The sequence below is a fragment of the Leucoraja erinacea genome, chromosome 33 (genome assembly GCF_028641065.1).
Source record: "Leucoraja erinacea ecotype New England chromosome 33, Leri_hhj_1, whole genome shotgun sequence".
Classification (NCBI taxonomy): Eukaryota; Metazoa; Chordata; class Chondrichthyes; order Rajiformes; family Rajidae; genus Leucoraja; species Leucoraja erinaceus.
In genome coordinates this window covers 7,183,578-7,327,756 of record NC_073409.1, presented here as the reverse complement: position 1 = coordinate 7,327,756, position 144,179 = coordinate 7,183,578, and the positions used below count along the sequence as shown (strand labels likewise).

The window sequence follows — 144,179 nt, the reverse complement described above, 5'->3', positions numbered from 1 at the left end:
CTCATGACTGGTACAGTTCTATTAAACACCCCCAAAGGGAAAATGGACCCACTCAATGTTTCCAGCATTTTCTGTTTAATGCCTTATTAATGATGCTGTCAATTCTTACAGCCGCTCGAAAGGATCTTTGTGCAAACATCCCAAATTTCCTATGCTTGCACTCCTTTTAACCTTGTAACATTATGCATGCTTTTTATATCTGTAATTACTTTGGTTTGTATCCCTGCAAGCTTCTAAGTGTTAGGTTCTGATACAGCCTGTGTTGTCTCATGGAGACAAGGCAGCACTAACAAAAGGAAGATTTCCTGCACGAGGTTTTATTAATAGCAGCAAATATACCTGGTGATTCTAACATTGTGACCCAGAATTCTCTCCGTTTGTGAAGAGGGGCTTCATCTGATCCCATTAATCGGAAGATGTGTACACAGTGCGGGCGGTCCTGATTGCTGAACTTCGTTACAAACATATCAAAGTTCTATAAATGAATAGGAGAGAATTATAACTCCATCCACTGTAAAGTATAAACAGTTACATTAAACCAAATGCAACAGTTCAACTGTATGTCACCCACACTAACGATCTATAAGGGTGCAACGATATGTGCTAATTACGGTTACTGTCTTTGTAAAATTTATTTAACATCAGGTCATCCAAATGAAGGGAAGGGATAGAGTAATTAATGATTAGTTGTATCTACATTAGTAACATCTTTTAATATGACTGCAGAAGTGTGGAAGCTTTACCTGGCTGACGAAGCATTTATGAGAGTAGCCTAACTGTGTCAGTCGCACAACTTCTGTGGGAATTTCATAGCTCAATACGTAGAGATGGTGCTCCAATGGAGTGTCCTTGGTACCTTGAAAATAAACCAGGCGGGTAGCTTCATTCACCCATATCTGTCAAAGATGCACAAGTTGAGAAGACATCAATCCAGATTATGTTATTAAATATTAACGCAGAAATAAGAAGCAATGTAAAGCGAGTTCCTTTTATTAACAGCATCAGACCGAGGGTTAAGTGATGATATTATTGAACACGTGCCAATGAAGCCGCTCCCATTGTCCTATCACAGGTTTGTGCCAAACCAGTCCCCTTCTTGCATATTCTTCAGCCGTGAGTTTCTGCAGTAAGTGCAGATGGGCCATTCAGGGGCGATGCCCTTCAGGAGACGTCTTACCGCATTCTTACACGTTTTTCACTTGCAAACAATCAAAAGTAAAGGCATGACCATTTCCTCATCTCAGGCTGAAGTCAATAAATGCATTACATTCACTGGATGACTGCTAAAATCTAAAGGCAGCATTGCCTGGCATTATTTTCTCTTTTTATCTAACGGCTGTACTTCAATATCTCTGTTCATTGTGGAATTCATTGTGGAGGCCAGGTCATTGGATATGTTTAGGTTTAAGGCAGAGATTGACAGATTCTTGATTAGCAAGGACATCAAGGATCATGGGGAGAAGGCAGAGGAATGGGGTCAAGAAGAACAATGGATCACCCATGATTGAATAGCAGAGTAGACGATGGGCCGAATGGCCGTCATCTGCTCCTATGACTTGTGAACTTGGTTTAGAACATTCTTCGAGCAATTGGAAATTAATGTAATTGTTCTGCATGTTTCCTGCAATCCCTCCACCTTTCTCACCCAAGTCAAATGGCAGGAGACTGACATTCAGCTACGAGGAAGCATAGAAGGAGATCCGTTTAGCCAGGCATCAGGTACAGCACAGACATTATGGGCCAAAGGGCCCAGTGATGTGCTGTACTGTTCTATGTAAGGTGATTTGGACTCCTGCACACAAAAGTCTATTGCCTCGAGAGACTGGAAGTTTTAACAATGGCAATCTCAGACATAGTACCATTTACTTCCAAGAGAGCACACAATGTTGATTGTGAATTCTAGATAGGAATAAATCATTGATTCGTGCAGAAGACTTGAATGCAAATGTCATCATTGTTAATCAGCCCAGACTCCATGGCAACCTCTTGCAGAACCAGCCAGTCAGACCCACTCCCCAACTCTATTCCAGCACCTTAGCAATTTCCTTTTGGAATCATCGATCATTCCTGCATGCAGTACCCTCATAGTGTCAATGATTGCCATTAGAACATTTTCACAACCCTCTATCCCCATCCCATGCTCTTCAATATATTTTGCCTAAAATCTTAAATCAGTATCCCCAGTTCTTGTACCAATAGCTAATGGGAATACTTTTTCTTTGACTACCTGATTCAAACCTGCTATCATCTTGTACGCTTCAATCAAATCTTGCCACGACTTTCTTTGCTCCAAGGAAAACCACCCCAGCTTCTCAAACTCAAAGTAGCTGCAATCCTTTGCCCCTTACCATCTGGTAAATCTCTGCATCTTCTCAAGGGTCTTCCCATCGATCCTAAAGTGCAATGACCAGACAAACTAATTGTGACCAAAACAAAACTAATCAAATTTTCAGCATAGTTTCCTGGCTTATCTACATGATATAGAACATAAACGAGTACAGCACAGGAACGAGTCCTTCAGCCCACAATACCCGTGCCGAACATGATGCCAAGTTCAATCAATCTTTGCCTGCACGTGATCCATGTTCCTCTGCATATCCACATGGAATATCTCTTATTTATAAAGTTCACGCTTTGCAAATAACTCTCACAATATCCTATCAGTTTTTATTATCTATACATGTGACCCCTTCCCCATCCTGGAAATCCGTAAATGTGTCATTCAGTCTATACTGTTTGTGCCCAGACCAAAATGTCACAATTAAATATCATTTGCCTATTCGTCTAGTCTATCATTGCTCTGTTTAATGCATTGGTATCACTGACAGCCACACCACGCCTAGAACCATGGACACATTTTCACTGCCCAAACACAATATTATATGTAATACACGGTAATTTTTAGAGAACACAGCTGTCTACCATTCTTCGGTCTGAGAAACAATCAGTCAGCACAACTCACTGTTTTGTGAGACAATGTTTTTGTTGAATCCAAGCCAACGTTCACCTTCCTATTTCCTGAGTCTCGGTTGTGTGAACGAGCCTCCCACATAGCTCAGTGTTAAACATTCTAATGATATCCACCAGAGGGCTACAACCCGTCACCTCCCCCATCAATCTTCTGATAGTTCAAAACAATTCAGGAAGGTTAGACAAATACAATTTGCCTTTCGTAAATGTGCTCCGATTCTTGTTAACTAACTCAAACCTCGGAAAGGACATTTCCTTTCCCTTGATTATTTTCTCCAAAACTTTGTTCACTCCGAACATTAACTGGTAATTATTAGGAATTGTGTCCGTTCTTTGTTTTCGCTTCGTTTTTCAGACTTTCCAGCCCTTTGGGACCTCACGCATATTCTGGGGAATGGTGGAAGATTTTGGCAAGCCCTTCTGTGTCTACACCAACTACCCAGCGCTTTAATTCAGCAACCAATGTAGACCACGCACCTTATCCACTGCAGGCCTCAATAGCTTCCTCAGGTCTTCGAGTACCTCAATTTTCAGCCTATTTATTAGTTCTACAGCATCCAGGGTACAAGCAAGATATGTAGCCAGTCAGGGGTCTGAGCTGTGGCTGGGAGAATGGCCAGAACACAGATTGGAGTCAGAAAACTCGAGATCAAGAACGTGAGTGGTCTGCAGCTGTAACTGGGATCTGAAGTGCCTCTATATTTCCCCACATTCTTAAAGTCAGGCAGATAAGAGTGGGTCTTGCCTCACGTTCAGCAGACATTGTGGGCTGAAGGTCCTGAACCTGTGCTGTTCAATGTTATACCCAAACATTGTTAGCTGATACCCAAACCCATGCCAAAGTGTAGGACACAAAGTGCTGGAGTAACTCATTGGATAAGACAGCATCACTGGATAACATGGATAGGCAACAGAAGGGTCCTGATCCAAACGTCACCTATCCATGTTCTCCAGAGATGTTGCCTGGCCTGCGGAGACACTCCAGCACTTTGTGTCTTTTTTGTAAACCAGCATCTGAAGAAGGGTCTCGATGCGAAACAACACCTACTCCTTTTCTCCAGAACATGTCTGACCCGCTGAGTAGCACCAGCTTTTTGTGTCTATCTGCAGTTCCTTGTTTATATCCTTGCCAGAGTAATTTAGATTAGTGGAGAAGATATTAGCTTAAACTATTAAAGCTTGAAATGTCAGAATTGCTCAGGTTAAAGGAAGTTCCTTCAACTATAACTGGACTGTTGTCATTTTTCCAGTGGATACGTACCGTTGACCCATGTCTCCCAAGTACTTCCCAGTCTCCGCTGGTCAAAGGTAACTCTTGTTTTATTGGGCATTTAAAGTCATCTGAGGAAACAACATGCAGATTAATTAGTTTTGGTATTATATTAATGCACATCAGAAAGTTTAATACAGACTTAAACATTCTTTAAATTTGGTTCTATTATTATTTGTAGTTCAAACACAAATAGCTTGCAGATAAAGCACGGGATGTACAAGAGGCATGTTTGTGACATTAGGCAAACTGTATCTATGTTTATAGTGCATTCATTATCTTTGGTCACAGTCCTGCAATGTGGAAGCACCATCAACATTAGGAGTGCAGCTTTAGATGAACACCAAAGCGGTAAAATTGAGGGTTTTCTCAGCCTCAAGCACATCCCAAAGCCCTAAAAGAATTCTGGGTTGCAATCGGAGTGTTAAGAAAAAAGATATGAATTGAAGGTGTACACTAGGGGTCGTCAACCTGGTTCTGCATAGGGGCTGGGATGCATGTCTGTGAGCGGATGGCGGGCCACATCAATCACATGTACACATGGATCCCGCCCCGGATGGCAGGCTTCAAATCACATGTTAAGATGGTAGACAAAAACGCTGGAGAAACTCAGTGGGTGAGGCAGCCTCATGCAATCCTTGCATGTCTCACCCGCTGAGTTTCTCCAGCATTTTTTGTCTACCTTCGTTTTTTCCAGCATATGCAGTTCTTTCTTAAACGTGTTCACAGAAGGTGCGTGGCCGGGGGGGGGGCTTGGCTGTGTTCGGGGGGGGTCTTGGCTGTGTTCGGGGGGGGCTGTGTTGGAGGGGGGGTCTTGGCTGTGTTGGGGGGGGGGGGGGGCTTGGCTGTGTTTGGGGGGGGGGGGGGGGGGGGGTCTTGGCTGGTGTTTGGAAGGGGGGGGGGGGGGGGGCGATCGTCGGTCCGGATGTTTACGGCGAAAATAAAAACGCCTGCAGGCCGGATTATTTCGGGTTACGGGCCCTGGTGTACACCAACTGACAAGATGCATTTAATTTCTTCTAATAATAAGAAACAATGTATATTTATCTTAAAGAAAGCAATGTGGAAACCAGCAACACAAGTGGGGAAGGTTTATAATAAAACTGGAGGCAGCATTGGAGGAGTCTGACTTGACTTGATCTCACATTGTTGCAGAGGTGCACCTAGGCAAGCCTTTCTCCTCCACATTGCCTTATTTGATATTAGTTCTCTTATATATCCTGAATCTTTTGATGAATAAAAAGCAGAATATATATTTTGGGCCGAAGGGTCTGTTTCCATGCCGTATGACTCTAACTGATGATATTTTACTTGTTGTTGATGATATTACAAAGCAATGGCAACAGAGGGAGGGTGGGGTTACCATGATGGGTTGAGGGATGAGCCAGCTAGGAGACAAAATGTAATCTATCAGCATTTATACAGCATCTTTAACATGGACGATCCTGAACAACTAAGTAATTCACTCAGGATCAAACATTCATAGTTGCTTCAGAAGCACAGGCTTCCATCCAATAAATACAGCAGTACAAGAGTGTATAAGATCAAACACAAGGAAGACCATCTGATCCAAGCATGAAGTTATAGAAACGCCTCTCTTTTTAATTTAATCCCTAAATTGCATTCCTTGAATTCCTAAATAAAACACAATAACCAGAAGAGAGCTTTCGTTACATACAATATACTCTGAATAATGGAATATCTTAACAGCCATGGTATAGCTGGCCGACAAAAGGACAATTAAGGTTCTAATCGCTATTGATGCACATGTTCCATGTTCCCTATAATTGCTACACAAGCCAACTTGAAGAAAGGCTTCTGGTCTCTGCAGCTTGCTTACCTGGAGAGGGGTAGCCCCCACAGGACCGCTTGTACTTGGACTCCTCCAAGACGGTTGTAATCTTGTAAAGGTGTCGAAAGCCAGTTTTACATTCAGAGGCAAAAATGAACTGGATCTCGTCTTCCTTGGTTTGAGGAAGTATGTGCAGTATATCGTGGACCTGCAGAGAAGAGGAGAAGGCTTTACTTTGAACGCCGTGACCATTTGCTGCACAACCAAGACCATGCCCCAAAAGGGTGAAAAGATGCACATTAATCTCTCCACCACAATACTGATTATGAGAGCAGGTGGTTTATTAACTGAAGAGGCTGGTACCTACGTTTATCCAAATGTCAGTTGTTTCCTCGTATATGATCAATGGTGTGACACTGTCAGGCACAGATTCCATGAGCTTCTGCCGCTCCACTGCATCACCCACCACTGGGATAAACAAAGTAGGGGGGATCAGAACGATCTGGAGCCTTGTTTGGGGCCGATCCAACAGGATGGCCCATGCACTATGAGAAAACCAGTATTTTATACATTCAGATAGGTTGGCAATATTTAGTTTGCTTTCTTTTTAAAATAAACAGGGCTTATACAATTGAAAGAAAATCAGTAATATTTTTTTTTCTGAATAGAAGAGACCATGGGTGAATCTTTCCAACCCCATAATACTTGCATAATATTAGCACAAATAATTTAATGACAGAAACATTCTGAATCACAAAATATATAGAACACAGATCAATGTAGACCCATCTGAGGAATTATTTGCTTAATATTTACTAACAACACTTAGAGCAGTGAATGAATATTTAATAATCAATGCCCAGGGTATTTGTGAATCCATGCCCGACAACTCATGAACACTCACTGTCTTTGGACATGCATCTACCACAGGCTCAAATACAGAATACATGTTTTCTGAAGATAGTTTTGTTTAATTCAGTTTAGAGATTCAGCATGGACTAAGGCCCTTCAGCCCATGCTAACTGTTAATCACCTGTTCACACCAGTTCTATGCTATCCCACTTTCACATCCACTCCCTACAGACTAGGGCAACTTTACACAGGCAAACTGACCTACAACCCGTTACATCATTGGGATGTGGGAAGAAACCAGGAGGAAACCGATGCAGTCACAAGGAGAACGTGCAAACTCCACACAGACAGCACCCAAAGTCAGGATCAAACACTCTGGCGCTGGGAGGCAGCATCACAACCAGCTGTGCCACTGTGTTGCCATTATATTATAGGAATAAAATAATTCCTATTATCGGAGAGATACAGTAAATAAGTAACTAGTCGCTGAAGTGTGACTGTTAAACATCTAGCTTTTCAACACATAGGTCTTGATTGAACATGTGGTATCTCATTACGTGAGGCTCAGACTAGATTCCAGTATCTCACTGCAAGGATCTGAGACCAACTGTGCAATATTCCAAACCATGATATCCAAATCCAGGGGATTTCACGGATCTACATTTGCTGGGCATACAGTATCCGAAATTAGATTATCTGTACTCTGAAAGGTATACATTTCTTGACTTTTTTTAATAATTATCAACTAATCAGGAACATACGCACTATTTTCCTTCTCGTGTCCACCCAACCCGTGCAATGTATTCTGTTCCTTTGAAAAGGATCTCAAAGGGTTGGACCAATTCCTTGTCAACAACACTCGAAATCTACAGAAAAGAAACAGCACCAGGGTTACTTTTAGATTAGACTTTACACGTTCGAAACTTGGTGAGAATTATAAATACTCACCCTTCCAATGGCATTTATTGTTACTTCCGACATCTTGAAAGTTATCTTTGGATTTAGAGTTCCTGCAACATTGAAAAAGTAAATAAAACATAAGCTATCTTGTAAATTCCTGGTTCAACAATGATCCAGTTACAGAAATGCATCTTCATTTCATATTTAATTGTCAAAAGAAAAAGGGGCTAATAAAAGGAAATTAATTCATTTTACAAGACACAGCAGGTCAGGCAGCATCTATGGAAAAATAAGGTGACTTTTCGGGTTGGAACCACAACAAAACAGGGCGGCAACAGATGACCTCGGGAAGGGTGGAGTCCATAATGGCCCATTGTTGGCTGGGGAAGATGTGCTAACAACAGGCATAGAGAGAATGCAAACAGCAAAGCACAATGCGGATTCTGTTTTCTGTCATCAAGCCGTAAAATTTCATTAGCACTACCCTTATTCTGTGACCTGTATCTTGATCTTTACTGGTCTTACTGACATTCCTAATTGGAACTTGGCATCCTTGACAAGAGCACGATGAGCCAATACAATCCGTGATGAACACAATGCTACAACAGTTGGGCAGGGTGTTCCAGTCAACATACAGCATGTATAGCACGTATCAGATGGGGTTTTGTGTCAACGGAGAATTTTCACCGTCAATCCTAGGAGATTAATTAATATTCCCAGGATCCCATTATGGGATTTGAATCATGTCTCCAGATACCCGTCCGGTAAGATAGCCACTATTCAAAGCTTGAAATCCAAACCAGACAGTGTGTAAATAATGCGTGGAGATCATTCATACTCAAATAAGATGCAAATTCTTAATTTTAGTTGAGGTACATCAAAGTCTGCCTCACATCTGTGCACCATACAGAACATTCCTTGTCAAACCATGCAAGGAGTTGGTACATTTATAGTGATGCATCTCTAGCGCACTTTTATACCTGTCATCGCAGAGGGTTCACATTAATTAAAACCATGTGCAGAAAATCAAATATCTCACCTGTCCGTGGGTACCGGTATGAATCACACCTTCGTGTCTCAAGCATGGGCGAGGTTACATGGATAATTTCAACATTTGACTCGTCATTCTCTTCGTAGAGTATCCTAAGAATCTTCTCCCCATTTGGGGCTGCAAAAAGAATCAACAACAACATCAAATCAAGTGCTAAAGTAACAAGTTTGATATTTGACTTTATGGGAAGAGGGAGACAAATCAAATCTATCTCATTGGTGTTCACATTAATCATATATCTCCTTCCATGTGACTGTCAGTATTAGATCTATAACACATGTATTTGAGAATTATCATTGAGATCATCACCTTATTACAGAGAAACGATACATTGAAATAGACACAAGCTCATAATCATTACTTGGTGACATGCAGAGTTCAATTTGTTGCTATGTGACAAACTTATAGGTCTGTAGTTTTGACCAGAGTAATAAAGTTAACCAAGTAAGCCACTAGCATTGTATGAAATAGTCAGTGTATTATTAAACCTAACAATTTCACTTACAGGTAGCCAAGGTAAAAATGTGCCATTTCCAAATGCCTCACCTTTCACCACAGCCTCTTCGGCCCCACAACATTACAACATCTGTTCTCCTCCAAATCTACCCAGTAGCCCATTCTCAGTTGCAACCGCTCCTTTGCCAACACATGCCTCCACTGCCTGGACCCATCGAACGCAATTCCCCTCTTTAACCTCTAGGCATTTTTACATCTTTTATTAAGATATTCTTAATAAAAATAATGTTTTTGAAAAAACATTTGAGCGACTGTCTGAATAATTCCTTACTATTCAGACAGGAAGAAATTTCCAGGAAGAAACTTGGGGCATTGTATTACACCCAATGGAATTGTATAAATGTAATCCTTATTGTCCAACACAATGATGAACTGCGCTCACTGCTCGACAGTCCACAAAGCAGTTTACGCAGGAGATGTTGAAGTTACACAATATATTTGCAGACATAAATGCTCTTTATCCTTCTACAATACAATACAATCAGTTTTATTCGTCACATTGCACATAAAGTGTAAGTGAAATGAATTTGTCAGCAGCGGTACAATGATAAAGAACACACAAACACAATAAAAATGTAACACAAACATCCACCACAGCATTAATCACTGTGGTGGAAGGCACTGTGATGGCAGATTTCCTATATATTATTCAATTGCTTGGACTTTGTGTACTGCTGGACAATAACATTGGGATTACTGAGGAGCCTGAAGTGGAGGAACAAGGCTGACTTTCTCCCCCGACTCTGGAGAAGCAGAGCCCTGCTACTGTAACATCGCCTGCAAATTTAACCAATGTCTCTCTGGTACATTTGGTTCATGAGCATGTTGAAGTGCCTGTTTCCACACGGTATAACTCCATGACTGCGAACTAAAGACTATTAGAACAGACCTCTGACAACACCATGAAGACAAGTTCAAGTTGATGCAACGTTTGGCAAGACTCTCAGCAACACCTTTATATGCAAAGGTCAGCCGCCTGTCCTCTCCCGACTCAAATGTCTGCTCAATATTGGCTCAATAGTATGTGCAGCAATGGAAAGATGTTGACTTTAGCATAAGAGGATTGTTTAATTGAGTACACATTGAACCATGTGATAGTGGACATACTCACTGTCCTCAGCCAAAGGACACCACCAGTACCCAGTGTACCGGTCAAACTCCTCCTGGAGCACAAAACTGGAGATTCCTGCAGACTTTGGATCATCCTCCAGGTTAGGCAAGCCTTCAATACAGAAGGATAGGAAGGCAAATATTAGAACTTTTTTTTTTTTTGTAAAAATCTGAAATAGAATAAGAAAATTTATGAAGCTGCACAATTTGTTGTTCTCCAAAGGCAGAGAGTAATTTGTTTGTTGATATCTTTCCTGTGCGATTATAAAGATTCTTTAATGATCAAAGTGGGAACATGGTAGATATATATTTTTTAAACTAACAAACCTCATGAATATATTTATATGGGTAGATACTTTTAATATCCTTTTGCTGCAAAGTACTTTAAATAAATAAGGCAAACTACGTTATTGGCAGAAGCACTAGAGTGTACACTGGGATCTATTACAAAGATGTTACCAGGACTCGAGGGCCTGAGCTAACGGGAGAGGTTGAGCAGGCTAAGAATTTATTCCTTGGAGTGCAGGAGGATGAGGGTTGATCCCATAGAGGTATATAAGATCACGAGAGGAATATATAGACTAGATACAGTCTTTTACCCAAAGTTGGGGGAATCAAGAGCCAGAGGACATGGGTTTAAGGTGAGGTGACAAAAATTAAATAAGAACTTGAGGGACACACAAAAGGTTGTAGGTATATGGAAAGAGCTGATGGCGGAAGAAATTGAGGCAGGTACAATCACAACGTTTAAAAAACATTTGGACAGGTACATGGATAGAATAGGTTTAGAGGGATTTGGGCCAAACATAGGCAGGTTGGAGAAGTGCAGTTGGGGCAAGTTGCTCAGCTTTGGCAAGATGGGCCAAAGGGCCTGATTCCATGCTGTGACTCCGTGACTGTGAACTGAAGACTATCGGAACAAACCTCAGACACCATCGTGAAGACAAGTTCAAGTCGATGCAATGTTTTGCGCGATTCTCAGAAATACCTTTATGTGCAAAAGTCAGCCGCCTTTCCTCTCCTGACTCAATATTAGAAATCCACAAATCATTGCTGTGGATGAAGGAAATCCAGATTGAATCAGCGGGACAGATTTTGGGATCCATCCTGATGTTCGGGCAGCTGGTCTTGATCTGTGAAGGATTTTTCGGTTCATTCTATAAAATAAAACAGTCAAGGCATCATTGATCATCGCACCTCCTCAAACCTCTCGTATAAATGATTTCTTTACTGCATAACAGGCAGCTCAACGGTAAAACAACTATCTTTGTCCTTTAGTGGAATTTTAGGACTTTGCTCTGGTTTAAAATCTTCTTGTATAACAGCGAACTTTACCTGATCTTGATTTCAATTGAACGCTGTACTATCATATCAAATATAACCGGATTGTTATGCCTCATTGTTATGACTTGTGCGGCACAGTGACGCAGTGGTACAGTTGGGCCTTGCAGCTCTAGAGACTCGGGTTCGATCCCGACTATGGGCGGTGCCTGGGGCCGGTAGCGCTATATTTAGAACCCATAGCGCAAAGCTGACAGCGCTCCGTTTATACCTTTGCCCGCCAAATCGGCAGCGCTGTGTGCTTTGCTTTGCGCGGCAAGTCTGTAGTGCTGATATTGCTTTACGTGCCAGTCTGCGGCTGATGGTGCTTTGTTCCCAAACCGGGGGGGGGGCTCACTCGGATGCAGTCCCTGCCTTTGGTTTGAGTTTGAATTTGAGAGCAATGCTATTGGCCAGGACTTACCTGCAGTTATTTAAACGGCTGATTTCTTACCTGTATAAAGACAGGCGCCAAGAAGCCATAGGTTTATGCATGAGAGGGATTTCACTGACGGTCTGAGTCCCGATCAGCACCGTGGATGGAGAGGGGGGGGGGGGGGGAGGGAGGAGTGAGAGGGAGAGGGAGTCCACGCATACCAAGACGTATTGCTTTTGTCCTCTCGTCAATAAAACTGATTTGTAACTAAAGAGACGAGTGAGCCTTTTTCTGTTCTACGAGTTAGATCCTTGAACCTGTTCCATTGTAACACCTCCCACACTCCAAAGACATACAGGTTTATAGGTTAATTGGCTTGGTATAATTGTAAATTGTCCTTAGTGTGTGTATGATAGTGATAGTGCGCAGGGATTGGTGGTTGGCATGGTCAGTGTGCCGAAGGGCCTGTTTCCACGCTGTGTCTCTAAACTAAATGTCGTAATAAATCTGTGAAAATAAACCTGATCTAGCTGCAAAACCATCATAATATCTACCATGGTCTCACGCCTTTAATCACATGGAACAAAATCTCTCAATTCTTACATAGCAAAAAGCAGTAAAATACCAATTCCTTAATCTAATGTTGCTGCACTATATGCAACTCAGATCAAGAATAAGCTCATCCTGAAACTTCAATCATAGCTGATCTATCTTTCCCTCTTAACCCCATTCTCCTGCTTTCTCCCGACAAGAATCTGTCAATCTCTGCCTTAAAAATATGCATTGACGGCATTCTGTGGCAATGAATTCCAGATTCACCATGCTCTGGCTAAAATAAATTCCTCATCTCAAAAATCACTGGATGGATTTAAGAGAGAGTTAGATAGAGCTCTAGGAGCTTGTTGAATCAAGGGATATGGGGAGAAGGCAGGCACGGGTTACAGATTGGGGCCGGTCAGCCATGATCACAATGAATGACAGTGCTGGCTCGAAGAGCCGAATGGCCCCCTCCTGCACCTATTTTCTATGTCTATGTTTCTCTGTTTCTCCTTTCTAAAGGCACATCCTTTTATTCTGGTTGTATATCCTCCCACTTGTGGAAACATCCTTTCCATATTCACTCTATCCAGGCCTTGTTCATGGCAAGGCCAATGTTCAGTACCTATCCTATCCTTAACCAGTCTGAAGAATGGTCTTGACCCTAAACGTCACACATTCCTTCTCTCCAGAGATGCTGCCTGTCCCGCTGAGTTACTTCAGCATTGTGTGTCTATCCTTAACTCTCCTTGATTAGAATGTGCTGAGCAGTCCTTCAGTCAGTACTCCCACAGTGATACTAGACAGTTCCCACGATTCTAACCCAGTAACAAAGAAATGCCAATACACTTCTACATAGAATAGAAAATAGCGCTGTTTACTGGAACTTGTAAACTGTGCTTGGCCACTCATTAACTCTAACCCTGACGCTGGCATCTCAATTTTTCAGGCAATATATAATTCCATACAATGTAAACAGAATGATTCTCAATGACATTATATGGGGAGCATTTTGCTAGAATTAGTCTACGAAGAATGCAAGTGTGAACTAGTTATCAGTTTAGAAGCAATATGGGTAGCTCGGCAAGCAGAATAGATTTTAGGTGACCCGTTGAACAGATGCTGATCAGAAGACGACCCGGTCAAACTAACAAGAAAACTGATGGACATACAGCTTTAAAACATATCCAACGTTAAACATGCTAAACAAGATCACCCAGCTGAGGGATTTTAGGGAAAAAAAGACTTGGATACTGCGAGAAGTCACAAGCTTTCCCACGGGGAAGTTAGGCTAGAGAGCGAATCAGCATTTGGCAATATTACTATTTTCTAAGTGAAATAAAAATGATTTGCATTTATACAAGGCCTTTCGTTCAGTTGCAGAACACACCCCTAAGCATGTCAGAGTTCAATCACTGCTTTTGAAGTGTTGGCATATTGCAAAGCCTGCTTTCACTCGCAAATAATGACCAGATTCAGTTTTATTCAGTCACACTGACTGGGGGATCAATTAGTCAGAACACAAAAATTATCTTTATCTGCCTTCTTAGTCCCCAAATTATATCAGCTCAGGGAATGGAAAAGAAGATAAAAGTAGCTCAAACTTGAGAGCAGACTCACGGTGAAGCCGCTGCTGCTGCCGTCCGTCGTGTAGTAAATGCTGTTGCTCGCCTGGAACAGAAACATCCCACTCTCTCGGTGGAAGTCGTAGGAGGCGATGCCAATCGTCCCGATTCTTTTCCTCTCCCTTAACAGCTCCTCTTCACGATAGTAAATTCCATAATCAGGAATAGACTGGGTAATAAATGTTAAAAGCGCACTTAGTTTCCCTTATTGAGCAATAAGTAAAATGAAAGACACAAACTCGATCCCGCATACCTGAAAATAGTCCAGCAGTGGAGTCCACGTGAGCAAGTGGGCAGCATCCTTGTTGATAATTTGAGGAATATCCGAGTAGAACAAGGTATTTTCCCGGTTTTCATTTGACATAGCTGGAAGAGAACCATACACTTAAATCCATTATCTTCCAGGTCAAGGGACGGTAATATTACAAGAACTCTTCAGATCAACAAATTATAGATTATCAGCCCTTACAAAGTTGCAAAGCGCTGGAGTGAGTAAATGAACAGGTCAGACAGCATATCTGGAGACCATGAAAAGGTGACTTTTGGGTTGGAACCCTTGTTCATACTGATCAGTCTGACGTTGGTGCGCCTTCTTTGTTGTCCCATCAATGTGGTTGTTCCTCAAGAAAGTAGCATTCTTTCTCTCACGAAGGAAAGGTAAAATGTTTGTGTTCAATTTTTATTGTGTATTGTGTGTTCTTTTTTATTGTACCGCTGCTGGCAAATTCATTTCACTTGCACTTTATGTGCAAGTGACAAATAAAACTTGACTTGACTTGAGGTTGTTCAGCAATGGATACATCCAGTCACAAAACAGACCGATCCAGATGATTCTAAAGCGACTACGAGCCTTTAGAATTGAAATGCAACAGCAGAGTGGTGCGGCGAGGGTGACACGGTAGAGCAATGGTATAGTTGCTGCCTCACAACGCCAGGGACCTGGGTGTGATCCTGACTGTGGTTGTTATCAGTATGGTGTTTGTACATTTGCCCTGTATTTTCTCTGGGTTCTCCAGTTTACTCCCACATTTCAAAGACAAGCATAGAACTAGTGTACGGGTGATCAATGGCCGGTGTGGACTCTGGGCCGTAGGGCCTGTTTCCATGCTGTGTCTCTAATCGAAACAATTAATACTGCAGACTGGGTACAATTGAGAAACAGAAGGAACTCACCAAGATAATAGAGACGATCTGATTGAGGACCTTCGGGGTCATTTTTCTTTACAAAATAAAAATCATGGGGGGTTTTTGCCATCATGTGCCCATGTAGTTTCCTGCTGTCCGTGATTAATTTGCGGAGGCGGCTCCACGTGTATCGCTCCACGTAATACGGTTCAAACGCCTCGCACCCTTCAACATCCGCAGTGGCATTGGCAGAAGCTGTTTCAAAAACCTCAATATTTGGTTGTTCGGTTTCCATTGCTGCAGCCATCAACACCCCTCCTAAAAGATAAGGACAGAGAAAGAAGTATAAAAACACAGATACTGCCCCTAAGATGTGCTACCCCAACAACAGCAGCACTACTGTAGAGTGGCGTGCTGTTGAGATTAATGCATGCCTCTAGATTATTCCTCACTCCACACATAATGCACAACATTGGAAGTAATCTGGTGCAGAAACTGTACCACTCGCTGGCTTTCCTATGACGTTCCAGCTCTTGCAATTAGAACTGTGATAGGTTCCATCATTTGAGGCAATCTCACATTGATTTATTTTGGATTTGAGATATAAAGGCTGAATAATTGATGGATTTTGGAGCATAAATACAACACAGAAACAGTCCCTTCAGCTCACAACGGCCATGCCCAACATGATGCCAAGCTAATCTAATTTGTCTACACATGATCCCTATGTCTCCATTCCCTGCATATCCATGTACCTGTCTAAAATCTTTTTGAACACCATTATCTATCTGCCTCCAACACCACCCCACACAACAGTGTAAAATAAAACTTGCCCCCCCATATCTTTAAACTTCCCACTTCTCACCATACATCTATCCCTCTAGTCCTTAACGTTTCCGCCCTGCAGTAAAAAAAATGTGTAGGAAGGAACTGCATATGCTATTTAATCCAAAGATAGACACAAAAAAACTGGAGGAGCTCAGCAGATCAGGCAGCATCTCTGGAGAATAGGAGGTGACGTTATGGGTTGAGACCCTTCTTCAGGTTCCGTCTACCTTGTCTATGTCTCTCCTAAATGTATATACTTTTTGACGAAATGCATTTCGTTGTCTCTGTACTGTACACTGACAATTAAAATTGAATCTGATACTTGTATCTGACCTCGCTGCAACCTCCAGCATTCCTGAGAAAACACTCCAAGTCTGTACAACCTCTCCTTATAGCTTACACCCTCTAATCCAGGCATCATTCAGGCATTTGTGGCTGGCCCTGATCTTTTCTCGCCTGCAAATTCTCCCCCACCCACCCAATACTTTCAGTCTGAAGAGGGTCCCGACCCGAAACATCACCCATCCTGTTTTCCTCCAGAGATGCTGCCTGGCCCTGCTGAGTGACTGCAGCGTTGTGTGTATATCTTCTTCCCGATGAACCTCCCTCCTCTGCACCTTTTTCCAAAGCCTCCCCACCCTTCCTGTTAATGGGGAAACCAGAACTGCACACGACACACAGAATGCGGCCTAAGCAAAGCTGCGGCAACGACTCGCTGACCCTTAAACACTCAATGTCTGTGATTAAACCTGTGAGGTCAGACTCCTCCCCTCATGATCCCTGCAGAGGGACGGTGCCGGCGCTACACAAATGCAGGTTCGACGTGCGGGCAGGGAGTGAATGCCGCGCATCCAGGGAGGGAGGGAGGGTTCTGCCCCGGGGTGGGGGGTAAAAGACAAGGGTCAGAATGTATTGAGCGCGTCGCTCCTGCTGCTGCTGCTGCTCGGCGGCTGAAGCGGGAGAACAAACGCGGCGCCCGCTCCATCCTCACCCGCACTGCGCGCCTCCCTCCCTCGCTTCCGGGCTCCTCTTGCACTTCCGCTCCCCGACGTCAACAAACGGGGGCGAGGGGCGATCCCCGCCCCGCGGATCCGGCCCCGCCCTCCGCCAACAGCGCCGCCCCCGGCCAGCCGACTCCACTGCCCGCACGCCCGCAGGCCGCTATCACTGCTGCCGCCGGAGTTCACTCATCAGCGCCACCTCTGCCACCCACAGGCTGCGGCTGTTACTGCAGTCGCCCCAGTTCACTCATCAGCGCCACCTCTGGTCAGCCGACTTCTCCGCCACCCACAGGCTGCGGCTGTTACTGCAGCCGCCCCAGTTCACTCATCAGCGCCACCTCTGGTCAGCCGACTTCCCCGCCACCCACAGGCTTTAGCTGTAACTGCAGCCACCGGAGTTCACTCATCAGCGCCACCTCTGGTCACCCGACTCATCCGCCCATTAGCCCCTCCCGCAGGCTCCGGGCTGTTACTGCAGCTGCTGGACTTCACTCATCAGCACCACCTAATTTAACTCCCGAAACAGCAAGGAAACAGACCCTTCGGCCCCGCTCGTCTATGCCAACCACGATGCTCCATCTAAGGTAGTCCCATTTGCCCGCGTTTGACCCACATCCCTCTCAATTTTTTCTATTCATGTACCTGTCCTAATGTCTTTTGAATGTTGTTATTCTACATGCCTCAACTACCAATGTATAGGAAGGAACTGCAGATGCTGGTTTACGCCGAAGAAAAAGACCCAAAATGTCTCTTTTATGACCTAATATTAATTTTCTCCGGAGATGTTGCCTAACCTGCTGAGTTACTCCAGCACTTTGTGTCCTTTTGGGTGAAGCAGCATCTGCAGTTCCCTGTTTCTACAACAGGAGGGACTTAAACTACTCCTTCAGCACATTCCACCATTCAGTGAGATTAGGGCTTCATATTATCATATTAGCATTGTCCTCTGTTTAGCACCTTGGATAGAACTTTGCTCCGTTCATAAAACAATGAATCCTCCCAACATCGCATTGCAAAACTACAGTTGCCAACTTGGAAAATGAGGCAGGTTTGAACCGCTGTAGAAACAAAGAACTACAGTCTGAAGAAGTTGTCCCGATCCGAAACGGCACCTATCCATGTTCTCCAGGAATGCTGCCTGCCCTGCTGAATTACTCCAGCACTCTGTTTCCTGAGGTTTGAACCCCTCGTAAATAAGGTGAGCCTGATGTATTAACAACTGGGATTTATTTGTATTATCTCTTGTTTCACTCTTTATTGCTTTAACTGGATGCTAACCCAGTTATCAGATGTTTCTGTGCCTTTATATGAGGCTTCTTCTTCTTCTTTCGTGTGGCGTGCACAGCCTAAAGTTGTTGGACAACTTGTTCTATTTGATCTTTCGTTTGTGCATTAGTCGAAACAGGGTGGACCACGTGAAGGTTGCAATCTTCCACCCCTTTATGAGGCTGTGATTTGTTTACTGCCCCTTATCTTCCAAAGATCATTTCACTTTCTGAACAGCTCACCAGTCTTTGTGAAGGCAATAGTGCACTCGCTAAATGATGTAATTACTACTGGGGTTATAACTTCTTGAATTTGGTCTGGGTGGAATCCCAGGACCTGTCCTCAGGATTTATGTGGATCAGCTGGAAGAGGTAATCACAGACATCTTTAACCAAAAAGACCACTATCATCCCAGTGCCAAAAAAAAATAAGGTAGCGTGCCTTCATGATTTACCATCCAGTGGCTCTGACCTCCATTATCAAGAGGTTCTTCCAGACACTGGTGATAGCACACATTAACTCCAATCTCCTCGCTAGCCTTGATACACTGCAGTTTGCTGCCCTCAGTACAGATCCACAGCATGTACCATCTCCCCCGGCCCTGAACTCATCTCTGGAAGACCCAGATAACTGGGACACCTATATTAGACTCCTATTTGTGTATGAAGGAACTGCAGATGATGGTTTAAATCAAAGATAGACACAAAATGCTGGAGTAACTCAGCGGGAAAGGCAGCATCTCCAGAGAGAAGGCATAGGTGACATTTCGGGTTGAGACCCCTTCTTCAGACTGATGTCAGGGGAAAGGGGGATACAGAGATAAGGAAGTGTAAGATGTGAAAACAGGACAAAGGGAATGGAGATCAAGGACAATGTAGAACAGATCAATGTTAGCTGGGAGAAGGTGATTACAGCACAGAGATAAAATGTATTTGGAAAGATTCCTATGTATCAACTATAGCGCTGCCTTCACAAAAATAGTTAAAAATATCAATGTCCCAATTTGCACACAACACAGAAATGACCTGACCAAAAGTCAAGCCCACTGCTACAAGTGGAGAGATGGTAGTTGCTGGAATTTGGAACAAAACCAAACAGCTGGAGGAAGCTGGATCTCTTCCAACCACTACAAGTGACTACAAACTATACCAGCATTTTAAAAGCTTGTCTTTAAGTTAAACATCAAAGGCCGAGATTTTAAATACAAGTAACTTTCATAAGTTTTTAGATTCAATGTGGGATCAAAAAATAGTTTATTTGTGGTTACGTGACAACATTAGCAACAGCACAATAACATGGCTATTTTGGAGGTCCACTTGATGGCTCGAGTTGCTAATATTGGATCATAGGCTAGATAGTTTAAATATGCAGTCACTATTTATTTTAATGCAAGAGCTTTATTCAAGGCTTGGTGCAAACTAACTTTTGGACCAACAGGGAGACTTGGTTGTAGCAAAGATTGAACAATCGAATCTAGCACAGTCGAAGAAGCAGCAACACTGCAAAATCTCAGCCCAGATACATTGAATCTATCCCATTCAAACACACACCTTCAGCTTCTGTCGAGCCCCTGGACAGGAGTACAGCATTTTAGTTTTAGAAATACAGCATGGAAACAGGCCCTTTGTCCTACTGAGTCCATTCACACTATCCTGCACACACCAGGGACAATTTTACAATTACAATTATATCAAGTCTGAAGAAGGATATCGACCTGTTCCTTTTCTCCAAGATGCTGCCTGACCCACTGAGTTATTCCAGTTTTTTGAGTGTATCCAGAGGAATCTAGCCAATAGCACTATTGAACACTTAAAATCTGTTGCCCCTGCCCTCTGTTCTGTCTTTTAATTAAAATGTTTTACAAGAGAGGATTTTAATTTAAACAATTTAACAAAGTCAGATTTATATGATAAAAATTAAGCTATACATACGAATAAACAGAATTCCAGAAGGCTAAATAATGAGAAATCCACTTTTAAAAAATGTTTTCGCAATATTAAATCAACAGTTATATGATTCATTTGTGCCAAGAATCCCCAGAAATTTTCAGTGTGCTTTGAACTTGTCCATCAGAGGCATTTTGCTTTTGAGTTGTATGGTAAATATTTATCCATCTATTAATGTTTTTGTGGAGAGTTGGATCCATAACTCTGCGAGGAATATTTCGCAAACTCTCTTACAACCCTGACCATGAATACATTGTTGGTGAGACTAAGGACCAGGGTCGAGGGCGGGAAAATTCCACATTCGATAGAGCATCGTGGATTGATCCTGGATAGCATGGATGCGGAAAGAATGTTTCCACTAGTGGGAGAGTCTAGGACCAGAGGGCACAGCCTCCGAATAAAAGGATGTACCTTTGGAAAGGAGGAATTTATTTAGTCAGTGGCTGGTGAATCTGTGGAATTCATTGCCACCATCAGCTGTGGAGGTCATCGTTGGGTATTTTTAGGGTGCAGATTGGCAGATTCATGATTAGTATGGGTGTCAGGGGTTATAGGGAGAAGGCAGGGGAATGGGGTTGAGAGCAAAAGATAGATCAGCCATGATTGAATGGCGGAGTAGACTTGATGGGCCAGATGGCTCCCATTAGTGGTTCCAAACACCACTCTCTGTGTGAAAAAAGTTCTCTACATCCCCCTTATCCTCTGTGACCCCTTGTCCTTCTCAACTCCATCTTCTCATCTGCCTGTCCAACCCCTTAAGAATTTTGTAAGTTTCTATAAGATCCCCTCCATCTCCTAAATTCTAGAGAGTATAAACCAAGTAAGGGTCCGAAGGCAGTATGGGGTCTCAACCCGAGTAACTTGTCACCTATCCCAGTTCTCTCATCTTTCCTTCTCAACTCCATTCTCCTGCCTTCTCCCCATCATAAGGGTCCGAAGTATGGTCTCAACCCGAAACGTCACCTATCCCAGTTCTCCAGCGATGCTGCCTGGCCTGCCGAGTTATCCATCACTCTGTGTCCTTTTGTGTATTAACCAGCATCTGCAGTTCTTTATTTCTACAAGACGATATCTGCCATTGATTTTCAGTTGTCAGTACAAACAGCCCAGCACTATAACCCATCATTGTACTTCAAACTGACAGGTTATTTGTGATCTTTAGAGCCGTCTTGTTTCACCACTTTGTAATGCTTTACAAATGCCCTGTGGCAAATTGGGAAGATCGAAGAATACAATTTACGGTTGAAAAAGGACCATAATCTGCGTTTGATTTACAAGTTCCCGAGTTAGCGCTATCCAGTTGACATGAGTCAATTTGCTGTGTTAAGATTATTGGTGGGAAGAATATTACATATGTATCCATCTATACCAAGTGCACAGAAAGACTTGTCTGAAAGGCTTGGCTTTGTCAACGTCCGGAACAAGAAGACTCCGTGTTGCTTTATCCAACTCTCAGAAAAGAAAGATGTTGTCACATGGAGTTGAAACTGCCGTTCCTCCACAGTGTTCATCTTTTCCACCCACCTCCCTGGCGCTGAGCCCGGCTCTCCCTTCTCCCTGCAAACTCATCTTAGATCATGAACAACAAACTTTGTTTCATATTTTGTGACAATGAGAGGTCGGGTAGACGCACAGAGCCTCTTGCCCAGAGTAGGGGAACCGAGAACCAGAGAGCATAGGTTTAAAGGGAGGGGGGAAAGAGGGGTATCTTTTTCCACACAAAGGGCAAGCACAAAATGCTGGAGTAGCTCAGCGGGACAGGCAGCATCTCTGGAGAGGAGGTATGGGTGACGTTTCGGATCGAGACCCTTCTTCAAACTCAAAGGGCGCTGGGTGCATGGAACGAGCTGCCGCAGGAGGTAGTTGAGGCGGGACTATCACAACGTTTCAGAAACATTTTAGACAACATCTTTCTTTTCCGTTCCTTTACGACAGGCGGCGCTTCTAAACTCATTCGGTGTCTATAAACCTTTATGGAATAAAAATGCAATTGAAGAGAAAATGCTGGGATCGCTCACAAGACCAGGGACGTGTAGAAGGGGAGCTCTGCCGTCGCAGATGCTGCCCGACCCGAGCAGCGCTTCCAGCATCTCATGCCTTCAGTTAGAAACATAGAAAAATAAGTGCAGTATTAGGCCGTTCGGCCCTTCGAGCCAGCATTCCCATTCAATATGATCATGGCCGATCATCTCAAATCAATACCCCGTTCTGTTTTCACTCCATATCCCTTGATTCCTATAACCCTAAAAACTAAATCTAACTCTCTCTTGAAAATGTCAACATCTGCTGTTGGACATTTTACTTTTCCAATTAAAATTACAAATCTATGAACCCGTGTTAGTCATATGGTCGTCACTCTTGATTGGTTAAACATTTGTAGTTGCAGCTGATCGTTGATGGACAGTCTTTAGTTACCCATTAAAGTCGGTCAGTGACACCGCTGGAAAGGAACAAGTCTCACAGCTGGGGGTTATCGAAGCTGAAGCTGGAAATCCCCGCCAACTAAATACTTCAAAACCAGCCATTTCATTGTAGTGGCTTCACCAGATTCATAGTTTTTGTTCTAAAGCAGAAACCATGTTACAGTCTGGACTTGGTCCAACTTCAGAGGAAAGACGTTCTATTTAATATTTCCAAGTTCATGGGCCATAAAATGATTGAAGTGCCTGGAACCAAGTGCCGGGGAACTCACGGCAGCGTTTTATACTGGCGGTAAATGCGCATTTCAAAATAAACTCGATGAAAGGGCAAGCTGCTTTTTCACATTTCCGGGTCACACTCAGTCGTGGGAATCGCTTGCTGGGGTCTTTCAGTTCCCGCTGTGACATCTGAGTCCCGGGGACTGTCGCTTTGCCGAGTTCACCGCGAGGTTTTCTGCGCTTGGGCCAAAAGGAGAGACTGCAGCGGCACAGCGCGACACACAGAGACCAAGAAACCTTGGGTAGGTCCCATTAGTTAAAGCAGACAGCTGTAGGATTGTGGCGTTCGTGCGGGTGGAGGTTGGGGATGTGGAGAGGACCGAAGAAGGATATTTGTTGAAATATTAACAGATGTGTTGGAAATTAAAGACATATTCACTTGTTTCTGAATCTTTGATATAATAGTGTGTCTGACATGATGATGACATCAGCTTCAAGCTGGGACTTGCCCAGAGTAGGGGAATCGAGAACCAGAGGACATAGTGGAGTAGACAAAGTGTTTAAGAAGGAACTGCAGATGCTGGAAAATCGAAGGTAGACAAAAATGCTGGAGAAACTCCGCGGGTGCGGCAGCATCTATGGAGCGAAGCAGATAGGCAACGTTTCGGGTTCCGAAACGTTGCCTATCTCCTTCGCTCCATAGATGCTGCCGCACCCGCTGAGTTTCTCCAGCATTTTTGTCTATCAGAGGACATAGGTTCAACGGTGAGGGAGGAGATTACACAGGGATCGGTCCGGAAGGGTAATATTTTTACACAAACAAAGGGCAATGGGTGTAAGGAACAAGCTGCCGGAGGAGGTAGTTGAGGCAGGTACTATCGCGCCGTTTAAGAAACAATGAGACCGGTACATGGATAGGAAAGGTTTTAGGGGGACATGTGACAAACACAGGCAGGTGGGACAAGTGTAGATGGGACATGTTGGCCGGTGTGGGCAATATGGGCCGAAGGGCCTGTTTCCATGCTGTATGACTATGCGACTCCATGATCATTGAAGCGTGAGGTGGTGACGAGGGTGCGATTTGTTTTGCATTCTGCATGGCTGTGCTGCATCTGTCCATGGAGCTGTGGAGCAACTCGCCATAAAGTAGTTGAGTTGATTGTCACGTTTACCGAGGTACAGTGAAAAAACTGTTGTTGCGTGCTAACCAGTCAGCGGAAAGACAATACATGAAAATACACGATAAAGACAACACATTGACAATACAATTGAGCCATCCACAGTGTGTAGATACCGTGAATACCGTTTGGAGCAAGGTAAAGCCAGTAGCCGGGGCATGGTCTGAGGTCCGACACTGCTCCGTCAGTCTCCTGAGCAAAACATTGCTGTTGCGGTAGATTTAATCAGATGCTTTTAATAACGATAATCTGAAATTTGGATTTCTTCCCATTATTTCCCATGGAAACAGACGCTGCGGCATTAACTGCAGCAAGACAGTGTTCACTTGTCAGAGACCACAAAGGGCCTATTCTTCAGAGAGGTTATCAGTATAAACCATCATCACATGTGCTACATATTGTATCCAATGTGGGATTATTTTAACCAATTACACAAAACGCTGAGTTTATGGATTCTGACACCACTTGTGACGTTGGCCTTTATTTCCGGATTTAACTACACTTTAAACAACTAAATGTATGAAAACTTTTTTTATATTCAGCAGGCAATTCATATGTTATCCGGGGGCTGAATTTTGCCCTTCGGCCCATCAAGTCTACTCAGCCATTGAATCATGGCTGATATATCTTTCCCTTCCTACTCCATTATTCTGCCTTCTCCCCATAAGCCCCGCCACACTTATTAATTAAGATCCAAAATGCACTGTTTCCTCTACAATTCATGATCACAATCTATTTTAAACAACCAAAGTAACAAAAAACATTCACTGTAAAAATAGGCCCAAGTTTGGTGGACAATATATGTTGTATAGAAATGAAAACAATCAGGAACAATAAAGTAATTGAGCCAGTTGGTCTGTGGTCACGTCCATGGTCTAAGGTGCCTCTTGCTGCATTCTCTGAGCTGTCAGTAATTCCTTCTGTTATTTTCCCCATCATATACCTCCCCTGGAATGTCCCGATGATACTTCACCAAACCTCTCCATGCAGTCTGAGGAAGGGTCCTGACCCGAAACGTCACCCATCCATGTTCTCCAGAGATGCTGCCTGACCTGCTGAGTTACTCCAGCACCTTGTGTCCATCTTTGACATAATGTTAATTGCTGGTGTCCAAACAAAGTGCAGACCCTTCTGCGTCCGCAGATGCTGCTTGGACTGTTGAATTTCTCCAGCAGTTTGTTCATGGTTCCACATTCAAGCTTCTGTTGCCTCGTGTGCTTTCATAATTTATCGGCAGTTTATCCACAAGTCAATCATAGCATTTACCAATAAATTACAGGAACAGTTCATTACTTAATAAGTTCTGCTTGCCTCATAAAGTTATCAGCCAGCTGTACCATCTGATCCACCTCTTCATTATCATGATTAGATTGATTCCCTTGTGTAAGAAGGTGTTTAGTTTAGTTTAGAGATACAGTGCGGAAACAGGCCCTTCAACCCTCCAAGTCTGCATCGACCAGTAATCCTCGTGCACTAAACACTAGGGACAATTTACAATTTTACTGAAACCAGTTAACCTACAAAGCTGTATGTTTTTGGAGGGTGGGAGGAAACCAAAGTTCACGGAGAAATCCCATGCAGGTCACAGGGAGGACATACACACTCCGTGCAGACAAACACCCGTGGTCATGATCGAACCCGGGTGTTTGGCGCTATGGGGAATCAACTCTACCGCTGGAATTGTGATTGAGATCATCTTTCCCTGCAGGTCTTGTTTATCTTGGAGCTCACGGACGCACACCTCCAACTGGAAAACCAGACATGAGCGGTTTGTTGAAATACCTCTTTGGTTGCTTCATCCTGTGTCTGCTGTTGCAAGGTAATGATTGCTAAGTGTGTGAGAGGGAGACAGTACAAACATTCAACAACATCTATCCCATAGAGGGATTCATCCTTATAGTTGCTCACTGGCACAGAGGCCATGAGTACAGGGCGGAGATATTCTACGAGTTATAGATATGGTTTTCATGAATCAGTGTTACACAGATGAAATTGTCATGTTCATAAATGACATGAGAAGGATTAGGCTGTTCAGCCCATCGTCTACTCGTGGCTATCTATTGTCTCAATCCCATTCTCCTGCCTTCCCCCATCACCTCTGACACCCATGCTAATCAAAGATCTGTCAATCTACGTCCCACAGATTCACCACCCACTGACCCAAAATTCCTTCTCATTGCCTTTCTAAAGGTACATCCTTTTATTCTGAGGCTATGGCCTCTGATCCTAGACTCTCCAACTAGTGGAAACATCCTCTCCACACATCCACTCTATCCAGACCTTTCACTATTCGGTAAATGTCAGTAAGGTCCCTCCTCATCCTTCTAAACTCCAGCAAACACAGGCCCAGTGCCTGCAAACGCTCCCCATATGTTAAACTAATCATTCCTGGGATATTTCTCGTAAACCTCCTCTGGACCCTCTCCAACCCTTTTGGTTTCAGATAATGAGATCCACTGGCTCCACCTTTGGAAGAACCTTCCAATTAATTCTGCTTTTCACTCTTTACACAAGGATCCCAAAACTATTTATCTTTGCAAGTTTAGTCCCTTTAATATATAAACTTTCACCTGAGAGAACCATGAACCAAAATGTCTTCTTCGAAAATCACAAATCATTAACTTGTTTTCCCAATCAGAGTCAGGTGAGCCATCTGTAATGAGTCAATTCTCAATCACTGTGCTCACAAATGTCTGTTGCTGTAGAAGCAAAGAACTGCAGTTGCTGGTTAATACGCAAAAGGACACAAGTGCCGCAGTAACTCAGCAGGTCAGGCAGCATTACTGGAGAGCATAGATAGGTGGCGTTTCGGGTCGAGACCCTTCTTCGGTCTGAAGAAGGTTCTCAACCTAAAACGTCAACTATCCATGTTCTCCAGAGATGCTGCCTGACCTGCTGAGTTACTGCAACACTTTGTGCCCAATCTCTGTTGGCTTCATTTTGGTTTATAATATCGGGACCACTGGCTCAGTTGGTCAACAGATGCATCTCAATTACAGCAGACACTCCCACAGAAGTTTCTCACTGTTGCCAAAACTTGGCTGGGAGTGTTTTCTTTATCCTGCCTTTGTAGAGAATCCATATAAAATACTGAACCTGCCTAGATTAAGTGTATAAACCTTGTAGCAGGCTGGAATTTCTTTCATCAGCCTTTGTCAACCCCCTTGCCTTAGCAAGGGTCTGGACTACTACAGTTCACCTAACAACATCAAGATCAACATGCAGTCTCTTTGGCTCTCCACAATGCGCTGGACCACTTGGACAATAAGAACAAGTACATCAGGCTGGTGTTCACTGATTATAGCTATCATTCTCTCCAAACTTACAAAACGCAAAGATCTGGGTCTCTGCTCATACCTATGTAATTGAATCCTTAACTTCCTTACCAGCAGCACAAATTGGCAACAACACTTCCTCCTTGATAACCGTGAGCACAGGATTACCCGAGGTTTGTGTGAGTCATGCCCTGGCCTACTCTCTCTGTCCCCATGGATTGTGTAGCTTTGATGCCACATTTAAACTCACCAACAATACCACCATTGTTGGACAAGTAGCGGGTACCAATGAGTCAGCGTACAGAAGGGAGATTGAAGATCAGATTGAATGATGTCAGAACAACGATCTTCCTGTCAACATTACCAAGAACAAGGAGCTGATTGTTGACATCAGGAAGGGAAGGACAAGGTCCTTATGAACCTGTCCTCATCGATGGGACAGTGGTGGAGAGTCAACAAATTCCTGGGTGTGCCCATCTCTGAAGGTCTGCATTGGGCCCAGCTCATTGACGCAATCACAAAGAAAGCTCATCAACGCCTCCACCGTGACGACACACGGGATCTCCTCAATCAGGTGTTCAGTAGGAACCACACTGACTGGTTGCATCGTGACCTGGTTCGGTAACTCGAATGCCCAAGAATGAAGGAGGTCACAGAAAATGGTAGACATTGGCCAGTCTACCATTGGTATTGCATATTTCAGTTTTGCAATATTATAGTTACCTAGTATCACTGATTATTCATTTATTGCATTATAGATTATTGGCCAATTACTTGTTGTGTCTTTGCAATATTAGGCAGCTAAAGCTGCAGCAAATAATTGTTTTGTTCCAATACAAATGACAATTAAACATTCTTGATGCTCGCCTCTCCATACTGTAACCTGAGTGTGAGATTAGCTCCTTTGGTAATGAGGAATTGGGTTGAATGAATATTGCTGTCACTTCAGACCTTGATCCTGAATTAAACATTAGTTAATGCCGGGAACTGCTGCTCATTAAGGGAACAAAAATCACAGGATAACCCACTGTGAGATAAGCGAGTTCAGTAACCGCTGGAGTAATGATGTGGGCGTCGCTGTGATAGCAGTTTGCCTTTGGAACTGTCACAAACAATGATGAAACTCCACTGCAAACACTCTTGCTTTATAGTTCATTGTATTTCTGTTCTTTCAATTCTTTCAGTTAAAAACATGCTTTATAAAAAATATTTTCTTTCTTTCATTCCCCGATCAGCGAAAAGTTGATGCTCGTGGAAGTACAAGTGACGTTACACATTGCACCAGGAAAATGGGCTGAGGATAGCTCAGTGGGACAGGCACTCAGAACCACATATCCGCACTGGCAGATTTGTCGACACTTCCACGGGCTCTGCCAAAGAACCTCCCCTTGTCACTGTGTGTAGGAAGGGATTGCAGATGCTGGTTTACACAGAAGATAAACACAAAATGCTGGAGTAACTCAGCGGGTCAGGCAGCATCTCTGGAGAAAAGGAATCAGTTCAGTTTAGTTTATTGTCACGTGTACCGAGGTACAGTGAAAAGCTTTTGTTGCTTGCAATCCAGTCAGCAGAAAGACGATGCAGGATTACAATCGACCCATTTACAGAATATAGATACATGATAAAGGAATTATGTTTAGTGCAAGTTTACGCCAGCCAAGTCTGATCAAGGATAGTCTGAGGAATAGGTGATGTTTTGGGTCAGATGAAGGGTGTAGATTGCTGCCCGACACGCTGAGTTACTCCAGCATTTTTGTCACTTACCTTTCGTCACAGACCCCTTGCATTACTTGTAATCATGGCTGAAATATCGCGGATTCACCACAGATCAGACCCTTGCCTGTGTTGCTCTAGAAAACCCTTGGAAGATATAAAAATAATTCAAGCTAAATGCCATTCCAGTTTTCCTGGTGTAATGTGTAACGTCACTTGTACTTCCACGAAGCTGTCGATCGGATGCGTCACAGCCTGACCCGTGTAAATGTTCAAGCCCTCCACTCTCTGTGAAGATTACACGCAGGCACTGAATCCCACAGAATTTTGCTTTGTCAATTGGCCAAAATAAATTGTTTAAAATGGTGGCGCAGTGGGAGAGTTGCTACCTCACAGTGCCAGAGACCCGGGTTCGATCCTGACTATGGGTGCTGTCTGCACGGAGTTTGCACGTTCTCCCTGTGACCATGTGGGTTTTCTCTGGGTGCTCTGGTTTCCTCCCATATTTCAAAGACGTGCAGGTTTGTAGGTTAATTGGCTTCGGTAAAATTGTAAATTGTCCCTCGTGTGTAGGATAGTGTTAGTGTACGTATGGTCAGCGCAGACCCGGTGGGCCGAAGGGCCTGCTTCCATCCTGTACCTCTAAGGGGAAGAAGATTGAACTTTATTGCCTTCCACCACAGTGAGGAATGTGGAATCCACTGTGATGGATGTTTATGTTAACTTATATGTGGTTGTGTGTCTTGTTGCTTTTCACTTAGTATGGCTGTATGGCCACTCAAATATCACTGTACATTAATTGCCACATGTGACAATAAACTGCCCTTGAAACCTTGAAAGTCTAAAGTAAAGATTGCAACTTGCTGCGTTTTCTCTGAATGTGTGCAGGAGTCGACGTTTTTGTGATGAAGAGCATTAAGGGTCAATGTTTAGTGGCCTCTGTGAGAGACAGCCGTGTGTTAGCAGAGACATGCAACCCTGACTCACCACTTCAGGAATGGTCGTGAAAAGGAACCCAGCTCTACAATCGAGGGACCAAGCCATGCCTCTCGGCAGATGGGACCTTCCTTGTTATGACCGCAGTTTGTGAAAACGGGACCAACCTCGCGTGGGTTTGCAGGGACCGCAATCTGGTCCACGTGGAGACGTCTCGGTTCCTGACCAGTGACGGGCCCGCGGTGTCGATTACCAGAGAAAAGAGGAAAAAATCCAGATGGAGGTCGGCAAATGACACCAACATCTGCGAGGAGCAACTTCGGTGTAAGAAGGAGAAATCAGAGATGGATATGGGAGGAGCAGGAACTCAAATCCTTCAGGAAAATGAATTGTGGAGATCAGAAGTGGAAACAATTGGGAGTTCAGGTAGCATTTGTGCAGAGGGAAACACAGTTAACCTTGCAGGATGGTGACTAATCTTCAGAGCACTTCCCTCTCACAGATGATGCCTGATCGGAAGACTACGTCTGGGCATTTTTTGTTTAATCAAGTGCGATTCGCGGCACAGCCTGCAGTTTTAGTTACACTGGTCGAAAACTGAATCAAATGATCATGATTGGTGCAGGATGTGGAGTTGACCTTGCACCGTGCTAAATGTGATCAGATTGTAACCTTTTGAAAGTTGTTGCTTCATATTTTCCAACTCAACAAGAGGCCAAGTCAATGGATATTTTTAAGGAGGAGATAGATAGATTCTTGATTAGTACAATTGACAGGGGTTATGGGGAGAAGGCAGGTGAATGGGGTTAGGAGAGAGAGATAGATCAGCCATTATTGAATGGCGGAGTAGACTTGATGGGCCAAATGGCCTAATTCAGCTCCGATCACTTATGACCATGAACAACTTCTATAAGCAGATCCCCTCACCAAACTTAAAAGAAGATATTTGAGAAGCTAAAAGCCTCAAAACAAATATATATTGGCAAAGAGCAGAAGGTAAATTTGAATTATTTCATAGGATTCATCAGACTCTCTGAAGGACATAAATGGTGCCAGGAACAACCCAATGTGCTTATTCTTGGTTTAAATTATTGATTCGCTGCCGCAATCATAAGCAAGTCAAGTGCGAATAGAACTGTTCCATCTCCTCACTTCCAGAACAGTGAGGAAGCCCTGGGTGCCACAAGCTCAATTCAAGCTCAGTTTGAAGGTGATGGCAAATTCAAACTACCTTCTTGGGTCTTTTCCCATTGACTGTTTTTAAAGTGTGTGTTTGGACCAAGGACATCAGTACGTTATTGACCATCTTGGTCTCATCTAACGTTCCCCAGCAATTTGTTAACATAAAGACCCATGTGTAATGAGGACCATATATTTCAGTGATAGGCAAGATTTTGAGGCCAATGGGATTAGTATACAGAGGTCTGAAGAAGGGTTTCGGCCCGAAACGTTGCCTATTTCCTTCGCTCCATCGATGCTGCTGCACCCGCTGAGTTTCTCCAGCATTTTTGTGTACCTTAGTATACAGAGGCATCTTGACCAGATGGGCCTGTTTCCATGCGCATAACTCTATCAATCAACTCTATCAATAGGTCAGACACCAAAGTCAACTCCCTTGCTTCCCTTCCAGGATTTTACCTGGAGAGGGACAACCTGGATGGTTAACTTCTCTTGTGGACATGTCAACTCTGACAGGACAGCCCTATATGCCCTCTGCTGCCGTGACTGTCAACTTAGAGTTTTGCGCTCAGTTTCTGGAGCGGAACTGGAACACCTAACCTTCTAACTCGGATACATGAGGTTACTCAGGGCAGCACTCCAGGATTTAACTGGTTCACAACAGACCATGTTGTTGCTTTGAGGCTGTGCAAATATAAAATGTTAATGCATGACTTCTGGTATCTCCTTTAATTGCAAAGACAAGACACATGTAACATCAGAAACCATGGGCAAACCCAGTTAGTTACAAAGTAGGTGTGTAGCAACACCAGGATAAGCGCTCAACCAAGCCCAATGCCAAAGTAATATCTAAACTACCTATACATAATAATGCAATAGGACCTTAACTAACTTTGTATTCAGTAACAAGCTAGCTACATGTTAACAAACACACAAGCTAAATGTTTAACCAAGAAACCCAATCCCAATACCACGTGAGAATCTAAAATGCCTTTACAAATCTAAACTATGGGTCAACAAAAACTGGGTGTGTAGATGTCAGTATATCATTGGTGTTACCATCTCCCTTCACTGGTGTTTCATTGAGTTAGGCCCACATCACCTTGGTAAGGCTCAACAGTTAATTCTGCCTCCCCCCTCAATACCTCCTCTCACCACCAGTAGGCACTAGTAAGTAATTTGACTATGATATAGTTGGGATCACGGAGACATGGCTCCAGGGTGACCAAGGCTGGGAGCTGAACATCCAGGGATATTCAATATTCAGGAGGGATAGACAGAAAGGAAAAGGAGGTGGGGTAGCGTTACTGATTAGAGAGGGGATTAATGCAATGGAAAGGAAGGACATTAGTTTGGAGGATGTGGAATCGGTATGGGTAGAGCTGCGAAACACTAAGGGGCAGAAAACGCTGGTGGGTGTTGTGTACAGGCCACCTAACAGTAGTAGTGAAGTTGGAGATGGTATCAAACAGGAAATTAGAAATGCGTGCGACAAAGGCAAAACAGTTATAATGGGTGACTTCAATCTACATATAGATTGGGTGAATCAAATTGGCAGGGGTGCTGAGGAAGAGGATTTCTTGGAATGTATGCGGGATAGTTATCTAAATCAACATGTAGAGGAACCAACGAGAGAGCAGGCTATTTTAGACTGGGTATTGAGTAATGAGGAAGGGTTAGTTAGCAATCTTGTTGTACGTGCCCCCTTGGGCAAGAGTGACCATAATATGGTTGAGTTCTTCATTAGGATGGAGAGTGACATTGTTAATTCAGAAACAATGGTTCTGAACTTAAAGAAAGGTAACTTTGAGGGTGTGAGACGTGAATTGGCCAAGATTGACTGGCAATTAATTCTAAAAGGGTTGACGGTGGATATGCAATGGAAGACATTTAAAGGCTGCATGGATGAACTACAAAAATTGTTCATACCAGTTTGGCAAAAGAATAAATCAGGGAAGGTAGTACATCCATGGATAACAAGGGAAATCAGGGATAGTATCAAAGCGAAGGATGATGCGTACAAATTAGCCAGAAAAAGCAGCATACCGGAGGACTGGGAGAAATTCAAAGACCAGCAGAGGAGGACAAAGGGCTTAATTAGGAAAGGGAAAATAGATTATGAAAGAAAGCTGGCAGGGAACATAAAAACTGACTGCAAACAGATATGTGAAAAGAAAGAGATTAGTTAAAACAAATGTAGGTCCCTTGCAGTCAGAAACAGGCGAGTTGATCATGGGGAACAAGGATATGGCGGACCAATTGAATAACTACTTTGGTTCCGTCTTCACTAAGGAAGACATAAATAATTTGCCGGAAATAGCAGGGGACCGCGGGTCAAAGGAGTTGGAGGAATTGAGTGAAATCCAGGTTAGCCGGGAAGTGGTGTTGGGTAAATTGAATGGATTAAAGGCCGATAAATCCCCAGGGCCAGATAGGCTGCATCCCAGAGTACTTAAGGAAGTAGCTCCAGAAATAGTGGATCTATTAGTAATAATCTTTCAAAACTCTTTAGATTCTGGAGTAGTTCCTGAAGATTGGCGGGTAGCAAACGTAACCCCACTTTTTAAGAAGGGAGGGAGAGAGAAAATGGAGAATTACAGACCAGTTAGTCTAACATCGGTAGTGGGGAAACTGCTAGAGTCAGTTATTAAAGATGGGATAGTAGCACATTTGGAAAGTGGTGAAATCATTGGACAAAGTCAGCATGGATTTACGAAAGGTAAATCATGTCTGACGAATCTTATAGAATTTTTCGAGGATGTAACTAGTAGCGTGGATAGGGGAGAACCAGTGGATGTGGTGTATCTGGACTTCCAGAAGGCTTTCGACAAGGTCCCACATAAGAGATTACTATACAAACTTAAAGCACAAGGCATTGGGGGTTCAGTATTGATGTGGATAGAGAACTGGCTGGCAAACAGGAAGCAAAGAGTAGGAGTAAACGGGTCCTTTTCACAATGGCAGGCAGTGACTAGTGGGGTACCGCAAGGCTCAGTGCTGGGACCCCAGCTATTTACAGTATATATTAATGATCTGGATGAGGGAATTGAAGGCAATATCTCCAAGTTTGCGGATGACACTAAGCTGGGGGGCAGTGTTAGCTGTGAGGAGGATGCTAGGAGACTGCAAGGTGACTTGGATAGGCTGGGTGAGTGGGCAAATGTTTGGCAGATGCAGTATAATGTGGATAAATGTGAGGTTATCCATTTTGGTGGCAAAAACGGGGGAAAGCAGACTATTATCTAAATGGTGGCCGATTGGGAAAGGGGGAGATGCAGCGAGACCTGGGTGTCATGGTACACCAGTCATTGAAGGTAGGCATGCAGGTGCAGCAGGCAGTAAAGAAAGTGAATGGTATGTTAGCTTTCATTGCAAAAGGATTTGAGTATAGGAGCAGGGAGGTTCTACTGCAGTTGTACAGGGTCTTGGTGAGACCACACCTGGAGTATTGCGTACAGTTTTGGTCTCCAAATCTGAGGAAGGACATTATTGCCATAGAGGGAGTGCAGAGACGGTTCACCAGACTGATTCCTGGGATGTCAGGACTGTCTTATGAAGAAAGACTGGATAGACTTGGTTTATACTCTCTAGAATTTAGGAAATTGAGAGGGGATCTTATAGAAACTTACAAAATTCTTAAGGGGTTGGACAGGCTAGATGCAGGAAGATTGTTCCCGATGTTAAGGAAGTCCAGGTCACAGCTTAAGGATAAGGGGGGGAAATCCTTTAAAACCGAGATGAGAAGAACTTTTTTCACACAGAGAGTGGTGAATCTCTGGAACTCTCTGCCACAGAGGGTAGTTGAGGCCAGTTCATTGGCTATATTTAAGAGGGAGTTAGATGTGGCCCTTGTGGCTAAGGGGATCAGGGGGTATGGAGAGAAGGCAGGTACAGGATACTGAGTTGGATGATCAGCCATGATCATATTGAATGGCGGTGCAGGCTCGAAGGGCCGAATGGCCTACTCCTGCACCTAATTTCTATGTTTCTATGTTTCTATGTAACTAATTATGTAAATATTTACGAAGTAAAAGAAACAACAGACGAGTGATTCACAACAGATCACGTTGTGGCTTTGAACATATGCAAATATAAAATACTAATGCATATTTCCTGGTATCTCCTTTCAATGTAAAGGCAAGACACATATGACATCAGCAACAATCAGCAAACCACATGAGACAATTGGCATCGGGAAGCAGAACATGACTGGAGAACGGAACAGTACATTAGCTCAGCAGTTATCCTTTCTGATGGAAGATCGTAAGTGTACTTGGACTCTGTTTCTTTCGTTTGTATATGATTTACTTTTACTAGGATTGAGTGATCAAAACTTACACACATTAGAAAATATGACTTTGTGACGACCATGCTGCGAGGATGAGTCAAGGTCAAACTTGGCAGAGGTCATGAAAGTGGGACATGCCCTTTACAGTCATATTTTACCAGCACCCCTCCACACCTGTCTCATTTAGACTAGCCAACTCATTTAGACTAGCCAACTGGTTCCCCTTGAATACCACCTGGTACTCAGAGATTTTTAAATACTATTCCCAGTAGAGTTGCTGCTTTACAGCGGCAGGTTCCATCCTAACCACAGGTGCTGTCTGTATGGAGTTTGTACGTTCTCCCCATGATTTTCCCCGGGTGCTCTGGATTCTTCCCACACTCTAAAGACGGATCGGTTTGTAGGTTAATTTGGCTTTGGTAAATATCGTAAATTGTCCCTAGTGCTGGTATGTGGGGATTGCTGGTCTGCACGGACTCGGTAGGGCATGTTTCCATGCTGTATTTCTAAGTAACCCACAAACTTGCATGGCATTCAGTTGTAGGAGGGCATGGAGACCTGGTGGAAACTCACAGAATCAAAAGGAGACTGTGCAAACTCCGCACAGGCAGCATCTGAGGTCAGGATAGAACCCAGATCTCTGGCGCTGTGAGGCAGCATCTCTACCATCTGTGCAACTGTGCTGCCCTCATCAATTAGATTAAATTACCAATCAGGCCAATAACCAACTACATTCAGCCCTTCATTTCTGTGCTATTGGTATATAAGGAATACATTGACACCTGCAGCAAGCAAGCAAGCAAGGAAAGGGGGGTATGAGTTTCATCAAATCCAATGCATAGGAAGTCAGCAAGGTTCATCATATCTGCCAGAAGGAGAGGCCGAGTTATTGGCAGGATCGATGAGGTGTGCTGCCAACAGGACCCGCTACAATGAATCGAGGACCAGAGGACACAGGTTTAAGGTGAAGGGGAAAAGATTTAATAGGAATCTGAGGGTAACTTTTTCACACTAAGGGTGGTGGGTGTATGGAAAGAGTTGCCAGAGGAGGTAGTTGAGGCTGAGACTATCCCAACGTTTAAGAAACAGTTAGACAGGTACATGAATAGGACAGGTTTGGAGGAATACGGACCAAACGCGGGCAAGTGTGACTAGTGTAGCTGGGACATGTTGGCCGGTGTGGGCAAGTTGGGGCAAAGGGCCTGTTTCCACATTGTATCACTCTATGACTCTAATGAGTGATTCCAGTTTGCAGTTATATTAGTCTGTTCTGACTGAAATTCCTTTTATTCCCTGCAGCCACTAACTGGAACTATGCGATATTGGCCCTTGCATTTGTGGTTCTGTTTCTGGCATTCCTCATCCTGGCACAAAACTCCAGAGCTAACAGGTACGTCAGAACTCACTGCTCTGTCTCGTGTGTCCCTTGGGAGTTTTGACTTTCAGACGTTTAGCGCTGAAGTAACTCAACGGGACAGGCAGCATCTCTGGAGAGAAGGAATGGGTGACGTTTTGCGTTGAGACCCTTCTTCAGACTGAGAGTCGGGGGGAAAGGGAAACGAGAGATATAGACGATGATGTAGAGATATATGGAACAAATGAATGAAAGATATGCTAAATAGTTACGTGATAAAGGAAACACGCCATTGTTAGCTACTGTAACTTCACACAGCTTTCTGGTTTACTGACCAAAAGCTATTTCTCTTTCTCCGTGAAAAGTATTTGAAAAGTCACCAACCAATTTGTCAAGAAATGTTTCCTGGTATGTGACCTAATCTTCCCTTTCACCAGTTGTATACCCAAAGTCATTGTCGGGCTACATATTAATATAATAGTACTGTGTTTTCCATCTTTAAACATCCCCTTCCCAATCTCCTCCTGACCAGACCACACAACATCCGATAACATTTCCTGCAATTTGATCAGATGTTTCTAAGACAAAGCTTTGTGTAAAATGAGACCAGACAGAAGTCTCACTCATTAGACCATGCAGAGAAAATGAGAAACTGTTCAGTTCAGACCTGCGAATGGGAGGATATCATCTGGCATGCACTTGCGGGCAATATTCAGTAATCTCCCTTATCCACATGCAGGTCACGAAAGATGAAGGCATTGAACGGAGCAGAGGGCAGGAATGAAACGGAGGCAGACTCTACACAGAAGGCAATGATGCAATATGTTGTTGAGGTTGACAATCTTGCTGAAACAGACCAGATGCTACAGAGCAAGCCGACGTACATCTCCCTGAACCAGGTGGCACAGACCTCATCTCCAAAGGTCCTCCCAAAAGAAGGACAGATCCTGGTCGAATGGAAGGATGGAAACATTGGCTTCCTTTACACCGACAGCAAGGAAGATGATGTGTAGCAACCAGCTACAGGAGGGTGGTTGGCCTAAATCATTCCATTACAAGAGTTATTGACATATCTTTATAAGTGTTTCTTTATAAATAATCAGGTAACAATCGGTTTATGGAGTGGGGATAAGCGGGTAAAGCATTGGATTATTGCTGGGAATATTATCATTCATAATTTACTCAGGATTTGGAAATAAAAATTGGCATGAAAACCAAGTTGAAGGCGATGCTTAATTCCAAGGAAGATTGTGACTATGAGGATTAATAAAATAAAGCAGAAAAGAGTCTTACAGCATGGAAACAGGACCTTCAGTCCAACTTGCCTCTGCCGACCAAGATGCCACGTCTACACTCTTCCCACCTGTCCGCATTTGGCTCAGATTCTTCTAACTCTTTCCTATCCATGTACCTGTCCAATGTTGTTTAAATGTTGTTATGATACCTGGCTCATCTACCTCCTCTAACATCTTGTTCCGAATACCCACCACCCTCTGTATGAACAAAATGCCCTTCAGGTTCCTCTTAAATCTTTTTCCTTTCAGCTTAAACAATGCCCTCTGGTTCTTGATCCCCCTACTCTTGGTAAAAGACTCTGTGCATTCAACCTATCTATTCCCGTCAAGATATTATACACTTCTATAAGATCACCACTCAGCCTCCTACACCACAAGGAATAGAATCCTAACCTACCCAACCTCTTCCTATAGCTCAGGACATCGAGTCCTGGCAACATCCTCGTAAATCTCCTCTGTACTCATTCCAGCCCTTTTCCCACAGGATTTTCAATATCTATAAATGTATTGTTATTAAACTAAAGGTTGCGTGTTACATTGTTTAGTAGATTATCGTTGCCCAAGTGTCCACAGAATTATTGCTTGTCAAATACACGGCCACCAACGGACTATGTTCTCAAGGCACAATGATGTCGGATTGCTGTGGGGACATTACATGGAAGCAGTTTTTCCCCCTAAACTGTTTAAATCCAAGACATTTGTCAATTTCCAAAGTAACTTTCAAGTCGTTCCCTAGTTCCTTTTCAAAATCACATTCCAACCAATTCACGCCACGTAATGCAAATAGTGTTCCCTGATTCCTCGCTCACGTTATATTAATTTCATTGTGTGGAAACTAGAGTTATAGCAGAACTGCATGTCTACCCAAATCACTGGTGACACCATACAGACCACACAATGGCATGTAAGGTGCTGAGGTTTCACCTTATAGCTCTTACCTGAGAAGATGGCCATAACTCAGACGCCCACGTGGGGGCATTGATTCATCACTGTGCAGGTGCTGCCTACACTGTGGGTAGAATACATGCAACAGCTGTTGTGGCTGAACTCAAGTATCAAGTGTTGATAGACACAGAGCTGGAATAACTCAGACAACCTCTAATGAGAAAAAGGTTGAGTGATGTCATGGGTCAGAACCCTTCTTCAGATTGCTCCAGAGATGCTGCCTAACCCGATGAGTTACTCCAGCACTTTGTGTCTATCTTTGGTATAAACTTTTCTTGTATTCTTGTATTCTTGTATTCTTTTCTGCATATCATGTGATTGAATAGGGAGTGTGATCTTAATCCTGTTAGTTCAATTAACACCCACGTTGCATCATTTTCCCAATACCAAGAATCAACAGTCATAGTCACACAGCACGGAGACAGCCCTTCGACCCAACTTGCCCACACTGACCAACATGCCCCAATCTACACTGCTCCCACCTGCCTGCATTTGGCCCATATCCTTCTAACCTTCCCTATACATGCACCTGTCCAAATGTCTCTACATTTTGTAATGGTTGACAAAAATGCTGGAGAAACTCAGCGGGTGAGGCAGCATCGATGGAGAATTTTGTTATAGTAGCTGTGTCAACTGCTTCCTCTGGCAGCTCGTTCCATATATGCAGCATCCTCTGTGTGGAAAAAGTCACTCCTCAGGTTCCCCTTAAATCTTTACCCTCTCACCTTAAACCTGTGTCCACTAGTTCTTGTCACAGGGAGCGTTTAAGTGCCACAGGGAACTGAAGCCTGAAAGAATATGAGGAAAGGGATGAACAGTCTCCTGATTCTAGAGCGAGTCCAAGAACATGTTGCTACGTCGTCATAAATCAATATGACTTACGTTAAATTACTAATAGCCTTCCACAAGTCTTATCTTTTTCCTAAAGGTTCATTCTGACCTCAGAAAACATCCAGAGATGTCGAGGGTTAGGAATCACGTATGGGACTCTCAGCTGATTTATCCCCCTTCCTGTCTTGGAAGGTGAGGTGTGTTACAGCTTCCCTGCAGTCTTGAGCTGTGAGCCTTGCAGCAAGCGATCGAATCGATAGAAGGACCCGCTCAATCCACATTGAGCAGCGCTTAGCGGAATGGTCATCTGAATGGACTTTTTTAGGGAAAAAGTACATGATATTTGATCTAATTCACTGGGCTGTGTTACATTTTGCTTTAAATTTGAGGTCTTGACCTAAAACGTCTCCTGCCCATGTTCTCTAGAGATGTTGCCTGAGGACCCGTTTAGTTACTCCAGCACTTTGAGTATTTTTTTTTTACATTTTGCACGTTGCTTGTAGGGGTTGATCCGCTGTGTGCTTTGACACCGTAATATTCTCCTCGGTATTTGATAACGTATAGTTGTTCATGGACTGTGGACACTGTGGGACAGATTGGGTGTAATCGCCCATTGCTAATAATCTCCCAAAGTAAAGACAGGAGGCAGTGAAGGCAGAACCTTGTTGGTGGGGCCGGGGTCTCTTGTGAACCAGGCGAGCCCAGGACAGCAGATATCCTTGCCTGAACAATGTTAGTGAAACAGGTCTTTATTTAACTAATGGCGTAACTTTGTAGCTACCATTTAAAATTCATACTTATTTAATGACATGAATTTAAATCCTCCAGCTATCCTGATGGGATTCCAAATTGTGGCACTGGATCAAAAGTCCAGACATCCAATAATTGAACCTGTCTGCTGTCATTTCTGACCTACCTCAGACCTGATCTCTGAATTGTGAACATCGTTGAAGATTTCAATTCACCATTGCTTTTGCTTTACCTTAGTTTGAAGATACAGGCTCTTCGACCCATCGAGTCTGTGCAGACCCCGTGATATACTTCATACCGGGGACAATTTTTCACAATTTTACCGAAACCAATTAACCTACAAACCTGTACGTCTTTGGAATGTGGGAGGTAACGGGAACACACTGAGAAACAGGGGCCGGTTCCAGAACCAGGGGCCACAGTTTAAGAATAAGGAGTAAGCCATTTAGAACGGAGACGAGGAAACACTTTTTCTCACAGAGAGTGGTAAGTCTGTGAAATTCTCTGCCTCAGAGGGCGGTGGAGGCCGGTTCTCTGGATGCTTTCAAGAGAGAGCTAGATAGGGCTATTAAAAATAGCGGAGTCAGGGGATATGGGGAGAAGGCGGGAACGGGGTACTGTTTGGGGATGATCAGCCATGATCACATTGAATGGCGGTGCTGGCTCGAAGGGCCGAATGGCCTACTCCTGCACCTATTGTCTAGGTCTAAAACCCACGCGGTCACAGGGAGAATGTACAAACTCCGTACATACAGCACCCATTGTCAGGATCAAACTTGGGTTCTCTAGAGCTGTAAGGAAGTATCTCCACCAAGATCATCAGGACAATAGAATACTAGCCATTGATATATAAAGTGACGTATGTATCAGCCGTGGGCTGAGAAGAGATGTGAAATTTAGGCCAAACCACAAGTACACAGAATGACAACCAGCGGACAATATAGAGTGTTTATTAATCCAACATCGTCAAGTAATATTTTGTTTCCCTCTCATTTTATTGTGAATGATTGATGATAATGTTTTTAATATATTTATTCTACTCAAAAGTAACTTACATATGTAGTATATATATTGCAGATAAAATGTATGATTGAAGAAATGAATGTGTTATGTTACCCATGAATGAAAGATAGTTCATAGATATCTTCTGCTGTGCTCAGAATACTATCATGGGGAAACTATTCATTGGGGATTATAAATTGATACATGATTATTTGGTTAATTATTGTGGTTTGTTTAACAAAGAATATCAGAAACAATTTTCTTATTTTTATCTTCAAAGTCATCACCTTTTACAGGCAGCCATGCAAACATTTGGCCCGATGTTGCCTAAAATTAGACTTTAGATTTTTTGGACTTTAGGCTTCAGAGATACAACTTGGAAACAGGCCCTCCGGCCCACCAAGTCCGCGCCAACCAGCGATCACCCAATACACTCTCACTAGGGACAGTTTGCCATTTTTATCCGAAGCCAATTAAGCTAAAATCCTGGACGTCTTTCGAGTGTTGAGGAAACAGGATCACCTGGAGAAAACCGATGCGGTCACAGGGAGAATGCACAAAACTCCGTACAGACAGCATCCGTAGTCAGGATCGAACCCGGGTCTCTGGCACAGTTTAGGCTGCCCAAATTGTCTAGTGTGAACCTGTAGCCCAATCCAAGAAATATGAACAATTATTTTCTCTGTATTGGATATCCTTGTGACTTTTAAGTGAAACTACTACCTAACAATCACCAAATTATGAGCAAGACTGTTCTGTAAGCGCCATCTATTGGGAAAGCGATATGTATTTTACAAATTCCTCACTACAAGTTTCCAATCAAGTTATATAACATCCTGACTTGTAAATCTTTCAATGATCCTTCAACTTTACAGAGCTAGTTTCTGGAACTTCCTATCACTGGTCTCATTGTTACCACAACTTTTGAAGGTAAATTGAAGGAAATCGGTTCTGATTATCCTTTGTCAAACAACCATTGCCTTAGGAAGATCAATATCGTCTCCTTCGAAGAATGTTCGCAACCATTACTTCACTGTATCATCATCAGAACAGTATTGCTTGGATCCTGACTAGATAAGATAACGGTCCCATTTATGAATTTATTGGTCTTCTGAGCAACGTCTTCATTATGGATACGGGAAAATATGATATTGATTTTTGGAAAATAAATATAATTTTCATATGGTGATCCTTGACAAGCTTGTTCCACTATCCTCATTACCACAGTCATGTGGACATCTCGCAGACACCGACCCTGCTCTTCAGATTACTGGGCATTTGCTACATTCCTCCCTTCTCGTAGACAACTCCTGCAGCAGAGGCCGCAATAAATATTCTTCTAACTAATTATTTTCGCCGAAAGAGCTCTGGCAATCGTCAAAGGCAGGCACACGTGACCACTGTGAGCATTTGGCCCATTTACTCCAATCTGAATCCACACATTGTTAAGATAAGATCACATTTTGCAGTTAAACTTTGGTTGATATTAAAAATCAGTGGCCGTTTTCACCGACCATGGAACAAGATGCATGACTGAAGATAGACACAGAATGCTGGGATAACTCAGCGAGTTAGGCAGGCAGGCAGCATCTCTGGAGAGAAGGAATGGGTGAAGAAGGGTCTCGACTCGTTCCTTCTCTCCAGAGATGCTGCCTGATCCGGTGCGTCACTCCGGCATTTTGTGTCTTTCGTCAGTGTAAACCAGCATCTGCAGTTCCTTCCTACACACGATGCATGATCCACCTGGTTGATATGACCCAGCTGGCTACGTTGAGGTTTGCTATTCAGTGTGGCGATTAATGTTTTTTTCAAAATATCTTGAATCCTTTCAGCAGAGTGAGGGTGGGTGTTCTCCGCTTGCTCTGGGCTCTTGCTGACTTTACGGTGACGAGTTTAGCTGAGGTGATGGTGGGGATTTCCTTGTAGGTGGCGGTGGATAGTCGCTGCGTCCCGAAGGCAGGCGGGTGGTGTTTAACAGCTTGGGCGAAGGCAGGAGGGTGGGGAAGGCCCGACATGGGCTTGTCTTCGGAAATAAAGAGCGGCCTGACGGGAAGGTGGCGCTCAGTCTCCCGCCTCACCTCACGCACCAACTCATGGAACACATTCTGAACAGGAGGGAAATCCGAGCAGGCGGACACTTCGTTGAAGGAGCAGTTGTACTTGGCTGCCAGCGAGAGACCATCAGACTTGCTCACCTGCCTGTAAAACAGACAGAGAGAGAGAGAAAGAGAGAGATGATTTTCAAAATGCATTAGCGTTATATGTTAAGTCAAGTCAAGTCAAGTTTATGTTGGGGAAGTCCAGAACATGGGGTCACAGTTTAAGGATAAGGGGAAAATCTTTTAGGACCGAGATGAGGAAAACATTTTTCACACAGAGAGTGGTGAATCTCTGGAATTCTCTTCCACAGAAGGTAATTGAGGCCAGTTCATTGGCTATATTTAAGAGGGAGTTAGATGTGGCCCTTGTGGCTAAAGGGATCAGGGGGTATGGAGAGAAGGCAGGTACAGGATACTGAGTTGGATGATCAGCCATGATCATATTGAATGGCGGTGCAGGCTCGAAGGGCCGAACGGCCTACTCCTGCACCTATTTTCTATGTTTCTATGTTTCTATGTTATTATTCACATACACACACGTGATATGCAATGAAAGGAAAAGTGGCAATGCTCGCGGACTTTGTGCACAAAGACAAACAAACAAACTACAAACAGAATGGAACAGAATCACATATTCTTTTACATATTAAATATTGTGGGCGCAAGGAAAAAGGGAATAAAACAGCAATTTAAAAAAAAGCAGTAGAGTGGTACAGTAAACGTTAGTCTCTGGTGAGAGGAGTTTACAGTCCTAAGAAAAATCAAATACCTGAAAATATTGTGAAACATCAAAGCAATCCAAAGGAAAGATCTTAGAATGTAGATGGTTTGAAATAAACGGAGGAAGGTTGAAACCGAAAGTGGACACAAAAAGCTGGAGTAACTCAGCAGGGCAGGCAGCATCTCTGGAGAGAGGAGTCTGAAGAAGGGTCTCGACCCGAAACGCCACCCATTCCTTCTCTCCAGAGATGCTGCCTGACCCGCTGGGTTACTCCAGCTTCTTGTGTCTATCTTCGATTCAAAGCAGCGTCTGCAGTTCCTTCCTACACATGACACCTCTTACCTGTACCGCTCCATGTCCAGCTTACTCCCCAGCAGGGTGACGGGGTAGTCGTGCGGCTGTCCTTTGGTGTGGCTGCAAATGATCTCCAGATAATCCCGGCTCGCTTCGAAGCTCTTCCTATTGTCGATGCTGTAGACCACGACAAAGGCGTTTGCCCAGCTCAGGTATCGCTCAGAGTTCACGGGTTTCCCCTAAAGTTGCAAAACGCCAATGCTGGTTCATCATTCTATGGGCAGAGCATCACTAACGTATGTACATATAGGAACAATTACCCGTGGCCACAACATGGTACAGCAGGTAGTGCTGCTGCCTCCCACCTCCTGTGACCCGAATTCGGCCCTGATCTCCGTACCGGAGCACTACCTGTCAGTGTGGAGTTTGCACGTTCTCCCTACGACTATATTCAGTTCCCGGGTGGTTTCACTTCCCACTTCCCAAGGTTGCGCTGGTTGGAAGGTTCACTGGCTCCTTTGGATGGGAGGTGGGGCAGTCCAGAGATCTCATGGGTATAGGTGAGAGAATACCCGGAAGGAAAAATAAATGGGAGAGTGGGATTGATGGGAATTCTCTGGGAGCCAGCGTCGACTCAATGGGCCGAACAGTCTTCTGCTACGTTGCCCGGCGATATGAATGCACACAGTCTCTGTTACACACACATGCACACAATCTCCTTCACACCCCACACCCAGACACACACACACACACACACACACAGACACACACAGGGACACACCCAGACAAACACTGACACACCCAGACACAGCCACAGCCACACACACACACACACACACACACACACACACACACACACACACACACACACACACAGACAGACAGACACACACACACACACACACACACACACACACACACACACACACACACACACACACACACACACACACACACACACACACACACACACACACACACACACACACACACACACACACACACACACACACACACACACACACACACACACACACACACAGGTGCGTGCAGATAAAAACACGTGCGCACGTTCTATCAAACAGTCTGAGGAAGGGTTCCCATCCGAAACATCACATGTTCCTTTTCTCCAGAGATGCTGTCTGACCCGCGGAGTTACTCCAGCACTTGTGTCTATATCTCTCCCACACACATATGCATGCAGCCTCTCTCTCCCTCTGTCTCTCTCTCACACACACACACACATGCACACAGTCTCTCACACACACGTGTGCACACAGTCTTTCTCAACCACACCCACGTGTACAGGTGCGTGCAGCCAAAGAGATATACACACAGTTCCCCACACACTGGAATGATATGGAACGGAATATTTTATTGCCACACGTGACTGGGCACAGTGCGATTCATTGCTTGCATACACAATGGATACAAATACTTTGGAAAGGGCGCAGAGAAGAAATACGAGGATGTTGCCAGGACAAAGAGAGCCTGGGATATTGGGAGAGGTTGAGCATTCTATTCCATTGGAGCGCAGAAGGTGATCTTAGAGAGGTGTACAAAAGCATGAAAATAATAGATTGGGTAAACGCACGGAGTTTCTTGCCCAGAGTAGGGGAATCGAGAACCAGAGGACATAGGTGGAGGATATAGGTCTATGTCCTGAGGTCATACATAGGACTCTGCGACTCTATGGTGGCATTAAATGCAACAGCTCAGCAAAAAAATAAGGATTAAAAAGTTCAATAATTTTTCCTGTTGTCTATTTAAACATTGTTTCGTCAGCCCCGTGACTACAATACGCGAATGTGTGCATCTGTGTTTCCCCACTTTCCTCCCAAAATTGTTCCCGATGTTGGGGAAGTCCAGAACAAGGGGTCACAGTTTAAGGATAAGGGGGAAGTCTTTTAGGACCGAGATGAGAAAAACATTTTTCACTCAGAGAGTGGTGAATCTCTGGAATTCTCTGCCACAGAAGGTAGTTGAGGCAAGTTCATTGGCTATATTTAAGAGGGAGCTAGATGTGGCCCTTGTGGCTAAAGGGATCATGGGGTATGGAGAGAAGGCAGGTACAGGATACTGAGTTGGATGATCAGCCATGATCATATTGAATGGCGGTGCAGGCTCGAAGGGCCGAATGGCCTACTACTGCACCTATTTTCTATGTTTCTAAGTTTCTAACCCTCTAAAATGCGTGCAGGTTTATAGGTTACTTGGTTTTAGTAAAAATTGTAAGTTGTCCCTAATGTGTAGGCTCGAGCTAGTTTGCGGGGTCGGCGCGGACTCCGTGGGCCTGTTTCCGCGCTGTGTCTCAAAACGAACCCAAACCTCTCCTTGGCTTGTACAACGTTCTCCCCGCCACGTTACCTGGTCTGCCGTGTCCATTATCTTTAAGAACACCGACTGGTGATCCACGATTTCTTCCGTGGTGTAGATATCTTCTGCAAGCAAATATCAGCAATGACGAGTCACCATTGTGCCAGTGCCTATTTAAACTTACAAAATTCTTAAGGGGTTGGACAGGCTAGATGCAGGAAGATTGTTCCCGATGTTGGGGAAGTCCAGGACAAGGGGTCACAGCTTAAGGATAAGGGGGAAATCCTTAAAACCGAGATGAGAAGAACTTTTTTCACACAGAGAGTGGTGAATCTCTGGAACACTCTGCCACAGAGGGTAATTGAGGCCCGTTCATTGGCTATATTTAAGAGGGAGTTAGATGCGGCCCTTGTGGCTAAGGGGATCAGGGGGTATGGAGAGAAGGCAGGTACGGGATACTGAGTTGGATGATCAGCCATGCTCATATTGAATGGCGGTGCAGGCTCGAAGGGCCGAATGGCCTACTCCTGCACCTAATTTCTATGTCTATGTTTCTATATTTCAAACTCATAATGCACTGTGTTTAAGAAGGAACTACAGACGCTGGAAAATCGAAGGTAAACAAAAATGCTGGAGAAATTCAGCGGGTGCAGCAGCATCTATGGAGCGAAGGAAATAGGCAACGTTTCGGGACGAAACGTTGCCTATTTCCTTCGCTCCATAGATGCCGCTGCACCCGCTGGGTTTCTCCAGCATTTATTTATGTGTCCCTTCATAATGCACTAACATAGACACAAAATGCTGTCGTAACTCAGCGGGACAGGCAGTAGTACCTCTGGAGAGACGATAATATGAAAATGTATGGGATTTATGTTAAATGCAGATGGCCCATCGAGAGCCCTTCTTCAGACTGAGTCAGGGGAAAGGGAAACGCGAGACACATAGACGGCGACATAGAGTTGAAATGTAACTCTCCTGCCACACAGAAGAAACGAATAAAAGATATACAAGAAGCAACGATGAACAAGGAAACGGTCCATGGGTCGGTCGGGCAACATCCAGGGGTCGGGCAACATCCAGGGGTCGTGCTGAAACTATTCCTCAACAACTGACATGCCCCACTCTTGGGAATGTGTAGGGAGGAACTGCATGTGCTGGTTTACACCGAAGACAGACGCAAAACGCGGGAGTAACTCCGCGGGACAGGCAGCATCTGCGGAGAGAAGGAATGGCTGAAGTTTCGGGTTGAGACCCTTCTTCAGTCTATCTTGGGAACGCGTGTAGAGGACGATTCCGTGTGTGAGCTCAAACTCCAGCGCGAATTAACTTGCTAGTGTTCCCCAAAGCTTATATCCTACGTGGAGACAGGTTGAAATGTAACGTTATAAATGAGAAAACTCCAGGCACTTACCCAAGTGCGGGTCATACTCGCTGATGAATCTTTTAGTCAGAAACTTCACGGTGAGAGCTGAAAGAGCAGAGGTTTAATTAATGTCAGGGTGCTGAGTGTTGGAGGCGGCGCGGCTCAGGCCGGCATTGCCCGCTCAGGCTGCAGTTTCACCGGCGAGACCTGGCCAAGGACCGGGATCAAGGGAACTGAGTCCAATACCGACCCTCCTGCCCGCCCGCCCTGTGGGGCTAGCGCTGGGGGTTGCAACTGCCCGCTCACGGGACGCGGGACGCGGGCGGAACTCACCGGATTTACCGGAGCCGGCGTAGCCCAGGATGGCGATGCTACATTCCGGGGTGGGTGGGTGGTGGGCTCGGTCCCGCTCCCGGTCCGGGGCGCCCGGCAAAGTGACCACCCGGACCTTCCCAAACATTCCCCGCCGTCTGCTACACGGCGACTGTCAGCAGGCGGGTCCGCACCGGAGCTCCGCGCCCCTGGGCCGGCGGGGGGAGAGGGGGGGGGGGGGGGGGGTAGCTGTCAGGGGCCGCCTCCGCGGGAGGGAACCGCCCCGTGGGAGGGGACGATCCCGGGCAGGAGGGGAGTCGCTGCTGACATTGACCAGGGCGCCGGCGCTTTGATCCGCAGCTGCGCTCCTTGTAAGGAAGTCGCCACTCTCGCCGTCACGGACCCGCCGGGCGGGCAGCGGAGGGAGGGCCGAGTGGCCAGGGGCGAACGGGGTGGGGGGAGCTCCCCATCCTCACGCTGTCCCAGTGAAGCCGGCGCTCCCTCCGGCCAGGACCCCTCCCCGTCTCCCCCGTCAGCCCTTCTCAGTCTCCGGGAGTGTGTGAGTCTGGGGAGCAACTAACTAATCGCGGTCATGTTCCTGCTAAACTCTCCTGCCAGTCTCACTCCCTTTTGCAACAGCCGACGAACTCTTTACACTTCACACGAAAGTGTTGGAAAAACATCAGCGGGTCAGGCAGCGGGTCCGGGTTAAATGCCGGACTGTGTAAGTGTGGGATGATTGTTGGCAATGTCAGCCTGGACACACATGCCGTGTGATGCACTCCGGCTGCACGCTGCGTTAGATTTCGTGTGTCGTGTATGTGAATCTATGGCATAAAATCATAAGTGATAGGATGAGAAAGGAGGTCATTCGGCCCATCAAGTCTACTTCGCCGATCTATCTCTCCCTCCTTACCCCAGTCTCCTGCCTTCTCACCATAATCCCCTGACGCCCATACTAATCAAGAATCTATCTATCTCTGCCTCTCTCCGCGTGTTAGATTCCGTGTGTTATCTATGCGAATCTACGTGTTAGATTTCGAACATTCTGCCCTTTTTAATTTTCAATTGTTTTCAACCCTCCGATGCTTTGACAAGTTGGATTAAGAACACTTAAAGCTGGATTAAACTTCCACTTTCATGTTAATGCCAATATTTAAACCATCACCCACAATATGTTCGGCAGTTTCACTGGGATGGCTGATAAATGCCAGGTTCACCTTTATTTATTTAAATTCGCTTTTACTGAGATTAATATATTCAAATAATCTGAAGTTGCATTAAAATATTAGAACGGCAGTGATGATCAGATCATGTTATACATGCAACGCATGTGTGGGGTCATTGGATGAAATTCAGTGACAATATTGATCAGTTCATCCCAGGCATTCTTTGGAACGGCAAGGAAAAGTAACTAACGAAGTTATCGGTAACCGGTTTGAATGTGTAGGAAGGAACTGCAGATGCTGGTTTAAACTAAAGATAGACATAAAATGCTGGAGTAACTCAGCGGAACGGGCAGCATCCCTGGAGAGAAGGAATGGGTGACGTTTCGGGTCTGAGGAAGGGGGGGTCTCGACCCGAAACGTCACCAAGTTGTTCTCTCCAGAGATGCTGCCTGTCCCGCTGAGTTACTCCATCTTCAATCACCCCTTTGTCTCCCCCGAGAATTTAGTTCAAAAACACGGTTTCAACTAATGCGCGCCTCTTTGTGATCTTCTTGTAAACAATTTATCTCAAGGCAGAACGGCCCATGTCCCTTCAGTCCTCTGACACTCCGCGCCTCTCTCTGCCCTCTATCTCCTGTTTGACCACCACTCTCTTATCTCGGAGCCGGGGAAGACAGGCTCGATAAACTAAGCGCAATCCACTCTGAAACAAAGATAGACATAACGTGCTGGAGTAACTCGGCGGTCCAGGCAGCATCTCTGGAGAGAAACGATGGGTGACGTTTCGGGGCGGAACTCAGAACCCTGAGCCATGCACTCTTCACTCTGCTCAATATTTGTATTTAGAATTAACAGCGACCTGCACTGCCCCAACTAAACGGGTTAGCGTCATCGGTGCATGGTTTGAAAGTACCTTGTGCTGAGCCAACAGAATATCAACACCCACGGTGAATCTCTCTATCCTCCCATTGCAGCTCCAACCTGTCTGTTTCACTCCAGTCTTAATCTAAACACACCCAAGATCTGAACACGAACACCCCCCCCCCCCTCCCCCCAGTTTTGATTTTAATTTGCTTTTGATAGAACTTGCTCAGATGCTATTTGGAAATCTAAAGCCACAACGTTAAAACATGATCTTCTGCACGGGTGTTGGTCGCTTTGCTCTGCATCTTGTACTTGTGCGCGACTTGGCCTGTACTCAAGTGTTGTTGGTGGGACAGGATAGCTGCCTTTCACTGCCTTTCACTGTCTTTCACTGTCTTCACTGTCTTCATTGCCTTCACTGTCTTCACTGTCTTCATTGCCTTCACTGTCTTCACTGTCTTCATTGCCTTCACTGTCTTCACTGTCCTTCACTGTATTTCACTGTCTTCACTGTCTTCACTGCCTTCACTGTCTTTCACTGTCTTCACTGTCTTCACTGTCTTCACTGCCTTCACTGTCATCACTGTCTTCACTGTCTTCACTCTCACTTCTTCACTGCCTTCACTGCCTTCACTGTCACTGCCTTCACTGTCTTCACTGTCTTCACTGTCTTCACTGTCTTCACTGTCTTCACTCTTTCACTGTCTTTCACTGTCTTTCACTGTTTTCACTGCCTTTCACTGTCTTTCACTGTCTTTCACTGCCTTCACGGTCTTTCACTGTCTTTCACTGTATTTCAGTACACATCACAATAGTAATCGAATACCAAGTACATAACGCCACAAGGTTGTTAGGGTGACAGGTTCACGATTCCTCAATAAAAGTCAGGGAATGTTGCCATTTTAGGCAGGGTGACTGCTTCACTCAAAGGATAAACATCGTTTAACTCTGAAGGTTTGTGTTGTTTTAATTTCACTTAATTGTTGACTTTAACTTCAATTTTATCTGTGTCCTGAATTTTGTTCTCGTTCGTCTCTGCTGGTTGTTAACTCTCCTCCCCCTCACACCCACTGCACCTTCATGAATCTGTGGTGGTGAATCTGTGGAATTCTTTACCACAGAAGGCCGTGGAGGCCAAGTCAGTGGGTATTTTTAAAGCAGAGATAGCTAGATTCTTGATTAGTTCATTGGCTATATTTAAGAGGGAGTTAGATGTGGCCCTTGTGGCTAAGGGGATCAGAGGGTATGGAGAGAAGGCAGGTACGGGATACTGAGTTGGATGATCAGCCATGATCATATTGAATGGCGGTGCAGGCTCGAAGGGCCGAATGGCCTACTCCTGCACCTAATTTCTATGTTTCTATGTACTTGTGTCAGATGCTATGGGGAGAAGGCCGGATAATGGGGTTAGTTAGGAGGGAGAGATAGATCAGCCGTGATTGAATGGCGGAGTAGACTTGATGGGCCGAACGGCCTAATTCTGTTCCTATCACATGATCTTATGAAGGTACACAAAAAAAAGCTGGAGAAACTCAGCGGGTGCAGCAGCATCTATGGAGCGAAGGAAATAGGCAACGTTTCGGGACGAAACGTTGCCTATTTCCTTCGCTCCATAGATGCTGCTGCACCTGCTGAGTTTCTCCAGCTTTTTTGTATAGCTTCGATTTTCCAGCATCTGCAGTTCCTTCTTAAACACATGATCTTATGATCTACCCTTTCTTTGTTTTTATTTAGATCATCATTACACTGCAGCTGGGATGTCCAATTAAGATGACTTCTGGTCACAAAATCAAAGAGTGTTTAGTCTAACAGCTCACAGCCGTCCACCCGAATCTACCTGGCGAAATCTGCAGTTACTAAACACGAACAATGAACACCCCAACCACACTCAGCGTGGATCTCAGAGAGTTTTTTTTCTTCCCGTGCAGAATTTGCAAACGCCATTCATCATAAGGTACAGAGAACGCGATTGCTATAGTTGTAATGTTGCAAGCTTGCCCGGGCTCTCAACACTTCACAGTTTCGCCAAGAAACATTCCACACGCAGATGAAAAAAGCAACGTAATCGCGTATCTGCATTCTTGAATCCAGGCTCAGCAATTATCAGTTGGTGAAAGCACTTGAAAAATGCAAAATATTTTTTTCTGAAGGGAGATATACAAGGATTTGTGGTCTACGTTGCAACGTGGCCTTTAAATTAAAACATTTCCCAAGCACAAGATGAGACCATTTGACCCATCCAAACTCCACTGCCTTCTCATCAGACCCAGCTCAACACACTTCCCCCAAAGCCGATTCCTTTTGTGAAAGCTCCGATTGGCTATGTCCGTGCTGGGATTGATCTGCGTGGGTACCTGGAATGCACTGCAAGGGTTGTGGTCGAGGCAGATAGACAGTGTCGTTTAAGAGACCTTCAGACAGACACGGAAATATGCAAGGAAAGGAGGGATATTCATTAAGTGTATGCAGGTGATATCACTTTATCTTGGTCTCATATTTGGTACAGACGTTGTGGATGGAAAGGCCTGCACCTGTACGGTATGGTTCTTTATTATGTTGTCCATCCAACTTGCTTTACACTGCAGCTGTGATGTTCAATTAAGACGACTTCTAGTCACAAAATCAAAGAGTGTGTAGTCTAACAGCTCATAAACGTCCACCTGAAACTATCTGGTGAAATCTGTAGTTACAAAACACCAACAATGATCACTCAAACCACACCCAACGAGGATCATGAAATACCGAGCCTTGTGATATGTTCCCTTGGAATTGACAAGCTTGTTTAACGTCCCACACTGCAGGGTATCCAAAAATAACCAACTTGGCAGCGTTGCTCAAAGTGAAGCAGTTTGAGTCCACTCATTCATCTCTGAGCTCAGAGGCATTAGCAGCGTTGCAAACACAATGGCAAACTCTGGGATATTTATATTCCTGCAGTTCTGTTTATTCTGGGCTTTGAGACATTGTGCACGTTGTCTCCGAGCGGCATGGAAAGTTCTAGTTATTATGGTTTGGTTCACAGAAACTGTTTCAGTGAAGCAAATCATGGTAAGAAAGCGATGAGGGCTGTGACTGGGTCTGTGAGATAGTTGCCTCCGGGTCAAACGCAGCTGATCTTTAAACCTCCGCAACTGCAGTTATGAATTTGGCAGAAAGTCCCACAACTGTTAGAAGAAGATAAATATTACAAAATGATTAAACCCATCCCAATTCACTCTGCCCAATTCCATCGTTCAGGACCAAATCGCGGCTCCAGTGTAACCAACAAATATTTAATTTTTAAACTAAGAGACCAAGGGAGCTAACTTTCAAATGGGAATTACATCTATATTTAAAAGGAGAAAATGCAGGACTATAATCCAAGGAAACTGGTCAACACTTTCAAAGAACTAGCAGGCACCTGATGGGCCAAATGGCTTGTGGGTGAGAAAAGAGAAAGGGCTGGAACATCTCAACAGGGCTAGTGGGAAATAAACAAGGTTAATGGTTCAGATCAAATGCACTTTGTCAAATGCTCGGATCGTTATCTTAAACTGGACATGCTAAATATGTTTCTCTCTCTGCAGTTTCTGAGTGTTCCCGGCATTTGCTGTGTTTTGATTTCCATTCCATAGGCTTGCTGATGTGTTATATACTTCTACGCATCTGTGACTTTGTATCCTCAGATCTCTTATAACTTGATCCAATTGGTTTCAAAGTGTTTTAACGTAGAGACGGCGCACTATATAATGTGTAGGAAGGAACTGCAGATGCTGGTTTGCATCAAAAATGCTGGAGTCAGGCAGCATCTCTGGGGAGATGGAATAGGGAACATTTCGGGTCGAGACCCTTCTTCAGATTGAGGGAGACTTAAGACTCAGTCTGATGACGGGTCTCGACCCGAAAAGTCACCTATCATTTTCTCCAGAGATGCTGCCTGACCCGCTGAACACTACATGACTGACTTTACCGATGATGATCAAAATGTCAGTGAGAGAAATTGCTAATTTCCCCTTTGACTACCACCCCTGGAGTAGCTCAGCTGGACAGGCAGCATCTCTGGGAAGAAGGGATGGGTAACGTTTCGGGCAGAGGCCCTTCTTTAGACCCAACACGTCACCCTTCCCTTCTCTCCAGAGATGCTGCCAGTTCCGTTCAGTTACTCTAGCAGAGTCTGGACCCCGGGGGGGAGACAGACAGTGCCCGTGGCCACGCAGTGAGAGTGGGGGTCGGATCCGGTGCAGGATTGCCGGAGAGGCGCGGGGACTGATGGCAAGGCTGACCACCGCTCTCCAGTTTCATCCAAAATAACCCGCTGACTGCACCTGCTATGTCGCCCGCTCTCCGGGGACCCGATATTAATAGCTCACAGGCTGGGCCGTGGCCACGGGTTCCCCACAGACCCTGTCTGTCCCCTTGGACATTGGCCGTGGTGTGAGTCCCTGTCCTGCTGCCCCGAAACAGAGACAGTGCGCTCCTTTCTCCAGGACCCCCCGCCGGTGCCGGGGCTGAGCCGCACCGTGTAGCCGGTACCGGGGAGAGATTCACCGTGCAGCCAGTAACGGGAGTGTAACCGGTACCGGGCAGCGAGGCGCCATGCAGCAGGTGCCGGGCTCGGTGCGACTGAAGGTGGAGCAGCGGGTGTTCACGGTGGGCCGGCGGGAGCTGAGCGAGGGCAGCGACTATTTCAGGGCTCTGTTCGCTTCGGGCATGCGGGAGAGCGGCCAGGAGGAGATGGTGCTGCCGCTGCTGGCGGCCCGGGGCTTCGCCCTGACCGTGCAGGTGCTGGCGGGCGAGCGGCCGGCTCTGAGCGGCGAGGAGGAGATCGGAGACGCTGCCGAGTGCGCGGCTTTCCTGCAGGCGAGGCCCCTGAGCCAGCACATGGTCCACTGCATCAGCCCCGGCAACTGCGCGCTGATGCTGCAGGCCGCCGCCGTGTATGGGCTCCCCGAGCTGCTCCACGCCTCGGCACTCTACATCAGGGACCTGCATCCCGATGTACGGCAGGAGCTGAGCTACCTGGCCCAGGATCAACTGGACTACATCGAATCCCTGTCCCCCAGTACACTGGTAGCCATGACCACCCACTCCCCCTCTCCCCAACATCTCCAGGATCACTCCAGGACCATCTGTTACCTGGACGAGGCGGACAATGTGTGGAGAGATCTCACCTGGTTGCCCGAGCCGGCCAGCACATCCCTCGCCGGCATCACAGTCATGGACAACAGCATCTACATAGTGGGAGGAGTGGACGGCGTGAGCAAACGGGTGGTGCCAACTAACTTTTGCTACAACACAGACAGGGACAGCTGGAGCGAGTTTCCTTGCGGCCAATACCTTCGCCACAACGTGGCTCTGAGCGGCCAAGACGGCAGCCTCTTCGCCATCGGTGGCGTGTGCAAGGGTAAAGTGGTGGCCACCGTGGAGAGGTTTCACGTCGCCTCCAACTCTTGGTCCTCGGTTGCCCCGCTGCCCAGACCCGGGGAAGGGGTGGCGTGCACTCGAGCGATGGGCCGAACGTTCGTGTGTCTCTGGTTCCCCATGGAGACCACGGACATTTACGAGTACGGGACCCAGGGGGACGAGTGGACTCTAGTGACCACGCTCAGGCGCCAGCAGAGCTACGGCCACTGCATGGTGTCCCACGTAGACAACCTGTACGTGATGAGAAACGGACCGGCCGACGACTTTCTGAGATGCTTCATAGATTGTTACAACCTGACCCGGGACCAGTGGAGCAGCCTCTCCGGGTATTATGTCAACAGTAAAGGGGCACTTTTCACAGCCACCGTCAGAGGCGACCGGGTGTTTACCGTCAACAGAATGTTGACTCTGGTCTACAATATCCAGGGGGACCGCTGGAAGCCGGTGAAGGAAGCGGCTGGTTTCCCTCGGAGTGGCTCCATGTACAGCTTCTTACTCCGGCTCCCGAAGAGGCGACTCGCTACCCGCCACACGACTATGAATGAATGACAATAGACAATAGGTGCAGGAGTAGGCCATTCGGCCCTTCGAGCCAGCACCGCCATTCAATGTGATCACGGCTGATCATCCCCAACCAGTACCCAGTTCCTGCCTTCGCCCCATATCCTCTGACTCCGCTATCTTTAAGAGCCCTATCTAACTCTCTCTTGAAAGTATCCAGAGAAGCGGCCTCCACCTCCCTCTGAGGCAGAGAATTCCACAGACTCACCACTCTGTGTAAAAAAGTGTTTCCTCGTCTCCGTTCTAAATGGCTTACCTCTTATTCTTAAACTGTGGCCCCTGGTTCTGGACTCCCCCAACATCGGGAACATGTTACCTACCTCTTGTGTGTCCAAACCCTGAATAATCCTATCTGTTTCAATAAGATTCTCTCTCATCCTTCTAAACTCCAGAGTATACAAGCCCAGCCGCTCCATTCGCTCAGCATATGGCAGTCCCGCCATCTGGAAATCATGTGTGGCTACTGGTAAGTCAAGCCTAAAGAAGAATTAATGTCATTTTCATTCCCTCTACTTTGGTCTGCACTCCACATCAGACAATGTTTCCAGGAGATCTAACCTCCAGCTCCCAGCATTGAGCATTATAAATACATCACTTTTCCGGCAATTGTGTTCAAATGCCTCAATGCTTTCTTGATACCCTTTTGGCTGATATTCCCATTCCATTAATTAATTAATTAAAACTATTTTTAAACTACTCGTGATGTTATTCTCATCAGACGTCCAGTATTACCATATCAAAAGGACACCACTGAAGGACACATCTTTAAATACTTGCCATTCACAGTTTCTGCTGCTGGTGTTATCCCTAACATGTACATGGAAATCAGGGTGCAAGTTTCTATTGACTGGGCTCATAAGACAGTTTTGCAAGCAATATTGTTTTAACTTGTCTATATAATTACTTTTATTTTTGGAGCACCAATCTTATCTTTAGTGAAAGATTGTATGCTGGATATATTCCAGCACTTGGTACAACAGAGGAACACATGTGCAGGAGTAGATCATTCACCCCTTTAGTCTGTTCTACCATTTATATGATGATGATCAATTCAGATCTACTGTTCTTCCTTTCTGTCCATATCCCTTGACTCCTTGGTATCTGAAAGGTGTTTCCCATTTTGCATTGAACCATTATATCTGGTTTATGTTTCAGCATTGCATTTGCTGCAAATGAATTTCAGAGTGAAATAGAGCATAGAACAGTACAGCACAGGAACAGGCCCTTCAGCCCATAATGTCTGTGCCAGACATGATGCCAAGATAAACTAATCTCCTCTGCCAGTACGTGATCCATATCCCTCCATTGCTTGCCCACTCGGGTGGCACAGTAGAGTTGCTACCTTACAGCAGTAGTTGCTGCCTTACAGTGCCAGAGGCCAGGGTTCGATCCTGACTACAGGTGCTGCCTGTACAGAGTTCGTACATTCTTCCTGTGACCACGTGGGTTTTCTCTGGGTGCTCCGGTTTCCTCCCACACTCCAAAGACATACAAGTTTGTAGGTTAATTGGCTTTGGCAAAAATTGGAAATTGTCCCTTGTGTGTAGGATAGTGCTGATGTCTGGGTTGATCGCTGGTCGGTGTGGACTCAGTGGGCCAAAGGGCCTGTTTTCATGCTGTATCTCTAAAGTTTAAATGGTGCCTATCTAAAGTCTTTTAAATGCCACTGCCATCTGCCTTCAACACCACTCCTGGTAGCGTGTTCCAATCCCCAAAACTCTCTGTGCAAAAAACCCGCCCCACAAACCTCCTTTAAAGCTGTGCCCTCTAGTTTTTGACATTTCCACCCTGAGACAAAGGTTCTGACTGTCTACCCTATCTATGCCTTTCACAATGTTATATAGTTTTATCAGGTCTCCCCGCAACCTCTGACTTTCCAAAGAAAACAATCCGATCTGTCTGTCCAACTTCTCCTCATAGTCAGTACTCTCCACAAAGATTCTGGCTCGCCTCTTTTGCACCACACTCCCAAACCAAACTCCTATAAAGCTACAACCTGATCCTGTCTCCTACACTCAACGCCCAATTCTCAATTAAATTGATAATAGAGTTCAAAATAGCTGATGGGTGTAAGCCAAATGACTAATGTAGGAATATGTCCAAAGGCTTTGCATCAAATCCAGAAAAAATAACAACTTAGGAGACTTTGATACGAGAAAGAAATGCAAAGCCTTCAATGAAAAGATGAGTCGAAATACAGGAAAATATATACACAGATAGAAGCTTGGCTATCTCTTTATCCCTATAAAAATCCATGGTCTATTTTACACGAAGAAGCTAGGCTTGCAGTAACCGGTAGTTATGTTTTCTGGAGGAGTGTGGCTTTGTGAACAAATTTGTAAACTGTTTGATAAACTGTTGGCTTGGAATGTGTCAGATTCCTCGTGCTTCTTGCTGTTATGGTTGGAATAAGAAAGAGTGGATGAAACCCTCCCTTTGAATTAAGAAAATAAATAGAAAGAAGATACAGACTTTCATGAAGTGTGTTGTGTATTGTGTAAACTATTTGGATGGAGAGATAAAAAGGAACTATACCGCGATCACACTACTCTACAGCACTCCCCAGGGCCCTGCCATTCACTATGAAGGTCCTGCCCTGGTTTGACTTCCCAAAATTCAACACATCGCACTTATCTGTATTAAACTCCATCAACCATTCTTCAGCCCACTTGCTCAAATGATTAAGATCCTGCTGCAATTTTTGATAACCACCTTCGCTGTCTACGATGCCACCCACTTTCGTGTCATCTGCAAACTTGCTAATCATGCCTTATATGTTCTCCGCAATATAAAACCACAAACAGCAAAGGGCCCAGCACTGACCCCCGAGGCACACCACCAGTCACAGGATTGATGTGCGGATTGGGAGTGAATAACGTGTATGCTGTTGGACTCAGCACTCAAATTCCTCTGAGGAACACCAGCCTGATATGATCTGTAACTTTTAGCAGCAGAAATTGAGTTGTGGCAAACCATCAGTGAAACAGAGCGGCTCCCGATAATCAGTGTATGTCGGGGTGGAATCATTCTTTCCATGGCTGCATTTCTTTCTAATTTAAAACATGATGGCAAGTTAAGATGAGAACAGTTACATAAAGGAACACCTTGATAAACATCTAAAGAAACAACTCCGACATGCAGTATGCCTTTTATAATAATTTCCAGTAACATCAATAATAGCTGCTCGATTTATTGTGGTGAATTCTGGCCAGTTATTTTGATATCTGGAGTTAAAAATAACATTTGTCATATTTTGTAGTATTCACTTGGACCTGTGGTTTTTCAGAGCTATGTTCAAATTTAAATTTCCCTTCTTGTTTGTTTTTAATCAATTTTTTTTAATTGCACAGGCTTCTCCTTCAATTCACCACCTCCAATAAAGGTTGTGAGGAGTTGTCAGACCAAGTTTTACATGGCTTCACCGAGTGGCAGCAACAGCTGACTAATCTATACCCACAGACCCATTACCTTCCACAAGTTGATCACCTCCAGATTCAGGGACAGTTTCTTCCCAGCTGTTATCAGGCAACTGAACCATCTTATCACCAACTAGAGCGGTCCTGAGCTACTATCTACCTAATTGGAGACCCTTGAACTCTTTCAAATTGGACTTTATTGGACTTTATTCCCTTTATCCTGTATCTGTGTTCCCTGGATGGATCGATTGTAATCAACATGAATAGTCTTTCTGCTGACAGGATTAGCACACACCCTATAAAGCTTTTCACTGTACCTCAGCACACAGTACACGTGACAATAAACTAAACTAAACTGAGAAGTTATACTGTATGGTTCTGACACTGGCAGCCATGGAAATCTACACATCAACCCTTGAGATTTCCAATCTTTAGTGAGATAGCAATGGCAAGATATTCAAAGCACTAAGCTCAGGAAGATGGATCCTGTCACCTATCCATGTTCTCCAGAGATGCTGCCTGACACGCTGAGTTACTCCAGCACTTTGTGGCTTTTTATGTAAAGCCCCATCTCATGTCCAGGCTCAGGGAGTCACATACGTGTCCCAGGATGCTTAATATTCTGGAAGACATCTCTGAATTGTTATGCTGTCTTCCCGTGAGGCATGTCAACATTGTTCCCCACACCACACAGTGTTGTCTCTCAGTTTGCATCGTGAGTTGATTTCCCATTCAATGCTTTCTTGTGTCAGAATGGAATGATTACAACATTGTGGAATACCACAAATTGTTTATTACCAATCTTTCCAAGGTGCTCGTGCCTGTATGATGGGTTGGAGACCCTCGGATGTAATTCTTTATAGCTCCCATGATAGACACAAACAGCTGGAGTAACTCAGCAGGTCAGGCAGCATTTCTGGAAAAATATCACCCATTCCTTTTCTCCAGAGATGCTGCCTGACCAGCCGAGTTACTCCAGCTTTTTGTGTCTATCTTTGGTGTAAAACCAGCATCAACGGTTCCTTCCTACACTCTTTATAGCTCCTGTTCAGTTAAGCGTCTGAAGGCCAATCATTATAATCAAATGGAATTGCACTTTACCTGCAGTTACTGAAGGTCACGTCCGCATGGTTAGAGTTCCCGGTCATTTGGCCCGGGTTTAGAGCAGGAAGAGTCAGCTGATTTCACCAGGGAACTACGACACAGCCTGCCACAGTGCGGAGCCATTATTTATCTTGCACAGTCGGGCTTAAAGCACTTTCCCCAGCAGCAGAACCGCACCACCAGTAAACGTATCTGCATCCAATTACCGAGGGATTGAGATTCAAGATTCAAGAGAGTTTATTGTCATGTGTCCCTGATAGGAAAATGAAATTTTGCTTTGCTTTTGCACACCAGAACATAGTAGGCACGAACACAGAACAGATCAGTGTGTCCATATCCCATTATATAAATATATACACACACATAAATAAATAAAAGGATAAAATGCAAATAAACAGATAATGGGCTATTAATGTTCAGATTTTTGTCCGAGACGAGTTTAATAGCCTGATGGCTATTGGGAAGTAGCTATTCCTGAACCTTTGCTGCACAACAAGGCAGTTGGTAATAAAGTTCCCAGATTATTTTGATCCTGTGGGAACCAGTGCCTGGGAGAAGCTGCCGTCATCGCTGCCGGTGCAAGGGGTTTGAACTCTCCCTACTGGAGATCTATAAACAGAAGGGCTTGGATTTCAAAGCTTTATACTCCACACTCAAGGTTTGTTTTTCTAAACAGGGCTGTGTTTTCCTCATCACTGGGCAACATCAAGGTCCAAAAGACCTTCTGCTGAATGTTTGAGAAAGATTTATTCTGCAAATAATTTATAGATCTCACCACTGCGCAGAGTAATGCAATGTGCAGCAGTGGGAAGCTGCAGTTTGGAAAGTTGGACTGAACACTGCATCAATAATGGATATATAAGCACTGTAAATCTGAATTTCCAGTTCGGCTTCTAGTGGGCCGAGCATCAAAAATGTGTCTAGAAATCAACTTTTGTGACCCATGTCTCGGAACTACATGACATTTTCCACAGATTTAGATTAAATATAATTGAGAAGGAAGTCATAACTCGTCAGTGCCAAAAGTTGCACATTAATTAATTAAACTAATTAGATATTAGTTAATTAAACTCATTTGGGACCAGCTGCGGGCTGCGTACGTGTGGCCCCGTAGCATGACCAACTCGGCCAGCATTCCCTTCTGGTGGTGATGATGGTGAGGAGCAGCACTGCCCTGCACGCAACCCGGGCCACCTTCAGCATCCCCATAGTGCCAGCTCCGTCAGACCGCTCTCATCACCTACCGACAGCCCGACCAACCGCTCTCACCACCCACCGGAGACCAGGCAGAACCGACCACTCTCACCACAGCAAAGTGAGCATTACCTTTATCCCTGGAAACCTTGCTATTGTTTTGATGTAATGAGGAGGCAGCCATGATCCCAGGGTCCTCGCTGCCTAGTGACCATAAAACAAAGCGCGGGATTTGTCAGTTTGCGTGCAACCTCAATGTCAAATGTGCATTGATTGGGCAATTACTACTCAGAAAATTTGAGATTTTTCCTCATATTTCTTAAAAATGTGCAGGTTTTGGGCCTGACGAGTTTCAGGGAATGATTTATATATTTTTACACAATATGTTAAAAATTCAGGTAGTTCCGTGAACTGGGTCACGAAAATGAACGAGAAAGCTCCTTGACCCACAGCCCAAGTACAGTTTTCAATAATGCCATGGAGAACCTATTTTAACCCATAGACGATTAAGTATATTGTGTGCTTATACAATGAAAGATCCAAATAAACAACACATTTAAAATGCAATATGAAACCAGTGAATTCAGGATAAATTAATTTTCTGTGATTTTCTTTTGATGATGTGGTTGAAGAATGCTGACACTCATTGTGCACAAGAAGATAGACAACAAGTGCTGGAGTAACTGGTCGGGTCAGGCAGCATCTCTGGGAGTGACTTCTTCAGACCCAAAGGTGCTGGGACCCTTCTTCAGATCCAGTTCTTTTCTACACTATAAACCGTTTTCACCCAGTTTCAGCATGAGACTTTGATTAAAATGCTGTAATATTCTCCGAGTAATGACCTGAAATGTGGAGACTGCCACTCTGACGTCCTACTCCACCAGCACATTTTTGTCCAACATGTCTAATATCTTCATGCTTGAGTATCAAACCAGCATCTGCAGAATTTCTTTTCTACACTATATCTTTTTGTGCACAGTTATTTAAAACCTAAGCTGCTGATTTATGCTAAGCAATGGTTTTGCAGTTTCAGCATGATGTTTGGAATATATTGATTGGCCACTTTGATTATAACTTTACATTCTCTAAATTAATATCCGAGTAATATTCTCTGAGTAACGACCTGAAATGTGGAGACTGGCCACTCTGTACGTCCTCACACCCACCCCTCCACTCTCCATCCAGGGACACATCCATTTTATGTCCAACATCCCACGTTGCTAAAAATAAGATAGACTCAAAATGCTGGAGTAACTCAGCAGGCCAGGCAGCATCTCTGGAGAGAAGGAATAGGTGACATTTCAGGTCGAGACACTTCTGCAGACTGAAGGTCCAAAAGACTGTCCAAAGGTCTGTGGAACAGTCTCAAACTGAAACGTCATCTAGTCCTTTTGTCCAGAGGTGCTGCCTGACCCCGCTGAGTTACTCCAGCATTTTGTGTCTATCTTCAGTGTAAACCAGCATCTGCAATTGCTTCCTACAAATTCTGTCTGCTGAAAATAAGGAACCTCGTAAAATGAATTTAGTTAAATATTCAATTGATCAAACTTAGAATATGAACAAACAATAGATTAGAGTTTTTATGCATGACTTTTATTTCTATTAACATGTTTTAATCAATAATTTACAAAGTAAGGCTACAGAGCACATGTCCCATTGATTTTTTTACTTTGAATGACACCTTTGAACAGACTATAATCATTTATTTTCATTCATTCACCATCGTTGAAAACATTAGCGATGCAGTGGTGCTGGTTTCCAACGGGAACAGTGACGGACGCACCACACATCTCTGTCCTCCAGTTCCTGCGACTTCCGCCGCTGGAAGTATAGGGTTTTGGTGTGTGTGCTTTATCATCATTCCTTACAATGTTATGTATGACAGTGATCGCAACATCTACTGAAGTGTGGATGGCCATTGACTCGCTAGAAGCTCATCCGCCCTTTGGCAGGTCTTGTTTTTGGTCCTTCTGGGGGTCCACAGCCCCCTCCTCACCTGGCAAACCAGGTGGGGGAGACGGTTTAGTCACCGACTATCTGACCATGGAGCAGGTAGCACGGGATTACATGGTACCTATAGTTGATGTGTTACTAATGTTTACATGAGCACAACAGCAGCAGAGACAAATTAATCCATAACATGATGATCAAACTTATAGTATATTGCATGGATCGCATGTCACATACAAAGTGAAATGTTTTAACACTTGCGTTTATGGTTTTTTAATGCAGAAGGAACGGATAAGCAACCTTTTAATATTTCCATTAAAATGGATGAATTCATGTCTAAAATGGGGAATAATGTCTTAAATAGGTTCCAGGGAATTATACACAAATACATCAGCCATAAAGTATGTGCTAATATCTGAAATTTAATTTCAATACATGGTTTATTTTTGTGTTTGGGTTTGTCCAAGAGTGGGAATAACGAGTACTTCTGTCAAAGTAGAGTCCTGGCTCACACACACAGCTCGGAGAGTTCAATGAATAATATTAGAATCATCCAGTAATAACAGAATGAAACCCCAACCACCACACTTCCTTTCAGATGGGAGGATGACTTACAAAGGGCATGTAATTCAAAACTAACATCAAAGTGAAAATGAGTCACAAGGAATGTTGCCAAAGTCACATTTAGTTATTACACATTTAGGAATCTGAAGATGGGTCTGGACCCGAAACGTCACCCATTCCTTCTCTCCAGAGACACTGCCTGTCCCGCTGAGTTACTCCAGCATTTTGGTTTATCTTCAGTGTAAACCAGCATCTGCAGTTCCTTCCTGCACAGTTAAAAAATCGTTATGTAGCTGGTTATAAATCTTTGGATTCTCAACCTTTTCACTGTGGATCCTCAATCACTGAGAATGCTTTAGGATCTCCAGTTACTTACAATGTTTTCAACAGACAGAGAGCAGGAACATGGAGCAAACTAAAATGGAAATTCACATCCAGTGGACAGTTTGTGTCTATGAATTGAGTGTTGGAAAAGTGAGTGTTGAAAAAGTGCCAGGTTATAATGTGGCAGACTGTGGTGCTGAACAAGATGGTATAATTCAACAAAGTCTTTAATAAGGTTCTAGATTAACATGATTCTTTCAGACAGAGTTTACAATTTATTCCAAACTCATTTTGTTTTTAATAAGCAGATTTAAGGTACTGTTTTTAATGTAACAGGGACACTTGTTATAAACCAGGTGCTTTTTTTTGATATGACAGATTATTAATCTAACATCTCATCAATTTTCTCTTGTTTTAATGCAAGCACATCAGTGTAAAGAAAACATTTTCTTTATAAGAATTCCGAGCCATGTTCTAAGAATAATCACAGTCCCAGCAGAAACACTGTGTGTAACAATGCCTTGCCAAATTAAACCATGGAGATCCGCGTCATTTTTTAAATTGGACCCAAACTTTAATGTTGATGACTGCTCAGCAATTAGAGTCATAGAATCATCGAGTCTTACAGCGTGGAAACAGGCCTTTCAGCTCAATTTACACACACCGACCAACATGTCCCATCTACACTAGTCCCACCTGCCTGCGCTTGGCCCATAAAAAAATCTACAATCAAATGCTGTAAGAGTCTTTGCAGCAGCATTCACATAGACAACAGTTGCCAAACTCAAACACTCCCATGTATTACAGCAAAATATTTGGGATTGTCTAATTATTTTTCCCCAAAGCAGTTTTCAGAAGTTTACCAACTTGCCCTTCCACTAACTGTAGATGCTCCAGGAGCCTGTCTCTGTCTCCCTGGAAGTTCTCACTAGCTGGTATTCCCACAGCTTTACCTGGGCTTGTATGTACAATGGTGGCAGGCACCTTACTCTGGGCTGCTCTGACCAGTGTTTTACAGACCTACGATTGACTCTGGTCCTGGATAAACTCCAACCTCCACACTTTGGGACAACCTCTTGTAATAACAACAGCTCAGTTAGACGTTATGGAGACACAAGGAACTGCAGATGTTAGTTCCCAAAAAAGTTACACAACGTGCAGGAGGTCAGGCAGCATCTCTGGAGAAGGTGGAGAAGGTGATCTTTGGGATCAGGTCCCTTCTTCAGTTAGTCTAGTTTAGTTTAGGGATACAAGGCGGAAACAGGCCCTTCTCTCAACAAGCCGAGTCTGTGCCGAGCAGTGATCCCCGCACATTAACACTATCCGTCACAGACTAGGGACAATATTGCAATTTGACCAAGCCAATTAACCTACAACCCTCAACGTCTTTGGAGTGTGGGAGGACCCTGGAGCTCCCGGAGAAAGCCCATGCAGGTCACGGGGAGAACGTACAAACTCAATACAGACAGCACCCGTAGTCATCGGGATTGAACCTGGGTGTCTGCGCGGTGAGGCAGCAACTCTACAGCTATGCCACCTTGCTGCGCTGGGCTTTATGTAGTTCAAAAGGCCAGGCAGAGATCAAATTGCTAGGTGTTGTGTATAGGTGAGCACTGGCAAAATTGTTACACATTGAAAATTAATTCATTTGTGTCGGTATTTCAGTTTGGCCAGTGGGATTTTTAAATGTTCCATTTTAAAAAATCCAGGGTTAGGGTGAGGATTAGAACACCCGAGTGTGGATGGAATACACAAACCAAATAAATGTGAAGTCCACACCTTTGTTGTCTACCGGGAACGAGCCACGAGTTCCTCAAATGCTCTTTCTTGATGGTTGTTATGGATGAGAAGAACTTCTTTAATATCTTCATGATGAAAGCCCATCTCATCGAACTGCGTCATGAGGGTCAGGAATTCCTTTGCCTTCATGGAGAAACAATGCAGGAAAGAATAAAGGAATTATTGACGTCTGGCAGGAAACAAACGCAAGCTAGACAATCAGCTCTGGACATCTTTGGAAATGTGGCAATGGAATCTAGACAAATATTAACCGAGGGCTTATCTCATCATCTAAAATGAAAACAGTATGGTCTGCAGAGAGATTTTGCTGTTTAGTTTTAAGAAGTTTCTGGAACTTTCACACAGTCTTGGATCTCATAACCGTGTACCTTGTAATTAAATGTAATTTCCATTTGAAATTCAAAGTTCCATCATTCAATTAATAATTTAATCTAGAAAGAGTGCAGAGAGGATTTACGACTATGTTGCATGAACTAGAAGGCCTGTCCTATACCCAGTGGTTGGGTAGGTGAGGACCTTATTCCTTAGAGTGCTGGGGGGTGATCTTATAGAGTTGTATCAAATCAAGAGGGGATTGGATAGGGTGAATGCGCAGACTCTTTTACCAATGGTAGGGAAATCGAGTACCAGAGGCATAAAGGTGAGAGGGGAAAGATTTATTAGGAACCGGAGGGCAACTTTTTCACACTAAAGATAGTGGATATATATATATAGTAGGGGTAACATGAGGGGGAACTTTTTTACTCAGAGAGTGGTAGCGGTGTGGAATGAGCTTCCAGTGGAAGTGGTGGAGGCAGGTTCATTGGTATCATTTAAAAATAAATTGGATAGGCATATGGATGAGAAGGGAATGGAGGGTTATGGTATGAGTGCAGGCAGGTGGGACTAAGGGAAAAATGTTGTTCGGCACGGACTTGTAGGGCCGAGATTGCCTTTTCCCTGTAATTGTTATATGGTTATATGGTTATATATGAAACAAGCTGACAGAGGAAGCACACACAAAAAGCTGGAGCAACTCGGCATCTCTGGAGAAAAGCAATAGATGACGTTTCGGGGTCGAGACCCTTCCGAAATGTCACCTATTCCTTTTCTCCAGGGAGGTGCGTGACCCGCTGAGTTACTCCAGCTTTTTGTGCCAATCATCGGTTTAAACCAGCATCTGCAGTTCCTTCCTACACATTTTGCCAGAGGAAGTAGTTGAGGTAGGTACAATAACAACATTTAAAAGACATTGGGACATGTACTGGAAAGGTTAAGAGGGATATGGGACATCATGGGGAAAAGGCACTAGCTTAGATGACCAAACTTGGTCAACATGGACGACTTGGACTGAAGGGTATGACTCTATGACTAATGCAAGCTATTCCTAGTGAAATCAGACATTCCTAGATGATAATGTGTGGATATGCTTCATTCTCAGAATGATCGGTACAGAATGGGGAGAATAGGGAACGATTCTCCTTAAAACGCCGCAGATTAAGGATGCTCAAACCTTTTCCTCAGAATTTTGAAAAATCTCCATAGCTTCTTTGACAAGTCTCCCCTTGTAGCCCTCCATACAGAGGCGATCCTGGGTTCGCAGGTACTTGAGGATCTGGCAAAGAAACCACGGGACAATTAATTAATGAAAGGATCAGAAAGAAACCACCTCTGAACTTACTTTTCATGCGAGTCTGAAACCAGCCCACAACAAAGTCGTGAACACTGACGTTATTAACATTTGACATCAATAGAACAGTCTTAAATAATGTGTCAGGGGATCAGTCTCATTTAGCATCGGTTCACAAACCAGTTCATGTAAGTTCACTACTGGTACATTCACTGTTATAAGAAAATGGTTGGAAGAAATTAAAAACATTCAAATTAAAATACATTTCATAATTTAGTTTAATTTCATTTTAGACTAAAAACCCCCAGATTATCTGAGAATTACTTCACTTGTAGTATTTCAGATTAAAATTTAAATACAGTTTCTTGGTTAATTTATATTTGCACACAAACGTTACCTATGCACATTAACATCTGCTTGTAGAATATATCTGCATTCAGAAATACAGTGAGCTTGCAGACTGCTTTGATTTCATTATTAAATGCAATGACACATTGAAGGGTTTATAAGGAGTGAGTATCACATGGCAATGTAGTCACGACAGTGGGGGCTTGATTAAAGATTTTATATTTGAGAGTTATCAAAATCCTGCAGTAATATATCATAACTATATTCTTAAAAAGTACAAGTTCCCATGTAATCTTAAGTTCACAAGCCATAGGAGCAGAATTAAGCCATTCAGCCCATCGATCCATAGATTGATTGCTGGGTACTGTATAAGAATGCACGGCATCTTCTGTGAGTCAGCTGGGAAATGTTAGTGCTTATGCAACTGCACAGAATACGAGTTCACTGCAAGTTGACAGCTACTCATTTTATCATGAATAGAATGAATGTGATGATGCTGAGTGATTCACTGTCTAACAATGTGGCCCCTATGTTTAATCACAGCCTGGGTGCAGAGACCCTGTACCTCTGATGTGGGCCCCATATTATCCAGCAGCAGAAACAAACAGCTGACGGAACCTCACAACATCTTCGAAGGCTTCAGGATTCTGCTCATTCGTAAAATTAATATAAACAAAAAAAACAATTCAAACTCTATATAATTTTAGTACAGGTGCACAACCTTTTATCCGAAAGCCTTGGGACCAGACACTTGTCGGATTTCGGACATTTTCGGATTTCAGAATGGAAGATTTTTAGCGTAGATTAGGTAGGTAGCGCGGGCGGCTTGAAAAGTCTGGAGCAGCTGCCTCCTCCCCGGAGACCGGGAGAATCATTGCATAAATGTTAGTCAGTTAGTTTGGAGGGATTTTATGTGGTGGTGGTGGAGTCGGGGTGAAGGGGGAAACTTTAATTCTTAGTCCCCTACCTACCTGGTCGGCGACTCCCAACCTCGCGGAGCTGGGGGCTCCGTCCGGCCGCGGGCGGCGCCGGTTGTAGCTCCGACCCCGGCAACTCTACCCCTGACTGCGAGGCGCTCCAAATCCAGCGCGGCCCGCGGCCGGACGTCCCAGCTCCGAGAATGTCGGGAGTCGGCGGCATCGCAGCGCTGGGATACCAGCGGGGAGCGGGCAATGCCTTACCGGGTCGCCGTGCGGCAAGCTCCGGAGCGCTGTGGCCGCCTTCTTCCAACATTCGCGGAGCGTCGCTGGATTTGGAGCCGCGGAGCTGGGGGCTCCGTCCGGCCGCGGGCGGCGCCGGTTGGAGCTCCGACCCCGGCAACTCTACCCCTGGCTGCGCGGCTCCAAATCCAGCGACGCTCCGCGATGTTGTGTGTTGGCGGCCACAGCGCTCCGGAGCTTGCCGCACGGCGACCCGGTAAGGCATTGCCCGCACCCCGCTGGTTTCCCAGCGCTGCGACGCTGCCGACTCCCGACATTCGCGGAGCTGGGGCGTCCGGCCGCGGGCCGCGCTGGATTTGGAGCGCCTCGCAGCCAGGGGTAGAGATGCCGGGGTCGGAGCTACAACCGGCGGCCCCACCGGCCACAGCGCTGCGGAGCTTACTGCACAGCGACCCGGTAAGGCATTGACCGCTCCCCGCCTCTCCGACCAGGTAGGGGACTAAGAATTAAAGTTTACCCCTTCACCCCCCTTCACATAAAAGCCCTCCAAACTAACTGACTAACATTTAAGCAATGATTTACAGATGTTTAAGCGTCTCCCGGTCTCCAGGGAGGAGGCAGCCGCTACAGTAGTACAGACCTGGGTTGACCGTGGGTCGTTTTGGGTCAGGTTTGGCGCCAAACGCGAGCTTTGGTGCGCAGACGACATCTGGAAAAAATGGTCGGTTTTCGGAGCTTTTCGGTTTCTGGAACACCGGATAAAAGGTTGTGCACCTGTATATATAAAATTATGAGAGGCATACATAGGGAAGACAGTCAGAACCTTTTTCCCCAGGGTGGAAGTGTCCAACACTAGAGGGCGTAACTATAAGGTGAGAGGGGGAAAGTTTAATGGAGATGTGTGGGGCAGGTTTTTTCTCACAGAGTGGTGGGGGCCTGTAATGCATTGCCTGGGGTGGTGGTGGAGGCAGATATGATCTTGGCATTTAAGAGGTTTTTTAGACAGGCTCGTGGAAGTGTAGGGAATAGAGATATGCATCATATACAGGTAAATGAGATCAGTTCAGCAAGGCATCATATTTGGGCGTTAGGGCCTGTTCCTGATGTACTGTTCTATGTCCTAACAGCACTTTAAGATTCACTAAAATCTGGCGAGATGCAAAAAAAACATTCAGTGTGGGAAGTGGCAACAGCTTATCAATAGAACTTGTTCCTTACTTGCAAATCATTCTAAAGTTGGACATTAAGAAGGTACAAGGAACATAGCTGGAGCCAAAAGAAATGCTTGCTGCTCAGTTTCTTTCATTAGATTTACTGTGATTAGCTGAAGTGATTGTGAGCTGGATATTTGCACATTTAATGCAAAATGGTTTCAGTTTTCATGCCGTGACAGAATTTAACCCCAAAGCAATGGGGTTACCTGTGTTCAAAAAGCTTCCACAAAGTTGCTATCGTCGGTACCTCCAACATCACACCAGGCAGCGTGCTCCACACACACACTGCCGTCTGTGCTAAACACTTGCCTCACTCATCTCCTTTAAACTTTGCGGAGGAGGGAACTGCAGATGCTGGTTTACACCAAAGATGGACACAAAAAAGCTGGAGTAACTCAGCGGGTCAGACAGCATCTCTGGAGAAAAAGAATAGGTGACGTTTCAGGTCTGAAGAAAGGTCTCGACCCGAAACGTCATCAATTTCTTTTCTCCATGGATGCTGCCTGACCCGCTGAGTTACCTCAGCTTTTTGTGTCTATCGACCTTTCAACTTTGCAGCTTTCACCTTAAAGCTGTGCCTTTGTGTCTCACATTTCCACATTTGGGAACAAGGTTCCAACTGTACACCCTATCCTTGCCTCTCATAATTTTATAAATTACTCCCCTCAGTCACCACCTTCCAGAGAAAACAATCCAAGTTTGTCCAACCTCGCCCTGTAGCTAAATACCCTCTAAACATACAAACTCCGCACAGACAGTCGGGATTGAACCCGGGTCTCTGGCGCTGTAAGGCAGTACCTCTACCGCTGCACCACTACGCCACAACATTTTTTCAATAAACGTTGATAATAAACTGAGATTTTAGCAGGTTCTAAGAAAGAAAACTGCTGCTGATTCACCTTCAACCATGCTAATAACTAACATGGAAGGAAGAAAAGCTTTGAATGTTGAATGTTTATTTCTTGGTTAAGTTCAGTAATATTTCCACTCTATCAAATATCAAACTATGACTACATACAGGATGCCTTTTACAGGACTTGTTTTAAAGGGAAAATTGAGCCCATTAGTTCAAAGCATTTTTAATAAGGTTCTTGGAATTTTTCTTCAAACAATGTGCGGTGTTGGCATTTACAAATTAAATTTGATGCCAGCAAACATTCATAAAGTACTTAAGTTTAAAATTCAAAATGCACTTTGTCAAGACGTTATTGTTCTGAATCGGTTCAAGTTACCTGGACTGCCTGGATGTGCTTCAGTTTTTAATTTTAGACTATTTCTTTCCACTGAACTGTCGAACTACCTTTAATCGGACTTTGTGTTTAAGAAGGAACTGCAGATGCTGGAAAATCGAAGGTACACAAAAATGCTGGAGAAACTCAGCTGGTGCAGCAGCATCTATGGAGCGAAGGATATAGGCAACTTTTCGGACCGAAACCCTTCTTCAGACTGATGGGGGATGGGGGGTGGGGGTGGGTAGAAGAAAGGAAAAAGGAGGAGGAGCAGCCCGAGGGCTGGGAGAGATAGGAAGGGGAGGAGGCAGCAAGGGCTCCTCCTCCTCCTTATCTTGTACTCAACATTATTCCCTTTGTCCTATATCGGCACATCATGGAAGGTTTGATTGTAATCATGTGGTGAAATCCCTGGATGGAGTGGATGTGGAGAGGATGTTTCCACTAGTGGGAGAGTTTGGGTTGTAGCCTCTGAATAAAAGGATGGTCGTTTAGGAAGGTGATGAAAAGAAAATTATTTAGTCAGAAGGTGGTGAATCTGTGGAACTCATTGCCACCAAAAGCTGTGGAGGCCAAGTCAATGGATATTTTTAAGTCAGGGATAGATAGATTTTTGATTCGTATGGGTGTCAGGGGTTATGGGACGAAGGCAGGAGAATGGGGTTAGGAGGGAGAGATAGATCAGCCATGATTAAAAGGCGAAGTAGACTTGATGGGCCGAATGGCCTAATTCTGCTCCTATCACTAATGAACTTATGTATGTCCTTTTCACTGGCTGAATAGCATGCAATTAAAAAGCTTTTCACTGTACCTCAGTACACGTGACAATAAACAAAACATTAAGAATGGCAAAACCAAACAGCGATCAAGTTTTGATACAGTAAATATCAACATGGAGTTGTGAGCAGTTAAACAGGTCTCACCATATCCGTTTCGAAATGGATGGCACTGTGGTGCAACGGTAGAGTTGCTGCCTCACAGCGCTAGATACCCGGGTTCGATCCTGACCTTGAGTGCTGTCTGTATGGAGTTTGTACTTTCTCCACCTGACCTGCGTGGGATTTTTCCGGCTGCTAAAGTTTCCTCCCATACTCCAAAGATGCACAGGCCTGTAGGCTAATTGGCTTCTGTAGATTGTAAATTGTCCCTAGTGTGTTGGATAGTGTTAATGTGCGGGGATCGCTGGTCGGCGATGGTGGGCCAAAGGGCCTGTTTCCGCGCTGCATCTCTAAACTAAACAAAAAAATGAAACACATCCAGAACTGTCACATCACCCACCTGTTGTGTACTGCCTTGTCCAATGTTCTGGATGGCCCAGATCACTCTGCTGATGGGATAACCCTGCCTCAGGAGCGGTTGAATCAGGTCTTGTTCTCTCTGACTGAGAAGGTCTGCAGTTGAGTCCAGGAGAGGCTTGCGGGAACTCAGAGGCCTAGGAGCTGTCAGGGGAGCTGGGAGGCTGGAGTTGGCACTGCGGGGCTGTGAAGGGACAGATACACACTTGGATAAACGTGAAAGGTTGTAGGCAATCAGTTAGCGCTCCACGCACTCTACTCCCTCCAATCCAGTTTGTTGTCTCATCCTGGAACGGATTTGGTGTCTGTCTGTTGTTTCAGCTTCTGACCCACTCTCTTCAGTCAAACCACACAACCAAGTGTTTATCCACAGGCCATGCCTCCACTGTACCCTGACTCACAGACTGCTCTTGCTGAGAATTACAACCCTATCAAATTTAATGAGGGCTCCACTCAAAGGAAATTAAACTAACCATGTGGTTTGGCTTAACTCATCGAATTTTACAATTCTTGTTTCTTGCCGCATTGCTCCAGGGAAACAGATAACTGTGGCCAGCTGAATGTTGAACATGTTTACCCCTTTCCTACATTATTCACCTTTTTGGAAAACTGTTCAAAAGGACACCATAGAATGTAAAAGGGGTTGGACAGGCTAGATGCAGGAAAAATGTTCCCGATGTTGGGGGAGTCCAGGACCAGGGGTCACAGTGTAAGAATAAGGGGTAGGCCATTTAGGGTTGAGATGTGGAAAAACCTTTCACCCAGAGAGTTGTGAATCTGTGGAATTCTTCACCACAGAAGACAGCGGATGCTTTCAAGGGAGAGTTAGATACCGTATAGTTCTCATGGCGAATGGAATCAAGGGATTTATGGGGAGAAAGCAGGAACGGGGTACTGATTTTGGATGATCAGCCATGATCATATTGAATGGTGGCACTGGCTCGAAGGGCTGAATGGTCTACTCAAGTTGAAAGAGTGTTGATGGGGAGTGATTGCTTGAGATCTGATCCCTATCAGCTGAGGTGAGTAAGTCAAAAAGTTATTCAACATTCTTTGACTCAAAAGTGCTGTTTAACTTCGAGATGCCCTTCGGCCAGACTTGTCAATGCTGACCACATTATCTTTCTGAGCTAGTTGGCCTTTGGCCCATAGCCCATCAAAAATGTCCCTATCCATGTACACACTGACAACAAGTGGGACCTTGTCAAACTTCTTGCTGACGTCCACGTAAACAACATCTACCACCTTGTCCTCTTGTACTTCCGGTGGCGCTGGTGCCAGCAGCCTCCACCTACAGCCCAGTATCTTTTTGTTTTTTTGTTTATTTTGTTATGTTAAAAGTGTATTTTTTTGTGTTTTTATGTGGGGGAAGAGGGCACGGTGCGGGGGATACCGTCCTTCAGCCGCTTCCTGGTGAGGACGCGACTATTATTCGAGTCGCGTCCTCCCCCCCCCCTCCCCCCACAGCGGCCTACCTACCTGGATTGGCGCGGCCTTTCCTGCCGGGATCGACTGGAGCTCCAGCAGTGGCGGGACAGCGCTGGAACATCGCGGGGCTGGCGATGCCTTACCGGGGGTTGCCGTCTGGAGCCCGGAGTGCTGGACCTGCTGCACCGACATCCTGGAGCTGCGGTTTGCAGAGCTCCCAACGCGGGCGGCGCTGATTACAACGCGGGGTCCTGCGACTCTGCCCGGCTCGGCCTGTGGACTCAGGAGCTGCAGACTCCGGCAGCGGGAGGCGGCTGATCAGAAGGTCCGGGCCGCTGAGGAGGGGGATGCTCACCGTCGAGGTTCGGCGTCGGCGTTCCACCAGCCCGGCGTGAGGGCCTGAACATCGGGCCACCCGGGGCGGCGACTGCGGGTGCTTGGAAGGCCCCGACTACGGATGGACACAGAGGGGAGGCTGGCTGGACTATGGTGCCGTCCTCACCTGGGTGCCATTTATGTTATGTTGTGTTGTGGACTTTTTGTGTTTGTGCTTTTGTTAAATTTTTAATTCAATTTCAATTTTATTTTTTAATATGCTTTATTATTTATTTATTATTTATTTTTATTATTTTTCTTGTGATTTTTTTTAACGATACTGCTGTACGGGAAATTCATTTCGTTGTCTCAAAGTGAGGCAATGACAATAAAATTTGAATACAAGAATACAAGAATACAAGTCCTCTTCAATTTTCTCTAATGCTTCTTCAAAAATAACTCCGTCAAATTTGTGAAGTGTGACTTCCCATGCACAAAGCCATGCTGACTATTCCTAATCAGTCCTTGGCTTTGATGTTCAAGAAGGAACTGCAGATGCTGGAAAATCGAAGGCAGACAAAAATGCTGGAGAAACTCAGCGGGTGCAGCAGCATCTATGGAGCGAAGGAAATAGGCAACGTTTCGGGCCGAAACCCTTCTTCGGACGTTGCCTATTTCCTTTGTTCCATAGATGCTGCCGCACCCGCTGAGTTTCTCCAGCAGTTTTGTCTACCCTTTCCTTTGATGCAGTTTATAGTGGAGTTTATGTTGGAGATTGTGTGTTATCATTTTTTTTTGACAAACAATCTTTGCGATTTATTGCGCCGTCTCCTTCTTGGATAGGCAGGACTTGTCAAAGATGGTTTGGCAACTTGCCACGTTGACTTGCTTGAACGTCACCATTTAAAATGGAAATGAGACAGTTCTGCTGCTTATTCAGCATCCACTGCCTGTTGGATTATAAAACAATCAGCACAGTTATCTTGGGATGCTGTTGCTAATAGTTTTCACTGTGAATCAAGTGTTAAGAATGACAATTAGTAAAAGATGTCTGAATTTGGATTCAATTGTTCCATTCAATTAGAACATTGCACAGTTTAAAATGTGAATTATTTCTGAAATTGATTTAATGGAATTCATTATTTTAATTATCAATTAATTATATAAATGTCACCTCATCAAATATTATTACAGAATAATTTGTGGCATTAAGATGGTGAATGGAACGTGGTTTAAAATAATTCATAAATTACTAATAATTTCAATTTTGTGATTTTTAAGGTTCAGATATATTTGTCATGAGTTACATCTAGCCCTCTCCCTCTCTCTTTTACTCTCTTTCTCTCTCTCTCTCTCTCTCTCACACACCCCTCCCCCTGACTAACAGCTCAGAGAGATAATTTCAAAATGACACTCTTGAAAGATCTAATTCTACAATGCCAATGTTTTGTGCACTGCTCATTATCAAATGATAACTTGAGTGCACAGCTCCAACAATCTCTCCAACATTGAGTTAGTAAAGTGTCCAGTGATGAGGGGGAGGTGAAAGGTTCAATGCTCGTGGAACAATTGTAGGTTTACTCGCTCTGAGAACGGAAGAGATTAAACAAGTGTACTATTTTCCCTGTTGAGGCAGTCCTTTAGGTCTGTTCGATTCACACGCAGAGAATGGGTGAGATTACGCTCCCAGCATGTTCTCATCGCTGACCAGGAGAGTGAGTTCCCCCAGGCTATGTGGCTCCTATTTTCTTTGCTGCTCCATAAGGAAGTATTTACTCTGGCTTTGGCTCTTCCAGGGCTAAGATTGCCATCACATCTTTGAAGAGAGCTTAATGTTCCATTTGGCAAACCTAAAGTTTACATTTAGCTAAAAAATTTAGTAGGACACAGTTTACAGTTTACAAGCTGTCCAGGAGAATATGATTTTCACCCGACTGCACTCGAGCCAAATATTTTCAGTGTCTCATTGTTTATCTAGCTACGGCAACAACTGGAAAAACATGACTGCTGCAGTGATACAGTTGAAAAGGCGAGGTTATTGAAAGCGCAACACTGACAGGGATTGTTTTAGAACTTTCAATTGTTCTTCTACTAGACTGAATGAAATATCGAGATGTCAGGAAAGGCTGAGAGACAAAACACAATATATTGGGAAGAATGGTATTGACCCGAAACGTTGCCAATTTCCTTCGCTCCATAGATGCTGAGTTTCTCCAGTATTTTTGTCTACCATATATTGGGAAGTCAAGTTAGAATCCAATAAGCATAGCAAAACATTTCACAATCTTTGTTAAATGCGGATTTCAGTATTTGCACTACTATGGTTACCTAATATAACCAATTGTTAATTCATTGCATTTTTGAATGTTATATATTTATCTGTGTGTAATTGCATTAACAGACCAGACCAGTTAAGCTGCTGCAAGTAAGAATTTCATTGTTTCATTGCTGGTACAGATAACAATTATACACTTGTCTTGATTCTTAACTTTGACTAATTCTGGAGAGGGCTGGACAAGTGAGGTTGGGCCAGATCATGAGGTTTTCTGAACTATTACATGGTTCAATTAAATTGACGTCATCGCCAGTGTGGAGAAGGGCTCTGCTGATCTTCTCAGCAAAATTGTGAATTACAAATTAAATTGTTCTTTAGGATAAATAGTGAGTGAGAAATGCATTCACATTCAATATTAGAATGCAATTATTTCATAATTGTAATAGTTAGGACTTTATTCCTTGGAGCGCAGGAGGATGAAACGTGTTCTTACAGAGGTGTTTAAGATCATGAGGAGGAATACATAGGGTAAATGCACAGAGCCTTTTACCAAGAGCAGCGGAATCAAGAACCAGAGGACATAAGGTGAGAAGGGAAAGATTTAATAAGAACCTGAGGGGCAAGTTTTCACACAGGTATATGGACTGAGCTGCCAGAGGAGATAGTTGAGGCAGGTACTATCACAACTTTTTAAAGACATTTGGACAGATACATGGATAGATAGGAAAGGTTTAGAAGGATATGGGCCAAACATAGGCGGGTGGGACTAGTGTAGATGGGGCATCTTGGTCGGTGTGGACAGGTTGGGCCGAAGTGCCAGTTTCCATGATGTATGACTATGACTCTAGGAGAAGATTGGCTTTAATGCCGAAGCTGTTCAATGGCCACTGAATGATGTATTAACCAAATATATCCTGGAATGGTCTTTGAGGACAGGATTAATAAATAAATCAGAATTAATACAATTGTTAGATAATATCAATTTCAACATTTCACTAGGGTGTAGAAAGTTAGTGTTCTGCTTTCTCATCGCATTACCCCTTGCATATGAACCAAATACTCTGCTCCTATCATCAAAGAAGATGAGGTCAGAGGCTAAGACTCCCCAAACAAGGACTCATTTTTCTGGGCCATTTTCGAGCATTAAACTTGTGAAACCAGTGAGTGGGCTGTTATTTCAGTCAGGTGTACAAGTAGAATCTCACCCATATGAATGTGACCCTAAACCAGGCTGGTACATCACTAATAACCTGAAGCATGCACAGAGAAATTAATTAAGGCAATTCGCCTGAAATAACTATTTTTCACCAGGAGTTCTTCCTGCAAGGATAATTTTACTCAGAATGGTAAGTGGGAAGATGCCATTTTCTGATTATCAATAAAATCCTGGGAAGACACAGTGTTGCAACATTATTTCTGTGTACCTGATTTCATTTGTGGATTATTCATAGCAATAAGCATTATCTAATTCTGTATTTAAAGCATTATGGTTCTGACTTTGAAAAACGTTTTGGCTACTGAAACACACATTAGTACTGTAGTGGCTTCTCCACCCAAGAGCTGGGATCTGATAAGACCCCACTGTAGGATCTGCTGCGACTCTGTATCTGTGATGAAGGTGCTCATAACGCTTACTTGAAATGGTGGGTTGTATTTCCTGACTGGAGTTCTTGTTCTGTTCAGAGGTGACCTATCCACGTGATACTGGGCAGGGGAAAGCGGTGGACTTCCAATGAAAAATTGGCCAAAATTATTTTTGCCGTTCCTGTTGTTCGGGTGCTGAAGGGAAAGTTTTGTTGGCAGCTTTCTGGGTGCGGACACTGGTGACCAAGTCAACGGGTGCCTTCTACCCGGTTCCTCACCATCAGTGTTGGTAGAGAGCGGAGAGCGCCTCAGTCCAGTGATGTGAGGCAGTCTTGTGAAGCTGGTACTAAAACATTTCTCATTCTGCCGACTTCTGTAGGGATTATCCGGCGACGAAGCTGGCCTCCTGTCTAGGAATCGTGATTGAACATGGGACTTGTTCGGGAGAAACGGTATTGAAGGAAGCTTCTGACTCTCGCCTTCGTCGGATGACGAGAGTTCATCGTCCTCTGCGTAACCATCGTCGCTCTCTGAGTCTGACTTGTACACAACCTTCGAGCAGACATGTCTAATATCTGTCACACTGAAACTCCTGCACCTCCTGGTGCTGAGAAACAAATGTTCCATTTGTGATTTGGCCGGACGCAATTCATTATTTCTTTCATCTTCTCCCTCAATATCGGGAAATGCAAGCCAGAATGGTGGACACGATGGGACAATCCTTGGAGCTTCCTTGAGGAATCGGTTTTGCACCCAATCCAAGACCTTCTTTTCCAGCGTAAAGTCGTACTGTAGAAAATAAAACAGCGTTTCACATGAATCGTCGACAAAGCATCAATATTTTTGTTCCAGAAACATAAGTGAAATATCTTGTAGTGTTAACTTGCCCACAAGACTTCTCATGATCACCTGAGTACCACAAATCATCTGCCAGTACCATGGTGAATATGTGGATCGCCCTGCAGAAACTAATGGCAATAGTTCAGAACTTTAAATCAACTTCTCAAATAGCCAAATAAACTTTTTTAAATTGGAGATAGGTCCAATGATCTATCATATTTTCACTCTCAGTCATATCCTCATGGTTATTCAGAGATTATCTTGTAGAAACAAGGAACTGCAGATGGTTTACAAAGGAGGACACAAAGTGCTGGAGTAACTCAGCGGGTCAGGCAGCATCTCTGGAGAAAAATAAATAGGTGACGTTTCGGGTCGAGACCCTTCTTCAGATGTCACCTAATCCTTTTCTCCAGAGTTGCTGCCTGACTCCTTGAGTTACTCCAGCATTTTGTGTCTACCTTTAGCATAAACCAGCAGTTCCTTCCTACACACAAATGCTCCACCCTGAAATACATGCATCAATGTGTAGTCATGGAGATATCCACAAGAGACCCACTGTACTGCCTAAAAACATTGGGGAAGGTGCATTTAGAGAACATTGATTTTTAATGAGCTGGTGATAATTACTGCTCTCTAACCCTTAAGATGTAATTGTACAGCCGTGGAATCTAATTCATTCACAATTAGTTAATGTGAGGAATTTAGAAAATAAGCATAATTTAATATTTGAACCTTTCTCTTAATTCCATCAGTTTTACAAATGGTTATTTTACGCTTTGTCCATGATGTTTCCTCAAATTAACTTCCATGTTTACATTGTGTTGCTGAATGAGAATTGGTTGAAAAACGTTATTGTTTCTTAACCTATTTAAAGACCCCATTGATCATCTATAAAGGGGTTCAATACTGGATCAGACGTCAGATTAGTAAATGTCCCCACTCAGATGCTGCAAAAAGCTTACTAAGAGCCGTCACTGAGCTGAATTAATGCTGAATTAAATAATTAATGGGCCATTAAAAACTTCAGCCATTGACCATAAAATACAAGACAAGACTGGGAGTCTAGGACTAGAGGTCATAGCGGTTATGGAGAGAAGGCATGAGAATGGGTTTAGGAGGGAGAGATAGATCAGCCATGATTGAATGGCGGAGTAGACTTGATGGGCCGAATGTCCTTATTTTTCTCCTATCACATGATCTTACTATGATTTTATGACAATACATCCTTTGATAGTTGCTGGGTGGAAGAGAGAAAACCAAGTATTGGCAATACTTCTGAACTTTGTGCTATAACAGAAATACTGATATCATGACTTTTTATTAGCCAAAAAGGTGCCGGTTAACAACGCATATGTCATGTTGCAGGGAAACAAAATAATGATGTTTAACTTTTTAGAGGTACTGTAACAAGTACAGCATCACCGATTGATGCTTTGAATCATATGCCATTGTAAAGGAAGGGCAGGGAATGTGGAGGAAGTAGGCGAGAAGGTGAACACAGAGAACAAGCCAAGAAATGGTTAAAAATGTGGGATTTCCTTTGTTCCAAAGTTACAAAATGAACCTATTCATCTATTTTACGACTTGGAAAACTTCAGAAGGCCGTTTCCCTTGGTAGAAATGAAATGATAAACCAATTCTCAGAATGATGGATCAAAGTACAAATGTAAAAAATGTTACTTGAAACAATGATTTGAAAAGATTACCAAATCTGGAGCTGATTTAGCATTGAATTATTTACACAACGCATTGGGAAGTAAGCAAAACCAAATCGCATGTTATAGTTGCTACCAGATGAAAGGTCTGCTTCAAACAGCAAATGTTGGCAACACATCTCTTCAGTAGATTCAGGCCAACTCAACTTTTATTATTAATGTTTTATGCGTCATTGTTAATTGTTACTGTATGTCGTGTTGTTACCTGCGAGCAGAGCACCGAGGCAAATTTCTTGTATGTGTACATACTTGGCCAATAAGCTTATTAAGCAACCAATTAACTAATTAATTAAGTAATTCATTCATTCATTACTAGAAAGTCTATAGGTCAGTTTAATAGTCCATTAAGCATTGAAAGTAGCTTTTAGCTAAGAGCACAATAGCCCCTTTGCCCCCAGTCAATTGTAGTGGAGATTTTTTATATGAATCACCAGATATTATTATAGAACTGAGAATTACATCTCAAGTAAAGTATTAGGTATTAGAGTGTGGGAGGAAACCAGCGATCCCAGCGAAAACTCATGCAAGGAGAACGTACAAACTCCATACAGACAGCACCCGTGGTCAGGATCAAACCCGGGTCTATGGCGCTGTAAGGCAGCAACTCTACCGCTGCGGCTCCATGCTGCCGTATGATTATTTTTCAAAAATCTAATGGCTTGCAAGAGGGAATCCATAACCCCAGAGTCCTCACAAGAACAAGTGCATTTAAAATAGCGCTTGCAATAGCATGGAGGTACACTTGGGGGTGAAGGGGCTGGTGAACCAGAACTAGACGGAGACGACCCTCACTTCAAACCCTGCTCTTTGTCCAAGTCTCTCCCTCTACAGGGGGAATCAAAGACTCTTTTGTTCTGAACTCTAATCTTTCGTAAGATTTTCCCGCTATCTTTTGCTTAAAATGCCAAATTAGCTTTTACCAAAAAGTTACAAAGGTCCAGAATGATTTATATCACTAACAGTTTAATGTTCGGGTACAGTTGTGCATTTGATCATCAAGCAGCTTGATATGGACTGCATTTTTTTGTGAATACTCGACAATCATTTATACTTTTGCCAAAATACATTCTTTGATCTTATAGCCATAATTCAAATTTCCTCCATGGATATACATAACCTTTCTCTGAACCAGATTACATTTCAGCTTCCATACCTTTGAATCTTTCTGCATGCCATCAAGATCCATGTATTGGTCACATCCATGGAGATTGATTTCCCACTAGTCTAACTACATTTCATCACTTCATGCAAGAACTGTATTAACAGCAAGAGTTCAGCAGAAACAACTCTACCAGGCACTGATCTCCAACACAGGGTGGATTGTTTTTACATTAGTAATTTATTTTCCTCCTATCGCTTAATAAATTTTGTAATTCACCAGATGTGACTCCCAATGAAATGGCCAGGAGTTAATGCGCTTGCCTAAGTCCCATCAAACTGAGCAGTAAACCTTCTCCCCTCTCTATCCCACAGCCAACAATGGACCATTGTGGGCTCCATCTTCCCTTGATTACCATTGCTTTTTGCATATCTTCCTCTCATTTGTCTTGACTACCATCTATATCTCTCATTCCCCTTTTCCCTGACTCTCAGTCAGAAGAAGGGTCTCGACCCAAAACATCACCGATTCCTTTTCTCGGGAGATGCTGCTTGTCCCACTGAGCTACTCCAGCATTTTGTGCCTGTCTTCATTGAATGGTGGAACAGGTATAAGGGACAAGAGATTACTTCCACTTTTGTTTCTTGTATTATTTCACTAAAAATAACAAAAGATCACTCTTCGTTTAAGAAAGAACTGCAGATGCTGGAAAAATCGAAGGTAGACAAAAAAAATTTGTCTACCTAAAGATCACTTTTCTGTTTGGATAGGTATAATATTTAACAAATTTATAAAATGAATTTGCTGCATTTTCACAATATTTTACGATTTCATTAAGGGAACTGCAGCTACATTTCTGCACGTAGAAATAAATAATGGACATGTGAGAGTGAGGACGTGAGAGGAATGGTTTTTGGTAAAAATTGCCAGGACCAGTTAATGCTCGAAGTTGGTCAGTTGGAGATACATTGGGACAAAATTCAGTTCTTGGCATTCTGATAAATTAATATAGGCTTCCATTGATTTTGGAATTCATTATACAACTCAATAAGAAGACAAATGGAACTGGCTCAATGCAGTAGAATTTCTCACAAGAACTGAACATTGAAAGGTTCTGGATGGAAGCTGTGACAAGGTATTAGCTTATTCAACAGCAATAACATTCTATTAAAACAAACTTCACACCTCGCAGGCACGCTACCTGATAATGTAATGCTCAGTAGAATTAGTTATAAAGTCATACAACATGGAGACAGGCCCTTTGGCCCATCTAGTCCATGCTGACCAAGATGCCCCATCTATGGATAGAATCATACAGCATGGAAACAGGCCATTCAGAGTTCATGCACCAGGACATCTTATTACCTGTGCGTGTGCCGTTGTCTCAGTGCTTTCAGGCACACAGGGAACCGATCGTGCAGAGCTCCATCTGAGTTCTTCCAAAGCAACAATCTGGAACTTCTGAGAAATTTTAAAAGGAACTTCATCCAAATAAGTTGAGGTTCCTGCCAAAACAATAAGATTCAGTGAATGAAAAGGTTTAGCTGCACTGCAGACATGATCAGCAGATAATGTTTTTGCTCACACACCCTCACCGTTTAGAAGTACAGCAGCCCAATAAGGTTCTGAGAACACAAACAAAAATTGCCAGAAAAACTCAGTAAGACAGGCAGCATCTTGGAGCGGGAAACCGTCAATAATTCAACTGACCCTTCCGCAGACTAGGCACGTCAACTGTTTCTTTCTCCACAGATGCTGTTTGACTTGCCAAGATTTCCAGCATTTTCTGTGTTTGTTTCAAATTCCCAGCAACTACTGTTTGTACTGATTGTTAGTGTGTGTGGGATAGTGTAAGTGTGCAGGGATCACAGGTCGGCGTAGAATCGGTGGGCCCAAAGGGCTTGTTTCCGCGCTGTTTCTCTAAACTAAACCAAACTAAACTAAACTAAAGATAGATAGATACAGGGTTGGGAGTCGGTGTAAAAGGCTTGTTTCTGGGATCTATGGATCTTTGACTCCAAACTTACACCATTACCTGATGACAACATTCCAATCATCTCAATATGCTTTGTCAAGCAAGAGGTTGATTTAGTGAATGGGGAACGAACTGTTCTTACTGAATAGACATTTGCTTTTTTACATGGATAATGTTGGCTGGAATTGGCATGATTTTCTCCAATGCACTTAGGAATGTATATAATGGCACAGGGAATGCTTACCATATGCATTGAGGTTATAACCAAGCACTGTCTGAAACTTTTAGTTGAGAGCACCAGACATGTTTTCATTGCATGGGGATATTTTGATTTGGGTTATTTGGATTGGATATTTTTCCAATGACTTTGGATTTTTACCAGAATAACTTCCAATGTTACAGATAATTAACATAGTTTACTAGTTTTCAGTTTCTTCATTGCTAGTTGTTTCCTGGCAGGTCATGTTGTGTACAGGAGATCTTATGATTATTCTGGAAATAGTTTATTGTGTTTAGCTGAGAAACTGAACTAAAATGCAAAGGTCTAACACTAAAACTAAGGATTAAAAAAAAAGATTTACATTACATCTAAACAGAAAGCAGTAGTGTAGGAAGGAAGTGTGGATGCTGGTTTACTCCAAAGATAGACACAAAATGCTAGAGTAACTCAGCGGGTCAGGCAGCATCTCTGGAGAAAAGAAACAGGCGGTGTTTCGGGTTGAGACCCTTCTTCAGACATGTTTTGGGTGTTGACTGAAGGAGGATCTCAACCCAAAACGCCACCTATTCCTTTTAAACAGTAATTAGCATTTGTGCCATAGATATACCACAGGCATAGAGCAGTTTTATCATACAACAGCAATGCAGACAGCACAAGAAGGCTATGCAACACCATCTCCATGCAGAGATTGGCAATCAATATTGAATATGAACCCCTGCCAGAGTTATGTCCCTCCCGATGAAAATGAACGTGAATCATCCATAATCATGACAATGTTTATATCAAAGTGCTTCATTAAAAGGTATGAATGGTATGGCCTTCAGGACTGATTTTAATGAGCTGGGCGTCAAGGGGGAATTTTCCAGGTGATGCCCCATAATTTTCTTGGATTTTATCTGTTCTTTTGGTGGTCCCATGAGATTAAAGGCTTTGGCTGTTGCACCATCTTGTCAGACTGGTGAAGCATGCTGGATGGAGCAGATGGTTACCACTCTTACTTTTAATTCGAAGATTGCCATGGAGACAACACTTTGCCTGTGAGCTGCAACCGTCCAGACCCCATCCCCACGGATGTTTAGCTTGGAGGTACGGATGATTCATTTAATTTGAGGAAAGGCCATGATTGCCTTGGTGTGTGCATGGCTTTGGGAAATCACTCACCCAAGCTGCTGCCAACCTCATTCTCTGAACTACTCATGGTTGTCACACTCCCAATGCACTCTGAAAGGAAGGAAACAATGAGATTACAATATATTAAAAACATTGGAAGATATGGCAATGTGTCAATCAAATGATATCACCACTTCAGTGATACACCAACAATGTGGATTGAATGTGGGGCGGTCTTGTGCAGAATTGTAGAGAAGCAGTCCTTTGTTACCTCATGAATTACAGTCATAGAGTCCTACAGCATGAAAACAGGCCCTTACAATATTGCCATGTATAAATGGGCTGCATGTTTCCGATATTCCAAAGATCATGACACATTAAAAGCATTTAATTAGCTATGAAGCACTCTCTTGAGGGGTGGGACAGGAAGAATACTTAGAGAAAGCATACCGTTACACAATAGAGTCGTACGGCACGGAAGTGACCTGTCGGCCAAGATGCCTCATCGACACCAGTCCCAACTTCCCGCATTCGGACCACATCCCTCTAAACCTTGTGTAGGAAGGAACTGCAGATGCTGGTTTACACCAAAGATGGGCATACAAAGCTGGAGTAACTCAGCGGGTCAGGCAGCATCTCTGGAGAAAATGAATAGGTGACGTTTCGGGTTGAGACCTTTCTTCAGACACAGAAGGGTCTCGACCTGAAACGTCACTTATTCCTTTTCTCCAGAGGTGCTGCCTGACCCGCTGAGTTACTCCAGCTTTTTGTGTCTATCTTCCCTCTAAGCCTTTCCCATCCACGTACCTGTCCAAATGTCTTTTAAATGTTATAGTACCTGCTCAACTACTTCCTCAGGAACTCATACTTCCATACACCCACCACCAGCTATGTTTGAAGTGTGATATCTGTCTTCAGATAGTGTACAGACCAGGCAATCCTGAGCCATTAATCAGCGATGCGGGGTTATGATGGATCTGAGTGTGTAAAAATAGCACCGCTTGGAAACCAGTTACTCACACCCTGGATTATTCTATTGACCGGGGAATGTCCACGTCAGCAGACACACAGTCGAACGATTCGTCCTGCCAATGAGCAGACGTACACGGAGCCAACAATAAAAACAAACTCTAATGCTTACAGCTTATCTTTATGTGATTAACCACCCCTGTCTCAACTTGCTCTCCTGACCTTGACACGTGCACACAAGCAGGCAGGCCTGTCCCCAGCCCGACTCCCACTTATATCTAAACGCTTCAGGGATCTTAATGCACCAAGAGCCAATTCCCCCCCACATTTTTCTTATTCTCATAGATCTCAGATATATTTGGCAATAATCTGTCAATATTTATATTGATCATTCTATCGTTGCCCCAGAGAAAGCTCCAGTGGTTTTCAGTGTTTCCAATACTGGACAATACCACCACAGTGGCATTAATGCCTAATCATTCTGTAGACTTTAGAGACACAGTGTGCAAACCGGCCCACCAAGTCCGCACTGACCCCCGATCACTGCGTACACTAACACTATTCTACACACACTAGGGGCAATTTACAATTTTACCGAAGGCAATTAACCTACAAACCTGTACTTTGGAGTATGGGAAGAAATCGGAGCACCCGGAGAAAACTCACGCGGACAAATTGCGAACATACAAATGCCATACAGATAGCAGTCAATGTCAGGATTGAACCGGGGTCTCTGGCACTGTAAGGCAGCGACTCTACCGCTGTGCCACCATGCTGCCCTGGTCCATTGATATGTGGTGGATTGATCAAGAGACTGCAACCTATTGGAAGCCTTTGGAGGAATTGGTGAACTGTCTGATCCAAAAGCTCAATTCTGGGTGAAGTTTCTTCTCCAAATAGGTGCATGGCCACCAGGGCAAGACAGACTTACTTTGATTAAACTGCGGATCTGAACAGTATTTTAGAAAATGAGAAACGCCAAACTCTTTCCTCATTCAAAGCAGCATGTCCAGAGTTTTTGTGTTTCTAGTTCATATTTCCAGCAATCCTATAATAGATTTTAGTTTTTCAATTCTGTCACAAGGTTTTTATTTGTGAGAATTTGAAAGAATTTAGAAACTATTAAATATAATTGAGTTCAATATGCCCAATGTCATTCTTAGATAATTATCACAAATAGTCAGCCAGAGGTTTTTTTTTTAACATAATGCGGGTGGCACAGTGGCGCAGCGGTAGATCTGTTGCCCTACAGGCCAGAGACCTGGGTTCGATTCTGATTACGGGTGCTGCCTGTACTGAGTTTGAATGTTCTTCCCATGACCAAGTGGGTTTCCTCCCACCCTCCAAAGATGTAAAGGTTTGTAGGTTAATTGGTTTGTGTAAAAATTGTAAAATGTTCCCCAGTAGGATAGCGCTAGTGTACGGGGATCACTGGTCGGTGCAGTGGGCCAAAGGCCTGTGTGTGCGCTCTTTAAACTAAACCAAACTAAAAACAAAGCCATAGAAACATTGTCAATGATCCAGGGCTTCCCCAAAATATAAGTGCAAGATTTAAGAATGATGTTCTTGTTTGCATTAACTTGTCAGAGAGAGAGAACTGTGTATCTTCAAGGAGCGCATGTAAATTTGCTTTGATTACGTTTTCCCAGGACTCTGATTTCATTGAGTATTTTACATAAGACACACAGAAAGTAAACATCATGTTCACCGCCCATTACAAGCATCACAGAAACAGGCAATAACTAACCAGAATGATTGAATGAGATGCCTCTAGAATTCACCCAATTCCAACAAGCACTTCGGGAAACTATTCCAAAGTGCAAAATTCAATCACTTTTAAACATTTATAATACCTATAGCCTTTGTTCTTTTATTTACTGTCCTGCATTTCATGTCCCCCAAAAATGACACACTAAATTCAGTTCAAAACTGGACAGCATCAAATCTCATATTTCGCTTGGGCAGCTTACAACCCAGTGGTATGAATATTGATTTCTCTAACATCAGGTATCCCCGGCATTCCCTCTCTCTCTCTATCCCTCCCCCACCCAAGTCGCACTAGCTTCTTGTTTTCATCCAACAAACAGAATGTTTCCTTTATCATCGTAACTTTTTTGCATATCTTTTTTTAATCTCTCCACATCATCACCTATATCTCTTATTTCCCTTATTCCTAACCAGTCTGAAGAAGGGTCTCAACCCGAAACATCACGCATTCCTTCTCTACAGAGATGCTGCCTGTCCCGCTAAGTTACTCCAGCTTTTTGTATCTATCTTCAGTTTAAACCAGCATCTGTTGTTCCTTCCTACACAAATACTTATAGGATGTTTTAATTTTATATTTCTCATATATTAGATACATGAATATTTTAAATAAAGTATATTATGCAAATAAATAATAATTTACCATCTTGTTATGCCCATAATAATGTCAACATTTGCTTACTGTTGGAAATCAGGACTGAAAGCCAATTGTGCTGTTCAAAATATCTTCAAGGCAAGCGCTGATACTAGATACAGTTCTACTGCTGGGAAGCTGATGGTTATCCGATTCTTTATGTGGCAGTCGGTGATTACTGTTAAAGCTTCTTAGGATAATGAACAACGTAAAATGTCCCCATGCAAGAGGATAGAAATACAGTTCCCACCTATTATCTGTGTGACTACTATCCCTTGTGCCTCTTTTATATGGTAACATGCTCATATTGTGCCACTCACAAAAATGCCTCAGGGCTCTTCACAGAAGCATTGGCAGAGAAAGATTGACTCAGAAAGGGATGTATTATGTCAGATGAGGAGAGTATGGATCAGAATTGTTAGCTAAAAGGAGAATGCTCAAGGAGAGGTTTAAGAAGTAAATGGTAGAAGGGGGTTGGAGATCCAGTTAGAGGAACCGATACTCTTTAAGGGTTGTGGAGTTACAGAGGTGCAGGGGCAAAGCCATGGAGGGATAAAACAAATGATTGAGCTATTTGAAATTGAGATGCTGCTGGATCTGTGAGCCATTAGATATGATATGCCATTTATTGTCACTATACATGTACAGTGAAACTGAAAGCTGCTCGTACTCAGTGCATACATACAATTTAGCACAAAAAACAAGAAACAGAAAAAATAAAAACAGAAGGGGGGGGGGGGGGGGGGGGGATAGGTGCACAATTCTGCGGCGCTACATACATATATACATATATACAGATGGAAGTCCGGGTGTTGGGCTGTGAAGTCAGTGCATGTGTGAATTTGAATTCAGAGTAGTTATAGTTTTCGGAAAGCAACTATTTCTGAGTCTATTTGTCCTGGATTTGATGCACCTATAGCGCCTTCCAGAGGGCAGCAGGTCGAACAGTCCAAACGCAGGATGGGAGCTGTCTTTGATGATCTTCTTTGCCCTGCTAAGGCAGCGGGAGGTGTAGATATCCATCAGGGAGGGGAGAGGGCAACCAATGATCTTCTGCGCTGTCCTAGTTACCCTCTGAAGCCTCTCCCTGTCTGCCATGGTGCAGCTGCCATACCATGCTGTAATGCAGTATGTCAGCAGGCTCTCGATGGAACAAAATTGAAGAGAGATCGGTGAATGGAAGGAGTGGACTTGGAGACAAGGAGGGAGATCTAGATTAGTTCTATAAAAGGACACTTAGATGAAGTGAACTCGTTCGCACCTAGCAAACAGCTATGGTCAGTTTACTTTATCGTTACTCTTTTGCATATCTTTCATTCATTTGTTCTATATTTCACCATCTATTTCTCTCGTTTCCTGGCTCTCAGTTTGAAGAAGGGTCTCGACCCGAAACGTCACCTATTCCTTTTCTCCAGAGATGCTGCCTGATCCGCTGAGTTACTACAGCTTTTTGTGTCTATCTTCTGAATCTCCATTGCTTGAATGGATGGATGAGGAACCTGTGCATCATTTTTGTGAAGTCCAATATTAGTTTAGGTAAATTCAATAATTTAACAGCTGCTTTTATATAACCACCTTCTTATACTGGGAGACTGACACACAGGTGGTCAATCACGATGGGGCTTGAATAGTTGTGTATTAAGATAGTAACATAACGGATTAAGGTTTCAGCAGCAGACAGGCTGAGGCAGGTCAACACCAGGGCAAAGGGAATTATAGGCTTCTGTGAGTCTGAACTGTTGAATTATGATAAAATAGTTGATTTTACTTCACAGGATACTAACCATTGTTTATGGACATCGTTAAATGGATCCCCAAAGTCTACAGTAACACAATGCTTTAAAAGCAGGACGTCTGCATGGTACATTTTGACATGGATCAGTGTGGATCGTTTTGTGCTAGGATGTAGCAAAATATGGACAACTTTACATTGATATTTCCTACCCGATTTCCAACTTCAATGAAACAAACTGCATCAGCATCCCAGCCTACAAAGTGCTGGACATTGTCATGGGTACTGACTTCCGCACCGTCGAAGGGATCTACAAGGCACCCAATATGTTAAAGACCCACACCACCCTGACCACACTCTCATCTCGCTGCTACCATCGGGAAGAAGGTACAGGAGACTTAAAGCCTTGACATCCAGGTTCAAGTACTGCTTCTTTCCAGCAACCATAAGGCTCTTGAACAAGGTACCACACTAGCCTCAGCAAACATGATCTTCTATGCACTTTGTTTTGGTTGCACTACAGACTTCGGCTTTACGCTATTATGATTATCAAATATTATGCTTATTAACATTGTATATATTTATGCATTATTTCACTATTCTGTTGCTAGTACATATAACAATTTTTGATAAAACACTCTTGATAAAGTCAATCTGCCCATTAGTTAAACTCGTTCTGAAAAGTAAACAATCCATTTGCAAGTACGAGCTTTTATTTTGAGAAGCAATATAGCTCCAGTAAAATATTTCCAGTGTGCAAGTTGCATCCTTGCATATATTGCCACCTGCTGGAGGTGGAATTAAATTTGGTTTACAATTCCAAACACCAATATTTGACTGAACATTGCGTGTTATTGTGATCTTGAAGATGCATTTTACCAATCAGGTTCCAGACGACTCAAATTAAGCAGTTTGATTATTCCGAATCCAGATTTAGATTTCATGCTCCTTTTCTCTCTAATTCCAATGATGGCTATTACAAGTTGAAAAATCGTTTATTTTCATACCCAATTGATTTATATAATTGGAGATAAAACATTGTCCCAGGGTGGAAACGTTAAACACTAGAGCAGAGGGCTTTGGTTAAAGGTGAGAGGGCAAGTTTAATGGAGAGTCACAAGGCAGGTTTTTTTTAAAAAACATAAGAGTGGCAAATGTTCAGAATGTGCTGCCAGAGAAGGTGGTCGAAGCAGGCACAATAGAAACTTTTACAAAGCTTAGAAACAAATGAACAGGCAAGGAGTAGGTGAATATGGTCCAATGGTGCTTTTACAGTCTTGTTTTTTTTGTAGACTTTTGACTACCTTGTAGAATAGGTGCTACTTATGCATAATTTGTGATATTGCGTGCGGTCATTGTATATGTAATAATAATATTAATAATAATAACTTTATTGATCCCCTCAGGGAAATTCAGATGTCCAGAAGCCCCCAACCAACAAACCCACACATTCAAAACGAACGCAGCCATAAAATACAATGTGGACACTACCTGCGAGCAATAAATATTGTAACCATGATACTGCTTTAACCAAGATTTCCATAAGTACCTCTCTGTACTTTGCATATGATAATAAACTCAGAGATGGACACAAAAATCTGGAGTAACTCAGCAGGACAGGCAGCATCTCTGGAGAGGAGTGGGTGACGTTTCGGGTTGAGACCCTTCTTCTTAAACTCAACTAGGTTCTGTCCATTCTGCCCCCACTCCCGCAGCAACTTACTTGGTTTCTTGCTCTCCTCGTTCTGATGAAGGATCTTCAACCTTGAATGTTAACTGTTAGCCCTTTCCATCCATCGGATGTTGCGCTGCAAACTACATGGCCACACACCGAAAACCAGAAAGTGGAATTGATCCCAACAGCAATCCCTGCCTTCCACATGATGCCCCTTCCTTGTTGTATCTTTAAACCCTGCTCTCCCACACAATAAAAACATTTGTGAAATAATGAAATGGCCTCTTATTAATATTATTCTATCTTGCAGGAGGAGAATATTTTCTAAAACTTTTGATGAGATCATATTTATTTAGATGTAATGCTAGATTTATGTTCATGACTAAATTTAAAGCACAGAGACAAGACAGAATGTGAGATCCTCCTTAGAAATATTTGTTAATTGTTAAGTGTATACTTTCTATCAATACATTTTCTATTCAACCCTTTATCCACATTTATAATGAAGCTTCCTATATAAAACTGGTGGGACAGTAATTATGATGCTGCTTCTAATGGAGGCCACCACTGGGAGGGAGGTGTGCTGACGTACGCGTCTTATGGAGGTCATTTTTATTTCTCAATGATGAGAACTTAAGAAATATAGAAGGAGATTTTATTTTTCCACCTCATGACTTTCAGCCACATTTCAGATTAAGATTACCTCTGGTCTCAACCTCCTTTGAGCCTTGCCACAAGAGACAAATTAGTAGGTTAATAAACTTGTTATAGTTCTCACATACAGTAAAACCCCAATAATCTGCAATGTTTAGGGGCATCGGCGGTGCCAGATCCACAAATCTTTTGGATTATTGTTTGTTATTATTAATAGATTGATTCATTTTTTAATTCACATTTTCAGGTAATACTGTAATTTTCCCAATGAACCTGGTATGTTTAAAGTGTGCAAGAAAACCTGGGCCTCAGTGAGTCAGGAGGAAACGTGCCATTATCTGGTCAGCAAGATGCCTAACAATTGGGCTTTCCAAATGATTATACAGCAGATTACCTGAGATTTACTGTATTCCTTCCGTGGCATCAACATTTAGTGACATCACGTAATAACTATGAATCACATACATAAGCCTGCAGTGCTGTAAAGCACCTATGGACATTTGTTCTGCCTTTGCCTGCAAAGCCATGGAGGGATTCTCCAGTTTTATGATTTCATTTTGATCAAAACAGGCACAGAGCACTAAATAAGGTAAATCCACATTTATTTATTATAAAACAGATACTATTCCGTAACAAAATAGTCCAGGCTGAAGAGAACAAGATCATCTCTCGTTACTGTTTGAGTGCCGTTCCCCACGTGTCTGATGAAGGTGGACATGGAAAGATCCAACCTTGCGGAATACTACTCCCATCGGGATGGTCTCCTGGGCAAAGGTATCGATCCCATTCTTGCCTTGTGGGGAAGAGAAAAGTATTGCATTGTCACTGCACACTTTAGAAATGCACCATTATGTAATTATGGCTAATTAATTCTGCCTGTTCCCATTAGTCTCCACACAGACTTCAAATAGCATCTGTATAAGTGTGTCAGAGGTTTGAGGGGATAATATTAAATCCATTTAAAAAAAAAAGTAAATTAAGGAAGATTGGATAGCTATATTAAAAAAAGCGACTGCTTGCAGCATGGTGATCATGAACACAGATACTAGCCCAACTCATGTGAAAGCAGGAAAAAGGTTGTGCGATTCTCCAACTCTGAACTACAAGAAAGATCCTTTGGACAATATCAAGGAAGCTGGTAAATTCAGGAAGCTGAAGAAGGGTCTCGACCCGAAACGTCGCCAATTCCTTCTCTCCATAGATGCTGCCTCACCCCCTGAGTTACTCCAGCATTTTATGTCTAAGCTGATAAATTACTTTGTCTGGAAAACTAGTTTTCCTTGACAGCTATTAAATGAATTGGTGTGGGGAAACTATGCCAGTAAGGTTATTAAAAATCAAGACACATGGGGTAGATTAAAAAAAATTGAATTTAAATTGCAGATACGTAAATTTGGAGTAAAAACAAAATGCTGGAAACATTCTGCAGGTTAGACGTCATCTGTTGAAAGAGAAAGAGTAAGTGTTCGAAGGTGAAGACCCTTCGTCAGTTCATTGGCTCCAGTGCTGCTTAACCAATTTAATTTAGATGAATGGCTTGAATCCTTCCAAACATCTATTGGCTAACAATTTTCTTTTACAAACAACTTGAGTTGGGTTTAGTTTATTGTCACTTGCATTGAGGTACAGTGAAAAGCTTTTGAGCCGTGAAAAGCTCAAGTTTTTGTTGCATGTCAACCAGTCAACTTGAAGTATTGGCCCTGTTTAATTTATTTTTGCAAAAATGCAAAGCTACAGCATATTCTCGTCACATAATTACAAACTACGAATACAGTCCTCACTCAAAGAATATTTCCTTCTCGAATACACTTTGTCAGTGCTTTCTTTGTGACGGTAGCTGGTACAGCGTATAGGCACCCTCAAAAATTAAAAACTAGATTGATATAGAGCAGCGTTACCTGAACTGTACACGTATCCAGTGTACAATTTTGTCGGCAAAACAAGTACTACGTAATATTGTGTTTAAACATAAAGTATGATTTTGAAAGTACTTTCAGTAAGACATTTCAAATTGTGAAAATATTCCATAGGTTCGAATAATCACTTTTCCCTCACTCTTTAGAGGAATATACCAATATTTGGAACATGAATTAATGCTTACCTGATTTGTACAAGGATGTGGGAGGAATGTTCAGCTTGCAGATAATATTGGCAAAATGGCTGTAGAGGGTGGTCTGGAGGTAATTCTATTGCACAAAGTAAAACATATAAAAATCACCTAGTGTTTCCTTGTAGCGAGGATAACATTACCTTCCAAGGTTAAGCAGTGACACTAATGTTTGGGTGGGAGAAATAACCAGGCTCAATAAAAGGCACTGCTCTCAAAGTAGATTTACAATAAGGAAATCTCCCTTTATTGTATCCACTTAATGGAGCAACTCAAGTGAGCTAAAAAAAATTATGATTCAAAGCCATCCACATAAAAGTACATTGCTGATGGTGTGAATCTAAACCAAAGCAAAAAAAAGTTTGAGGTACTCAGCAAGTCGAACAGCATCCACAAAGAGGTGTTTCAGGTCAGCCACCTTTGATTGTTGTGGAGTAGCAGCCAGTTTTGATCATTGGTGGATGATCAGAAACACCATGGGACATAGTTACACATACAAGAATTGAATTTCTCCTTATTCTTCTTCCTTCCACAACAAGTAATATCCAGCTGTTACAGGTACCTGAATCTCCAAACAGCATGCATTCAACTTCACGTTGCTGTTTTTCTAGTTTATCTCTCTCTTTTTTCAACTTTTTCTCATTTTCTCTTTTCCGTTCTTCTTCCTGTTCTCCTTCCAACATAACTCTCAGGGCTCTTTCCTCTGCATCATACAGATCACTGCGTATTTTTATTAATTTTCTCAGCCTATCAACATGAAGCTCGAATGTTTCATCAGCTGAGGAAGGAGGATGAACACCTGCGGAAACAACACTTTCTATGAATCATTGAATAGTATTAATTATATTCTTACATACTGAGTACTTAGAAATAAAATCTCTGAAGGAAACTTAGTTTAGAGTTTGTATCTATAATAATTTGAAAAAAACATTACATATGGAAATCCGGTAGCATAAACGTCTGAATATCCTGATGTTTATAAATTTATTCCGTAAAATTTGTAAACTAAACTGGGAGTATAAAACCCTGCGTCCACAAAGAACCCCCGTGACCCTATTTGTGTTTTACAGTAAGTTGAAATCTATCAGAATTATTCTTAAAGGCATTTAGATGTTACTTGGATAAAGAAAGTGTGGAGGGTCAGAGGGCTACTGAAGGCAAATGGGATGAATATAGACAGCTGCCACAGTCATCGTGCATGAGGACGACGCTGAAAGGGATCACCTCTGTGTTGCCGTTTCTATGATTCACCTGCACCTCCTCCAACTTCCCCCAGTCCTCACCTTTCGCACCGCCAGCTCCGCATCTAACCCATCATTCTTCATCATTTCAGTCCACTACAACGTGGTCTCACTGCTTCTCACACTTTCCCCCCCTCACCCCTTTCTACGCAACAAATCTCCCCATGACTGCCACTCCCATTAACCATACCCTGGCCTCTGTCCCTATCGCCAGCTTTCACTCTCCAAACTGTCCATCAACCCCTCCTCACTTGGATCCACCTATCACCTGCCAGCTCCTTTCTCATCCCTCCTCTTTCCGTTCAGTTCACTCCTTACTTCAGTTCACTCTTCTTTCTATGGTCAGTCCCGATAAGAGGGTCTCGACTCGAAAGATCAACTATCCCACTGCCTTCACAGATGCTGCCTGACCCCCTGAGTTCCACTGGCAGCTTATCTTTTGCTCCAGATCTAATCTGCAGTCTCTTGTGCTTCTATGGTTATAATTGCCACATAACTAGGCCGAATGCTACAATAATAAAATTCAGACTACTGTATTGCCGCAGTGTACAAAACAGAATATATCTTTCCTATTCTTGATCTCTTTGTAGAATTGGACTTTCCTATTGGTAGCAAGTCAAGTGTAATTGCTGGAACTAACTATTTCCTCATACCCAAAAGATGTTTTTAAAGAAGTGATGGTTCTTAAGGCCAAACGTAGGTAAATATTAATGATAACAGCAAATAATTTAGTTCCAAGTGGGGAAAATATTCTGGTCTCTTTGAAATTGCATTTCACCCTGTAAACATTATACAGTTATCATTATACTTGATGGACTCCAACTGTGCGAGAAAGAGCAACAGAAAAGGAACGGGTGTTGTGTAGTTCAGGCAATGACCACTGTGCCAAATAATTCATCAGCTTGCAATAGTTTGACCGTTAGAAAAGCCGACACAAAGGACCTTGCATGCTGCAAATGAGAAATGTTCTACAAGCAGTTTTGATAAGTCTGTCCATCCCTTGTCAGTCAACCTCATGTGTAATTGACTCTATCAGTGTAACGCGTTGCTCACCTTTTCTAGCTGCAGCTTCCTTCCTTAATTTCCGTAACTTCTCCAGTGCTCGGAGGATATCCACTGATCTTTTTGCATCTGCCTGTTTTTTCCGCACTTCTGACAAGACACTGTCGGCTGCAGCTTTTAGCTCACGTTCCTACAAAACAAACATACCATGAAATCTGGTTGCTTTGAATGTTCAAAGAACTGCAGAGTAAACGAAAGCTAAATGAAAGAGTCATGGAAACATAGAAAATAGGTGCAGGAAGCCATTCGGCCCATCGAGCCAGCACCGCCATTCATTGTGATCATGGCTGATCGTGTCCTATCACTAACCCGTGCCTGCCTTCTCCCCATATCCCTTGATTCCACTAGTCCCTAGAGCTCTATCTAACTCTCTCTTAAATCCATCCAGTGACTTGGCCTCCACTGCCCTCTGTGGCAGGGAATTACATAAATTTACAACTCTCTGGGTGAAAAAGCTTTTTCTCACCTCAGTCTTAAATGACCTCCCCTTTATTCTAAGACTGTGGCCCCTGGTTCTGGACTCGCCCAACATTGGGAACATTTTTCCTGGATCCAGCTTGTCCAGTCCTTTTATAATTTTATGTTTCTATAAGATCCCCCTCATCCTTCTAAGTCAGTACTGTTGTTGTCAATAGCTCTTCACATCCGCAGGTACACCCACACTCACAGACCCGCACACATCAAACAGTACCCCATCCATCAATTAAAGATGCCCAGGTACACTGAGTGCACTGATCTCTATGAAACAATTGGCATTAAATTATTGCAGCATTTCTAATTACGGCCCATTGCCTTCGCTGCAAACACTGTGCATTGCCACCTTCTGAAATTGGGCATCATTGTGACACCCAATGTAGCCAAAGATCTGACTGGTGTTTAGTTTCACTCACCTGTGGGGAAAAAGTACCACGGCGCAACACAATAATACCAGGGGCATTAGTGCAGTGCAGTTGCGAGGCTTAGAGTTGTTGCCTCACAGCTCCAGAGACCCAGCTTTGATCCTGACTACAGGCACTGTCTGTGCAGAGTTTGTACGTTCTCACTGTGACCCTGTGGGTTTTCTCTGGGTGCTCCGGTTTCCTCCCACATCCCAAAGACATGCACGCTTGTAGGTTAATTGGCTTCTGTAAATTACTGCTAGTGTGTAGAATGCAAAAGTGGGATAACATAGAACGATCAGTGGTTGGAGTGGACTTGGTGGGCTGATGGGCCTGTTTCCACACAGTATCTCTAAACATTAACAAATTCTTGCATATGCGAACAGTCTTCCATCAAACTATTTGCAAACCCAAGTAATCTATGTACATAGTCTACCATAAATGTGTACGTTTTGCTTCCCTAGTTAACAATGTATTGCAGCAAATATTTGGATAATATATTTACTAAGAACATATCAAACTACAGTTACACATGAAATATAATCAAGATTTGATTTAATACCCTCTTCTTCTCTTCAACTTCTCGAACACGCTTCATTCTCCACGTGTCAATCTTCGCTTCCTTTTCCGCCATCCTCTCTTTGTGCTCCTGATTTGCTAAGCAGCACTCCTGCTTTTTCCTACGAATATTTCTTCTTTTCTTCTTAATTGCCTCCAGTTTCTTTTTCACTCTACTGATGTACTCACTATCTGTCAGTGCCTTTAATTTTTCCTGTAAAACAGTTTTCACCTCAATTGCTTTCTGGTAAGATTTTGTCCAAGTATCTTCATTTTCCACATTTTGTCTCAAATGCTGGCACAGAACAGTCAGCTCAGCCACAAGTTTACAAACACTCAACACTGATTCTTTCACTTCACTAACTAATGGCAGAGTTTTGGATTTTTTAATCTCTGAAGGCTGCAATCTACGTTTTGACACAAACCTCTTCAGCCAAAATTCATCTTGCTCCTTGGTTAATTCGCTATTTTTGAAGTCATGCGAGAATTGTTCTGGTGGCAAGAAATTGGCCATTGATTCATTTCTATGTGGTTGCTCCATACTGATGTCTTTCGAACCTTGTGGGAAATTGGCAACGTTGGACCAAGGCTTTGCCATCTCCTCATTTTTGTACTGCATGCCATGTTCATTTTTCCACGATGGTCCATCCATTGGTAGATGTGAAAAGTTATGCTGATTATTGTGGCTCTGGTTTAATAATGGATTGTTTTGGGGTCCATATCCAGCAGGCAAGTTGGGACCTCCAGCCTGAGGCAGAGTTTGGTTCTGGCAAGAAGTGATTTCGGATTGAGAAGCCACATTCTGAATGTTAGGCGGTGGCCCAGCTCTCTCTGGGAAGGGATGGGAATGTCCTCGATAGGGATACTGCTGCTGTGGAGAGTCCAGGGGTTTGTGCTGGTAGGGGTGAGGAGGAGGAGGGAGCTGATGCCGCTGTCCCTGCTGGGGATAGTGGTCTTGGTAGGGGTAGGCTGGGTGGGAAGTCTCCTGGCGGGGGAAGCCTCCAGTGGGACAGGGTTGCTCTCTGCATTCGTAGTGCTGGGGCCGGAGCTCCTTGTGCTCCTGGGGTAGTCCTGGCAGGCTGGGGTAGTCCGGCTGATCCCATGGCTTGGGGGGGCGGTCGAGACCGGGCGGTGGGCCGTAGCCCCACGGGCGGGGAGCGCCGTCCACCGGCTGCTGCTGCTGCTCCTCAGGCCCCGGGTACAGGCCGCGCCCCGGGCCCCAGGCCGGCTCGAGGCTTCGGTCCCGTCCCGCGACACCCGGCCTCCAGTCGCCTCCAACCCGGCCGTGCTGCCCCCGGGTGGCAGGGTCGCCCTCGCCCTGGCCCTGCCCGCCCGCGGTGTATGAGGGGTGCCGGCCGTGGCAGCGCGGCGGGGCCAAGTTGGCGGCGGCCGGTGGCCCGCGGTAAGATGGCGGCGCCCACTCCATGGTCGCGGTCGCCGTTCCCGCCCAGTCCGGCTGACAGCGCCACCAGGCGGCGACCAGGGGAAACGGAGGCCGCAGTGTGTCCTTGAGCGCCGCCTGCAGTCTCCCAGATCAACTACAGCACCAATGTTCAGACCACCCGCCACTTTTCATAAGACACAAAATATGGAGTAACTCAGCGGGTCAGGCTGCATATAACCATATAACAATTACAGCACGGAAACAGGCCATCTCGACCCTTCTAGTCCGTGCCGAACACATAATCTCCCCTAGTCTCATATACCTGCGCTCAGACCATAACCCTCCATTCCCTTCCCGTCCATATAACTATCCAATTTATTTTTAAATGATAAAAACGAACCTGCCTCCACCACCTTCACTGGAAGCTCATTCCACACAGCTACCACTCTCTGAGTAAAGAAGTTCCCCATCATGTTACCCCTAAACTTCAGTCCCTTAATTCTCATGTCATGTCCCCTTGTTTGAATCTTCCCTACTCTCAGTGGGAAAAGCTTTTCCACGTCAACTCTGTCTATCCCTCTCATCATTTTAAAAACCTCTATCAAGTCCCCCCTTAACCTTCTGCGCTCCAAAGAATAAAGCCCTAACTTGCATCTGTGGAGAAAAAGGGATAGGTGACGTTTCGGGTCGGGACCATTCGGCCCACGATGTCTGTGCTGAACATCATTTATAACATTCATTCATGGAACAGGATACTGAGTTGGGATGATCAGCCATGATCATATTGAATGGCGGTGCAGGCTCGAAGGGCCGAATGGCCTACTCCTGCACCTATTTTCTATGTTTCTATGGAAGAATGACGGTGGGACTCCATTGTAACTTACCGGGGTGGAAGATTGCAACCTTCACATGGTCCGCCTTGTTTCAACTAATGCAATCAACTCGACGTGCACAAACGGAAGATCAAATAGAACAAGTTGTCCTACAACTTTAGGCTGTGCATGCAACATGAAAGAAGATTGTAACTTACCGAACAGTGAAAGGCTTGGTTGGTGGGGATGTGGAGTGGATGTTTACACCAGTGGCAGACTCTAGGACTACTGGTCAAAGCCTCAGAATTAAAGGATGTTCCTTAGCAAGGAGAGGAGGAGGAATTTATTTTGTCCGAGGGTGGTGAATCTGTGGAATTCTTTGCCACAGAAGGTCAAGTCAATGGATATTATTAAGACAGATAGATTCTTCATTATTACGGGTGTTGGAGTTCATGGGGAGAAAGCAGGAAAATGAGTTTAGGAAGAAGAGATAGATCAGCCATGATTGAATGCAAGAGTAGACTTGATCGGCTGAATGGTCTAATCCTGCTCCTATCACATGACCTAGGATTCCAGTGTCAGTTGGATGTATTATCCCAGTGAGAAAGTTCCACCTAGTTTTTAGTAAGAGGCTGTTTGTCTCCCACTCGTTTGTATCTGTGTCTCTAAACATCAAAGAAAAGCACACTCTTCCGCAGGACCATGGCTTTTAAATGCACACTCATTTTGGCACCTGGCTCACTCATTGGACTGGATCATAAGGCAGAGTGCTCTGGATTCGGCCACAATTGAGGTTGGAACCTGGATACAAAGGTTCAGGCATAAGGGTAGGTGTATATCCAGAGCTGGGTTCTGGTGTGTTTGTGTATTTCTCATTCCCTGTAAACTCACTGGGTTCACAGTAAAATATGTTAGATCAGTGTGCAAGATGTAAAAAGCGAACTAAAACATATCTGGGGATTAATAGCAGTGACATTCAGTAATCTGGAACATCTACTAATCTAGCATTACCAAACTCCTGAGGTTTACATTTATTATTGTCACATGTACTGAGGTGCAGTGAAAAGCTTTGTTTTGCATGCTATCAGGCATTACATAAATACAATCAAGCCAAGCACAAGGACAATAGGTAGAGAAAAGGGATTGATTCAGAGGTGCCAAATTATTGAATTTTATTGTATTATGTTGAAATGAATGAGAATCGCTTTTTCAAGTTACAGGTTTTCATTAAACACAATGTTTTCTTGGTGTGTAACCCTGATTCCTCAGCGAAATAGGTAGTAGGTAGGAGACAGTCCATTTGCAAAGTAAGTTCTTTCCTCCTATACTTATTAAATCCAAGACAGCTTTTTTCCTTTTTTTCTGTTTGTCAGTGTCCAAAGTAACTTTGAAGTGGTTCCGATCAAAATCATAACCAACACGTTCTGTGTAATGTAAATAGTGTTCCCCACTTCAGCATCCCCATCATATCCAATTTGTGTTATGGAGCCACGCGTTATAGTAGAACTACCTGTACTCTAAACAGTATTGGCAACCAGGAAATTCTGGCTCATAGAGCAAGTTGGGCAATTGATGATTAGCAGAATGGATTGGACTCTCACCAGTTCAGTTATACTGCGTCCATGAGTTACGCAAAGGTTTTCAGATCTTTGCAATTGGCAAATAATGGCTAGGCTGGTGGACTAAATTGTTCAGAGCGACGAACATAGCTGGTTCCATTGCATCCCATGTCATTCAATGTTTCTCAATGACAATGTAACAGAAGGGTCTCGACCAGAAATGTCAAGCATTCCTTCTCTCCATAGATGCTGCCTGTCACGCTGAGTTACCCCAGCATTTTGTGTCTATCTTCGATTTAAACCAGCATCTGCAGTTCTTTCCTACAAATAGAGCTCCAGCCCAGGAGTCTCCTGAGATTAATCACTTTCCATGGGCGATGAGGCATTATGTTATCTCAAGCAACCTCTGTAAAAGCCACTCCACCCCGATGAGGGTGAATATTATGCTGTCCCAATTGAGAGTTATTTGCCTTAGGATCTTTTCCTTTAATTTTAGTTGCTTTGTTATCTTTTTCCAATAATTATTGCCAAAGGGTATTAAGGGGCACATGCTTAATAAAGGAGGGACAACCTCCTCTTACAGCTCATTGCATATACTCATCACCATCTGAGCGAAAAATCAACCCCTCAGGTTCCCGCTAAATCTCTTCATTCTCATCTTTAACCTATGTCCACTGGTTCTTGATTCCCTTACTCTGGATAAAAGACAGTGCAGTGCATCTACCCTATCTATTCCCCTCATGATCTTATACACCTCTATAAGATCACCCCTCATTCTTCTGTGCTCCAAAGAATAAAGTCCTAGTCTGACCAACCTCTCCTTATAGCTCAGGCTGTCAAGTCCTAGCAACATTTTCGTAAATCTTCCCGGCACTCTTGCCAGTTATGCAACACCTTTCCTATTGCAGGATGACCAAAACTGGCCACAATATTCCAAATGTGGCCTCACCAAAGTCTTGTACAACTGTAACATGACATCGCAACTTATATACTCAATATCCTGACTGATGAAGGCCAATGTACCAAAACCCTTCACGATCACCCTATCTATCGGTGATGAGACATTCAATTAACTACAAACCTGCTCTCTTAGATCCCTCAGCTCTACAACACTCCCCACAGCCCTGTCATTCACTGTGAATGTTCTTACCCTGGCAACACTTCATACTTGGAACATTTTACAATCTAACACTCATTTGATGTCGTAGATCATTGCGTTTAAAGTTTGCAGTAATTGTGAATCTGATATGCGGATCATAAACAGCAGGACCAAGTTCACACTGGAGGGCATTAGCACAAGGACAGAAAAGGTAAGTGGTTAGATACACCAATACAGGTGCCATGAAAAGCTAATGATAATGGAGCAGATTCAACAAGCTTGCTCCTTGTGCTGTGTTCTAGATGGAAGAAAATGGAAGCAATCACAAAACATTGAAACCCTAGGAAGATAGACAACTGCAGTGACTCAAATGAATGAAGAGCCTTTAGGATATTAAGAGAGAGGATGGGGAAAAGATTTAGTTACTGATAAAGGCATCAATGAAAGCGAAATATAGCTGAAGAAAGAATTAAAAAAACACGAAAGGAATCGCTCTTAGCTCATCCATATCCAGCGTTATATCAAACACAAAATGTTTTAGATGTTATATCAAACACAAGATGTTCGCATGCCTTTCAAGTGTTTGGATCTTGTGATTAAGGATTTACATGAAACGGGAACGCTGAAAATTAACTATGAAAATAAAATTATTAATTTTAAATAAGTTTGAAAATCCCTTTAAACAATTCTGATTGTAAAGTTATTATATGTCACCTTGCAGATAGTGACCAAGGTTGCAATTATAATGATTCTTGTTATTTTTTAATGGGGCAGTGGGATGAACAGGCTAAACAACAAAGTAAAGTACATAATGTTGTTACAGAAAAAAAAAAATCCTTGTCCAATAAGTGGACAAACACGCTGCCCAATAGCACACTAAAGCATACGAGACACAAAAGTAATCGAATGAAAGTAAAGGCTGACTAACCTCAATTTGTTTGTTTTTATTTAAGAAAGTCACATACTTGACTTCTGCAGTTCGCTAATCTTAGCCAGTGTAAAACAAAGCGGTTCAACTTGTTTGCGAGCCCGACATTAACTACAGGTAATAATCATTACTACATTGAGAGGTGGACCAAATCAACGGTGATGTACTCCTTCATCCAACAACTTTGAGTCTGTAGAAACAGACATAAAGAGTTATTTCCAAGGTATCTGGCTGATAGCTGAAAATATTTCTTGTAGATCAGGTAATGAATGCAAGAAGATTCCTTTCATCATCCATGTTAACGTTTGGTGATCCAAAGCCCAATTTGGATCAGCCAGTTAAAAATTAGAATATTTTGCACCAAAATTCTCAGTATTTAAAAAATGAGTTATCTAGGATTTTCTGCGATGCAAATGCTAACAGTTCTCAATGAACAAGCATCTATGAAAGTAGTTAATATCAGATTGCCTGCTTCTTCCTCAGTCCCTTTATTTAAATAGGTCTGTTTGCCTGCTTATTCCTCAGTCCCTTTATTTAAATAGGTCTGTTTGCCTGCTTATTAACAGCTCAAACAAGTGTCAAGGTCATAAATGCTGCAACCTGTTAAGTGCTCAATTTGTACACTTTATTTATACAACCAGAGAATTACAGTAATTCATCTTCATATCCTTTAGTGTTGCAATAAATTGAATGTCTAAAGGATTACATTCAATCCCACTGCTGGTCACTAGTAGCACAGAAGGAAGTGCAGAAAAATATTGTGCATTTGTACTGTGCTCAATATCAAAGATATCCAAAACAATGTTGTGTATACACCATCACAAGCAGATTTGAACCAAAATCATGGCCAAAGCATTATACATCAAGAATTGAAATTGACATCCTCACAATAGCTGTTAGTAAAACCTGTTTATTTTTCACTTCATTGATCTTTGCTATAGTCCCTCATGTCTCAATCTGATCCCCACACACTGAATGCAAATATGAATCTCTAATTTTTTTAAATTAAAGTAAATCTTTGTAATATGACTATAGCACCTCTAGCACAAAGAAACAGTGAAACGTTTAGATGCATTTGAGAAAGAAAAGTGATGTTCAGAGTTCTTGTTCATTGTACAAGAGTCACAGTTTGTTCCTGAACATTTTTTCCTAAACTATAGGGAAGCAGCCGCTAAAATTGTAACATATAATAAACACATTTAGAAATGTGCTTACAGTAAAATTCAAAGATGGCATAATGTCCACTGTACAAAGTTTTGCTATTTTACAATCACATGATCAGTTTCCAGGTCTGTTGAGATCATGCCGAGGAGATAGAAACCTTTAACCCCTTCCAAACCACCATTCTCTTCAAACAGTAACTCTCTGGTGAGAGCAACAGGTTAATAACACCTTAAAATTAATGAAAATAAAACTAGTTTCAATGTTGTACGAGGCTCATCTTTGCACACTTTGCTCCATATTATGTTTAGTTGTTGGCTGCATCTACTTGGCGATGCCATCGGTCATCTTCCACTCCAGAATCATACTCTTCTTCAACAGGCTCCTTCGATACCGCTCTAAAAAGAGGAAACATTAATTCAATTGAAAGAAGTTCATTTGGGGAATTAGTAGCTAAAAAAAAAGTCACATTTTTCTATACAGATAACCCTCAGTATAACGGAATATCGGGGGTGAATGGTGTCCGTTATTGCCGATTGTCCACTATAACAGAATAAGGGATTTGCTCCAAACATCTAACGGTCACTCTGTGAAACAACGAGTTGTTTTCAAATACAAAGTTCTTTTTACCAACTAAAATGTATTTTGGTTACTGCAGGCTAAAAATACTAAAGGCTGTTTGTTAAATTGTTTAATAATTGCATAAGTGTCGATCAAAGCAATTGGTTATCAATTCCAATGACCTCCCGCAGAGTAACAAGCTGTCTGTGTTCTTGGAGAGCTAATAGTGTCTGATTACTGAGAATGCTTTGTCTGCTATAACCAAAATCCGTTATAAAGAGGTCTGAAATAATGAGGATAGACTGTATAGCATTTTAAGGAGAGCTGAAATTGTAAAATAACTGTTTCTCAAGACCCACATAGCTGCTAAACTAAAGCTACACCACTTTTCAAATTCAGGCAATGTTTGACAGAGTGCTACACCTACCCGTTAAGCAAGAGGCTAATGTGAGTCTGTAATTAAAATAAATGGTCCAGTGAAAGAGTGACTTTCTTTTGCTGTGCTTGTCTTTAATGTTTAGTAATACTAAACTAATATACAGAGCAAGGAGACAAAGAGCAAACAAAGAGTAAAAAGACACAAAGTGCTGGAGTAACTTAACGGGTCAGGCAGCATAGGTGACGTTTCAGGTCGGGACCCTTCTTTAGACCCTTACCTGAAATGTCTCCAATTGGTATTCTCCAAGGATGCTGCTTGGCCTACTGAGTTACCCCACCATTTTTTAAAAATCTTTTTATTGTAAACCAGCATCTGCAGTTCCTTGTCTCAGCAAATAATGATGCACGCTTTCAGAACAGAACATTTTTTGATACATTAACAGGTAATGGGAAAGTAAATTAGCATCATGTAACAGCTGTATCTTACTAAGAATCAAGTCATCAGCAAAAGTTTTAGATGGAGATTTGTCACTATAATAATACATCTAAGATATTTCAGCCTGCAGTTATACTGTAACCATTGTTCCTTCAGCTTACTCCTTCTGCAGATCGAAGGAAACATTCCATTCTCTGACTCCTAAAGAAAAACTAGTTGCAAGTCCTACATAATATTTTACAGCCTTCTGTTCTAAAATGTGGCCATTATATTTGCCTGACACAAATTCCCCATGGAGTTTAAGTTTAGGTTTATTATTAAAACATAGAGTGAAAAGCTTTGTTTTGCATGTTGTGCAAAAAGATCAGATATACAATCAGCTCAAGCTCAAGTACAATAGATAGTCCAAAGGGGAAGGAAGATATAGAGTGCAGCACATAGTTCTCAACATTGTAGCGCATCAGTTCTTTAGACAGGGTTATATGTCTTCAATGGGGTAGAGTGGAATCGAACAGAACCCTAGCCTACGTAAGAAAATGTGGTGCCATATTACCTCAGGAATTGTATTTCAGCAGCTTCAGGAATAGAAAAATCATAACAGAAAAGTTAGTGGTTTAAGAATGGAATTGGAAAGTGTAGCCTTAATGCTTTAGGGGAAACAAAATGAAATACATTTTCACATTGTGTAAATATATTGAGTTAATTTGAGGAATATTTTGACCAGCAAGGCAGAAGCTACTCAGAGGAAGTATGTGGGTGTGCCAAGGATTGAATGGGATTTCATTGACTTCTCTCACCAGATGGAAATAACCTGGTAATTATTAAAATGCAAAATGGTTAAAAATATATGAGCCCAGTTTTTTTCCAGAACTGATATGCAGGTGAGCAAAGATAGGCAATAACAACCTACTTTTGAGAACCTTGAGTTATTATCATGGATAATCAACGATTGTCTCCATGATCAATTCTAGTTCGCTGGATAACCGATGAAGGCCCACAATGTAAGCAGATGCTCCTACTAACTTACAACTTGTATACTCTTACATCAAGGGTACACAAGTACAGGACAAAGACCATGTAGGAGATTCTGGTATTTGTTGCTGTCACTCTCCCCAGATATAAATGACTATTGAAAATTTACCGTATATATCCAGGTGGTTTCTTTCCATCAACTATGTCTTTGTCCACTTCTACAGCCACAATGTCAGAATTTGGCACTTCAAACATTGGCTCCAGCAGCAACTTCTCCTGAAAATGCAGTTTAATTTTAGGAGTTGCAGTTTTATCTCGAGACACAAAAACTAAATTTCCAGCACTTAGAAATACTTGGTAATTAACAATCTTTAACTCTGAAAGGTATGGGGCGTTTGCATCCCTTATTTGCAAATATCTGAAATCTCTCTTATTGGGCTGCAGATCCTGCACTGTAACCACCTCTGCTGCCAGTTTTGTAGGGAACGTCCCTGTGGACAATTCAGTCCTGCTTCCACGCCTGTGCGTTTAAATGCAGAACACTAGATGAGCTGGTGGTCAGACATCAGTGCATTTTACCTCTTGGCCTGTCTGATTGTCAATAACAATTAATGCCGATCACCAGCAATATTAACAGTGTAGGACAGACAATGGAAAGCATTTAAAAACTGTGTTCAAACAAATGCAGGAAAACTAAAGAAAGAAACTGAATTTGTAAAACACCAGATGAATAAATATATAAGGAAATAATTCAGGGCAAAGAAACAGGCCATGTACAAGGACAGCAGGCTAAGAGAGGATCTGCAGGGAATAGGAATACAGCCAAGAAAACAATTAGTAAAGTAATCAGGGAACATAAAACAAAATATTTTTAAATAAAAGGATGAGATGGGATTCAGGTCATTAAGAGGGAAAGCACAGCAAGATGAAGAACTATTAAGTCATTGTTCTGCAGTGATAATTATCAAAGAGATAGAAAAGGAGAATGAAGCACAGAATGATGTGAAGATCGATGAAATATGGCAACATTGACAAAGGAGATAAACAACTTATCAAGCTCAATGATGACAAAGCACTCAGTCCGAATGAAGGGCAGCCACACATTTTAAAATCTGAGGAAGAGAAAGCTGAGGCATTACGGCTCATGTTTGATCATTCGGTGGGAATGAGCGCTAGAAGACTGATGAATAGCTTAATCAATGCTTGCAAATCTCAAGTGATATAAAACCTGAGGAATTTATAAACCGATGATGAGAAATGTAATGGTATTCCCACTCTAGATGATAAAAGAACACACTGAAACAAAGTCTAATAATGAATTATTGGCAAGGATTTCAAAAGATTTGATCTAGATTATCCTAATTGTTTTGAAGAAGTAACACAGAGAGTGGACAATGCTAATACAATAGGTTTAATTTATCTAAAAGGGCCTGTTTCTGTGCTGTACTTTCGAAATGCCTCAGATGAAGTACGCCCACATGGACGAATAAACAAGGTCAGAGAGTACAACATCAGTGGCCAAGTAGCAGAATAGACTTCTGGGTGACCAAGACAAAATGCTCTAATCTAAGATGCCCATTTAGAAGATAGACAAAATATGCTGGAGCAACTCAGCAGGACAGGCAGCATCTATGGAGAAAAGGAATGGGTGAGGTTTCAGGTTGAGACTGAAGAAGGGTCTCCACCCGAAACTTAATTTATTCCTTCTCTCCAGAGGCTGCCAGTCCCGCTGCGTAACTCCAGCATTTTGTGTCTATCATCGGTGTTAACTAGCATCTGCAGTTCAATCCGACCCATTTAGAAGTTTACATTTTCTTACTCCTTCCTCCACGCTGCTATTAAACTAAGCCATGAACACAATAGTAACCACACACAAACATCAAGACCTGACACACGGGAATCGAAAGAAATACTTCAGAAACACACCATGATTGACCTCAGGCCTCGAGCACCAGTCTTCCTCTCCAGAGCAAGGCGGGCGATAGCTCTCAAAGCATCCTCGGACACATTAAGATCACACTAAAAAGATCGTTAAAAGTCGACAGATCAGTAACGTTGACAATATTCACTTTATAAATTACTGCCTCCACATACGATTTCGAAGAAAAATGGTTCGATTCAAATTGTACACACAGGGCTTTAAATGAAAGCCTCAAAAAAACTTTCAAGTTTCAAGTCTTTCATTTATTTTACAGTATTTTCTGACTATGCAGTGGCCTTTTGGGTACCACTCCATAATAATGAACTTTCTGCTGATTGAGGAATTCCATTTCTCCAGTTAAACCATGGCTTACAAAACAATGCAATTGTTAACCAGCGTAGATGGACTGCACTTCACTCAGCAGGCTATCATCCAAGGTCCGCAGTTTAACCAAAATGGGATAACGCAGTAGCTAAAATTCAAATATCAATTGTGTGCAACTTTATTAAGTGGTTTTGGAAATAGATTCCACACTTGCTTTCCCAACAAAGAGAACTTTGAGGGAAATAGTTTGGATTTGAAGGACAATCCTTCATAGAAATCAGTCTGAAGAAGGGTTTTGGCCTGAAACGTTGCCTATTTCCTTCGCTCCATAGATGCTGCCGCACCCACTGAGTTTCTCCAGTACTTTTGTCTACCATCATTCATAGAAATATAGCTATGCAAAAATTAAAGTTACATAAATGGACCTAAACAAAAGATATTTTGATGGGACAAGAGATTTTATGATATTTCCCTCTCACAGTTTATATTCTATTCAAATATCTATATACATGGAAAATACTAATGTTTATTAAAATAATTATCTCAAATTAAATCCCCTCTTCCCTGGTCAGAGAATGAGAAGAGCGGTAGGTAGTTCACACCTTATCCATACTGAACAGAGCCTGGTACTGTGGGATGACAGCATTTCGAGGTTCTGTTAAAATCCGCACCAACGTTTCCTCGTTCAGACTGTGTAGTGGGACGATCACAGGCAGACGTCCGACAAATTCCGGTATCATTCCAAACTCTATCAGGTCTCGGGCTTCGACATGGCGAAGTAGTCTGTCTTTTTCTTCCAGTTCCTGGACAGTATTGTTGTCACCACTTGTGTTTTCTAAATCAGCAGCTGCTGCTGCCCGTCTTCCTTTCCCAAGATTTGAGGCCATTCCAAATCCAAGGTACTGCAGGGAGAGAGAGCACGAGAGACGGGGGGGGAGAGAGCGGGGGAGACACAAAAACTGATTAATGGATATAATTTCTAAATTAGAAAATCCAAAAAAGCATAATTGCTAATTTTGTAAATCATAAGAATTCTTAGCACAGATATGCTTAAAACAAGGTTTAAAGATCAGTTTATTGTCACGTGTACCAATTGGGGTACAATGAAACTCGAAATAGTGAAGACTTTCGACTGTGATGTGGCTTTTCCATATGCACCTGTAAAAGGACTGATTTTTATAGAAGTATCTTTGTTAAAATGCTTGTTGACCTTGTCGGCAAGTTGCATTAATTTAAGGCTTTTAATCATATTTCCACTAAGTCAGCATTCACTATCAGTGAGTTACAAATACACATGGAGGTTATTCAACAAAGTCACAGTTGGGTTTGGCTGCGATAAAGCTAAAAGTAAGCTAGCTAGTTGTCCATAATCGCACAGAAATGGCCACTTGGAAGGAACTGTAAATTCCAGGCAGAATTTGGACAAGTAAAAAAAAGTAGTGGTAAAACATTAACGCTTCTAAGGAATGCAATGAACAGAATGTATGACAAGAAAGTCAGCATTACATATATATATATATATATATATATATATATTAAGCTGAGGTATGTGAAGAACACCCCCAGAAACATTACCTTTTCATTCTTTCTCCTGCTGATTATCCGATCTAGGCCGTTGAAAGCACCAGACGCCACAAATAAAATATTAGTTGTATCCACCTGGACTGTTTCTCCGCGTAACTTTCTGGAATTTTTTTCTGGAACATTTACAATTGTTCCTTCAAGTAGCTTCAGTAGTCCCTAAACCGTGGAAAAAAGGAAACCGTCACATTACAACACAGGAGATCCTGGGGCCACGAGTCTTCAATCACTCTTTCAAAGAGCAATCTTCCACCAACCTCTGCATGGACAGGCTTTTGTTGCACAGAATTTTACATGTGCAATGTTTACCTGTACCACTGCATGTATACATCCTTTTGAATGTCTGCCTCATTTGTCCACTTGTCACCTGAAAATACTTACAATTCCAATGAGAAGCATTGTCCTTGTAATCAGCCATGGGAAATGTCAAGGTACAGTTCCCTAATCAAAGAAATAGTAATTCACCACAACTAATTTCATTCACTTTGCAAATTCTGTATTCATGTTGCCACTTCCCTTTTTCCCTTGGCCTAATATGTGGTACTTATCAAAAGTTTTCTTAAAATCATTAGCTAATCAATCTCATTCTTCTTTCACCATAAAAATTCAATCGTTAGTCAAATACAATTTGCCTTTAAGAACTAGGCATTAGCTTCTCGTTAATGATCCACGCTGATCCAAATTATTGTTAATTTACTCCTTCATTATTATCTCAAATAATTTAGTCTTAGAGTCATACAGCATGGAAACAAGCCCATGGCCAAACTTGCCCACGGTGATCAAGATGTCCCATATACGCTAGTCCCACTCACCTGTGTTTGGCCCACATCCCTCCAAACCTCTCCTATCCACGTACCTGTCCATACGCATAATCCACAATTTCACTGTACCTCCGTGTATATAACACATAAAGTACATACCATACCATGTCTTTTTATGATATTATAGTATCTCAACTACCTCTTCTGGCAACTCGTAACATCTAAAGTTAAAATGGCAGTGTTGTAATGATCAGGTTCATATCTTTTTTTTTAAACAAGATGGAACACTGTGTCTATTTTAATATCCCTTTTATTATTCATAAACCTATGGTAGAGCTTCCCATTTCCCTGTGGTGCCTTAAAAAAACACCTACTCAATCTTTTGCTGCCACATTAAAATTATAATTTTCTTCTATATTTGATGCCTAACTTATTTTACGCTTTTCAAAATAAACCATCTATTCCCTTGGCTTTCTATTTAACCATGATTTCAGGGTTTGATGCACACTTTCACCAATAATTAACGTGAAATGCACCATTTACATTGTATCTTCCCACAGATACATTGTACTGCACAGCATTACCATGCCACTTCCCTTAACATACCATGGTACACAAGGTGCCAGTTTCATTCCGCTGAAATGATTTCAAGTCTTAACACCTTGAGCTTATCTTTTCCTATCTCTGTTTTTAATGTATTTCTTGGTAATTAAGTAATTAAGTAATTGTTGCTATTTTAAGTTCAGGTCTCTTATTCTAATTCACTGTTTAGACTAAATCTGAATGGATTCTTTCTTACCAAATATGCAATATACCAAGAATTATGTTTTGGAAACTAATCTTATTCGTCAGATATATTTGTTTCGGCTCTGGATAGCCTAGGATAATCAAAGTCCTTTATAAGTCACCCACATATCCTTTCCTCTATTTAATTCTAATATCTGGTAGTTCATAACTTAATCACATTATGGGAGACAAACCATTCCTACTTTTAATCAGATTGCTTATCTGTGCACCACAATCAAGAAGCTCTTCTCCAATTGCCTGAAAGTGCACAAAGCTGAAGTGTTAAAAAAAAAAAAGAATGGCATGAGAATATACTGTTTGCTATCAAGCACCAATAGAATAAAAACCTTCTCACTGTCAATAAATATATAATTATGTGTGCTAATTTAGTTAATAGAATACAATACTTCTTTTCCGTGACATAATCATGCCCAATAGTCACGCATATTTCTTGTTTCAGACTTGGAACAGCGAGACGCTAAACATTTCTAATGGACACACTACCAGAAAAAAGCTGGGCAGAACCAGAAGAAAACCATTAGTGAGGACTAAACTAACCATGCACAACCTACTTGCCTATTATAGATATCTGACTGAAAGATTTGTGCTCTTATGATCTGTTCAGCTGTTTTAATCGGTGTCTTTGACTTAACCAATTAAATCTATTAACTCAGTTGAGAGCTCCAATATATTAAGTTTAAGAGATTAATCAAGTTGGCTGAAATAAATGTTATTTATCAAACAGTTCACAAGTGATAGGAGTAGAATTGGGCCATTCAGCCCATCGGGCCTACTCCACCATTCAATCATGGTTGATCTCTGCCTCATAATCCCATTTTCCTGCCTTCTCCCCATAACCTTTGACACCTGTTCTAATGAAGAATTTGTCTATCTCTGCCTTAAAAATATCCACTGACTTGGCCGCCACAGCGCTCTATGGCAATGTGTTCCACAGATTAACTACCCTCTGAATAAAGAAGTTCCTCCTCACCTCCTTTCTAAAAGAGCGCCCTTTACTTCTGAGGCTGTGACCTCTGATCCTAGACTCTCCCAACAGTGGCAACATCCTCTCCACATCCACTCTATCTATGCCTTTCATTATTTTGTAAGTTTCAATGTGGTCCCCCCCCCCTCAACCTTCTAAACTCCAGCGAGTAGAGGTCCAGTGCTGTCAAACGCTGTTTTTACCAACTTCCTTTTTAAACACTCTGAAAAACTTACAAAGGGTCCTGGTGTCCAAGTGCAAAATTATTAAAATAGACAATAGGTGCAGGAGGAGGCCATTCGGCCCTTCGAGCCAGGACCGCCATTCAATGTGATCATGGCTGATCATCCACAATCAGTACCCCGTTCCTGCCTTTTCCCCATATCCCCGGCTCCACTATCTTTAAGAGCCCTATCTAGCTCTCTCTTGAAAGTAACCAGAGAACCGGTCTTACATAGTTACATATGGTCTTACTGCAAGTATTTAGGAAAGCTAATGGAATGATGTGGTTTGTTGCAAGAGGGAAAGAATACAAAAGAGAGGTTGTGTTTTAGTTACTTAAGGGCATAAGCGAGACCACATCTGGAGTACCGTGTACACTGTTGATCTCAATCAAGTAAGAATGTGATTGTATTGGACATTTTTCAGAAAACGTTTGTTGAGAAAACAGAATGGTTCGGTTGTTTTGCGATGAAAAAGATGAATAAAGATAAATTTGTATCCACTGGAATTTAGATGAGTGGGAGATTTGATTGAAACATACAAGGTCTCGAGGCATGTTGACAGGATGGGAGAAAATGTTTCATCTTGTGGGAGGATTTAGAAGTAGCAGGTTACTTTTTATCTATAAGGATGCTCATTTAAAGCAAATTAGGCCATTTTCTGTTCCGTCAAATTCTCTCCCTCATAGGCCGTTAGAAGCAGTATTTTGAGTATCTTAATGGTATAGATAGATTCTTGATAAGCAACAAGGGTGAAGCATTGGAGATAGAAAATAGGTACAGGAGGAGGCCATTCGGCCCTTCGAGCCAGCACCGTCATTCATTGTGATCATGGCTGATAAACAATAACGATTGGAGATAAATGCAGTTGCTTTTATTAAGCAACAGGACAGGTTAAATGGGCTAAATGACCTATTCCTAATTTGCATGTACAGCTCAAACTATTTAGTTAAAGCTTTTGCTTGATGAAACCTAAATTCCTCTATAGGCCATAACATAATTTCTCTCTATTTTAATCAATGCCCATAGGGTCGCATATTTCTATTGGTTCTGCGGAGAATAATTAAGCCCTAAACCTCAACAATTTTTTCCATGAGTATGCTGAACACTGGTTATCCAAAAGCATTTCTTCATGAACCTATTTAATTAAAATTCCTTATCGCTGACCTGTTGAACACCTTCACCGCCCACGTCACGTAATTGATGGATCCCTGGAACACTGCCAATCTTATCTACTTCGTCCAAGAATACTATTCCTGCAAACAAACACATTTCATGAAGACACAAACCAAATTGCATATACTTTTTTTGCTGATGGCTGTGGAATAAGTAAAGTACAACCAGGAGGATATCCCAGATCCTCTTTGAATAGTGATTTCAAGTGAAACTGCATATCAGCCAGCAGAGAAGTGCGATTTAATTGAAAAGCAAAACCCCACAGAGGCCAAGTATCTGAAATAATAGAAATAGTTGGAAGGTCACGCAGCACCTGCGGAATTGAGAAGAGAGTTAACGTTTCAGGTCAACGACCAGGTTCTTCAACCTGAAACAATAACTCTGTTTCTCTTTCCACACATATTGCCTGACCTGCCCAACTTTAAAAGAGTATTTTCTCTTTTTACTTTGGACTTTAAACGTCTGCAATTTTTTGGTTTTCATTAAGTCAATGAGAATCAACTTTAAAGTCACATTTTAATGAACATCATGTACAGGCTGACGGTTCAAGCAATTGCTCAGATAAAACACAAAGACCACAGCGAGTATTGTCTTTGACTTTGTTGAAATTAGGGTAACCTCTCGTGATTTTTAAGTCGCATGTATTTCTGAACATAATATTCTTCATGGTAATTCAACACAAAAGACAAAAACTTGTATTATCAGTATCAATGCCCTAGCTAGGATTTTGCCATTGTAATAATGTTAAACTGTTAGCGTTTGCGATCATTAGAGCATGAAAGTGGCAGCTGCTTCTAAGGGCACGCACACTACCAGTTAAACACAGAAAGTTATTTGAATGATCCCAGCATAGAACTTCAAGCATCTATGAATTATTCTAACAAGAAAATATTCTGAAAATATTACTATCCATGAGTAAATATTTTCTAAAGACGCACAAGAAGGGCACCCATAGTCACCCATTCCTTCTCTCCAGAGATGCTGTCTGTCTCGTTGAGTTACACCAGCTTTTTGTGTCTATCTTCGGTTTAAACCAGCATCTACAGTTCCTTCTTGCATAGAATTATAGTTCAACACACCACTAAAAACGACTGTGAACAATCTCTAGCTCTATGAATAATTCTAAAAGTAATTCTCACACAATCATCTCAAAACAACAAATGTAACTATTTCCATTTGTATTTTTAAAAGGTTAATCTTTTATGTCCCTTCCCCAATGACTTCTTTACAATTGCCATCCAGTCTAATGCAAGAGGTGCATGGGACTCCCTAGAACTAACGTTTAACAGTAATGTACATTAGAAGGGGATAAATTCCCACCACAGTGACCGAAGGATGCATGTGTGCAGCTTTCTCAGAGCACAGCATGTACATTTCTGCTTTTGTGCTGAATGCCAAATCTGGGCCATTGAGTTTATTATGTCTAATAAACAATGAAACATCCTTTCATGATCTGTGAAAAAGGATGAGGGCTGTGAACAGTAATCATGACTAATTTAATGAATGAAGTATCTGGCAAAGACTGCAGCGCATGCTGTGAGAATTATTAAGAGTTGTTTTGGTTAGATAAGTTGAATATCTGAATACAAAATTAAAGATGGTCAAGGCAACATTGTGAAGACGATGAATTCTATAATTGAGGCTTCTACATTTATTATAGGTCAAGTTAATGCCCAACTAAACTCACCTTGCTGTGCTTTGTCCACATTATAATTGGCATCCTGCAAGAGCTTAGCAACGACTGATTCAATATCTTCACCCACGTATCCAGCTTGCGTGAGGGTAGTGCAGTCACAAATGGCAAAGGGAACCTCCAGACATCGAGCAAGAGTCTGGGCCAATAAGGTTTTGCCTAAAAAAAAAAAAAGTTAAGAAAAAAAATCTGAATATTTTGCATATCGGTTAAAGTGGCATGGTGGTGCAGCGGTAGAGTTGTTGCCTTACAGCACCAGAGACCCGGGTTCGATCCTGTCCTTGGGTGCTATCTCCATGGAGATTGTACGTTCTCCCTGTGATGGCGTGGGTTTTCTACAGTTGCTCCAATTATTCCAAAGGCATGCAACTTTGCAGGTTAATGGCTTCTGAAAATGATCCCTAGTGTGTAGGATAGAACTAGTGTATGGGTAATTGCTGGTTGGCATGGACTTGGTGAGCCAAAGGGCCTGTTTCCATGCTGTATCTCCAAACTAAACTAAATTTTCATTCTACAAATAAAATCAATGTGGCACATTGCAAATCAAACAAACTGTAGATGCAGTTAATATATTGTGTACAAAGAAAATGCACAACTAATAAATCATCTTGGCATAGAAAATATTTATATAAAAGGACAATGATTTTTCAACAATAATTTGCTACACATTGACTGAGGAGATTCATTGATTGGAATGCTGCGTGGCTCACTCAATTTCTACATTTTTCTGTTTTGGTTTTAGATTCTTTTGAATATCGATTAATTATCTTTGATGATTCCATTCACAGAAGATGGCAATAAAACACATCATGTAAAAATTAACTTAAACAAGCAAACAGCAACATTGAATTAGTCGTCTGCAGAATCAATACTTCCAGCAAGTGTGTTCCTTTCTTCAGAGTCTCAGCGTTGACTTTGTCTTTAAGAACTCAAATCTGGTATAATTTTCATAATATTTACTTTAAAAAAAAAAAGGATTGCAGAGTATGGGCAAAATAATGCTCACAGCAGTATCATAAAGCCACTTTTTAAAAACTGACCTGATCCTGTGGGACCAAGCAATAGAATATTGCTCTTCTCCAGCTTTATATCATCATGAGCCGAATCAAGCACCTCGCCCCCTCGCTTCTCCTGGGGAACTGACTGACTCGCCTGTTGCTGCATGGAGGCTCCCAGGGCATTACCGTGTGGATTGATACCTGCTATTTGCAGTAGCTCTGCAGGGAAGAAAAGCAAGCCTTCAGAATAAAAACATTTGCAAATACCTCCAAACATTTCCTGCACTGGGGTGATTCAAATACACTGTATATAGGCTGTATACACTGTATAAAGAATGTGGAGAGGATGCTTCCATTTGTGGGGGAGTCAAGAACTAGAGGTCATAGCCTCAGAATTAAAGGACATTCTTTTAGGAAGGAGATGAGGAAAAACTTCTTTAGTCAAAGGGCGGTGAATCTGTGGAATTGTTTGCCACAGAAGGCTGCAGAGGCCGTCAGTGGATATTTTTAACGCAGAGATAGATAGAGTCTTGATTAATACAGGTATCAGAGGTTATGGGGAGAAGGCAGGAGAATGGGGTTAGGAGGGAGAGACAGATCAGCCATGATTGAATGGCGGAGTAGACTTGATCGGCCGAATGGACTAATTCTACTCCTATTCATTATGACCTTATTTTGTACTTGTAACTGCCAATGCAATGAATGTTAAAAAAAGCATGTTATTTACATCAAGTATTTAATATGCAACACAGATCCTAATAGCTCTGTGGCACAAAATAGTAATTATGCATGAAATAAGACAGATTGTAAAGAAAATTTACAAGAGTGTGGTTTCAAAATTGTAATCCAAACTAGGTCTCACAAATTGATAGGGGCCTATATACTACTAATAAACAAATATAACAGTGCAGCACAAATACAGGCCCTTCAGCCCACAATGAAACATAATGTTACTACTTTGTTAAGGTTATATTAGGTTTTCACAGTATCCTTTGATTACATACATGAAGAAACATTACTAATGGTTTGGTCCAAAAATAAATAAAATGACAATTTAATGGGAATGGATTTTTGGGGGTGGGTGTGGGTATGGTGGAAAAAGATTAATCGATAAGTGATGGGAAAGGAAAGACTGATTTCTCTTACCAGCAGTGATGTCAGGTATAATACACACACAGTAAAGATGCCACAGATAAAAGATGATCTACTATTGATGAATAATGTTCACGCCCCAGTCCCATGGAGTGAACTTTATTACTAAGAGTAAATAACACCACACTTCATGCTTTTGAGTTAAGAAAACATCAAATATTGAAACTGAAATCAACATAAAGATTGCTAGATTTAAATATCTGTACACAGATCCACAACAAACTGATTTAAATGTAAAATAGTGCAGTTACCATGTGCAAGAGCTATAATTATATTGTCATATGCACAACTCAGCTGGAGTATTGTTTGGCCTCTAGAGGTACAAAGGAAATTCTCTTTCCAACGTGGGGAAATTGAACCAGTTAAAATGTCTACATTTCTTGCTGGAAATGTGCACATATGGATGAAAATTGAAGACTAGTGATCATGAAATATTCAAATACAAAGAGGCAGGATCACTAATATATATGCAAACTAATTTGGTGAACGTTCAAGTAATGTTATTTCTTCCTACCCTAACTTCTTTATCCTTTCAAGAAACTCAAGTTGGTATTTCATTCGCCTTCAGTTTTTGAGTCAGATGAAGTACTATAGTTAATTCTTATCTCTAATATACCATCATTTCCTTCAGTTATTTACACCAAAGCCTTTTTCCTTCCTTTCATTTGTACATGGTGCAAGTTAAAATTCTGGTTGGCATAGCTACAAGTGCAAGCCTTCAATGATGAGCAGATTTAAACAGGTAGCTGCTTGCCTCAGTCCCACCCTAAATCACTCTAATTCACCCCAAGACTGAACTGACTCTTTTTAGCAATATAAGCACCTAATTAACACTGGTAACAAAACCACTCTCAAGCAACACCTTATTTTTAATTAATGTCTTAGAATTGTACTGTTTGTCAGCACTGGAGTATGAGTATGTGTGTGAACTTGCTTGCATGTACATTCTCAGTACAATCCCTGAAACTCTTCTCTGGTGATACTCAAGGCAAGTGAGGAGTGCGGTGGAATACAGTTCAACTCTCTGGACGAGGGGCATCTCAAACAATACCCAAGAAGCTCCAGCTAAAATCTGTTTTGTCGTTGGCATTCCATTCACCTCCCTAGATATATTCGCTCTCCACCACTGCAGCTGCAGTGTGTACAATCGTTGCTGAACATGCAAAGGCTTTGTCACACCACATCCCAACCCAATGAATTTGAGTAGTAGCAGCCCCATTGGAACTTTCATTTCCTGCAAGTTCCCCTTTGTCAAACTAAAGCGATCAAGAAAATACAACATGATGCCATCATCCATGATGGATTAAAGGCCTGGAATTCTATCTACCTGCAGAATAGCTTCACCAGAAAGACTGAAGCAATACAAGACAACTCATTAATAGTTGTACAGACCATTAAAGCATGGAGTAAAGATAGCTCACTCCAGCACTGGAAAGTAGATTTTCCATATACTTGCCAGCATTGTGGAGCCATTACAACAAGATGAGAGGTACAATTCACAATACCCCTCTTACACGTCAACACAAGCTGATAGTTATTCACAGCAAAGCCAAAGTGACTCTCTAAATAGCGAGTCAGAAGCAGAATTCGGAATGCAGATACAAAAATGGGTCACCTTTCTAAAGATGAACAAGCAATTCTATTTATTGCATCACCAACAACTTGCATTTGCAGAAGGAGAAAGTAGAATGATGTGCCTTGTAAGCAATCACTGGAAAGGTAAAAAAGGCTGGGAACGGGAGGGAGATGGGCGAGAGCAAGAGAAATTACAAGTACAACATACTGTACACTTGGCAAATAAAAAATCATCTGCAAGTAATGGGTAGATTTTAAAGATCCATCATAAATAAACTTGAGCTGAATTATGTCAGTTGCTCTCACCAGTAAATCGGATAATAAATGACTGTCCATTTAAGAGGCTCAGCCTTTAAATAGACCAGTTCATATTTCAAATATACCCAGACCCCAAGTGCTTAGAATGAATGCTGGGTTAATTATTTACAAACCGAAAATAGAGAAGCCAGCAGTAAGTTCAGAAAATATAATAAGATTGATAGAGGACAAATAACACATTTGTTTCAAAATCTATATTTGCTTGACAATATAACTCCACCAGATGGTATGTGTCTTATCCCTGTTCTCAAGCATTATGTGCATGTTCCCAAACAAGTTATTTTTTTAGACATTGTAATATACTCAACCTGTCTATTAGTACAACTAAAGGATGAAAATATTTTGAACACATGTTAGTGATAAAATCACTTGGATTTAAAGCAAAATAGTCAACACATCTATCAAACAGTTAGAGGCTGTCACAACTTTCCAATGAAAGTAACTTATCAATTTCACTCTGGCAGTCAGTGAGAGAAAGTAAGAGAGAAGTGGCTCCGGGTGTTAGATTTCCCAGAGGCTGCAATAATTCAGGAATCCTGATTCAGCAATCCACTCAACATCTCACTTGCACTTCGGTGACACTGCTCCCTTGGACACAGGGTGGCAACGCTGACTGGCAGAAAGTGGAAGAAGCTGGTATGCTGTGCAGACTTGTATTCATCTGAACTAAATTGAAAACTGCAACAGGCATAACAGACATTGGCTTAGATGTCAATCCTATATGGTGCTATTGTAGGCACAAAATAAGGGTTTTATAGCTGCATGTACTCTTTGATTTTGATCAGTTTGAAGAAGAGTCCCAACCCAAAATGTCACTTATCCATGTCCTCCAGATATGCTGCCTGACATGTTACTCCTGCACCTCATATTATTTGTTTGTAAACCTGCATCTCCTTCTTGATATAGAAAATTATGACCAACTTCATGATCTACCGTTAGCTTGATGACTACAGCTTTTGTAATGCATGGCCTATTGAGATTAAAAAAATAACCTGCACACCTTAAGTTCAAAACGAGCTCCGAGCACTTCCTGAAGTTTCACCACAACATTAACATGTCCCTAATCTTTTGTGGGATCTATTCCAGGTTATTAAAAGAAATTGCAGGGGCTTTAAAAAATAATTTTGTATCCTCTCTAACCAAGGTGAAGTTCTGGTGGACTAAAGAGCAGCTCATGTTATTTTTTTTGTTTAAGAAGGGAAGTAAAATAATCAAAACAAAGGAAGCTGTTGGAGAGGATTTGTCAGGATAGGATTTACTTGCATTTGGAAGAGACATGCAAGTAAATCCTGTCCTGCATGGCTAGGATCAGTCAGCATGGCTTTATTCGCAGAAGGTCATGTCTTGCTGCCTTTAATGCCTGGTCCTATTTTCCATGATATGCAAACTACCATGGCCATCTTTACTGAACAGACCAATTAAGTCCTAGGTAGGGAGGAACAAATAAATGTAAACATGACCGTGCCTGCCTTGAATTTGTACAATACATGCACCCGGGTGGTTATTATCAAAAGACAACACTGCCACAGCTCTTCAAATCTTGCTAGTTTCAAAAGATGCAGTTGCCGTTATAATGATTAAAAAGCATGGCACAATAATGCAGATTACATTTCAAACGGTGCACCTACATACAAGTACATAGATGCACAAAACATACAATGCTCCAATCTGTGGAATTGCAAAGAAAGATTTTAAATTGTCATTCAAATAATGGTCGCAATGAATGAATAAATGAACGAACACCAGAGTTGGAAAGCTAAATTTTTTTGTAAGAATCAAAGTGGTAAAATTTATATCGTCTAAAGGCAGGCGTATTAATCATTCTTCTTGTGGGCTGCCACAAACGACACTATTGATCAATTTACTGCATAACATTATAGTATAATGAAATTATATGTTTGCCTATTAACATTTTGGTAAGGTTTACCACAATGAACAATTTGAGAGACAGTTATCAAATGTTTTTGTGTATCATGGGAAAAATAAGCCAACTTTTCTCAAACAAATCTTCCAATTCATGGTATAGGACGGCTCAGCTCAACGATAGAGTTGCTGCCTTACAGCGTCAGAGACCCGGGTTCGATCTTGACTACAGGTGCTGTCTGTATGAGTTTGTACATTCTCCCTGTGACCACTTACGTTTTCTCCGGGTACTGCAGTTTCCTCCCACACTCTAAAGACATACAGGTTTGTAGGTTAATTGGCTTCTGTAAATTGTCCCTAGTGTGCTGGATAGTGCTCGTGTATGGGGTGATTGCTGTTTGGCGCGGACTCGGAGGGCCGAAGGGCCTGTTTCCACACTGTATTTTGAAAGTAAAGTCTAAAGTCACAACGTTTATGGACAATTACGACTCCAAAAAGAACATGACAAATGACCCCTAAAAGAAGGAAGAGGCAGCTACGGAATACAGAAAACATGAATGAATTTTGTCAAACAATGATGAATTTCAAGAGGCTCCTGATCATAATGTTGCACTTAGTTTCAGAAACCGTCTGTATTTACTTCATTTTGCTTAATAATGTGCAAGTCTTTTGATTACGTTTTATATTTGTTATTCTCCTTATTCTAGATTATCACCTGTGTCCATTTTTAGATCACCAATGGCTATCTTTGCGGCTGGATACACAATTCAGTTGAAAAGCAGACTGTTTTCAAATAAAAAAAGAAAAACAAAAAGGGGGGCACAGGTGAGAAGATGGAGTCAACTTACTTGTAAATCTGTACTCATCCTCTCGTCTTCGGATTTCTAACTCTAGAGAAAGGTTAGAAATAATATCAAAGAGCGAACTATCTAAAGGAAGCAACAGGCATTAATGAGCGTTCAGTCTGCACATTCAGTAAATATATTTGTGGCATATTGCTGCTTTAACAAGATTGCAGACCTGATGCAGTTAACATACAGAACATATTTTAAGGCTTTAACCAACAACTCTGCAATGGAAACATGGTTAAAATAATGCATACAAGTTGAGACCAACACAAAACTGATTTTTGAATCGGCAAGTACAATGATTTCCATTACAATTTTGAGAGGGGCAAAAATGATCTTAATAAAACCAAGACACAACTCAAATTCAATTGCTGCAATCACTCAGCATATAATAGACATCAATTAACATTGTACTTCATGAGCAATGAAGCAGTAAGACTTGGCCATAATATTCTTCTGGCCCATCCCATCATTCAACAAAGTTGTTACTCATTCTATGCTTTGACAATTCTGCTGCCTAATCCCCACATCTTCCGATTTCCAGAAATCTATCATCTTAGCTTTAAACATTCTCAGTGACCGAGGATCCAAAGATTTATAACCAGCTGCATAACAAAATTTCTGTGCAGGAAGGAGCTGCAGACGGTGGTTTACACCAAAGATAAACCAAAATGCTGGAGTAACTCAAGAGACAGCGTCTCTGGAGAGAAGAAAGGGGTGACGTTTCAGGTCAAGGCCCTTCTTCAGACTCGGCTCCCAAGAAGGGTCTCGACTCGAAACGTCACCCATTCCTTTTCTCCGGAGATGCTCCCTGTCCTGCTGAGCTACTCCAGCATTTTGTATCTATCTTTAAATACATTTCTCCTAATTTAATTCGTAGGTAGCCAACCCTTCAATCTCATTTAAAGCATCACAGTTCCAGCTTCGCCATCCAGAGGACGCAACCCAGAATCTGTCCTTCTCGGGATCATGGGTTCAGGCAAACTTATGAATTGGCAGCAGAATCAGTTCTTCAACTCTGCTCTGTCATTCAACAGGGTCATAATTTATCTGACTGTAGCTTCTGTTCTGCCATCCCATCAAGCTTCAATAGACTTTCATCCACTTGCTTATCAGAAACTATCCGTCTGTGCTTTAAAAATATTCAGAGACACGTTTTCCAACACCCTTTGGAGAAGAATTCCAAATACTCATCACACTGAGGAAAAACTTGGCTTAACGTCTCACCTTTATTATTATGTAGTGACCCCTCATTCTAAATTCTCTCACAAGCAAATCACAAACATCCTCTCCAAATCCACCCGGTCAAGACCCCCTCAGGATCTCATAATTCAATCAAGTCATATCGTGCCTTCTAAGCTCCATTGGATAAAACCTGAGTCTGTTTTACCGGTACTTGGAAGGCAACCCACCATCCCAGCTGTCCATCTCAACAAAACCTTACCTCAACTGCTTCCAACTCAATAACCTCAGTCTTTAAATAAATTAATACAGTACTGCATACTCCAAATGCAGCCTCATCAAAGCTTATACTGTACAACCGAAGAACCATCTTCCTTTTGTATTCAAGTCACTGAGCAACAATAACGTTGTTACCTTTCCAAATAACTTGCTATACATGTAATCTTACGAACATGCATGAGGGCACTCAAATCCAATGAATAAACAACCTCCCATTTTCCCACATTATATGCTATTTCCCAAATATTCACCCATTCATTTAACTATTCACTGTATATATAGACTCCTTATTTCCTCTTCACAATCTTACTCTTGTGTCATGAACATATTTAGCAATCATACCTTTGACAGTTGAGGCCCTAGCACTAAACCCAGCAACATATTACTCGTTACATCTTGCGAGGCAATAAATGATGCCTACTGTGTTTCCTCCTGGCTGCTCACTCTCAGTCAACACCTGTTACCTGCTATATCAAGGGCTTTTTTAATCTACAATAATATTTGATGCAGCACTTCGATAAAGTCTTATACCTTCATCGCAAGACAGTAAGATTCAAAGTTTAAGAGAATAAAGGTCAACCTTAGTAAACATTTATTCACAGGAAGAAATTGTACCGAGTCAAAGGCGTGCATCCACTTCTTTTTAAGTACTGAGAAGAATCTTTGCGTATTGGTCTTAAGAAGGCCATCAAATTACCTGTCAGACTTGCATCCTTTTGTACCGTGCCTCCTCTAATAAAGGGCAACATATAATTTTTCTTCCAAAACAACTTGCACCAACTGCATGCCTACCTTCTATTCCTCATGAATGGATGTAAAATAATCTAAGGAAGTTTCTAATTCTCTAACTTGATTATAATAGATCACGCTAATGTATAGTTCCTTAACTAAATCATTTACAATAAGTTCTTCAAAAAAGTGCAATTGGAATTTAGGTACATTAAAATAAAAGGGTCGTTGAGTTTTTCTTTATAATGTATTTGTCTTTTATTTCTATACTTAGAAATTCCATTTTTTTTAAATAACAAAAATGAGGAATATGAGGAGTTAGAGGATCCCCAAAAGTAATAATCTAAACATGCCACTCAGTAGTTGAAAGAACAGATAGATGCAAGACAGTTCACACTGGAAGTTAGACACAAGTAGCTGTACATGTCACAGCTGAAGTTGAAATGAGTACACAGAGCTTGAAGCATGCCAAATCACAACATAGCAGAGATAAGTAAAGCAAACAGAATTTTGAATGACTAAATAGAGCTGTTTACAATTCAGAAAAAGACATAATTATATTCTATATTGTTCAAGTAATGGTAGGTCCTAAAATAGTGCCATCCTCTGCCACACCTGCTGGACATACAAGGGTTTCTATATCTACAAATAGAAGCCATGTGGTTTGTTGGGGTTCCTTCTCCCAGACTGACCAGTCTTCCCAGGCTACACAGAGAAACAAGCCCCAGGGATCACCTGCAAGTAAGGTAAATTGTTCACCTAGATGCAGAATGCTCCCAATCTTCTCTCTCCAGCAGATAAACACACTTTTAAAGTTAATTTTTCAATCTATTTGTTTGATCAGCATGTAGTAAAAGATTTTGTACCATCGTATATATTCAAAATAAATACAGATGGTTGCTGGGATCATAAGCCACAAAGATTAATTCGCTCACCCTTTGCACAATGCACATGATTCTGGGAACTTTGCTTCAGAAACATTCTGTACACAAAGGGCAATCAATGTTCCAGGTGAATGACTGGTCAACAATAAGGCAGGCAGACACTAAAGTCTGAATGTTCACAATTGGCAATGCATGTAAACATTTGAACTTTATTAAAACAAAAAGTTAAAAAAAGAACATACAAAATTTCAGCTCATGTTCTTGCTAGAATTAAGACAATTTACTTTCAACTTAACCAACACTTGCAGCGGTTGGCAGTTGGAATTAATAGATCTCAATTAAATATCAAAAACAGTGATTACAGCATACTTTTAAAATCAAATATTGAAAATGTTTAGTATCAGTTTAAATTCATTCGGAAAACAATTACGCTTTGCAGTGAAATTATAAATATTAATTTAGTTAATAATATTTTTCAACGGATAGCAATAATTAACACCTTAAATGTATTTTGCCGCTAAAACAAAATACCATTTTTTGACGTGGAACCTTTGGATTGTATTCAATAACTGCTGATAATTGTTGTAAATGGCATGTAAACTGTTGGTAATCATTTAGCACGACTATTCCTTGTGAATGCTTTGATAATTTATTCAATGTTTAGCGAAATACAAATTAAATACATTATGGATTTTCTTGAAATGTTTTACATTCCAGGTAGCATCATTACTTCCTGACAGATCATTTAAAAAAATATTAAAATATAGAACCTGAAAAATTTGCAATACCCATTTAAAATATATTTTTTATCTACTGTTACTCACCAAACTGTTTTTTATTATCTTACAAATAGAATAGTATTAAACAGATCTGTTTGTCATTAATTCAATGTGTTATACAAATTGCTTTCCTATCTTCATGGCATAGTTTTCTGACACACTCGGTTTGATTTCTTCAAACAGAAATGTATGCTCAGATAATGAAAAAGCCCAGCACAAACATGCACTTCAATCACTTTAGGTAACTAGACCCCAGCTTGAAAACTATTAGACATCATAACAAAAACCACCAGTGCAGTGCAGATGGTCTATAGGTGTATCAGTGACATACACTTTAATGTTCATGTCAACTGTAAAAATGAAGACCTTTCTCACTGCATATACCCCCACCCTACTCCCCGTCACCAATGAAACACCATCAGTGTTTAGTTGGACCTCTTTTGATATAATAGTGCAGCACAACAGGCCCTTCAGCCCACAATATCTATGCTGAATACGATTCCAAGACAAACTCTTATCTGCCTGCACATAATCCATATCCCTCCATATCCACATGCTAAAAGTCTCTTAAATGCCACGATCATATCTGCCTCACACACCTCCTCTGGCAGCATGTTCCTTGCACTCACTACCCACTGTGTTATAAATTTGCCCTGCACATCTCCTTTAAACTTTGTTTCTCTCACCTTAAACCTCTGCCCCTTTGTATTAGATTTTTCAATCCTGGGAAAAAGGTTCTGACCGTCTACCAAGTCCATGCCTTTCATAATTTTATATACTTCTATCAGGTCTCCACGCAATCTCTGGAGTTCCAGAGAAAAAAATCCAAGCCTGTCCGAACTCTCTCTGTAGCTAATACTCACTAATCCAGGCTAATACCCACTAATCATTTTGGTAAACCTCCTTTGCACCATTTTCAAAGCCTCCATGTCCTTCCTGTAATGGGCGACAGGAACTGCATGCGATACTCCAAATGTGGCCTAACCAAAGTCCTACAAACCTGCATCATGACTTTCTGACTCGTGCTCAATGCTCTGATCTAGGAAAACCAGCATACCATATGTTTGCTTTACCACTCTATCTACTTGTGTTGCCACGTTCAGAGAGTTATGGAGTTAGACCCAATATTACTAAATAGCGATCCAATCTGTGAGCAACAGACTCTCCAATGAGAGTGGTGGAGAATCACTAACCACTTTGTAGTATCAGCCAATATCTTAAACAGGAAATAATTTTCCCACTTGGAACTAGGCTACAGTTCCTATTTATTCTAATTAATCTACTAATTACTTCAATATATATACAGATAATCATGCCTTTTGGGAAAACAACTTGAAATGATTGCCATTTGGATTCAAATATCGACAGCAGGTTGAAGACAAGACTGATGACATTATTAAATAAAACTGAGTACTTTTTGTGAGCCAGTGTTCCACAATTTAAAAAAACAGAATTTATTCAATGTAAAAATGCATTATAGTTAGAATAGACACAAACGGCTAAACAGCCTTACCCTGCGATTCCACACCCTGTTCTCTCTTGATTGCATCATTCTACTGTTTAGCTTTTACATTCATACATGAACTGTTAACATTTCCATTTCCCACAGAGATGTGGATTTGTTTCCTTTAACCCTGTTGCAGTTACCTCCAAGTGCCAGATGAGGAAAGTAAACAATTATACTTCTCCATTCAATGGCATAGGATAGACTTCCCCCCTCTCAACCCACTCCCAATATCAAAAATGTAGTTTATCTTAGATCTTTCCATCCCACCTACAGTCTACAAATAAGCTGGATTATTTCACAAAGTAGCACCCTGCAAATGCAAACCATTGCTCGTTCATGCATGGTTGGTATTCTCTACGTTCGATCTACAGCTCCAATCAATGAAGTAAACATTTGTTCCCACTGCAACCTTAGATTCACATCTTCTTCACACTAAATGCAGAGTCTCTTTAAGTCTCTGATGGAGTCACTATACAATCATACGAAAGGTAACTTGCTTCCTCAGGCTGGGCTGCATCACCGTCATGTGCAAAGGTCAAATGCACACGTAGCTTTTAATTTGGGCTTGCTCAAACAAATAAGGAAATGTTGGATAGTTAATCCATCTTTCATTTTTGACCTTTACCGATTTGACAAAGTAGACGTATAGCTGGTATGTGCTGGTGCTGATCAATCCCTGCCTCCCCTTTCCATCCCACTCTTCTTCATACACCAATGTGACGACATATCACAATTTTTCTACATACATTCCTGGAGTGCACTCCATAACTCCCACCCAACAGCACATCACAAAGATTGTAGCACTTTAAAGCGCATGGTGTTCACCAGCTCAAGGGCAGTAGGCCAGGGTAATAAATGCCATTGAGGCCCATATTCTGAGGGGAGCTGGTTGAGGAAGTGGGGACATGACCACTTTCAGAGGATTGCTTCATAAATACCAAATAACATATTTTGCCCTATTTTCAAATGGCAAAGGATAACATTTTTAATACAGATTCGTCCATTTTACACAGTATGAAAATAAATGTAATTTGAAAAGTTTCAAAAATTCATAACTTCAAAAACTCCTATATAATTCTTTTTTTCAAGATATATGAAGTACAATTTTTGAAAACTTTTTCTTCTTCCCCCTTTCCCTTAGCCTCACCTCCCTGCCAGGTTCTGCATAACACAATTTGCAGAACACAAAATAAAAAAACCTTATTATCGCGCAACATAAACAAAATTAACAACTATTCATTTAACCTTGATGGTTTAATGACATTCTTCTTGTGAAAGAGCAAGCATAAAAACAAATATAAATACAGGCAGAAAGTTGGCAAGCAACAACAAATTTTGAAATCAGGTTAACGGAATATTACACAATTAATTGTTGCCATTAAATTCTCGATCCTTTGAATGTCAATTTACAGACTGATTGTTCTAAAATAAAGTCATAAGAATTATGCCCCTGCTATAATTTTGCTTTCTGCAGATGTGTCAAACAAAATGAATATAAATTTGTTCCAGCAAAAAAATATTATGAACAATGAAACCATCCAGCCCGTCCTGATCAGCAAAATGATTCATCTATCAGCCACATCTCCCTGCAAAACATCTGGCTGACCCAGGATGAGCTTCTGATCGCACAGCACTTCAAGATGGCGCCCAACCCAGGCTGCTCTTTCTGTGCCAGTCACAAAAGTAGATCTGCAAGCATACATTACAATCTTATTTAAGAAAGGATTGGACAGGCTAGATGCAGGAAGAATGTTCCCGATGTTGGGGGAGTCCAGAACCAGGGATCACAGTTTAAGAATAAGGGGTAGGCCATTTAGGACTGAGATGAGGAAAAACTTCTTCACCCAGAGAGTTGTGAATCTGTGGAATTCTCTGCCACAGAAGGCAGTGGAGGCTAATTCACTGGATGTTTTCAAGAGAGTTAGATTTAGCTCTTAGGGCTAAAGGAATCAAGGGATATGGGGAAAATGCAGGAACGGGGTACTGATTTTAGATGAGTGGCCAGGATCATATTGAATGGTGGTGCTGGCTCGAAGGGCCGAATGGCCTACTCCTGCACTTTTATTTGGCTATATTTTTCTATGTTTCTAATCGCTCCACTCTTTTAAATCTCTATTCCTAACTCTTCACCATGAATGGCTTGATTGTAATCATGTAGTGTATTTCCGCTGACTGGTTAGCACACAACAAATAAATTAATTAAACATCGGCAACATCACAAAAATCAGTGATGCAATATTATGCAACCTCCTTCAGGACAACCCTCAAAACCTATGCCTGACCAAGCTTGTAGCCCACTGCAAATAACGCCTCATTTGATTCAATGCTAGAATTGGTTGAATTGTATTTCCATAAAGGGTCTTATTAATATCTGACGGCTACAAAACAACCAGCAGTTGCAGCTCACGGGAAGATGCAAATCCAGCAACTGTGCACAATGATTTTTCCAAGAATAATCAGACTTTTAAATTTCCCAGTTTGTTTATGTAAGTGGAAACTACCTGGAGAATGATGTTTGTTCAAAAACTTGGATAACTGTTTACTGTTCATCAAAGTCAGGATAATGGATTAGTCGTAATAACTGAAGCTTTGATTAACTAACTGATCACTGTGGTTTATTCTGGAAATAGATGCATAAAATTGATTCGTTGAAACAACATATAGCAGTTTGTGAATGTATATGATTGGCTATCTCACAGATGAGGAAGCCAGGGATCTACTTTGCAGAGCTTTCACTTTCCGCAATAGTTGTGGATCCAGCTGTCATAACACACAACGTGACCTTATTCACAATGTGTGCAATGCTGATAAGAAATGTCTTCAGATGAATTTTTAATACCCAAGTCATAATCAGCTTGAAGATCACACATCTTTAGCTTACAGTGCTACTCTAATGTCAAGAACAGAAGAATAACTTCAGATTTTTAGAACATTCCAGCATAGAATCATGACGGGGAGTGCAGTCCGCAAGGAAGTTTGTAAGAACAGCATTCATGACATTATCTCATATTTTCTTATGTCACAGGAGGCTATTTGGTCCATCTAGACTATGCCAATTATCAGAGCAATCCCATTCCCTCATCTATTCCCCAGTAACCCATTCTCTCTCTCGTGCCCATCAATTCCACCCATTGATTGATTACAAACCTAAACTGACACAAATATGCAGAAAATAAATTAAGACATTCGCAAGAGGTTGAGACATAAATCTGCATAAATCAGTCACTCCATGTTTCACTTATTAACTTGAATCATGTATATGAAGATGAATCATCTTTTTCAATGTGCAAAAATCAATGAAGCAAGCATCCTGTAATTTACAGGTCACGTTTACGCAAAGACAAGAATGCAAATAAGAAACTGTTGATTACGATCAAGATTTACAAATGATTCTATTTTAAATTGTCTTCTGCCATATAGGGTTTATTGGCAGTTTCTCAACATTTACAATTTAAATTATTGTATCCTGATTTTCAATTTGTTTGGACAATTAGCTTGCTTGCACCCATTCTCCAGAATCACTGGCCTTTTTTAATAAATGGAGCACAGCAGGGTAGTAGTGTCTATTTTGTTCACCATTCCTCAATAGGATAAATTACAACTCTCAAATCGGAATATTAATCAATCAGCAAATATTACTTTTGAACACCAGTAATCAAAAAATATAATTAAATTAGTGATACCAGCACCAACTCCAGTTCAATTCAGGCTATGTACTATGAACATTATCATCCCAATGAGAGAGATGGTACATACTAACCACGAGGCGTCAGGGAAGCCTGTTTCTCCACTTCTGTTTGCTGCCTCAAGGTAGTTGGAATATTGTTGTGAATGCGCTTGTAATGGTTGTACACAGCGACTGAAAGCACTTTCTTAGCATAGGACTGACCAACTACATATTTGTCGAGATAACTGTATATCTGAAACAAAATTAGAATAAGACTTTGGTGATGATACTTCAATGGCAATCAGACTTTTGAACATTTGGATTCACTGCAAAGCAATCATACAAGCAGGGATTATAATACACAAGTACCCACATAATACTAGAACTGAAGAAAACTCAATTATGTAATTGAATAAGGGATGCACTGAACATGAATAAATAATCATTCTTGGCAAATGCAAGTAAATTAAATGTCACAAGTAGCAAATACGTCATAAGATTTACACATATAAACCATTTGAAGAAACAGCTAATCTAATCTATTTTAAAATCTAATCTATTTTAAAGTTAGTATTTATATAATTCATCAATTCAAAAATTACAAAAAATACTGCCTAGCACTTATATAATGCTGGCAGAAGCCAGGGAGCAATTTCCAACCTGCCCTGAAGAATTATACAAGGGTACATGGGTACATTTACCTTTTTAGGAGGTGGAGGTGGTTTCTGTTGAAAAGCGAGTTTCACAGCTTCAGCTGCTGATTCTGGTTCCTTATTTAAGCTCTTCTTGGAGTCAGCTTCAGACAGCACCACAAAAAAATGGTGGCATTTTTCACATTTCACAAAGCGAGTTGAAGCTGAGGATAAAATAATAAGACTTCCTAAAACATAGTTCCTCACTTCAACTTTGATGGTTAACTTCAATCAGTGTACCAATAATACATGCTGAATCTTGGTAGATGTAGAACAAGCTAAACAATTACTATTTCAATATTTTCACTGCTAATTCTCCAAACTGGCAGATCATCGATGTTAACAAATGCCTGTCCGCTTTATGATGGCAAGTTGCTTTTCAGTTGAAGAAGTGACATGGCAGGAACAATATCATAAGCAGACTCATACAGGTATAAATCCCTCCTTTGCCAATAACTGTGATGCAACAGTACAGGTTAAGATGTATCCTCCTAACACGATGCAAATTCCCTCCTTTTCAGTTATATCACAAAACTAATAGGGCAATACTGTGCAATTAATAACTCCACCACATGAACTGCAGTGTTTTACATCTCAAATAATTAAAAACATATTTCATCTTTTATAAAAAATAGGATAAACTCTGGCACTGATCAGCCACATTTTGAGTGTGAGCAGTGGATAGTGTCAGGACCAGCACCAGTCTTACCCTGAAAATGAGGTGCCAAAGTAGTGAACACAGGACAGCGTGCATGCTGAACAACGGGTAAGCGAGCTAAGCATTCATTGTGATTGTTCTTGAGCAGTCTAACATCAAGGAGCTGGCAGCCTCTTGCTGGGGATCGACCTCGGAGCTCCAACCGCAGGTGCCTGTGGACCTAACATCGTGGAGCTCGCGGTCCCTTGGTTAGGGACCAACTCCGGGAGCTCCAACCACGGGAGCTTCAACCGCCCCGATTGCGGGAGCTTCGATTGCCGGCTGCGAGAGCTTCGATTGCCCCAACTACAGATGGTTCAACTGCCCCGACCGAAGGAGAAACGGAGGAAAAAGATAAGACTTTATTGCCTTCCATCACAGTGAGGAATGTGGTGGAGCCGCTGTGGTGGATGTTTATGTTAAATTTTATGTATTTGTGTGTCTTGTTGCTATTTTTGGTATGACTGTATGGCAAATCAAATTCTTTGTATGTTGCAAAACTTACTTGGCTAATAAAATTACGATTATGATATTACATCCCATCCATTGTACTGAACACTAGTGCTCCAGAGCTAGTCACACCTCCACCCGAGCTGCTCAAGAACAATCACATGCATTGAATTGACAATGTGGAACGTCTCACAGATATACCTTGTTCATGAAGTGCAAGAAAATCCAATCCAACTAATTACTGTGTAATCACTCTGTTCTCCAATCAGCCTCGGTTTCCATGTTGTAGAACGCACCCTGAACAGAAGCTGTATTAGTGACTCCCCCCCCCCCCCCCTCCCCACCCCCCCGTCAAAGTGTTTTACAAACTATTTATGGCCTGTTTCCATTTCAGATGAACAGAAATGTTAATACGGGGGAAATAATTTACTCCAAGCCTTCGGTTGAAGGTGATCCTAACCTCTACAAATTCAGATTTGAAGTATTGGCTAAATTCAGCTTTCTAACTTTAAAATAATGTAGAAATATTTGATCCTCTCTTTTAGAAGATGACAACCGAGCTTACAATCATCTCCCATCTTTCAGTCCCGAGGTAGGGAAAATGTAAACGACTCATTTCCTCTACAGATGCTGCCTGACCCACTGAGTTCCTCCAGTCGTTTTCTACTACTGGAACTTTGAGAACCTCCTGATGTGATGTGTGGGAAGAGAAGTGGTTACTGTAGCTGTACTGGCGCAGTTCGGAGAGATAAAAGTAAATCTAAAGCATTGAACTGGAAAACCAAGGGCAAGCAATGAAAAAGTTCACAAGGAGGAATATACATATCACTGTGAAAGGAATAGATCACAAGAGCAGTTCTTAATGACCATCTTGGAATTTTGCAGTGCACCAGGAAAGACAAAAACCTGACAAGACTGAAGCAAGATCTAGAGATGGATGAGCATGGATGTACCATTAAAGATAATGAATTAAGATTTTGAAATAGAAAGGAAGACAAAATGTAAATGCTGGATTTGACTTTGTATGGATCTATGCCTTGTAGTGGCATTGATCTTGAAAGAGAAGATAATTATTTAAAAACAGAAGTTTCAAGAGAGAGCTAGATAGGGCTCTTAAGGATAGCAGAGTCAGGGGATATGGGAAGGCAGGAACGGGGTACTGATTGGGGATTATCAGCCATGATCACATTGAATGGCGGTGCTAGTTCGAAGGGCCAAATGGCCTACTCCTGCACCTATTGTCTATTGAAGGAAACATGAAAAATATTTGTGGAATTAAGAACATTTAGCAGCAATGGAAACAGATGCATTGGTAGTGGTGGTGGTGAGAAATTCCTGTCCACACCCAAACAACAGAGCAAGCCATTGAGGGATCTTTCCAAATAAAGTGGTAGAAAAGTATCTAAAGATAAAGTGAGGCGAACGTATTACTTACAAACAAAGGTCTCCACGTGAGTGCATGGGTCTCCACACTTTGGGCAGCGCAGCTGGTTTCCACCTTTTCCTGAACTGCCTGAACCAGAAGATCGCCTGCTGCCCCCGTCACTGACAGACTTCTGTAATGTGTCAGGTTCAATATTAGGGATTGGAAAGTCTACATTAAATATCCATCTCCCCATTTAGAAACTTTGGGTAAAGATCATAAATTAAATTTTATATATGTAAATAAACAGCACTATAGTAAAGCCCAGGTATAAAGTTCACATGAAAATGCTACTTTATACAAACACTGTTGTTATAGTTCTACAAAACAGTACCAAGAATATTTGTTGACATAGCACTATTAATAGAGTTAAAAAAATAGCAGCACTACTGGAGTGGAGATATTAAGTAGTAGGGCCAAAACCTTTGTTAAAGAGGTAGGTTTTAAGGAACATCTTTAAGGGACAGTGATGTTTAGAAAGTGTTGAGCCTTGACAGCTTGAAGCATTGCTACAAGTGGTGAAGTAACTAAATTCAGAGTTAGAATTAGAGGAGATCATATATCTCAAATGGTTATAAACCTGGGGTGATTTTAGAGATATGAAGGGAGAAAACAATAGATGAATTTTAAAGTGCAAGGATTCTAAAATCAAAGAGTTGTATCTGGTAGCCAATTTAGGTCAGTATGATAATTGGTGAGCTAGACATGGTGCAAGTTAGGTCACTAACAGCAGCGTTTTGAGAGATTGGAACTTTACACTGAGCAGCAAGGCATTTGAATCTTAAGACATTCAGGTTTCTTAGTCACCTAGAATCGTACCTTGTTGCTATCTCCAGATGTATCTTTACCTCCATCTTTTGAAGCAAGCACAGTAACTGTCTCATGAAATGCTCTCTTAAAAACTTTTCTTCCTCCCTGTGTTTCAAAGCCATTCAAGTTTCCCAAGAATGGGAAATGGAACCGCATGGACGCAATTCCTGAAATAGAAAGGTTTCATTTTGCAGCTGCATAAATTATGTTTCCTAATTCCATTTTATTTTCCCCCCTCACCCAACTGGTCAACAGATGAACAGATAAAAAATGGGCAGCTAGCCCTGCAAATGGCACAGTAATTATAGGTCCACCACCGATTTTCCGGCATCTGATTCGTTCAGCGCCTCCTTTAATCCGAACAAAATTACAAGAGCGCACTCGAAATCCCCCCTGGAAGTTCCCTCTAAAATGTGGCGCCTAGTCCTGGTGAGGCGGCTGATCTCAACCTCATCGGGACTTCCACGACCGATTGGTGGGTCACATTTCCCGGCTGCAGTCAGGGTTCTGGAACTCTGGCTTGGCCGGAGCCGGCAGATTCGTTTCCATAGCTGACTTCTGTGGCCGACTTTACGGGTTGGTTTCTTGGCCCCTCAGGCCATGACCTTGGTTGGTCTGACAATACAGATATTACAGCAAGGCTCTGGAACCAAGGCTGCTGGAAAATTGGTGGTAGACCTGTATTGCACTAAAACCTTTACTGTTAGTGTATCTTGATCTTCTGTACCCAAAATTAGGCAATCCTTGTGAAACAGTTGATGAGCTGGACTTTAAATGCACATGGTGGAAAGCTAATGCAAATCTGAAAATATATCTAGGAAAGGTGGCCCAACTGTAGAAGACACAATGAGAATATTGTAGAAACAAGGCATTGCAGATGGTGATACACAAAGTGCTGTAGTAACTCGGTGGATCTGAAGGCATCCCTGGGGACCATGGATAAGTGGCGCTTTGGGTCGGGGCTCTTTTTCAGACTTATGAAGGAGAAAAGGGGGAGGGGAGGGGGTGGAGAAAGGAGAGGGGGAGGTTGTCAACCTATTAAGTTTGTCTTGCTACTTGGAAGATTCACCTTGCAGTACCTTAACTACTGCGTCCCAATGAGAAATATTGAAGAATTGTCTGGCCATAATAAGGCAAACTGCTATGTTTGCCTTATTATGGCCATGATCATAGTGAATGGCGGTGCAGGCTCGAAGGGCCGAATGGCCTTCTCCTGCATCTATGTTCTATGTTTCTATGTATTGTCTGTATGAGCTTGTGTCTTGGTTTAGTGAGGCATTTGGAAAGGTGCTGCATACTAGGCTGGTCCAAAAGGTTAAGGCACATGGGACCCAGGGCAAGCTGGCTAATTCAATCTAAAATCAACTTGATGATAGGAGGCAAAGGAGCGCAGTGGAAGGATGTGTTTCTGATTGGAAATCCTCAATTAGTGATGTATCGTCAGGATCAGTGGTGGAACCTTTAATGTTTGTATTAATGACATATTAATGACTTCGACATGAATATAGGAAGGATGGTAGGTAAGTTTGTAAATTACACAAAAGTTGGTGGTGCTGTGCATAGCAAGGAAGGTTATCAGATTAGATAGAAAGTTGGGCAAAGTTTTGGCACATGGAACTGAATCCCGACAAAAAGTGGTGAATTTTGGAAAGTCAAATCGGGGTGGGAGAAAATCACTAAACAGTAGGGCACCGAGATATGTTGATGAACAGTGACCTAGTGCCAAATCCATAATTGCTGAAAGAGGCAACAAAGGTGGCTAAGGAGGATGAATTATACGACTTTACAACACATTGGTTAGGCCATACTCCAATGGAGTATGGTGTGCAGTTCTGGTCACCACACTATAGGAATGATCTGATTGCTTTGAAAAGGGTGTGGAGGATATTTCACTCCCTTGACTGGAGAACCTCATGAGAGATTAACTGGCAAAGTAGGCCAAGAGGTTTCCTGATACAAGTATAAACAGATTATGAGAGGCATAGGTAGGGTAGATAATCAAAATATTATTTCCCATGGTAAAAGTATTCAAAACATTGTTTTAAGGTGAGAAGTAGGAGATTAAAGGGGATCAAGGGGTAAGATTTTACAGAGTGGTTGGTATCTGGAATGCGCTGTCGGAGGAGGTGGTTGAGTCAGATACATTTACTATATTTAAGTGATATTGAAACCAACACTTCCTTAGGCAAAACTTAGATGGATACAATTGTAATGAAGGCAACCGCTTAACGCAGATGGGCAAAGGTCGACATGGTGAGCCGAAGGACCATTGCTGTGCTTGGTGACTTTATTAATCTATCTGTTCTAAAGTTATGAACGTTGGTTTTAGTATAACCTTAGACATCCACATACCCATTTCCATTTTCAATGAAAAGGCAGATTTCAAAATTTATTGTAAACACTGTTGTAATGTCTACATTGTGAAACCAAAATGTATTAAAAAAAGGCATTTATTAAAATCGGACAAAGTGCACTTTAACCGCATGTGATTTTTTTTCCCTATTACAAATCTTAAATTGTGGAGTACAGAGGCAAATAAATAAATGATGGGTCTTTGTCCCAAACACTATGGAGGGCACTGTACCTATTCGGCACTGTATCATATACGTGACACAATAATACACTACGTAATTGCATTGTTCCCTTAAAAAAAAACCGAGAGCTCACCCTACAAAACAACAGTCTTCAGTGAAAGCAGTATAAAGTGATAAAGAGACTCACATTTATACTCAAGGTATCTTAGAATGTTTTTCAAATAATTAAGGAACTTTGGACGCAGTAATGATAAAAATGAAGAAATTGCTGCGGCCAGATTACACGTAACAAACGTAAATTAAACGATAAGCGCGTCAGTTTTGAGCACTGAATGAGGGCTGATCTACTTGCAACGTGAGACTTTCCACGTCCACCCGACAGAGGAGATAAGGGCCCACCCCGTTGGACATTGTGTGGGACTGTCAGTGTAAATTAAGTGGAATCTGAATCGGAAACTTCGGGCACAACCCGGGATCGATATCGTCAACACTCGTGCGATTAGCAGGTGTCCCCTCCCCCCTGATGTTGTGGTCCCGACGGCCTGTGTGTGCTGGAATCCCAGTGTGATCTTACCCAGACCCGAGGCGGCTGCGGACGAGCGCAGGAGCCGAGCAGCCGACGAGCAGGAACACATCACCACAATGCAGGACATTGGTGTCCGGGGCCTCCCCCTTGGGGCCGGCGCTCCTCCCACCGGCGAGGGGCTTTTCTCCTACGTCCGGGCCGAGGCTCTCTTCTCCTCGGGGCCGAGGGCCGTCAACAACAGGCCGGGTACGGGTCAGCTCCACGGCGATGACTCCTGGATCAGGAGCTGGTGTGGCGGTGGTGGTGGTGGGCTGGTGGCGACACGGAGGCCGGAGCTGAGGGGACCGGACCGGGGCGCGGGCCCGACACGGACACGGGAGCTGAGGGCGCGGGCCCGACACGGACACGGGAGCTGAGGGCGCGGGCCCGACACGGACACGGACACGGACACGGACACGGACACGGGAGCTGAGGGCGCGGGCCCGACACGGACACGGACACGGACACGGGAGCTGAGGGCGCGGGCCCGACACGGACACGGACACGGGAGCTGAGGGCGCGGGCCCGGCACGGACACGGACACGGGAGCTGAGGGCGCGCGGACGACGCCGGATCGGCGACGCTGACGCACGGTCACAGCCGGAAGCGCCGCGGCTAGTCCTTCCGGCCGACACGGGGAGGGAGGGAGGGAGGGAGGGAGGGAGGGAGGGAGAAGGAAGGAGGGAGGGAGGAGTGAAGGATGAAGGAATCGGAGTGAGGGAGCTGACAGTGAGAGATGAGTAAAGGCACTTCAAGCCATAGCCACTCACCATAGGTTGATGCCATTCCCTATGTGTGACATTACGACACACATGAGGCTAAAGGCAAAGTATCCTATCCCTTGATGAGTTTGCTGACGCAGAGACAGGCTTGAAATGGATATCTGGACAATAATCCTCCTGTATAAAGAACGTTATGCTGGATATGAAACTGCCACTGAATCAGCGACACTGAATCAAACCATAGCGGCCACCATGTTTAAACCCGAATGCTATGGGGACCTGACCTGACCTGACCTGACCTGACGTTTACATCCACTCAGCTTCAGGCTCTGGTAGCCAGTTCCTCGAAGTAACTCTTCGTATCTCATGGAAAATCTGATGTTTGATCTACTTTTGTAGCCATGGCATTATGTGACTGTTCCAAGTGTCTTTCTTATCAATGACGAAACCTAGAACCCAGAGGACATAGGTTTAAGTTGAGCGAGAACCTGAGGAGCAACTTTTTCACACAAAATGGGGTAGGTATATGGAACGAGCTGCCGGAGGAGGTAGTTGAGGCAGATACTATCACAATGTTTAAAAAACCCCATCTGGAAAGGTATATGGATGGGAGAGATTTTAAGTGATATGAGCCAAAAGCATGTGGGTGGAACATGATAGGGTGCATTCACATAAGATTACCCCCTACCCCTGCACTCCAAGCAATAAAATTCCAGGTTGTCCAAACTCTATAGTTTAGACTCAATTGGACTGCTGCCAAATAATTATAGCATTCCATGCCTGGATTCGTCAGGTTGTAAATACTTGAGATTGTAAGACAATACACAATAGGTGCAGAGGTGGGCCATTCGAGCCAGCACCACCATTCAATGTGATCATGGCTGATCATCCCCAATCAGTACCCCATTCCTGCCTTCTCCCCATATCCACTGACTTCATTATCTTTAAGAGCCCTATCTAGTTCTCTCTTGAAAGTATCCAAAAAAACTGGCCTCCACCGCCTTCTGAGGCAGAGAATTCCACAGACTCTGTGAGAAAAAGTGTTTCCTCGTCTACGTTCTAAATGGCTTACTCCTTATTCTTAAACTGTGGCCCCTGGTTCTGGACTCCTCCAACATCGGGAACATGTTTCCTGCCTCTAGCATGTCCAAATCCTTAATAATCATATGTTTCAATAAGATCCCCTCGCATCCTTCTAAACGGCAGAGTATACAAGCCCAGCTACTCCATTCTCTCAGCATATGACAGTCCCGCCATCCCGGGAATTAACCTTGTAAACCTACGCTGCACTCCCATAATAGCAAGAATGTCCTTCCTCAAATTAGGGGACCAAAACTGCACACAACACACCAGGTGTGGTCTCACTAGGGCCCTACACAACTGCAGAAGGACCTCTTTGCTCCAATACTCCACTCTTGTTATAAAGGCCAACATGCCATTCACTTTCTTGACTGCTTGCTGTACCTACATGCTTACTTTCATTGATTGATGAACAAGGACCCCCAGATCCCCTTGTACTTCCCCGTTTCCCAACTTGACACCATTTAGATAGTAATCTGGCTTCCTGTTTTTGCTACCAAAGTGGATAACCTCACATTTATCCACATTAAACTGCATCTGCCATGCATCTGCCCACTCACCCAACCTGTCCAAGTCACCCTGCATTCTCATAGCATCATCTTCAAACAGTTCATGCTGCCACCCAGCTTTGGGTCATCTGCAAAATTGCTTATGTTACTTTGAATCCCTTCAT

General features: G+C 42.6%; 7 protein-coding genes across 14 annotated transcripts in view; 2 read left to right on the top strand and 5 right to left on the bottom strand.

Annotated features, from left to right (window-relative positions):
* Positions 1-17,381, bottom strand: part of dpp9 (dipeptidyl-peptidase 9) — a 27,904-nt gene extending 10,523 nt beyond the window's left edge. The window contains exons 1-14 of one of the 3 annotated variants that reach the window (XM_055661149.1): positions 17,264-17,381; positions 15,493-15,762; positions 14,573-14,685; positions 14,315-14,488; positions 11,450-11,618; positions 10,463-10,573; positions 8,824-8,952; positions 7,833-7,894; positions 7,650-7,750; positions 6,400-6,577; positions 6,081-6,240; positions 4,232-4,311; positions 744-896; positions 340-475 (exon numbers count right to left, since the gene is read on the bottom strand). In XM_055661149.1, coding sequence (XP_055517124.1) covers positions 340-475; positions 744-896; positions 4,232-4,311; positions 6,081-6,240; positions 6,400-6,577; positions 7,650-7,750; positions 7,833-7,894; positions 8,824-8,952; positions 10,463-10,573; positions 11,450-11,618; positions 14,315-14,488; positions 14,573-14,685; positions 15,493-15,751 — 1,825 coding nt within the window. In that variant the 5' untranslated portion in view covers positions 15,752-15,762; positions 17,264-17,381. The other 2 variants (XM_055661148.1, XR_008726097.1) reach the window with 2 other exon arrangements.
* Positions 17,382-17,558: 177 nt separating this feature from the next.
* si:cabz01068815.1 (solute carrier family 51 subunit beta) lies at positions 17,559-38,261 on the top strand. Of its 5 annotated transcripts, none has more exons than XM_055661152.1 (5): positions 17,560-17,857; positions 26,011-26,121; positions 35,543-35,668; positions 36,993-37,083; positions 37,787-38,261. In XM_055661152.1, the coding sequence occupies exons 2-5, from the start codon at positions 26,064-26,066 to the stop codon at positions 38,058-38,060; spliced, it is 549 nt and encodes a 182-aa protein (XP_055517127.1). In that variant the 5' UTR covers positions 17,560-17,857; positions 26,011-26,063; the 3' UTR covers positions 38,061-38,261. The 5 variants fall into 5 exon arrangements, with proteins under 5 accessions (XP_055517129.1, XP_055517127.1, XP_055517128.1 ...); XM_055661151.1 differs by lacking the exon at positions 17,560-17,857 and adding an exon at positions 17,987-18,471; XM_055661150.1 differs by lacking the exon at positions 17,560-17,857 and adding an exon at positions 22,951-23,426.
* Positions 38,262-41,802: 3,541 nt separating this feature from the next.
* On the bottom strand, positions 41,803-49,205 carry rasl12 (RAS-like, family 12). The gene is made up of 5 exons (XM_055661147.1): positions 48,997-49,205; positions 48,712-48,768; positions 47,352-47,425; positions 45,033-45,223; positions 41,803-44,069 (listed from the first exon to the last, which is right to left on the bottom strand). Exons 1-5 carry the CDS (start codon positions 49,121-49,123, stop codon positions 43,679-43,681), a joined length of 840 nt encoding a protein of 279 aa, XP_055517122.1. The 5' UTR covers positions 49,124-49,205; the 3' UTR covers positions 41,803-43,678.
* Positions 49,206-55,456: 6,251 nt separating this feature from the next.
* Positions 55,457-58,730, top strand: LOC129712600 (kelch repeat and BTB domain-containing protein 13-like). Its single transcript, XM_055661146.1, has one exon. The coding sequence runs from the start codon at positions 55,584-55,586 to the stop codon at positions 56,958-56,960; it is 1,377 nt and encodes a 458-aa protein (XP_055517121.1). The 5' UTR covers positions 55,457-55,583; the 3' UTR covers positions 56,961-58,730.
* A 5,092-nt stretch (positions 58,731-63,822) lies between these two features.
* On the bottom strand, positions 63,823-87,168 carry ubap1lb (ubiquitin associated protein 1-like b). Its single transcript, XM_055661145.1, has 7 exons — positions 86,792-87,168; positions 84,801-84,940; positions 79,833-80,570; positions 74,163-74,363; positions 68,817-68,918; positions 67,304-67,447; positions 63,823-65,466 (listed from the first exon to the last, which is right to left on the bottom strand). Exons 1-6 carry the CDS (start codon positions 86,892-86,894, stop codon positions 67,313-67,315), a joined length of 1,419 nt encoding a protein of 472 aa, XP_055517120.1. The 5' UTR covers positions 86,895-87,168; the 3' UTR covers positions 63,823-65,466; positions 67,304-67,312.
* A 7,585-nt stretch (positions 87,169-94,753) lies between these two features.
* Positions 94,754-101,463, bottom strand: pdcd7 (programmed cell death 7). The gene is made up of 5 exons (XM_055661144.1): positions 100,019-101,463; positions 98,570-98,708; positions 96,838-97,074; positions 96,270-96,354; positions 94,754-94,961 (listed from the first exon to the last, which is right to left on the bottom strand). The coding sequence occupies exons 1-5, from the start codon at positions 101,438-101,440 to the stop codon at positions 94,841-94,843; spliced, it is 2,004 nt and encodes a 667-aa protein (XP_055517119.1). The 5' UTR covers positions 101,441-101,463; the 3' UTR covers positions 94,754-94,840.
* A 4,936-nt stretch (positions 101,464-106,399) lies between these two features.
* Positions 106,400-142,296, bottom strand: clpxa (caseinolytic mitochondrial matrix peptidase chaperone subunit Xa). 2 transcript variants are annotated; one of them, XM_055661141.1, is made up of 14 exons: positions 141,714-142,295; positions 138,615-138,772; positions 137,808-137,928; positions 135,235-135,389; positions 134,627-134,786; positions 125,507-125,548; positions 119,793-119,969; positions 118,747-118,911; positions 117,051-117,139; positions 113,125-113,289; positions 112,152-112,451; positions 111,231-111,323; positions 109,474-109,580; positions 106,400-107,355 (listed from the first exon to the last, which is right to left on the bottom strand). In XM_055661141.1, the coding sequence occupies exons 1-14, from the start codon at positions 141,790-141,792 to the stop codon at positions 107,265-107,267; spliced, it is 1,902 nt and encodes a 633-aa protein (XP_055517116.1). In that variant the 5' UTR covers positions 141,793-142,295; the 3' UTR covers positions 106,400-107,264. The 2 variants fall into 2 exon arrangements, with proteins under 2 accessions (XP_055517116.1, XP_055517117.1); XM_055661142.1 differs by lacking the exon at positions 125,507-125,548 and having other exon boundaries at positions 141,714-142,296.
* Positions 142,297-144,179: the final 1,883 nt, after the last annotated feature.

Bases quoted from the DNA above. Each gene is read 5' to 3' on its own strand.
- ubap1lb (XM_055661145.1), bottom strand. From the start codon at position 86,894: ATGTTTTTAATATATTGTAATCTCATTGTTTCCTTCCTTTCAGAGTGC. The intron at 84,941-86,791 runs GTGAGTGATTTC...TTGTTTTGGCAG, and splicing joins TGAGGTTGGCAGCAGCTTGG to GAACCTCAACTTATTTGGAT. The intron at 80,571-84,800 runs GTAATAAGATGT...TATTTTCTACAG, and splicing joins AGACAACGGCACACGCACAG to TACGACTTTACGCTGGAAAA.
- clpxa (XM_055661141.1), bottom strand. From the start codon at position 141,792: ATGTCCTGCATTGTGGTGATGTGTTCCTGCTCGTCGGCTGCTCGGCTC. The intron at 138,773-141,713 runs GTAAGATCACAC...TTTCTATTTCAG, and splicing joins CGCAGCCGCCTCGGGTCTGG to GAATTGCGTCCATGCGGTTC. The intron at 135,390-137,807 runs GTAAGTAATACG...TTTTATCCTCAG, and splicing joins TCACGTGGAGACCTTTGTTT to CTTCAACTCGCTTTGTGAAA.
- si:cabz01068815.1 (XM_055661152.1), top strand. From the start codon at position 26,064: ATGAGCGGTTTGTTGAAATACCTCTTTGGTTGCTTCATCCTGTGTCTG. The intron at 26,122-35,542 runs GTAATGATTGCT...TTCAATGTAAAG, and splicing joins CCTGTGTCTGCTGTTGCAAG to GCAAGACACATATGACATCA. The intron at 35,669-36,992 runs GTAAGTGTACTT...TATTCCCTGCAG, and splicing joins ATCCTTTCTGATGGAAGATC to CCACTAACTGGAACTATGCG.
- rasl12 (XM_055661147.1), bottom strand. From the start codon at position 49,123: ATGTTTGGGAAGGTCCGGGTGGTCACTTTGCCGGGCGCCCCGGACCGG. The intron at 45,224-47,351 runs GTAACGTGGCGG...TTGCAACTTTAG, and splicing joins TAATGGACACGGCAGACCAG to GGGAAACCCGTGAACTCTGA. The intron at 44,070-45,032 runs GTAAGAGGTGTC...TCTGTTTTACAG, and splicing joins CTGGACATGGAGCGGTACAG to GCAGGTGAGCAAGTCTGATG.
- pdcd7 (XM_055661144.1), bottom strand. From the start codon at position 101,440: ATGGAGTGGGCGCCGCCATCTTACCGCGGGCCACCGGCCGCCGCCAAC. The intron at 98,709-100,018 runs GTATTAAATCAA...TTTGTTTTGTAG, and splicing joins AAGTTGAAGAGAAGAAGAGG to GAACGTGAGCTAAAAGCTGC. The intron at 97,075-98,569 runs GTGAGCAACGCG...TTGTTTCCGCAG, and splicing joins GGAAGCTGCAGCTAGAAAAG to GTGTTCATCCTCCTTCCTCA.
- LOC129712600 (XM_055661146.1), top strand. From the start codon at position 55,584: ATGCAGCAGGTGCCGGGCTCGGTGCGACTGAAGGTGGAGCAGCGGGTG.